The sequence below is a fragment of the Saccostrea cucullata genome, unplaced genomic scaffold, assembly GCF_032062105.1.
Source record: "Saccostrea cucullata isolate Sc308-1 unplaced genomic scaffold, CSIRO_AGI_Scuc_v1 ctg53, whole genome shotgun sequence".
Classification (NCBI taxonomy): domain Eukaryota; kingdom Metazoa; phylum Mollusca; class Bivalvia; order Ostreida; family Ostreidae; genus Saccostrea; species Saccostrea cuccullata.
Genome location: NW_026936258.1, coordinates 112,759 through 256,937, shown reverse-complemented (window position 1 = coordinate 256,937; position 144,179 = coordinate 112,759). Strand labels below are relative to the sequence as shown.

The 144,179-nt window shown below is 31.4% G+C and overlaps 5 protein-coding genes, 1 long non-coding RNA gene and 1 other non-coding gene across 14 annotated transcripts; 6 read left to right on the top strand and 1 right to left on the bottom strand.

Moving 5' to 3' along the window:
* Positions 1-5,441: 5,441 nt before the first annotated feature.
* On the top strand, positions 5,442-7,030 carry LOC134245138 (uncharacterized). The gene is made up of 3 exons (XR_009987358.1): positions 5,442-5,527; positions 6,511-6,645; positions 6,885-7,030. It is a non-coding gene; the product is annotated as an uncharacterized LOC134245138 (long non-coding RNA).
* A 67,018-nt stretch (positions 7,031-74,048) lies between these two features.
* LOC134245131 (enoyl-CoA hydratase domain-containing protein 3, mitochondrial-like) lies at positions 74,049-89,398 on the bottom strand. The gene is made up of 10 exons (XM_062727392.1): positions 89,303-89,398; positions 88,000-88,124; positions 87,723-87,852; positions 87,258-87,329; positions 85,664-85,697; positions 84,808-84,892; positions 81,587-81,696; positions 81,335-81,393; positions 79,952-80,058; positions 74,049-74,278 (listed from the first exon to the last, which is right to left on the bottom strand). Exons 1-10 carry the CDS (start codon positions 89,348-89,350, stop codon positions 74,161-74,163), a joined length of 888 nt encoding a protein of 295 aa, XP_062583376.1. The 5' UTR covers positions 89,351-89,398; the 3' UTR covers positions 74,049-74,160.
* Positions 78,858-78,948, top strand: Trnay-gua (transfer RNA tyrosine (anticodon GUA)). Its single transcript is given in 2 exon segments — positions 78,858-78,894; positions 78,913-78,948. It is a non-coding gene; the product is annotated as a tRNA-Tyr (tRNA).
* Positions 89,399-89,473: 75 nt separating the features above from the next.
* LOC134245129 (uncharacterized) lies at positions 89,474-101,134 on the top strand. Of its 2 annotated transcripts, XM_062727388.1 has the most exons (8): positions 89,474-89,707; positions 89,836-89,891; positions 90,774-90,886; positions 91,788-91,948; positions 92,185-92,362; positions 94,687-94,827; positions 98,283-98,309; positions 100,553-101,134. In XM_062727388.1, exons 1-8 carry the CDS (start codon positions 89,641-89,643, stop codon positions 100,824-100,826), a joined length of 1,017 nt encoding a protein of 338 aa, XP_062583372.1. In that variant the 5' UTR covers positions 89,474-89,640; the 3' UTR covers positions 100,827-101,134. The 2 variants fall into 2 exon arrangements, with proteins under 2 accessions (XP_062583372.1, XP_062583373.1); XM_062727389.1 differs by lacking the exon at positions 98,283-98,309 and having other exon boundaries at positions 89,475-89,707.
* Positions 101,135-103,584: 2,450 nt separating this feature from the next.
* LOC134245133 (DNA damage-regulated autophagy modulator protein 2-like) lies at positions 103,585-109,020 on the top strand. Of its 2 annotated transcripts, XM_062727398.1 has the most exons (8): positions 103,585-103,641; positions 103,790-103,892; positions 106,460-106,513; positions 106,725-106,792; positions 107,209-107,357; positions 107,472-107,652; positions 107,740-107,819; positions 108,105-109,020. In XM_062727398.1, exons 2-8 carry the CDS (start codon positions 103,822-103,824, stop codon positions 108,261-108,263), a joined length of 762 nt encoding a protein of 253 aa, XP_062583382.1. In that variant the 5' UTR covers positions 103,585-103,641; positions 103,790-103,821; the 3' UTR covers positions 108,264-109,020. The 2 variants fall into 2 exon arrangements, with proteins under 2 accessions (XP_062583382.1, XP_062583381.1); XM_062727397.1 differs by lacking the exon at positions 103,585-103,641 and having other exon boundaries at positions 103,672-103,892.
* A 63-nt stretch (positions 109,021-109,083) lies between these two features.
* LOC134245103 (uncharacterized) lies at positions 109,084-127,243 on the top strand. The gene is made up of 15 exons (XM_062727363.1): positions 109,084-109,465; positions 113,158-113,282; positions 113,718-113,771; positions 114,122-114,189; positions 114,643-114,788; positions 114,983-115,163; positions 115,367-115,452; positions 115,902-116,122; positions 119,750-119,839; positions 121,142-121,195; positions 121,515-121,582; positions 121,736-121,881; positions 122,476-122,656; positions 122,790-122,866; positions 126,587-127,243. The coding sequence occupies exons 2-15, from the start codon at positions 113,212-113,214 to the stop codon at positions 126,809-126,811; spliced, it is 1,668 nt and encodes a 555-aa protein (XP_062583347.1). The 5' UTR covers positions 109,084-109,465; positions 113,158-113,211; the 3' UTR covers positions 126,812-127,243.
* Positions 127,244-130,055: 2,812 nt separating this feature from the next.
* On the top strand, positions 130,056-140,106 carry LOC134245132 (DNA damage-regulated autophagy modulator protein 1-like). Of its 6 annotated transcripts, XM_062727395.1 has the most exons (10): positions 130,139-130,160; positions 130,506-130,602; positions 131,471-131,687; positions 133,398-133,451; positions 133,657-133,724; positions 134,249-134,397; positions 135,323-135,533; positions 135,755-135,813; positions 135,980-136,165; positions 137,581-140,106. In XM_062727395.1, the coding sequence occupies exons 3-10, from the start codon at positions 131,596-131,598 to the stop codon at positions 137,626-137,628; spliced, it is 867 nt and encodes a 288-aa protein (XP_062583379.1). In that variant the 5' UTR covers positions 130,139-130,160; positions 130,506-130,602; positions 131,471-131,595; the 3' UTR covers positions 137,629-140,106. The 6 variants fall into 6 exon arrangements, 4 of the variants coding, with proteins under 4 accessions (XP_062583378.1, XP_062583379.1, XP_062583380.1 ...); XM_062727394.1 differs by lacking the exon at positions 130,506-130,602 and having other exon boundaries at positions 130,056-130,160; XR_009987356.1 differs by lacking the exons at positions 130,139-130,160; positions 130,506-130,602 and having other exon boundaries at positions 131,389-131,687; positions 137,581-137,694; positions 137,734-140,106.
* Positions 140,107-144,179: the final 4,073 nt, after the last annotated feature.

The window sequence follows — 144,179 nt, the reverse complement described above, 5'->3', positions numbered from 1 at the left end:
CAGTCTTTAAATCTGTTTGAAAAGTTTACCTTAAAGTTACAAAATAAGGTGAGGGGAGGCGGGGGAGAGCGAAGCAGGTCTACATAAAAATTTAAAACCTTGAATCTAATCCCAAATGTTAAAGACTATTTAAAAAAAAAGTCCAGCCTGACTACTTGCATACAGCAGGCCTGAGATGTCACTGGATAGATGTAGATTTTATTAAATGCGATTCAGATGGTACCACCCTGTTCTGAATAAAATTTTATTGCAGGAAAAAATATTTCCACGAATTATATTTTCGTAATATTTGGACGAAAAATTACAGCTAACGCAACTCAGTTTATATTTATTAAGGCATGCTCTTCATACAACCAATTGTTAAAACGGCTATTGGCAAACAAGCTGATGAAACAGGGTTTCAAAAATCTTGTTTAAAGTCGTGTGGCAAGTTCTGTGGTCGATACATGTTCTCTGTCAACAAATACAATTTAGCATTAACTCAATGCTGGTGGACTTTTTTTCATATTAATTGTTAAGCAATTATTATGCCCCTGTAAACGAAGTTTCGGGGAGTATATAGTTTTTGTCGTGTCTGTCCGTCTGTCTGTTCGTCTGTTCGTTCGCAAAAACTTTAACCATGCACATAACCTTTGATTTAGTAGAACAATGACTTTCATATTTTATATGTGCATTCCTTGTGGCAAGACCTTTCTTCGGGTACCACCAAATTTGACCTTTTGACCTTGACCTTGGATTTTGACCCACTTTTACAAAAAAATCCAAACTTTTACTCTGTCCATATTTTTTGAACAGTAGATACCTGGACTTTAATATTTCATATATATATTCCTTGTGAAAGACCTTTAGGTTGGATACAACAACTTTGATTTTTTCACCTTGACCTTGGAGATTTTCGTGCTTATGAAAAAACTTTAACCTTTACCATAACTTTTGAACAATAAGAGCTAGTGCTTTCAAATTTTATATATGTAATTCTTGTGGGAAGGTCCTTCTTTGGATACCAAGAACTTTGATCCTTTGACCTTGACCCTGGAGTTTGACCAATTTTTAAAAAGGAAACCTTGACCATAACTTTTAAAGAGTTAGGCCTAGTGCTTTCATACTTTACATATTTAATCCTTGTCATAAGACCTTTAATTTGATATCAAGAACTTTGCCCCTTTGACCCTGACCTTGGAGTTTGACCCACTTTTTAAAAATTTTAACCTTGGCCATAACTTTTGAAGGGTTATGGCTAGGGCTTCCATACTTCACATATGTATTCTTCGTGGCAAAACCTTTCATTGAATACCAATTTCCTTGACCTTTTGGTCTTGACCTTGGAGATTTTCGTACTAATTAAAAAACTTTAACCTTGGCCATATTTTTTGAACGTTAAGGGCTTGTGCTCTCATACTTCACATAAGTAATCCTTGGGAGAAGACCTTTTGACCTTTTGACCCTTTGACCTTAACCTTGGAGTTTGACTTACTTGAAAAACACAAACCTTGACCATAACCTTTGGAGGGTAAATAAGGGCTAGTGCTTTCATACTTATTATGGTTAAAAACTTTAACCTTGGCCTGCTTTCATATATCCCAATTGTATTTCCTGTGAGGATACCCTACTTTATGTACCAGTTTTATTAAATTTGCATTTAAGAAAAGTTTAATCTTCGCTATATTGCCATACGGAGGCATTAGTGTTTCACAAACACATCTTGTTTTCAAACTGGATTTTCTTTGGATTACCCATTTTTGGATTGGCTGGATGCGCCGTTCCTTATTGAAATGAGACAGATTTCGTAGGTCCCTTAACAAAAAAGTACAGTAAACTATAATTTACTATGGTTTAAAGTTAAACTATAATTAATCAAAGTATTTTTACTGTAAATTTCAGAGTGTTCTATCTTATATTTAATCAATCCACTTTCTTACATTAAAAGGGAGTTTAACTTGTATGTTTGCATATTATATTATTTTAAAAGGTACATCATTGGTATAAATGTAATTAAATATAAATTCTTAAAACTTTAAAAAAAGGTTCTAGAATACAGTTTCAAAGTAAGTCATGGTATTTACTAAAATTGATATCCTTAAGATTTGTCAGAGGAATCGAGTTCAACTCTGGGTTGGGGCAGAAGTTGATATACTTATGAAAGTGAATTTCTTTGTACTTAATACTCCTTCACTAAGGGCAGGTATATTGATTTAATTGATGTAAAATCTGCTTTATATATTATTTTATAAAGGAGATATCGAATTTCCCTGCGCAAATACGCTGTTTATTGGCATGAAATAAAATTGGAAGTGACCTTACAAATCTTAAAATGATATCAATTGCATTTTACACTGTGTGTTACAGGGCAATTGAGTTTACCTGTGTAATAGAATAACTAAAAAAATGGTATAATATGATATAAAACATTTATAATAAATGATTACAGCAATCACAAAAATGATTAACAAATTGTCTTACAGAGTTATAAAAATATAGGAAAAATTTTGCCGATTCGATATTACGAGGGTTGATCCAAAAGTAATGTCAAAACTTCGATAAAATCGATGCTAGTTGACGTAAAACAATAAAATCATTAATGATAGAAGAAGCTGCATTTAGTTCAAATCATACCTGAAAATTTCTATTCAATATGATATATACTTTTCAAAATATCATCGCATTATACACAACGTGCGATTATGTGGTCGCCGCACCTAAATACTGTGAACAGGGAAATTTTCGCCCCAGTTTTATTTTCGCCCCTTTCGTCGTAACCTCGGTTGGGCGAATTTAAAAAGAAGCGATTCCAAAGAACACAGTATAATTTCATAAACAAAACTGTGACTGGGCGAATTTAAAACGGGGCAAAATTGTGTGCAAGGGTAAAAGGGCGAAAATAAAGCGGGACGAAAATAACCCTGTATACAGTAACATCATATGACGGATATGTTCCCTCATACATTCAAATGTTTCCCTTTTCGTGTTACTAAAAAAAAATACTTGAGATTCATGAACACGTTCACTAATTTGACTTTCTTTAGAAATTCTCGAGTACCCATCGTACACTCACTATTTTCATAATTAAGTCCTCTAGCTGTCAAAATTCTTTGAACAGTAGCATAAGGCAAACTTAAAATTTTACATGTCTCTTAAACCATCTGAATTTTTGTTACAACGTCGGACATCATTGAATGTTTCCGTCCGACTTGCCATCTTTCGGTCTTCTTGTCCTCTGCTAATCATTCAATGATCCATTACTCGTCCAAATCTACTGAAACCATCTAAAAAGAAGTATCTTATTTACATTATTTCCTCTTATTAATCAACGTAACTGTCTTAATTGGCAATCTCTCCATTTTGAAGGAAAAATGCATTACAGCTAGTCGCGGCGATTTTTCTTCCATTTCCACAATTCCTTTGTTCAATGCATAAGAGTAAAACAACAGTGTTCATGATCAAAGTTATAAATGGCGTCATTTAATCTTCAACTATGGAACGCCATCACTCCCTTATAGCATAAAACTATGCATTTATTATCATTATGTGATGTGAATATATTTTTACATTATGACAGTTTTTATGAGGTGATGTAAAATATCTTAACGTCATGTCAATGCTGCATTACGTGAAGTAAATATATTTTCCCGTTATGTTAACACTTTATAACTTGAAGTCAGAAGTGCATTATGTGAAGTGAAAATATTTTTACATTGGGTTAAAACTTTAATATTTAAATTTCCAAATAATTTTCCTTAGATTCTTTGCAAAAAGGAAGAATGTTTATTTTCTCATGAACTATCATGGATCAGTATGAATATCTCCATTGTTACGTCATAAAACTGCACTTGACGTCAAAACTCTGATGCCAACTATTTTGCATTAAAAATGACAGTTGAACGGCATGAATTTTGTGGCAAATCATCAGAAAAAAAATGTAAATATAAGAAATGAATTTAATTTTTGAACATTCATGAAGTATATGAACTACAACGCTTCACACCAGCATATAGCGCATAAGCACTGTAAATGTACGAGGGCTGTTCAATGAATAATGTCCTCGGTGCCCAGAAAGAAGCAAAAGACGCTTTTCAATGATTTAGTCTTCATGATTTTACTTATTAATCTCTTTTAATTAAAACACATGTCCGTAACATTTTTTATCCAATTTCTGATTGTTTTTAGAACTCATTTTTGGGTATGACCCTTAGTATACTGGAAAATGGCATATCCAATGATTTCCTGGACTTGTTTCTTCCTTCTGAAAGGTGTTTTTTTTTTTCAAGTTTGGAAATAGAAACAAGTCAAAATGTCAAAGATCTGGCGAATATTGTCAATGTGAAAAAGCATTAACTTTCTGTTTATCCCGAAAACCCCCTTACTCTTCAGGGCATGCGGGTTTGGACGCTGTCATGAAGAAATTCCGTGTAGTGGATTCCTGATTCTGGGTCCTTCCTCTAACAAACCTTTCGATTTTTTTTTTTTTGCAAAAAAATGCTTTCTAGACTCCTCCAGAAATTAAACTGTCTCCCCGAATACGAATTTCAACAACAAAACCACTAATATTTAAGAAAATTGCATATAAATCTGTCTTTGTGCTCTTGCATACCTTTGCTATTGTCAGACCTTCGCTGTTTTTATCAAGTACATCTTATGGTAAATTTTGTTTTGAGAGTTTTCAGCAATAGATTCATGCTCCAATATCAGTTTGAATATAAAATAAACGTGGATAACTACAATTACTGATATTTTAAAATAATTGTTAAGACTTTCGTACATGCTGTCGTTTTCAATCATTTTTCAAAATATACATGACGGCGTTCCATATTCGGCGTTCCATATTCAACTAAAGACTAGAAAATGACGTTAGTATTGTCTTTAAAAAGGTCGATTTTGGCCGATTAGTCCTTTTTTCGATACTTTTTAATGTTATGGTCTTTTTCATTGTAAGAAAAATACACTTTAAAACGTGACGTCTAGCTGTGATGCGGCGACACCCCCTTTGTTATAGGTTTTGAACATTTATAACATAAATTAAATTTAACATTATTTAATGAAAATTTCAGTGTTAATTAGATTTATATATATGTACGTATGTGCATCTTTTGGTTTATTATATTTGATAATATGACGCCAAATATGAAAGCTATGGACACTATGACATTGCTTTTGGATCAGCCCTCGTACAATTGTCAAAATGTTTTTTTGATATTTTTATATAGCTAAACTATTTACAGCAAGTATTAAATTAATTGATCAGGAGGCTATTATTATTCCTTAATAAGGTGAAAATATAAATGAAAATATTCATGAAGACAATTATCATTTGGTTTTCCAAAAGATTTATTTAATTTTTTTTTATATATTTTTTCTTAGAAAATTATTCAACAAGGAAACTGTTTTAAGACGCACGGATTGGTTGATGCAGGTACTCTGACAGTATATAAAGCCTCATTCTCGACCATCTAGTCATCTGCAGTGTCCTAAATCAACATGGGAAAGCTCTTGGTTATATTTACCGTTCTCTGCCTGGTGGCCATGACGACCGGTAAGTATACTATCAATTTTAATTTTCAAAATAAAACTAGCTATAAAATATTTTTTTGTTCTAGTACTATGTTAGTCTGTGCTTTCAAAATTTATATGTAATATAAAACAACAAAAAATAAAGAAATGTTGAAATTTTTAGCCTGATACGTTCAAACTAGACTCTTGTTAACATGGAAACAAAAATATTTTTTTTGTTCTAGTAGGGTTCAATGGTACAGTATTCTAATATAATATATAAATATAAATAAAATATAATGTTAAAAATACCTACAGGTAGTGAATCCAATAAAATTTGATGTATATATTGTTTGATTGGGATTCGCTGGAGAACCCAATTATGTTCGAATCTGTATTAACACCTTGATTTATATATACAAGTGGTCTATATGGAAAACAAGAAACAGCATCAAGTATGAAAATAAAAATATTACAACTTCAGTATTCTTGACAGAATTTAAGACAGAAATGAAATTAATCTTTCAACTCTTAAGAAATGATAAGAGCAACTTCAGTAGAGATTTGAAATAAACATTAGATATGCTAAAAGACTTTGATTGACTGTTACCTGTTTTCCTCACTACAAGATTTGAATAAAAATATATATGATGGATTTTTTTTCTTTGAACTTAGTAAGCAATTTCTTTTTTCTAGAAAAATTGTGAAAATCTATCCAAACTCCTATGAGTAATCACGCTCACAAAATTTGGGAGAAGAAATAATACTAATGAAAAAATATTCATGAACATAATTTAAGATAAATAAAATCATTCGTCTTCCGTTCTGAAGGGTAGACCCACTAAGCCGTTTTTTTTGTGTTTTATGACTAGTTTTAATATTTTTAACAATAATAAATATTTGATTTAATTCATAGATAAATAAAGAAATAAAGCGCTCATGATCATTACAAAGGTGAAATCTACAAACTTTAGTAATTGTATAAAAGAGTTTAAACTAATTCTACAAACTTTTTTTAAAATTTAGCCCTCATCCCTAATGTTGGATACGAAAAATGCGACTTTCAACGCAGATGCTATTACAACTCCCAGTGTTACGGCGGAGAATATTGCAAAATTATTGCCCGTTTCCCACATCCGATCGCCTTCTGCTGTTTAGGATGTGAGTATCTGTCCATGTCTCGTATGTAAAAATAACATGAAATATATATGATGCATTTTATTTATATTCTTCAAATTGACCATCTTTACTTTTACTTTTTTAGTTTGTCAAACCTTTTTCAAATTCCCTTTGATCGCCTTTTCTGTTCACATAAATTAAGAGTTTTGACAGTCAAAATCTTGAGTGGAATAGCAATATCAACTGAATTATGAAATACAATCTAATCTATTTTATTACAGATCACCCCGCTAGAGGATACTATTAAAACAAGAAATACGCGAGCCAGATCACTTCATTGTTGACTAAACAAGGATATTTGACTTTTGATACTCAATGTTCAATTTATAATTGATGCATTTGAATAAAACCTTGCATTTAAAGTCAACTGTCTCTATCAATTTTTATGTATACTTTACGAATTTTGACTTTCAGATCGACAAGTTGAAATTATTAACAATGTAATTAAGTTACAGAAGGAAACATAAGTAAATGGAGACTTATTCAGTCCTTGATATGGTCTAACAATTTAATTTTTACCAACAATGAACTCAACAAATATACAAGAAAGACACAAGGGGCCTAAATACTGGCATGATGCGAGGAATTGGTAATCATGCATTTCGACAATGTTCAATGTCCTATTTCTAAGAAAGTTTATAACTGATATTCATATATGGGAACTTTTCAGCGAACTTTACTAAAATCCCCTTACATGTCTTTAGTTTATCCTCTGAAACAGATGAAGTCCTACTAAATACATTGTATATGTACATTTATGTAAACACATAGTACATCGTTATAATTGTTTGGAAATATTATATACGCTGTGATAAAAAAATCAATTTTACTAAGAATAAATATGACGATCAAAAGACAGATTTTAGAGAAAAAAAACATTCGATCATCATCAACCTTGTAAATTTGAAACCCAAGGATCCAAGAATATAGTCCCGAGGACTGTTTTAGGACTGATTTCTTACAATATTGGAATGCTGTGAGTTTGTTTTCAAACTTGAATGGGACTGGGACGCACCGTTTTGGAACTCAAAAGTTCAGAAAGCGACTTTAGTGGTCGCAGCAATCCCCAGGACTGAGTTTCCTTTCTAATGCTTTTATTTTTCGTAGGTTTAAAAAATTGTGTCGAGAAATCCAAGACCCTTGCTTTGCAAGTTTCTTTGGACAGTTTTTCATATGCAGCAAAGGGAAAAAATAAAACAAGGATACTTTACAATTTTTAGACAGTAAAATACGCATGAGGAAAATGGATGTAAAACTGCACATACGGCACATCTTACAAATCAAATTCCACTTTTTTATTGCGGTGCAGTGTAGTATTAAATAGAAAATATAAATGATTTTCATAATTACAGCAAATATTTTGGCAATTATAAAATATGGCGATGGATGGAGAAGAGAACTGTTTAAACAGAATAATTTATTTTTAGAATAAAAGTTATGCTAAAAATTTGCATATCTACTGCTGTGTGCAGAAACAATCAGAGTTAGATGTAAAACGCGACTAACTGTTTAAGTAAATGAAAAAGGTTTGCCATTCTCTCGTCTTTTAAACAACGTTTTGAATTTTTGACCGAATTTTTTCCTCCATGAAATGATTGACAAATAAGGAAAACGTCGCCATTTGGATGATAATATTTCCATTTCTATTTGTTTTCTTTGTGATGACTGTTTGGGAGTTAGTGGAGTTGGTTTCTTGAAAATTCTACCGGAATGTAAATTAGGCAAATCCATAGGTCAGGAGTAATGGAGGCCTACTACGCATGTAAATCTCGTGCGCGTCTATCGTTGTATCTAAGGAGGTCAAAGAACTACGAACGATAGGATTGTCCCGCCTACCTCCAAGTCAATTTTTCAAAAACTTAACATTTCCGAATATTTTTATTATTTTTTATAGATATTTACATGGATTTTCATAAGACATTACTTACTTTGGAAACAAAGAGAGATATCTGTATAATTTTAGTAAAACTGTGTTTTTCACTATAGAAATCAACGGAAAACGGAAAGAATTTTTAAACATCCCCCCCCCGTACTCCAGCATGCTAGAGGTTCACGGCGAGATACTTTTGACTTGGCACCGCGTAACTGGGGTATATAAGGATCGTAGGGACGTTAACCGAGGCTCTTACTTGTAGGAGTCCCCCCTCCCCCCCTTGAAACAAAAATTCTTTTTAACAGGTAATATGGACTGTCATTTCACAAATTCACACCAAAGCTTTTTGTGTTTAACGGAGATGGGGACATATGTTTATAAAGAAAAAACGACAAAAATGCTTATTTTTTCACCAATTTCAAAGCGATTTAGATCTAAAACGTATTTTATTGATATATACATGTTTAACTTATTTGCGTAAATATAAGAAAAGATATAAGGAACATTAAAGAATATCCAAGACTATTTCAATATATGGTAAAGCATGAAAGTGCAATTTCAATGGAAGATATCATCTACCCCCACCCCTATTTTTCAAGAACTCAAATTGGGGATAATTTACTTTATAGCGCTGGTATTGAAATAATTAATCAGCTATCACTGAACTGTTCTTTGTATCAAACAAAGATTTTATGGCCAAAGTGCCATAAATATTGAATTAAATGGGTGTAAAATGTAGGCGGGAATCGAGAGTTAGAGTGTGTAGTTCCTTGCATGTAAATCTTGTGCGGCTGTCTTTGTGTTTGGCGTCAGTGGGCCAGGACTAGGTCCTATTGAAAATAACATGGGAGTGATTTAAATCTATTACTCTACATTTTTTAAATCTAAATCTACAAATTTATTTCACAAGGAAATGGAAATATAAGGAATCATTACCTAGTTAGTATAGTGTTCCAGGGATATCAACGATAGTGGGAAACGTAGGAACCTGTTTTACATAAATTATCCCACGTTTCCCACCATCGTTGATGTTCCTGACACACTATACCAACTAGAAAGTGATTCCTTAATAAAATTCAGGTTAAAGCTACATATGCTGTACATTCTAACAAGAATTAGATCGAAAAATGAGTAAGAATTGCCAAAGTCATAAACGGCTAAATTTGATAAAATTAAGGTTTTATTTTGTTTGCTGATTTTTTTTTTAAATTAAAAGGTATATAGAAGAAAAGAATTTTCAAATAATAAATTATCGTTGTTTCTTCATTACCAACAATATGTATGACTTCAGTTGTAATAAATGTATAAATATTTATTGATGTGATTCAATATGAACAAATAAACCTACAATGGTGATTGAAACTCTTCGTAAAATTAGTATGAATTCACCAAAACGTATACTCAGTAAATTGTGCCTCAAATGTTTGATTAACATTAATACCAGGCTTTTAGAATCAATGAAGAAACAATGAGAATTTCCAGAAGGAAATATGCACCGGACTAAAGGTAGGCCTTTATCCGACTTGAAATTTGACTGGAGGGCAAATCATCGCTTCTGATGAATAAAATGAACTTTTGCAAAGCAGAAAGGGTCTTTAGAATCTACGGAGGGATAATCAAAACAATTTTGATCTGAAGACCATAAAAATAAAAGAAAATGCTAAACGAAACATCAATATTTTTTTTGAAAATATTTTTTCCACATTATGTTATTATCTACAGAATAACGTATGAGATGTGGTTTATCCAAGATAAATAGATCTTTTCCTGAGAAATGATATGTCCCTGTTGTGCAAAATACCATTGTTTTTAACGTGAGTACTATTCCAGTTTCGGAGACAAATGTTCATGTTCACGCATTCGTGTTTCATAACACAAATTATATTGTTTCATGAAAGCCCAGAAAGGCATAATTTGTGTCTCATTTTCTTTTACAGATTCATGAGATTTTTCCTAATTTAATGGAAAGTGCTAAAACATAAGTGATTTAATAAATCCGTAAAATTCGCCATGATTTGTGGTTGAATATGATTTTTAAACAAACAATCGTAATTATCCTTTTTTTTAAATGGCACAACAGATTCAAACTACATAAAAAAGGTATTACTGCCAGAACATATACTAGTAATTATTAAAGTCGAAAACGTAAACCGTTAACGTATAATGGGAAATCCTTCCTGGTATTGTGATTGGAAATGAGAAGGGATTTTGAAGTGATATAAATAAGATTGGATTCGATTATCATTTTATACCAAAGCATGTTCGCTTCTGAAAGACAATTAGAGGCAGATGACACAGACCCTTTTTTTATATAGTTGAACTCTCCCTAATTTGCATTGCAAAAATCAACTAATGGTCAATTGATGGTCAGTTGATCGCCAGCTAGCATTAAACTGAATACTCCGATTGAATTCTAATGTTATTTTTTCGTATGGGTAGCAGTCAACTTAATACTCCGATTGAATTCTAATAGTGTATTTCGTATGGGATGCCATTATTTTCACACTGAATTTTCTCTGGATTGCCCAATCATTTTTGAATTTGCTAGATAGCTGAGTAGTCTTGTTCGCTATCCCTTACTGATAGGAGACAAATTTCGAAGGTCCCCTATCAAAAAAGTACAGTAAGCTATACTTTACTATAGTATCAACGTTTAACTATAATTAATCAAAGTATTTTTACTATAAATTTAGATCTTTTATTTTGTTTTTTCTTCTTTAAAATTCCTATAACCCATTTTCTTAAATAAAAAAGGATTTTTACTTTCATATTTGCATATAATACTATTTTTAAAAATACACCCTCGGTATAAATGCAATCTAAGAATTTTAAATATTAATTCTCTAAATCTTCAAAAAGGTTTTAAAATACAGTTTAAATGTAAATCAAAATAACTCTGTATTAACAATAATAAACTACTACATGTATACTAGAGTTTTGTCAGGGGAATCGAGAGTTCAACCCCGAGGTTGGGGCAGAAATGGATATACGAGGGCTGTTCAAGTAAGAAAAATATAAAAAAAACAATGTTAAACATTCTCTGGGAAATGAACTTTTTATTGGTCACGTGATCAAATCCTGTGAAGCCCGAAGGGCTTTTCAAGAGATTTGATCACGTACCAACTAAAAGTTCATTTCCCAGTGAACTTTTTAACATTATTCAAAGTTAAATCTACCCTACCTGAAAATGAACACACATGAGTTTCATCTTTCCTGTCTCAATGGTTCTTTAGAAGATATGTAAAGATTTTTTTCCAATATATTCCTATGTAAGACTTTGATCGGCTATTGTGGCTCCACCCTACCCCCGGGGGTCATGATTTGAACAAATTTAAATCTATACTACCTGAGGATGATTCTACACGAGTAATCATTCCTGGCCCAGTGGTTCTTGAGAAGATTTTTTTTAAATTCCATTAATTTTTCACGAATTCATAATTATCTCCCCTTGGAAGAGGGCGTGGCTCTTTATTTGAAGAAATTTGAATCCCCTTTACCCAAGAATACGTTGTAGCAAGTTAGTTGTAAATGGCCCAGTGGTTCTTGAGAAGAAGATGAAAATGTGAAAAGTTTATAACGACAACAACGACAACGATGACAACAACGACAGACTACGGACACATTTGATTATAAAAGCTCAGGTGAGCTAATGAAGTTAAAATATAAATGAAAATTCATATAGATAATTACCATTTGGTTTTCAAGAAAATGTTGACATCTTTTATTACTTTTTTCTTTTCAAGGTTACTTAAAGCATCTTTCAACAAGGAAACTGTTTTTAAGACACACTGATTGGTAACTGTAGACAATCTGACAGTATATAAGGCCTCATTCTCGACCATCTAGTCATCTGCAGTGTCCTAAATCCTAGAAACTGTTGGTTCTATTGATTGTTCCCTGCCTGGTGGCCATGACGACCGGTAAGTATACTATCAATTTAAGATATGTCACTCGTAAAACTTGTGATATCAAGGATTTTCTGAGAAGTATATTTTGGATGAGTACTCATAGAGTATGACACAAAATCGCAGAGAAAATAGAGGGTCAGTGTGTGTCTCACTGAGCTACAGAACAATCATTTGGACCTTTTTGCACTTGAATTTTAACTCTTTGGTTAATCACTTTCACCTTTATCATATTTTATCAGATGTAACCATGGCAATAAATGTATCGGTATTTTACGTATATTTTGAATAATATTTATCATTAAACAAATTTTGCAAAATTAATGCGCTTAAATTATTATGTGACCTTTTTGCACTAAAAAAGTAACATAATATTAAAAATCTAAACAGACCTATATAAAACATTTTCTTGTGAGAATATATCTTTCAAAAAATAATTATTCAATGCTTAAGGTATGTCACTCGTGAAATTTATTATATCTAGGATTTTTGAGTATTATATTTGGAGAAGTACTCATATAGTATGACTAAAAATTGCAGAGAAAATAGGGGGTCAGTGTGCACTGAGCTACGGTACAATTAAGTTGACCTTTTTGCATTTAAATTTTAACTCTTTGGTTAATTACTTTAACCTTTATCATATTTTATCAGATGTAACCATAGCAATAAATATAATCTTATTTTACGTAAAATAGTTCGAATAATATTTATCAGTGAACAATTCTTTCAAATTAGTGCGCGAAAATTATTGTGTGACCTTTTTGCACGGGAAAAATAACATATTTGGTATATTAAAAATCTTGGCTTCTTTAACATGTCTTCATTTCTCGGTAAAGTTTGTTGAGGGAAGTTGTAAAATTTGTTCTAAATATATGAATTGAGACCTATATAAAATATTCCTAGCATACCATAACGGAAAATATTCTCCAAGTAAAAGTATGTGGGGCAAAGGTTCCAAGAAATTAAATTTGACAAATGCGCAGATTTACAGAATTTTCCGCTTAAAAATCTTTCCACAACAATAAATAATCCCTCAAAAAACTTTCTTCTAAATGAATTTTTGAGCATTTGAAAAAATTCTTGCATTCAAAGTACATCAACATGAAAAGATGCAGAAATTTAAACTAGTTAAATGAATAAGATTATCAACATAAAAGGAAGAGTTCTTTTAAGAGCGAGTCTACGAGAAAACCATGCAAATATAGAAAATATTAGTATGTGTATAGTACAGTATAGGAATATAGTAGTTCATGCTTCTGAAGGATGATCAATACTTTATCGTTGCTTTATGTGAATCCTTTTAAGAGTCCTAAATATGATTTTATTTTAAAACTGGTTGTTTCTATTTTTAAAGAAAGTTAAATTTCATTTTGAAAAAGGACTCAGGAGCATTAATCATATCCAGAATAATATGTGTACTGTGCATTCAGAAATGCTATTCATCCCTTGTTTGAAACTACAAATAATGATGGCAACTTCGTTGATTAACATGCTAAAAGTTTAATATTCAGAAAATCGAAAGTAAGCAAAAAATCTCTAATGCAATGGACCGAATTTTCTCAGCTTATGAAATAATAAACTATTACTAATTTGAAATCTAGACAACACTGAATTACTTACTGTCATGTTTAGTAAAGCTGTTATGTAGAATACAGTTTACTCCACTTATATTGAACTCGCTTATTTTGAAATTCCGCTTATTTTGAAATGAAAATAAATCCCCAGTTTTTGCCTCTTATATTCTTTGCATTAAAATAACGGTTATACTGAAATTGGCTATATTGAAATATCGCTTATATTGAAGCCACTGATCGGTCCCCACAAGTGATAATGAGTTGTTTTAATAACGGTTATATTGAAGTACTCCTTGGCGGCTGTTGTTTAAGTTGGCGACAGAAATTATGCATGAATGACCAGTTGATATAAAAGGTGTGAATAATTAAATTTTCACCTTATGTGTTTTTATACTGCATGCTCTTACGAAATAAACTTATTCACTGTTAAATTCTATGTTTCCACGTACATAATATTGAGAAATTGATGCTAAATGTAATATAGTAACCCTCACAGATCTAGAAAAGAAACCTTAACTTTGAAATTAAACGTTAATGGCTATTGATAAGTCTAAATTCGAAATATCTGAGGGATTAACCTGAGCACACTTACGATGAAATCAAACAGAGTTCGACAGTACTCAACCGTTTAAGTCCTGTGATTTTTCTTCAAAACGTAAATAAAAGCGATCGTGGAATAATAACGAGGTTGAAGATTGTCTTTTGAATGTAACAGAAAGAAATAATTTTATTTAAACTTTCAAGGACTTATATTCTATGTAATCTGTTTACTGTTAAATATAAACGCTGACAAAATTAATTTGTTCGGGTTTGTTCTTCTTTATCTTATATCGGGATTGAACTTAAAAAATGGCGACGTCACGATTTCGCTTATATTGAATTACGGTTATATTGAAATAATTTGCATGGTCCCCTGAATTTCAATATATCCGGAGTAGGCTGTATGTCGAATTTTCAAAATACTTTAAAGTACTTCCATGAATAAAAAGCTTACTTCCGGTAAACGGAAAAGTCATTAAAAACTCAATTTAAATAAAAATAATGAAGAAAGAGATCTCTACAATAAAGATATATCTCTTTTTGCTTGAGAGATCTCTTTGGGACACTTTTGAAAGATATCTCTTTCACTTTAAGAGATATCTCTTAAGATAAACTTACAGAGATATCGTTTTTAATTGAAAAGATATCTCCAAAAGTAAAAGAGATATCTATCTAGGTGAAAGAGATGCCTCTCTAGGTGAAAGAAATATCTTTTTAACGTTAAAAAAATATCTCGCAAAAGAGATATCCCTCCATGAGAAAGAAATTTCTGTTTAAGTGGTAGACCATCTCTCTAAATTTAAGAGATATCTCGTTTTCAGAGAAATATCTCTTTAAGATGGAAGATATCTCAATGTTTTTTTTAGAAGTTATCTCTCTAAATATGAGTGATAACTATAATTTTAAGATTTTTATTTTATTTTCCGAATAGATAGTAAAAGGGCTTGCCGTTAGAGGACATCATGTTTAAACAAAATAATTTATTTTTAGCATAAATATTGTACTAACTGCAGTGTTAAGAAACAATTAATCAGAGTTAGATGTAAAAAATCGACTAGCTGTTATAGTAAATGGAAAAGATCACCCATTCTCCCGTCTATTAAACAATGTGTTTAAACTTTTTTCCCCACAAAATGATTGACAAATAAGGAAAACAATACCATTTATATGATATAAAACTCAGGATAAAGTTACATATACATTCGAACAAGAATTAGATCGAAAAGTGAATTAGAATTGCCAAAGTCATAAATTTGATAAAATTAAGGTTTAATTTTGATTGATGATATTTTCTTTTTTTAAAAGGTATATAGAATTTTTTTTCAAGTAAATAGTTATCGTAGTTTCTTCTTTATCACAATATGTATAACTTCTTTATAAAAAAAAAGTGAAAAAAATTTCCAACAAGCCCTGGGGTTGAATATCGGGGGGGGGGGGGGGGGGGGTATCCACAACTACCTATGCTCATGTGCTACATGTATGTCATGTTGTAAGTTTTGTATTTACCGGCCCCTGCGAGTTGAAATTAATAATTTCAAGAACTTTTATGAACCGTTCATGAAATTCATTATTTATTCATAACAGATTCATGACTGGTTCATAAAGACAGTTCATGAATTTTATTCATGAATATATTCATAAAATGTAGTTTATGAATAAATGATGAACAAATATGAATATTGGTAACTTTCAGTTTAAAGAAAAAAACTTAATAGGTCAAGGTAATGAATGTTCATGAATTTTCATGAAGACTAGAAATGTAAAATAATTGTCACAAACGATCGCCAGAAAACACTCATTACTCCCATAATTCAACTTTTGCATGCAGATACAATTGTTGAACAAGCCCCAGGTATAATTAATAACATGCTATTGTTTTGATTTTGAAAGTATGGTATCAGAGCCGAGTAGGAGAACATAAGAGGTTAAAATCACTATTTTCTACTCTCTGTAGTTGATAACTTAGATTCTTCAAGATAATAAAACTCTATTATAAACTGTCTACATATAGAAGGGAGATTATAATTAAATAAACACTGCATCATCATTGACAACATTTTTTTTCTCATATTGAATTACTTATGTTTCTTCATCATTTAAATTAGCCAGCTAAATTGATACTGTGCTTTAAATAATCTCATTTTTCACGACACAACTTTGTTCGACCAAATTTTCTCTATTTGTCAAACTTTAAACAATTAAGTTGTAAGAAAATGAAAGAGACTTACAGTCTAGGAAAACTTTCATAATCTTCGTAAAAACGTATCATGAATTTATTAACAACTAAAAAAATCATATCTCTTGTCCGTACTGTACCATACTATTCTTGGGTCGAAACGCTTTATATTTTGATGCAGTTAAAGTCACATTTTTCTGTCCATCGTGTGTAAATGACACAGCACAGACTGCATGGTTGTGAAGTATCTATGACATGATCCACATTCGTATTTTGTAGTCTATTCTCCTGTGTGTGATATATCTCAGGCGCGGATCCAGGATTTGGAGTTAGGGGGGGCGCCAAAATTAGGCAAGGGGTCTGGGGGCCCATTCCAGAGGCAAAGCCCTGGTGGGGGCCCAGGGGGCGAAGCCCCCGGAAGCTCCTGGATTCTTTTTGTTAAAATGTCTATTCTCCTGTGTGTGATATATCTGTCTGTAGATGTTACTATCTATTTGTAAAAGTTTTGTCTTTTTTAATGAAAATTTTGCCAAACTTTGTTATGAGTAGGGATCCAACCAAATTACGTTACATTCAATAATTAAAGATTGAGGTTCAAAACATTCATAATCCTGTTCACCTACAACATGGCAAGCAAGAAAACAGGCTAAACTTCCGCTCGGAATGCTTTAATATATGGCAGTGCCTATGATGCAGAATTAAATGAAACATATATGCAAAAAATACAATTAAGTCTTAAGTTTTCACATTCATGAGCATTTTCAGAAAATCTTTGTTCTTGTAGGGAAAAGAGAAGCAGTTCACAAAAAATGTTGATGAGCTGAGATCAGAAGATAAAAAAAAACTCTGGCTGCAAAAGAAATACAGGCTCTTGAAGAAAATCAAAAATAAGAAATTAAAATGTGAATAGTTTTCGATCAAAGGATCCAAGTGATGAAATTCTGGAAATTCCACAGGGAAAGCCAATAAGAATTTTTTAATTGACCGACTCTGCTCAAAATTCTTGAAAGCCCTTTTAACTGATGCCCTAATTACTGAACACACTTTTCTACCAGACTTGGATTAAAAATCATTCCATTTTAGGCATGAAAACACACTTTGAAATATGCTGAGTAAGGAAACCGCTCTCCTTCTGACCAAGTAAGGTTTAGGATTCTGCAAGGAGTCGCGTTTGAATTGAAATGTTTCATAATTTTACTAGGAATGAACTACTTCATTCATTTTAATATTGTTATCACTTATCGGAGTTGTTTACCTGAACAAAGAATTTGTTACCATGATTGGAAAACAAAAATTTAGTGAAATCTTTCAAGATGGTATATTATAAAAGATCTTCTTTTACAGTTTTTCATTTTGCATGACTTATTACATTTTTGTTTACAAAGAAGCAAGAACATTCATGAATAGTTCATGAACATTCCTAAATAACTTTTACAAATTATTCATGAATAGTTCATGAAAATGCATTGAACTTATTAATATAATTCATGAACTTTTCTTGAAAGTTCAAGAATTATTCTTGATCATTTTGCAGGCAATTAAAAAAAAAATCCAAGAATGTTCATGAACAACAAACTATTCTTGAATATTCTTGAACTTGGTTTTCATGAATAAAACCCATGAAATCATGAGTGTCCAATTTTAACTTCCTGGGATCTTCATGAACAATTCATGAGCAGATTCAAAAATATAATTCATGAACTTTTCTTAAAAGTTCAAGAATTATTCTTGATCATTTCGCAGGGGTGGGGGGGGGGTGGCAGAATATTATAAATGTTTGATGTCAAATTTGTATTTTTCTGTCACCCGAATTCAAAACAAAATCTACGCGGTAAATTCAAAACAAAATTAACAACATGACAGCTTAGAATAGTCAATTCAACTTTTGATAATAATGTTTGCGCTTTAAAAAAGATTTGTTTTTTGTTTGCTATTCATTAACTTCTTTTATATTCGAATTCTTGATGTGCGTTGGTACAGGACTTGTCAAACCCCACGTCAGTGGAGGTGGTGAGCTAGATGCCAATTTCCGTAAGCAAATTTTTGCAAAATAGGCCATTTTTGTGCGTCCATCAGTGACATTACTTGAGGTTTAAACTTTAAATTATTCAATATACAAATATAAAAATAAAATTTTAGATACTATCTTGTAACTTACTGTTTTGGTATATTAAATACAGACCAATTTTGATGAACTATTTGTATTTATTACTACACGGGGAGAAGATGTAAATACATCCGACAATGACAATGTACTTGTTTCATCTAAAAAGAGAAAGAGGTCAGTATTTCATAGGAAAATTATAAAACCTCAGATGTATTTTCAGTAAATGCGAATAAAAGCACCATGCAGCTATGGATTTTTTTTTTAATTCAAAAATGATTAACATAGCCATATTTGTATTTTGATTTTAAACTGAAGATATCCATGCGATTACAAGTTACATATTTTGCACACATTCATTCTTCAGTAAAATACATTCATGTGCAGATCTATAGGGGGTGGAGGTGGATGTGAGGGAGTGGGGATCAGTGGATGCTAACTTCTCTCCAAATTTGCAGAGTTAGAAAAATAACAATAACTTACCTCCCCCTCCAAGAAAACATATGGACCTACCATCATCACCATGGAATTAATTTTCTTTTAACCTCTTTGTCATGGATTTTCTTTTATCACGTCTAATTTAATATCATGCTAGTGAGCATTGGGATCTTATCCTAGATTAATTAAAGGAAATTTGATTTCTCTAAGATTGAATTTATCTTTGTACTTGTGTAGGATACAAATATAATTTTTTTTTTACAATATAATTTCTAAGACTTCAAATAACTAGGTTGTTTTATATGATGATGCAAAAATGAAAATTGTTGCAAAAAAGTACACGTGTATTTCAATTTCAAGGTTCATTTTGAGACCTTAAAATTAAACATTTGATTTTAGAGTTGGCATTCCTAGCTAAGGCTTAGATATGTCTATTTAACTGCAGAAATGTACGTTTGTTAAGAGACATGTACACCTTTTTTTAGAGAAAGGATAAATGAAAAAAAAAAAGGTTTAATTCACGTAAAAAATAAAAAGAAAGAAAAGAATGGACAAGAAAATAGGCAATTACCACAGTTTCATTACAGATTCTTCTTTTTTTTTTTTTTTTTTTTTTTTTTATACAGATTCGTTATATTTAAGTCACAGGTGCTTGAGGACAGGACCCCCCCCCTTCAAAACAGACCCCCGGGCCTGTTAGACTTTTTTCAGATAAATTATATATGGATGACACATTTGTGATATAATCTATCCTATCAATTCAGAAAATTTGCTTAAACTTACATTTTATAAAAATATCTACCCTCTCTATGCATAAGTTGATTTTTATATAGAGAATGTAGGGTAGATTTAATAGAACGTTTGTTTTAGGTAATTTTTCGATTTGCTGGTATAGATCTTATCACAAATATGGCAACGAAAGATTTTGTATACGAAAAAAATCGAAAAAGCCCAGGCCCCAGGAGTCTATATCGAAGGGGGGGGGGGTCCTGTCCTCAAGCACCTGTGATTTAAGTTTTCAAAATAAATGTATGTATGAGAGTCCTTTCCTGAATTAAGTCCGTAATTCACAATTGTTGCATGTACTGATTTAATTTAGTTATAATTTGAATTGATATATTTAAACAGAGTACGCTAGTACGATAGAGTACTTTAGAGTACGCTAGTAATATTTTATAATTTAATGTACTTAAACTACTTTTTGTATGTTTTTCTACTTTAGTTTAACATATTAAATATATATTTTAAATAAAATTTGTATGTTTATTTTAGGAGTTATTTCAATTTTGATTTCAGGTTACGGTTTATCGTTTGATCTCGATCTAATTAATCTTAAACATATTGAAATGTCTCATGGTGAATGTGCAAAAAATTTACACATGCAGTTAATCTAATATTTGATAAAATTTAGATGTAAGTCTTTAGTAAGTAAGTCTCAAACAAAATAGTTAAGTATACTATAATCGAGAATGGGGTATTAGTAATCTTTAATGCGTTGAATTATGGATGTTATTTTCTTGTCAAAATATCGCTAAAAACAAATATTGAAACAAATATTGCAATATAAGTTGATATTGTTTAATCAAGTTGTACATACATAAATAAACAATTTAAATACATTAAATAACAATTTTTATAGCGGACTCAAAAGTACATGTACTCTATCGTACAAGTATTACCCATATATATATTTATAATACATAATGAATATCAGGAGACTTAAGGATAAATCACACAAATAATTTTTTTTTTTTTTTTTTTTTTTTTTTTTTTTTTTTTTTTTTTAGAAATTAGCAATATTTCTCATAGATTTACGTTTTAATATAATTTATGTAAAATTTTGAATGGAATTATATAGGAAGCAAAACAAAGTCTCATCTATAAGCACCAAAGAAAACTTACGATTTCTTTAAAAATATTTAAGGTATTTTTTATTTATGCCATTTCAAATCAAAATCGGTCAAAAAATATATATATCAATCCATGCATCAATTTTTTTGTTTGTGTTAAGTACCCTTTAAAAGTGTCAAGACTGCGATTCTTTATTTGTAAACTAATAAGATTATACAATCAAGACAATTTTTGATAAATATTATTTTTTAAAAGAATATTACAAGTACAAAGAAAATTGCATTTTTTAATTTTCTACAATCAACTTGAAAATGTTAATGCTTTTTTTTTGCATCATCTAATTTGGAGAAATATTTTTCTGTTGTTCTTGAGTTATATACCGTCCATAACATTAACTAGTATTGAAATTTATCATCAACACTGTGTTCACGTCAATACTGTGATACCACATTTATACGTCCACATATTTATGACAATCCATAAGAATAAAAATTCCTTGTATACATTATATTCATTAATTACATCTTAGTTACAGGAATAAAAAAAAAGTTTTTAACATTTTCAGACACCCGCCTACACTGTAATTGTCGTGTGCGTCCAAGACAAGAGGCTCTACAATGTGAGCAGTGTTTAAGATGGCAGCATCGAACATGCGCGACAGGTTAGAATTTAAAAAAAAAAGCACTGCCTAATCAATTCTCATTAAATACTATTCCTAAAGGATAAATATTTAATATCAACGCATATCACCGAATATTTAAGTTTAACTATTATACTAATATATAACTATAATAATATGGAACAGAAGATATACATTTATAACAATAACTACAGGTTAGAATTTAAAAAAAAAAGCACCCCCCCCCCAACGCAAACTATTATACTAATATATAACTATAATAATATGGAATCACAAGAGAAACATACAGGAGGATGGTAAAGGGGCTAGATGATGCTGACTGGCTTGTTCTCAATGCAACATAAATATAGTCCAGTCAGAACCAGACCCTGAGCAGAATGCTACAGTGACAGACCATGACCAAAGCTCCACTTTAGAGGGAGGGGAACCTGCAGATGCAACTTTTCATGTATCCCTGGGTACTGAATCTTCTTCATCTATGGTTGAAGACTCATCAATGGAACCTGCAGAATCTACATTTCTCATATCATTAAGCACGGTAACTTCTTCAACTATGATTGGAGACTCATCAATGGAGGAAAGACCTGAGGTGTGTCAATTACCCGGTAAGTAGTAAAATACAGAGAGTTTAAATCTGTAAAATCTTCATATAATTGTAATCTAAGTCTTTGCAACTTTAACTTCAACAGATGAGAGAAACTTCTTTTGGGAATATACGAGGGGTAATCAAAAAGTTCGCAAACTATCTCTATATCTACAAAACCACAATTCAGATTAGAATGAAATTCGGTACACACATAGCCATACACAAGGTCTATAAATACCATATGCTGAATAAAGTTTCTCCCCTTGTTTGTGACGTCAGAATGTGAAAATGACGTCACTATTTAGGTCACTTGTGACGAAAAATGGTTGTCTCAGTCGAACTCGTTCAACAAACGACTGTACAGTTTATTGTAATATCTTAGAAATCCCTCTACAGTATCATATAATAATTTGTACACAGTTTATTGGGATAAATGAGTTCCTATAAATTCAATTAATGATTGGATTAATCGTTTTAGTAAAGGAAGGCTGATGGTTAAAAATGATACTTGTCATCTTGCCCAATGAAAGCAAGTTTGAAAAGATATGTATTTTTAATTAAGCAATTTGCTATCAAAGAACCCCCAATTAGCACTTTGAAAAATAGTTGAATATTTGAACAATGGTATAAGTATTAAATACCTAAGATATCGTTTACTTTAGATTTTAAACATATTAGATATGATAAAAAGGATGCACCCATTCTCTATCCACCTTGAATAAAGGTCTCTCCTGAGACAGAAGATTTGTGTTTTAATGGTTGCCATGCTTATTTTTGGAAAGGATGTTATTATCTGTTGCCGAGATATGACCATTTCTGACAAATTAACTGTTCTTGTCATAAAAATTAACTTACATGGAAAGAAATATAAAACTCGGAAAAATCTTTTAACTTTTGTGACAGAACGCTACGGAGGGGGTCACGTGACCGCCAATATCACGTGATTCGCGCATGCGCAGAACGGTGGTTGATGTGCATTAAAATTGGGGAGGATTAATTTAAAATATAATCAACATTAAAACCAAATATTGTTTCTTGTATGGAAGTTATTCAATTAGTTTGCGAACTTTTTCATCACCTCTCGTAGTCCAGCCTGAACCAGACCCTGAGCAGAATGCTACAGTGAAAAACCATGACCAAAGCTCCACTTTAGAGGAAGGGGAACCTGCAGATGCAACTTTTCATGTATCCTTGGGTACTGAGCCTTCTTCAACTATGGTTGGAGACCAGTCAGAGGTATGTCATGCAGTATTTATTACTTTACTATTCAAAAGATCTCGTTCTTGCTATTTAAAAAAATAGTCTAATGTCTCTGTAACTTTTCAAGGTCGAGGAAAAGATAAAAAAATGTTGAGTATGACAAACCAACATCAGCCATAGTAAAGACAGCTCTTCGGAAACCCTGGCTATCTTATCAGGACAGGGAATCCGACAAAATGATAGACCCAAAGACCCTGCAATGGGATGATGAGGTACTTTAACCATACCTTACTTATGAATACTACATATAGTGATCTGATATGTTACATGTTTCATTTATTTGTTATTGCATTAAATCATTTCAAAAGAATAAGCATCAAAATATTGCTTGTGTCATGGTGTGCAAAATTACAAATTTATTCTGACTTATGATTTATCATTATGTTTAAAGTTACATCTGGATTTCCTCTCAACAAAGACCCCAGGGTTTCTGCAGCGCAGTATCTGGGTAGATGGCAATCGCCATATCATTTTTTACACTGAGAGACAATTGCAGTTGTTCGGCAAGGCAAAAACATGGTACATGGACGGCACCTTTCGTGTGGTTAACAAACCTAGCAGCAAATGTATTCAATACATGCTTTTGTAAAATCTGGTGACCACATGAAATAAATACCCATTGTTTTCTGCATCATGTCTGGAAGATAAAAAAGAAGATTATTACCAAGTAAGTCATTTACCTGAAATACATATAAAAATATAAATGTATATATTGTTAGATATGATTATTCAAAATCATTAGATAAATATTAAATGTAGTAATTGTAGCTTCATACTTTACTTCAATCAGGTACTGAGGTTCATTGACCATCAACTGCCAGAGCATATTTCTTTGAGAGATTTTGTGTCAGATTTTGAGGCTGGTTTATGGCAAGCACTGAAAGAACACTTCCCCAAATATGCCATTCAAGGCTGTGCCTTTCATTGGTCGCAGGCTGTCTTCAGGAAAGTCCAGGAACATGGTCTACAGGTACATAAAATAAGTAGATAAAACTAATCCAAGTTATTTTCAAGGCGTGGATATTTCTCAAATGATAGTGAAAATCTCTACAATTTTTCTTAAACAAAAAAAAAAAAAAAAATGGAAAGGCTTAAATATTAAAAAATAATAATTATGACACTGATTAGATCTATGAAGAATTCTTTTGCATGGCAATTTGCATTTATGTATTTATGTATTACATTAACGTTAAGTGAATGATTATGTATACCTTTCGGAAAGCCTACAAAGAGAGGAACGATGTGTACCATTTTGTACAAGTTCTGGCATTGCCATTTCTTCCACCAGAGCACATTGAGGACACCTTCCATCAACTGGATGCTCCAACTCCAAGAGCCCTGGTACCTGTCATGGACTATGTCTACAGGACTTGGATCACCAGCACAGTATTCAAGATTGACTCCTGGAGCATATTCATGACAGCCATCAGGACAAACAATGACGTAGAAGGTTGGCATAACCGCCTTAACAATGCTGTCGCAGTAAGAGGACCAGTGCCCGTCTACAGCTTTATCCAAGAACTCTACAGAGAGTCCAAGGACATTCCCCTGCAACTGAGACTGGTGACTGAGTGAAAGCTGCAACATTACCAGAGGAAACGATCCAGACATGTCCAGGGGAAAGTTTTCAAATTTTGGTACAAGTACTGTGAAAGAGAAATCAGTGCAAGTCGATTGCTCAAAAAGCCATCTATGGACCTCCTGTCCAGTGAAAACCCTTGATAGAGTTTTTAAGTCTGATAATGAATAAATATATTTTATAAGCATTTATAATTGGAGTTGTTAATTTTTGAAGTTGCCAAGATCAACAGTATATATTTTAATAATTCTCATTTAGAAGAAATTTGTTGGATACTTGTGCCATTTTTGCTTTGGAATACAATTTACTAAATTAAGATTAGAACTATATTTTTCAAAGCAATAGTGTGTAATAGATGCCTGACTTGAGTAATTGATATATTAACTATTAAAAACTTGATTTTTTTTTTCACAAATTTCTATTGTTCTTATTTTTTAACATCGGATGCGGGATAAGTACTATGGTTTATTTAATGTTTTATGATGAACAATAATAAAATATATATTTAATATTTTATTTTAGCATTCAGAGTATTCTAAATTTCCTGATTGAATATACAGGCACATATAGACGTATGAGTATTTTTTTAACTTTGAAATCCTTAATTAAATATAAAACTACTAAATGATAATGTTGACACTAAATGCTTTTGTAAAATTTGGACAACGAATTAATTCAGAAGTCAAGTAGAATTTCTTTTTACAACTTCATGATGGAGGAGATAAGGGATTTCTTTTTTTATTATAAGATCTTTCTCGAAAGTTATAAAAAGTTTGAAGTATCAGACATAATCTAATGGCTAAGAAACTTAAAAATAATTTATCTTACAACCCATTCTTTGAAATACAAATACCACTTTATTCTATTATTTGTTTTTCAAAAACCAAAACATAACGTTTTATGAATAAATTTTGCCGCATTTGTATAAAAATATTTAATGGGTACTTTTCAATAGTTTAAGAAGGGATGGGTTTCGGTAATTTTTAGTGATTTTTCTATCGATAGTCCTCGTAGTTCGCTGCTAACAGTTTCAGTGTGATATGTTAAAACGTATTCATTAAAATACTTAACATTCTAATTTATTTATAAATATTACCTTGCAATTTTACTCCAGCTCACTCCACTGTTATATAATGAAAGAATGTACTCATTGATGATGAATTTGGGTCTCTCCATGTTCAAGTAATCAATCTTCACTTGTAAACCACTACGTTCCTCGTCAAAAACAACTGAGTTGAGAATATTATCCCCTTTTTACCATAATTTGTATCCGACATCATATAAATTTTCTATTTGTTGACAAAGATTTCGGTCAACATTGTCATCCAAAACAAAAAGGAATACATTTAATATCTCCAGACAGCTTTGAGTTTTTCGCACACAGCTTTCAATAATGCTCAAGTCATTTGTTGGATTGTCATTGGATAGAAATCTAGTAGAATTTTCATATACCTCGGACAAAGAAATTAAAAAAAAATCAAAAAGATCATCGTTATCTGTGATAGACATCGTTTCCAAAAATGTATAAGTTCACTGTGAAGAAAATTCATGAAGACTACGAGAGACCAAGAACATGATGAATATTCATTACGCATAAAAATAACGTGCGCGACAGCATGCGCAGTAAAATTGTTTGTGTAATTTTCACTTGCATTCGCTCGTGCAGTTTTTGATTTTACATTTGTTCATTTTCAACTCTTTTTTGGTGTAAAATATAATACGATCGTGTATTTTTTGTGTTGTTTGTGTAAAAATCTCTCTAACTATATGCATTTTTCACCTTTATGTGCAGATTTATTTTACTTCTGCATTTTTTTTATCATAGTCGTGTATAAATTCGCGATCGATGTGCAGAAAATACTTTTGAACCAATCGGCGTGCAATAGACCGCAACTGAAAGATATAAACTCTGTATGCAGGTGATGAAGGTATATTGCTGCAAAGGTAAGGGAAGTTGACGAAAGAAAAGTTAAAATCACGTTCACAATAGAGCTTGGTTGTTAGACTAAAATTAACGTCTTTTTGAAGTAAACTATCCAAACATGAAACAGATGTGTAAGACTCTTTGGTATCTTTTATCTCAAGCTAACCGGGATATATCGTATCGATATAAGAATGGAAATACCCATTTTTAATTGACAATATGTGTCTTCGATATATCCAGATGTCGAGTTGAAGGCCATAGCAAGTATTATTTTCTTTTCACGTACAACATTTTGGACAAATATGAATACAAAAATAGGTCTGCTAATGTTGAAGCCTTTTCAAAATCAAGTATGAAAATTATAAGGCTATGACTATATATAGAGAATATATGATAAAGCAGGTAACTGCCGAAAAATCCGGATATTAATCTGTCAAGGTTAACATTTAATGTTTGAACTTTTAAAATTTTCATTTTCAGTAAATTACTTTTAGCTGAAGGAAAAAGTAAAAAAAAATTTTGATTTATTTTAAAAGAAACGATAAGTTCAAGTATACAGTTGGTTCCTATACACAGCATAGCGGAAAATATTGTCAACTGGAGGGTTATATACTAATAAATGGTCAGAAAAAGTATCATTTGCCGTCTAAATCCTCTACATGTATGTATTTGATATTATATGAAAAGTTCCTTGGAAATAAATATTAATTAAAAGAATGATTTATGATGGAGGAAATTTGAATTCAAAACAATATACATCTGTTATGTAAATTTATGTTTGTTTATCAAACAATAGTTAAAGACACTAAATAACACAACTTAAGGAAATAATGATGGATTTAAAAAATTCCCAACTGGAAGAAAATCCTAAATTGACAGACCACACAAATATTTCTATTAAAAATTCTTCAATGAGATTTACGTCAGTTCTGTTCATTTATGAAATGAATTAATGACCAATTTAACAAAGCTTTTTGCTTCAATTCTCAAAGTAAAACATTTGTGAAAATCCCCAAATTTCTTTTCTTTTGGAATTTCTTTACATCGACTAGATAAATCCATATATTTATTTACTGATGTAAACTACATATTAGGCATATAATTAACCTAATCATGTCAGATAAATATCAGGGAATCATTTGTCAAAATTGATAAAAATATGAAACGATTAAAGTAAAAAAAAAAGATAAAAGGTTTTACCCCCTATAGGTAATCTATTTCTTGAGTTTGTTATCAAAAACACATAATATTAGTCTGTATCCTTTGATCTAAAGAAAATAATAATGTATACTAGTAGTTCCAACATATAAAAGTGGAACTCGTAAAGATTACCTGCATTATTACTACTGAATCATGCAAAAAAATAAGGTGATGTCAACAGTCTCGTTAAAGTTCATTTCGCTAATTTGACGGCCGATAATGACCTTAACAAATACAAACAATCACTAAGTCAAATGTTGACCGACATATTTCATGATTGTTAGCGTATTATTTTTCACACTAAAATTTTAATGGAAGTTCCCGCCACTAGATCAGGAAAGAGGGAGATGGAGCAACGTACCAGCCATTTGATACGAGAGGATGGTGTTTCTTATACATGCATAATCTACTGAAAGTATCAAAATGGCCAACTTCACAATTGTTGATGCTTTAAATACATTTTGAAAGAATATTTCCGGATCTACATCTAACATGTAGAAATTAAAATAATTTTACCCTCGTGGAATGTCATATGATCCTGAAAAATTTTTCATTCATTCAAGTTTATGTATAATAGATATACATCTTAAATAAAAGTGTATTAAACAGATGTAATTAGAATATTGTTTACTTAAGTTACTTTGATTTGAAAAAAAAATCTTTTTCTCGCATAAAAGGTGATCACGAAAAGTGACCTTTGTTATTTTTAAAAAAGATGTATAAACAATACAAAATTCTTATGTGAATAGAGCACAAAACACGTGCCCACGAAATTCCAGGGGTTGGTTCAGGTGGCCGCAGAAGTTGGCAGCGAACAAATTACTTATTCTTATTATTTATTTGTTTGATTCTTTAATATCTAAAAATGGACATATACAGAAGATAGGCAATGCCTGTTTTCTTATGTATTCGCACATTTTACAACATTAAATGTTCAAATTGAATAAATGAATGAATAAATCTAAGATTCAACGTCTATTTACTTTATTAAATATAAAAATAAACAAAAAGAATTCAAAGAATCCTCAAAAGCAAAGAATCTAGATCAAAAGAATTTTTTGAATGGCAACATAGTCACTGTTAGAGAAAAACTTTCAAATAAATAAGAAGACAGTAGAAATGTTGATAATCTGGAATGTTGTTTGAAACCTGTTCGACATCTTTCAACTTAAAACAAATTTTCTAGATTTAAAAAAAAATCAATCCTCTTCAGGTGCAGTTTTCAAAATATAAAATATAATTTATTAAATCCCATCATTATCTGCAATTTGTTTCCTTTAATAAATTTGAATATATTACACTTACCTGTTTTTTAATAATGAAATTACTAAATTTGTCATTATAAATCAATTTAATGATAAACTTGAACTTGACTTTCGAATATGTGCTTTGTTGCACTTTAATGAAGATAAATGAGAATGTTTTTCTGAATCTTTGGAATTTTTCATGAATCTGGGGCATGGTGAAGAAATCAGTGCTTCTTACATAATTATAAATAAGCTATGTTAAAACGCACTTTGAAAAAAAATTTGAAGGTGCGTTAAATTTGGGACCAAGCTAACGCACGTTGAAAAATGAAATTTAACGCACTTTGAAAAAAATGTAAAGCTTGATCAATATTCTTGCAAATAATCGGTATGATAAATAATTGACCCTGGTTGGATAAATTTTTTATTTATAAAAAGGTCACTTCAGGACCTGAGATATTGACCTTTTAAATATTTGAGGTTTTGATAAATGTCATATAAGGAAAATGGGTCTTGAAAAAATAGAGTTCGGATTATTTAGTATCAGTATTTCGTTTTTTTTTTAAATTCTAGTCTGTAATAAGATGTAAAGGGGAGGGCTAAAAGTGAACGACTTAAAGCATATAGCATTTATCTTAATAAAAGGGGGCAATTTGATTTTTCAAAACTAAAAAAATTCTCCGCTCTCAAGTTATGTAAATACATATATTTACATTTCCAATGTCTGTCCGAGATAAAATAACAGACAGTTAATGTACTTTATTTCTTTATGAATACACTGGTTCTCAGTAGGCGCGGTTAAAAAAATCACATGCAGGGCGGGACAAATAGCTAGACAGAAGCAGGTCTTGTAGCACGTGGATTGGTGGAATCAAGATGATGTAAATATAGGGAATAATTGTCTTATTTTTCGATTTTATGACGATGATCAATCGATTGGATTGCGTGATAATTTCATGCATAAACGCCTTCGGCGTTTATGAAAATTTTCACGCAGGCCAATCGATTGATCACATCATGAAATCGAAAAATAAGACAGTTATTCCTTAAATATACCTGTTTTGGGTATAGCATAGGCATCGGAACCGGGCGAAGGGCAAAGGGAGGGGGCTAAACCCCCACTTATTTTGGAAAGATATATAAACAATGTAAGCATTGAAAATGCGGCTTACCATTTTGGGTTTATTACTCCTCTCCCCCATTTGTTACTGACGCCTATGTATTGGAAAAAATAAAGATTTGGACTGAAAGATCTTCTACCCGTCGTCTCCTGTTCACGACGGGAGTAAATCAAAAAGATAAGTAACAAATAAAATCTTTCAATTACTATCTGATTTAAATTTTTTCCAAAGTGCTTTAAGTGTCTCCATGGTAAAATATATTGATGTAAACTCTTAAACGCACTTTGAAAAAAATTTTCAAAGTGCGTAATTATTTCATAGTGCGTTACCACAAATTTATGGATAAACTAACGCTCCAGCAAATTATATAGCAACAATTATTGACTCGATCGCCTGAAAATATAAGAACCAGGAGTAGCAGTGGCCATGCTGTTATTGAGCTCGATCGGCCTTTGAAAATTATAACATCTTTTGGCCATACCACAGCTAAAAAGAGTAATGATATTAAATCTGGGATCCGCATAATATCATAATATAATATATCCACTGAATATTCGTCCTTTATTTCTGAAGAAAACCATTGCTGTTTATCAGTTCATGAACAACACTAGTGTCTTTCACTAATTAACAACTTGCAATTGCTAATGAGTTCATGACTTTTTGTCATGAGGAATTTTTTTTCAAATTATATTTAGAATTAATATTTACAGAGTCTATCATTTTAATTAAATTAAAGGGAAAAAAGTTAGTAATTTAACATTAATTAATTGTTTTAAATGGTAATTTTAATAAATTTTTTAAATGTTAAATTATTATTTATTTTCCTTTAATTTAAGTAAAATAATAGACTGTACATATTAATTTCTAATTAAATATAGTTTGAAAAAAAAAAGTTTTCCCTGTGACACTAGGCATATCACCTGTACAGATCAGTTGTTGATCAGTTGTGGTTACATCTATGAAAAACGTATATCAATGAAACGATCATCTTTTTATGCGCCCGGATCGATAGATCCGAGGCGTATATTGTTTTTGTCCTGTCTGTCTGTCTGTTTGTCTGTCTGTCCGTCTGTCTGTCTGTCTGTCTGTCTGTTTGTTTGTCCCCAAACTTTAACCTTCGCCATAACTTTTGAACCATGAAAGATAGAGACTTAATATTTGATATGCATACTCCACTAATTAAGCTCTTTCAAATGACACCAAGGTCAATGACCTTGTGACCTTGACTGTGGCCTATATGCTAAAAATAGTTTTTTCTGCAAAATTTAACCTTCGCCATAACTTTTGAACCATAAAAGATAGAGACTTCATATTTGGTATGCATATTCTACTAATCAAGTTCTTTGAAATGACACCAAGGTCAATGACCTTGGGACCTTGACTGTGACCTATATGCTAAAAATAGCTTTTTTCGAACTTTGTTGCTGCCGGGCGCATAGTGTTTCACAAACACTTCTTGTTAATCCTACTTTAAATACTAGTTATTACTTATACAGATAAAAATATAAAGAATAAAAGTTCTTTCTTTGGAGTTAAATTCGCAGCTATTGCAGATTTTTTTTTACATAACCCGCTTATGCGGTTAATGTAACTTTTCTGCAACGGCCACAAAATGTAAAGTTAATGTATTATTCTCTCTAATTTTCCCAAATGATTATTCAGTTTGCCGAATCAATATAGAAATTATGACGATCGACCCTCCTTCTCCATCTTTGATTATTCCTAGCCTCAGTATCTTGTAACATTTTAACTATAGGTAAAAATTTCTATGTTGCACAAATATGTTGTAGCGATCTGCACATCAAAATAATTTTTTTTAAAATATATTGTTATATACATATTTGGCTATTAATTTGAATAATTTAACGTTAACAAACAATTGTTTCATGATTATTGAATTAAGAGCCTTATTTTGTCCTGTTTTTAAATTGTATTGTTAACCTAATTGAATTTGTAAGATTGACTAAAATAGTTATCTTCAGATGTTTTTATTGTATAAAAACGTTTAGTTATTCCTTGGCCTTAATATAATATTAATTGTTTCAAATGTAATCTGCATAATTTGAATACAGACACATTGTCAAATATAAATCCTCAAAATATATTGAACTAAATGTGCAATTGATTGACAATGTGTGACATTAAAAATATCAACATAATACAATTGATATTCTCTGGTGAAAATAAAAGGATAAAGGAAATTCCATCCAAATAAACTCTTCACAATAAGAAATTTGTATTGAATGTGAAAACATTGATTAAAAAATTATTCTATTTATGTAAATGGGATAAATAGTAAACAAAAGTTTTTCGCAGCAAGTATAATTCGAGAGTACTTCTAAAAATTCTGAGAGTTCATAATATATAGCAATTACGTGTAACATTATCATTAAATATTTACATTTGCAAATATTTTTCTTAGATGAACCTATTGAAGAGAAAATATGTTCAAGAAAGAAAACTGACGTTCTTCAAAGAGTATACTAAACAATTTTTTTTAATTGATGAGAATTGTTCTGATGTACTTCACCAATAATATAATATGACAATAAACAATCACATGACTATGTACATGCCAAAAATCAAGGTCAGATGAATTATAAATTGGGCTCGAAATTTAAAGCAGTTTGATTTACAACGATATGAAAGAAATTCTATGGTGGCAGTTTTGTCTGCAGTTTGTAACTGACTATTTCCTCCTCAATGATTTATCTAAAGAATGCGATATATTTATGCATCAATAAAATGCATTTATAGCAGTTTATTTAAAGTATTTCTCAAATTTCACAAAAGTTTCCAATCATCTTTTTGGATTTAGGATTTTTTTCCTACAGCAATTTAAAAACATGCACAGGCCTTTCCTTAATATACCGTAGGGCAAATGTGATTATAGTGGTTTGATATTTTCTTTCAGAATGAAGAAATTTTTCATTCACTGTCACTTATGTTAGCAATCAAGAGCTCCCTATCCCAAATAATTGCTTCTAAAGCATAAAGTTATTTTCCTCAAACTTAGAAATATAGGGTTTTGTAAATAACTGCTAATCAATAATGTTTGAATTACTAACTGATAGAAACACTGCTTGTGACTTTTAGGTTATAATTTTGAAATCATTATACATATGTTATATGAGTACTTAAAAAGTACAACTTGACTCTAAATTGTTATATATGATTCATAATTCTCCCCCAAACCACCCAAGGCCTCTGGGACTTGGCCCCAACCTCAGTCAACGTTAACATCTAAAATCAATGCTAAACGACTACCCCTTGCAACATATTGCTCATGAATTAATCAATGGTTTTCAATATGGTTTCAACATTAGTTATTCGGGTATACGGGAATTCCAAAAATCTAAAAACATGAAATCTGCACAAACAAATCTACAGCAGCTCCAAGAAAAAAATTGATCAAGAGGTTAAATTAGATAGAATAGCTGGGCCGTTCAAGAATATCCCCATGTCAAATATCAAGTGCAGCCCAATAGGCATTGTTCCCAAAAAGCAAGGGGGTGGCGTATGATTTGTTACTTATCTGCACCCGAGGGAAATAGAGTCAATGACTTTATAGACCCAGATCTATGCACCGTTCATTATACATCATTTGACTCGACAATAAGAATGATAAAAGAACTTGGCAAGGGAGCTTTGTTAGGCAAAAAAGACATTTCTAGCGCATTCAGACTCCTTCCTATTCGCCCCGAAGATTTTTCCTTGCTTGGTTTTCATTTTAACTATTATTATTTTCATTTGGTTGCTCTATAGCATGTGCCACATTTGAAAAATTTGCAACAGCCCTCCCTTGGATTGTTCAAGATCGAGCCAATATTGACTCCTCAGTACACTACCTTGATGATTTCCTTTTTGCAGCCCTGCAAACACCCTTGTGTGCAAAAACCTCATGCAAACATTTGACATAACTTGTGAAACACTCGGCGTTCCTCTGTCAGAGGAAAAAAATTGAAGGTCCTACAACATGTTTAACATTTCTAGGGTTAGGGATTAATACCATCACCCAAACTGTATTTGTCCCTAAAGATAAAGTTGACGCCCTTAAAGCCCAACTACAAAATGTTGCCTCCAACATTAGTTGGATCTTTTGCATTTATTTCCAAGGCAATACCTGCAGGGAGAGCCTTTTGTAGGTGATTTTATGACAGCCTATCACAGGGATACAAACAACACCATTATATCACTTTTTCAAGGGCACTTCGCGAAGATGTAGATATATGGCTCGAGTTCCTGTCTGACTTTAACGGCACAACTGTATTCCCAGACATTCACTGGTCAGATAAGGACACTATTCACATATCCTCCGATAGCCCTGGTTCACTTGGGTGTGGGGTCATATTTGGTACATAATGGTCCTACCTACAATGGGCCTCAGAATGGTCACATCACGATTGTAGAGATCTGACCTATCTGGAGTTAGTCCCAGTCGCTCTTGCAATATACATATGGGGCCACAAACTACAATCCAAAAAAATAATCTTGCATATCAATAATATGGCTGTTGTCGAGATAATCAACCAAAAAACATCAAAGTCACCAAGAGTTATGTCCCTCCTCGGGCCTCTTCTTTATAAAATATTAAAATACAATATCCAAGTCCGCTGCGAACATGTACCAGGTCATTCTGATTCTATTGCTGATGCCATATCTCGTTTTCAGTGGAAAAAGTTCAGGAAGCTGGCCCCCCACGCAGACTACTATCCCTGCCAAGTTCCTCTGGAATTCTGGAACCATATGAGCCGGAAATAGATCGGCTACTCTCAGCATCAGTCTCTCATAACACTCAAGAAATATACCAGAAAGGTCTTGACTCATTTGCACAATTTAGAAAAAAAAAATGAACTTAACGGAAGTATGCCCCCCTCCCATAGACCAATTAATTAACTATATTGCTTACCTATCCTCAAAGGGGACAACATACTCTACAGCCAAAACCTATATACTTAGCTGGCTTGAGCTAAAACTTGGCAATTTCCCAAACCCATGCCAATTTTTCATAGTCAAGAAAATGCTAAATGGCTTTAAACAACTAAAACATAGAAAAGATTCAAGAAACACAATAACATTTCCCTAACATTTCCCTTATTATTATGGGCATGCATTCTTTGTTTACAAAATAACTACCACTAAGGCAAACACCCACAGTTCCCCATTATCAATAAAAAATGTATCAATATCTCAATCATCCATTCAGATCACATTAGGGAAAACCAAAACAGATCAGCATGGCAAGGGCATGTGTGCCTATTCCACAACATACTAGAGTACAATTATATCAATTCAATCAAATACTAAAGAAAGCTCTATCATTCCTCAAGCTTGATATATCAACATTCAAATCCCATTCATTTCGCATAGGGGACGCAACTTCATTGTATATGTAAGGTATACTCAAGAGCAAGAAATTAAAATCATGGGTAGATGGAAATCCAACGCCCTAATACCGTAGTCTTGTAGATAGTTAGTCTTACTAACTGTAAGCTAAGTTTGCAGGAACTTGCTGCAAGGTGATCTTCCATCATCAGACGAGCTGAAGATTACTGCACACGTTCAACAATTGGCCAAAACTTGTCTCTGGAGCGCTTTAACATAGATGTAACCTGGTCTAGATCTGGGGGACTAAAATGGGAGCAACTTGATCAACACATTGCTACACATGTAGTTTGTTTAGTCGCCATAATGAAATCATTTCTCAAGTTCTAATAGTTCACTGTGGTGGCAACAGTATTGGCATTCAGTCCCTTAAAAAATTACAAATAGCCATGAAATCATTATTAGCCTCTCTTTATAAAAAATTACCAAACACTCTTCTTGTATGGTCAAATATACTTCCTAGCAAATACTGGCGTTACATGATTTCGAGCGAAGCTGCAGAGAAATCTAGAAAAAGAATTAATTCTATTGGTTGCTTTGTTGTGCAAAAGTTGAATGGGGCCCTCATTCGTCACCCAGATATTAGAATTGATCAGCCCAAATTATACCTCGATTGTGTTCATTTATCAGATCTTGGAAATTCTGTTTTTACAACTACAATTCAAACGTCATTTTCCAGGTTTCTGACTTCCAGTCAAAAAGTTTTCCCCACCCTCCCATAAAACACAGTATCTGTGCATGGCTTGTAAAAGAACCCCTCACACCATCCCGTATTCATGATAGTAGTCACAATTGCACTTAGTTGCATTGCATCCTTATCCCCCCCCCAGTTATGCTTGATGATGCTTTGATATGTTGTGTTGTATTGCTTTGCCACATTATTCATTGTTGTTACCCTGCATATTGTTTTTGAATTGCTTTGAGTATCATTGCGTTGCATAAGACATGATGTATTGTTTGCCAAATTGTCCGCCACTTGTTGGCGGATGGATTGCTGTCTTGAAATTCGTGCACAGCAATCCACTTAGCAGAATTTTGCAACAAGCCATCGCTGGCAACTTCTGTTTACCCTCCAGGGTTGTCAGCACCATATGGCTCCGTTTCTGCAAACCGTAGGCGCCAAATGTCAGACTGAGGATCGGTGCTTACTCATTGAAACTTGCACCAATACTTGATCATTGTCCATTGTTTTGATACCATTGTTTTATTATGTAATAACCTATTTTAAACAAAATAAAGCCATGACAGATATACTGCCATTCTGAATTGCTTATTCGTTCGAGATAACTGCTCGACCAGTAATGTTTAAATTACTAACTGATAGAAACACTGCTTGTGACTTTTAGGTTATAATTTTGAAATTAATATATATATGTTATATGAGTACTTAAAAAGTACGACTTGACTATTAATTGTTATATATGATTCATAATAATATTTTGCCCTTAAAATTAAATGAAATTTCCCATTACTTTTGATTAAAATTGAAATTTAAAAATAACCTTTGAATATGTTCTCCAAATGGTTTCAAAATTATGATGATACACTTTATCTATCGAAATAAAGCTGAAATATTATAAACAAACCTAAAACATAATGTAAAACCAAATAAAACATCACAATAAAAAAAATATCTAAAGTAAATAAAATTGTAGCAATCGAGGTCGATATAAAATAATGAACTAAATGTCAAAGTTAAAAATGATTTGCTTCTTATAAGACATTATAGGTAATATACGATGCGTCTAGAAAAAGTGTAACAATAACAGGAAGAAATGCATGCCTAAAAACGAATTCCAAATGGAATGAATAAAAATATATAAATAAATCCAATATATAAATCAATCAAATAAATCAAATAAATAAATCCAATAAATACATAAACAATGAAATACGAGGGTTGTTCGAAAAGTTCGTGGACAACTGTCATATCTTTTTTATTTGACGTCAAATGTTATCCAAATTTGGTACAAATATTTTATCAATAAATCTAAATGATTTGTATTAATTTGTTTTTAAATGTCACGATACATTAAAAACTTATCTAGATTTTTAAAATTCAAAAATCGGATCGAGGAGCAGGTCAAAATGTAGTAAGTTACAAACAATACACTAAAAAATGTTTGTAGTCATGATCTCTGTAAACTGGAGCTAAAACGAAAAACAACCAAGTAATTCAAATTAAGAATTGTTATATCGATTCGTGTAAAAAAAAATTGCTTTATATTTTGCTTGGTTGAAAAGCAATCGACTTGGGAAGATAAGTAGTCCTTATTGAAAACGACAAAAACGATGACGTTTTAGAACGTCACGGAGCAGCAGATAACGATGCAATTTTGTGTTTTTCTTCGGAAAAATCCTGAATAAACACTAATAAAGTTGGAGGAATCGAGAAATATGTCGCAAGTGAGCTGTACATGTGTGTACATATACTACAGGCAGTATTTCAGTGACAGATGAGGAAAATCTGTGAAGAAACGGTTTAACTTTAAAAATCTGAACAAAAACTTTGAAAAGTTGGAATGTCAAGAAAAGACATGGGCGCTTCAGAGTTGCTTATCCTGTGAAAGCATGAAAGCAGAGTTTAGTGATAAAAGCAATCAAAACCTTAAGTATACGACGAAAGCAATTCTTAAAAAATAAATTTCAAATATTAGAAAAAGGATTTAATGAATAAACATTGGATTATACTCTGTGAAATGTATAGGGATAGTATTTTTTAGAAATTCTTGACGCTATGTTTTGACGTTACAGTTCGGTTAAGTGTGCTCCGCGGGTACAAGGCATGTTGATTTTAAACTGAAGTAAATTGATTTCTGTTAAATCGAATGAAATGAAACTTCACACATCAACAAAACAAATATTTTAATATATTAGATTGTACTTATTTTAAATTTCTAGTGAGTAATATAAATTAGACTGACATCGTCCACGAACTTTTCGAACAACCCTCGTATATGGAAATACCGAACAGTATTCAAGCTCAAAACAATAAAACAATACAAAATAGGAACAAAGCTAACATGGACCTCCAAAACATCAAAGAGTGGATCAGGTGCCATGGAGGAGTGAGCACCTCCTGCCGACCGGTTACATCTGCCGTGTGCTCCCTGTCATGATCAGGAAATACAAGACGGCTGATATTCTTGTTTCATAAACTTCTTTGTCTATAATTTACCTCGTTTTAGATACATGTATTGTACATACGTAGAGCTTGCTCTTGCGTATCAAATCATTTGAGAAATATAAACTTCGTATGCAGGTGATGAAGGTATATTGCAAAGCTGACGATTGAAAAGTTAAAGTCATCGCGTTTATCATAGCGTTTATCAAAGAGTGTGGTTGTTAAATTACCGTAAAAGTCCTTTTTCAATTAAAATATTCAAATATGAAACAGATGTGTCAGACTCTGTGGTATCTTTTTTCTCAAGCTCACCATGATATATCGTATCGAAATAAGAATGGAAATAACCATTGTTAATTGACAAATTACAAAGTATTTTCTACTTTATATACGTAAAAGCACCAAGAAAACTCAATATTTGAATTTCTCGCTGACCTATACATCGTTTCATTTTTATTTAGGTCGCTGTAGCCTCATTATGACATCATGTTTGAATGAAATTCTCCGTGTATATTTATTTATACGCGTAAGTATACACGAAAATGGTATTCAAATCATTTTCACAGCTGGCTTAGTAGAAAATCACAGCGAATGTAAATATAATAAGTTGACTTATGACTTTGCATCAATTGAGAAAAATATTTTAAAGTTTTTTTCGTACCTATTCTATGTAAAACTTTGATCGTCAAAAAGTTAAAAAGGTCTTAAAAAGTTGTGTTACAAAGCACAGGTGTTTTTTAAAAGCTTTCTTTGAGATATGTTAAATTATGAAAGAATTATCAACTGGCATTGCTCATTTGAAAGTATTTATTTATATAAAAAACACACCGTAGAAGACATTTGAAAAGATAAAAAAGACAAAGAAATTTACTAGTGATTCGTTTGATAACACATACACACACAAAAAGTTGTCTGATTGATGGGCAATTAAGTTATTACTAACTAATTGTCAATTAAATATAATTTTTTTGTAATATAAACACTTATTTGATACAATAGGATAGGTATATAGTAAATAATAACATGATTACATATTACATAAAATTTTTTCAGAAAAATGATAATTTATGGAAGATGAAATTTGAAACTTAAATCCTGCATGTTATTGATTAATATTTGTTCAGTTAACGAACTATAACATCAGAATGAGACGTAAGTTTTTTTAATCAAAAGAAAAATAATTACCTTTGATGAACTATAATAAAAAATGATGTTTTTTAAAGAAAGACCGGCTATTAAAAACACAAAAGCACTTCACGCTTGCGACATCTATGCAGGAATAGTTAGAAATTTCTCGCTCTTCAAGTGTCAGTATTTTTAAAGAAAATACGACAATTATATATTAAGAAAAAGAATAGGCGGGGCCCCCATTAAACCACTTATGAATAATCTACATTATACGTCGAAATATGGGTGAAATATTTCCGGCTCAGTGTTTTACAATAAATTATCAATTAATCAATTTAAAGTTCCTAAAATGCTTATAAATAAAACTAGTTCAAGTAAATGTTCTACCAAGACTCTTTATTGACAAGGGTACTTCTTACTAAAAAGTAACAGCAGTGAATGAGAAACTTCAGGAGTACTCTTCAACAATACATGTATACTCGAGAAGCAGTGTATATTTATTTAATTAATCAGTATTTTATTATGTAAGTACATGTAAGATTACATAATTGGATTGGACATCAGGCATGGCCTATGTAAGTCCTCTCTAACGTCAAGGTTACAAATGTTTTAGAATTGACAATGATTTACAATGATGAAAAAATTCCTTATAAGTTACATTAATTTCTTTTGTTATATACAGCTCTAAATGTAGGGAAAAGAAAAAAATATGAATCGAACTAAATTATACAGACGCGTTATTACTAAGTATGTATACTAGCTATACAATATAATGACAAGAAAATAAAAAAGTGCAAACAAACAGCAAAACAGAATAAGTAAATAAATAAAGTGCATAGAACAAATATGTAAAGAAACAACAGAAGGAAATAGTAACATTATAAAATAAATAAATCTTGATCAAGCAATAACACTGAGTAAAGGAAAAAAATAATAAAGTGCAAAGACAAATTTCGAAGGAAAATATTACATATACATGGAACATGAAAATGCTGAGACTTGAAGTAAATAGAAATATAAGAAATATCTGGATTTATTTTTTATTTAATTACAAAGTACTATCAAAATCTTTTTGTAGACTTGATGTACAGTTTGACTGCTTCAAAAATTGAACAGTTAACTTTATAAGGTAATTGCCTATCAACAAATAGCAAAGTATTCAAAATTTGATCAGGAGACATGGTTTCTAATTCTATTACACTCTGAAGACTTTCAAAAAGTAGTGTATAGCAGATATAGATACTCATCAATATGTGGAAAAAAAATATTATATCCGGAAGTACATGTATAATTAAATTATTATGTTTTCCTGCCTTTAAAATAAAAAAAAAACGTTACATTCAGATTGTTTCATGTGCGGTTTTCGAAAGATAAAAAAATTCTTATTATTATTGTTTTCAAATTTTTTAGTTGAATAAATTAAAGGTTGTGGATGGGTTTTTTAAATAGCGTTTTTTAACAAATACATAATTAAGATTGTATCAACTTAAGTTAAGAAATCTGCTTTGATGCAGTTGCATGAAGATTGATGAGAACGTATTTTAGGATTTTTGATTCGTCATAGATCGTTGTTATGAAGATCAAGTAGTGATTTTTTTTCTGTTTACGTGCATTATGTAAAATATTTTCCCGATTCCCCGGCCGGGGTTCATTTGATAAAAACCCGAATTTAAAAAAAATTAGATCTAATTAGCATATCACTATATGATGAAGCACAACCTTACTACTTTTAAAGATTTGAAAAAAAAATCTGTTTATTTTCCAATTTGAACTTTGAAAATACTTTAGCCTCAGATGCTGTGACCTAAAAGGAAGAGGCCCATGTGCCACTACACTCGAGTTAATACGAGTTAATATGATCATTTCGTTCTTCATCAACATATTTTTTTCTTGAAATTCATATGTAAACTTTTTGATTGCCTGTTCCAGCCCCACCTACTCCATGTGTCATAGTCTGAACAAACTTAAATCTAAAGAATCTGAGAATACTTCAAAATTCATTTGACTTATAGCTTTGTTGTTCTTAAAAAAATGTGTTTCACCTTACCCTGATAAGGTCAAGATATGTCGACCAACTTATTTGATACTCAATGCTATGAGTGCAGTCATTTTTCGGGGAAGGCAAGCCACTCACAAATGGAATTATCTATACTATACAAAGATTTCAACAATCTCATTCAAAGTCATCATTTCGTAAATTCTACGGTAGTTATAATAACTTTGTAAGTAACTTTTTCACAAGGTCTATTTTGGATGACTTGTTTTAAATTCATTGTTATGCCCTTAATTTCACAGTAGAAGTGAATACGGAATCTCCTTGATCAATACCTGGGGCTCACAGCGGCTGTCATGGTATGCGTCCTTCTCCTCGGTACCTGGCCCAAAGACCATAAACTGAAAACAGACTTAAGTCAATATTTCAAATCAATATAACTTCTGAAATAATTTTGATAATGAAACAAAATTATTTCTCATGTTTAAAATAAAATGTTATACATTTCTGGTGTTTCTGGCCTAAGGATCATAAAACAAACTTAGACTACAGTCAAAATTTCAATTGCCTCTAGAATATTCATTAATTATGGAATTTATTTCTTAATATGCAGATAACAACATCTCTTTGAAATAATATTGAAAAAAATATTTTTACTTAAGTCTGCTTGACTTCTACAACATTTTATTATAAGATTTGTCATTATTTGTTTAAAGCTTGCCCTGCATTAGAAATTGATTGTATGTAGATCTTGGTCTTGTATTTTGAATCAACTGACACTTCTTCATGCAAATATTTTGAATTAATTCAGTTTCATATGAATACAAAAATACACCTGTTAATATAGCGGAATTAATACCTCTGATGATTCCAACAGATTGTTTGGAGACCTAATCTACAAAAATCATAAAGATATTGTCAATCAGAAACCCAGGCATTTTTCATAAACAACTTCTTGTGTGTACAATTAGAATGTCCAGAATTTTATTCTAGCAAAATAATTTTACATATGACGAAATGATAACGTATTCAAATTTCCAAGTTTCATTTTTATAGATAAAAAACCAACTATCTAATAATGTCAAGAAGTCTGGGGTAAAATTTATTGTGGGGAATAGCTGTAAAATGTTGAGGAGTACGTTTCCGATATGATTGAATTTGCTTGAATTTTGTGATTTGAAATGTTGATGAAAAGGCCCTTGAAGTTTTAAGCAACCACATCTGAAAAAATCACAACTTTTTCAAATATATCTTTAATAACTCTCTATTTTTTCCTTCACTGCTCTATATATTTTGGCGAGAATTGAAAAAAAAGACTTTGAAGAATATTCACTACAACCCACTTTGTATCTTCGCTTTTATGTTTTTTGGAATCCAGGATATTAATATGTCTGATCGTGAACGCGAACAAAATAATGTCTTAAATTAAATGCAAATTATGTTACATGAAAATAATAAATAATTTCACTTGTTAAAGACAGTGAATCACCTTGAAATTTGGCATCTGTGTGTCAAAAGACGAAAAAATCATTCATAGCAATAGCTTGGAGTTAGTTTATTTACAAAATACTACTCCATTATCAATAAAAAATATAAAACAAATATGTAATCACTAAACAGATTTGTTGATGATATGTTAAGTTTGGTTAAATATTGCGGTATATGCAAAAAAAAGTCAAATTTTGAAAAAAATATGCTGAATTCAATAAATTGTATGAGAAATATAAATTAACAGAAAACGTTATAGTGTCAAAGCAGTTTATTCACAATTTTTGTTTTTATGACGTCACAAACTAGTCCGATTTCATATCCTTTTACAAAAAGAGACAAAATGGACAAAATTTCAACAATTTTAGCTTTAAAATTTATAGAGCGCATGTTTGTTCAGGAACAATATTTACATATTTCATTGATATTATTATTCTACACATTATATCAAAATTTTGATCCTGAACACACATGCGCTCGGTGACTTTTACTCAAAATATCGACGAAATATGTACATTTTTCTGTAGAATTCATAAAAAAACTGAAATTTACGTCATGTTTGTGACGTCATTGCGAACATATGACGTCATTACTTATGAAAATATTTAGTGCTTTTAAGTCAGCATATACTCCCCTGTGTAAGAACTTAATTAAATATACCTCCATCAAAGTTTGATTTGGGGGGCAAATATTGGTTATTACCGAATAAAGTTCTTTGCTTTGAAAAAAATAAAAAAAAAATAAGAAAAACAAACAAAGAAGCAAACCTACCACAGAATCAAAAGAACGCCTTTTTCCAGCTTTTCTGTATATATTCTTGAATTGTCTATAGCAACGCTCTATTTTTTTTAGAATTAATTTTGATTTTTTAATGCAGATATTAGGACAACACCAATGTCTGTAATTATAATGCTCAATAAAAGGATCAGAGAGTGAAATATGAAAACAATTTGCGGTAAAATCATAACAACCGTTTTTAAATGAGAAATCACTTTCTTCCTAGCAATATAATACAAAAATCTTTTATCTATTATTTAGTTGCGTTTTCACATAAACTTGATTTTAATTTTGGGTGCATGACTGCTAATCATGAATTTAAGATATCAATATCAACTAAGTGACTCTAAACATGTTAAAGAATGCCCCATTTTCAATCTTTTGGGCATGTTGCCAGTAGTTTCCAAAGAGCTTAAAATCTAATATCATATTGATTTATATTAGATTGATTTATATCCAATGTTCACAAATGAGAAATGTTTGTTCTGCAGTTTGCAATTTATCATTTCCTCCTGTGTGATTTATTTAAAGTGCACGACGACTTTATACATTGATAATTGTACAGTGTATTAAAATATCTTTAAATATCGAAACACAAGACATAAAAACTAATCAGGTTTTTGAAAAAAAATTTGGTTGCCCTCTCCCTACTGACTGGGACCATACTCAAACCTGTTTTCAACCTCCAGGAACTAATTTTTTTTTTTTTTTCTTTTTTTTTTTTTTTTGAATTTTCCCGTTCCGACATATATTCCACGATGACAGTCCCTGAGGTGTTTTTACTTGAGATCAGTAGAATTCATCAAGTCAATATATGAATGAAAGTAACCATTGTTAATTGAAAGAATTTCAATATCAACAAATACATGTAGAGGCCTCTCCTTCTCATATATTAGTCATGAGAATATAAAACATAATAAAAAAAATAAAGAAAATATCAAATATCTGACATTTGATGATATGTCAAGATTTTGTTTTCTATATGTTAAATATCTTGTTTGTGTTGTGAATGGATAGAGAAGAACCATTTCTTCTAATGTGGGTTAAGGTTTTCTTATCTCATTAAAATATGTTTTTTAAAAAGGAATGATTGATATACTTGGGAAAAGGTAAACCATCCATCTCTCTTATGTAATTTTTTGTTTCCTTTGAATATAAATGCAGTTGGTTCATGGGGGGCTGGACGTTTATCAAAACCGCAACACAAAGACCCTATACTATGGCAGTTAAATCACTTTGTTGCCGCCATTTTCAACCTAATTATACATGTTAAATACTTAAACAATTATTGTGATAAAAAAATTTCTTAATTCTTCAAGAAATTGAGAATCGTAACAAAACCACTTCTAAAATCAAAGTATCAACTGAAGCATTTTACATAATTAATCGTCGAGTTCAAATGTCGAATCTTCAATCAAAGATTTACCCACACTTTTACTTATTTGTTTCCATGCAATTCTCTTCACAATGTAAGACGCAGGAATACAGTGATTTTATATGTATTAAATGTAATCCTTCCCAAGATCAAATTTGAACATCTAGTTGCTCAGGTGTACAAAACTAAACTTGAAAAAAATTTAACATCTCAAGAAGTCTGCATGTAAAGTTTCTTGTAATAGTTCCTTAAAATTAAAACGTTTCATTTGATTTCTTTAATAAAAGAAAATAATTTGAACTGATCAATGAACAAATGTTCATATCTGGACACCAATGATGAGATCTTTGAGAACGTTATCTTCATCTCAACAATACTATCTCTTGCCGTGGTACCTCTAACCGTGTCTGATTTTTTTTCACAGATCAACACAGTTTTTCTTTATTCCGGATATTGAATAACATTTAATTTGTTTCAGATTAGAATCACAAAAGGTAAATGTCGTTTGCATTGCGTTGAGGTTAAGGAGATCGCTCTAGATTCTCGGAGTAAGGAGTTGATCCTCACGTTGCGAGTTCAAATCCAACTGCAAGATCTGGAGACCGATACTTCGGTGGAGAGCGAAGGTTCCGTTTCGCAGAAGGTGCTGACACGAAAAAGATAGATCTCTCACTGCTCAAAGGCACTAAGTTTCATGTAATGGTTTGAATTTGTATATAAAGATATATTGTAATTGTATTCAATTGTTTATGTGCATATTACTAAGCAGAAGGTGCACTGACTCGTTTATTTATATTGAAAAGTTTAAATCCAAAAGAAAAAGATTCTTGAGAAAATGATTTTTTAAAAAAATTCCTATATATAACTATGATCTCTCACTGCTCAAAGGCACTAAGTTTCATGTAATGATTTGAATTTGTAAATAAAGATACATGATACATAATAGAAAATTATGCTACTAATTTATTTGAACAACTTGACAAACTTGAAAAAAGATATGCGCATATGACTCTGTTATTTTTGAGTTTTTAATAATTTCTATTAAAACATTGGTCGTGGCCTGCATGGTGCAGTGGTTAATAAATATGCAATTATGGCTTTGTTATTCTTGAGAAGAAGATTTTTAAAGAATTTTCCTATATATTTCTATGTGAAACTTTGTCTCGCCTTTGCCCCGGAGGTATGATTTGAACAATTTAGTCAACCCCAGAATGCTTCCACGTAACTTTCAGCTTTTCTGGCCCAGTGGGTTTTCAAAGATTTTTCCTATATATTTCTATGTAAAACTTGGATTCCCCACTGTGGGATTTACACTATCCTAGTGGAGATGACCCAGTGTCCTTCAGTCTTTTCTTGATTATCTCCCCTTGTGAGGGGACTTGGCCCTTTATTTTAATAATTTAATTCCCCTTTACCCAAGAATGCTTTTTACCAAGTTTGGTCAAAATTGGCCCAGTGGTTCTTGAGAAGAAGTTGAAAATGGGGAAAGTTTACAGACGGACAGACAATGTGATCAGAAAAGCTCAATTGAGCCTTCGGCTCAGGTGAGCTAAAAAAAGATATGTGCATTACAGTTATAACATTTTGTCGCCTGCATGGTGCAGTGGTTAAGACGTCTGCTCTAGAGTCGTGGAGTAATGAGTCAATCCTTACGTCGTGGGTTCGAATCCCCTGTGGTATGTGGAGACCGGTCCTTCAGCTCTCCACCGGCAAATGGTATGCGCTGCTAAATGGCAGTCCTTCTGAGTCTCTTTTTGAAAAAATTCTCGAGAGGGACGTTTAACAACAAAATGAACAATCAAAACAATCCCATTCGAACAAGTAGAGGTACAAAACATTCCAGTGTCCATGTTTTGCTCTGAAAAATCCAAAATATATGTCAGATCAAAAAGTAAAATAGGAGGTGTGCAATGGCAATATGTAACAAAGATTCTGTGAAAGTTTCATTAAATTTCCTTCAGTGGTATGGGAGGAGTTGCAGATAAGAGATGGGTACCCCAAAGCGTAACAGACGGACGGACGGACGGACGGACAGACGTTATTACAACATACCCTCCCGCTTACGTACTCATTAAAACAAAACGATATTATCGCAATTCTTGCAGCACAAACATGAATTAAAGACATACGCAAGGTACCTTACCTACTGAAAATTTTTCAAGATGTTCTAAATTTAAACTTATAATACCATTACATGTTCTTAGACAAAAAATCAGCATGCGTTACCATCGGTTTTGAAAAGATATCAAATTTTGAATACTTTGGTATTATTCAAAGAAAAATGTACAAATATTACAAAACATAAATTCCAGATTGTTTTTTCATCAAAATTTTTTTAGAAGAGGTGTACAAATCCATATATCGACAATAAAAATATTGCACACAGGTCCTTCATATAGTGGAACTCTTCAACTCCAGGGAAGAACCCAATAAAGGTAAACTACTTTGCGTATGACCTTAAACTGATCCAGGCACGATCTACTATCAAAAATGTTACCAAATACAATTCTGCACGATCGATGTTTGTCAAAAGTAATATGCAGCATATATATAAGACTAAGTTTGTAAGATATGAGACATGTAGAATTAGTAAAAAAAAATTGATAACATTTATTATAGATCTGTACTTGTAATTATCATTTGGTTTTCTAAAAGATTGACATCATTCATATCTTTTCTGCTATCGTTTCTTTAAAAAAAATCAACAAGGAAATTGTTATAAATGCGCTTTGATTGGTTGATGTAGATACTCTGACAGTATATAAGGCTTCAACAATCGACTGCTGACTTCTACAAGTTAATCAGGGACCAACTCCAACTACTTAAATGTAATTTTAAGTCAGATGTCAAATGTCAAAGTAAGTCTCTTCATAAAACTGCTTTTACTTTCTTGTTCATCAAACGTTTTTCAATTTCCTTCTGATAGCTTTTCTGTTCACAGAATTTAAGAATTTTGACGATCAAAATCACAAGTGGAATTGCAATATGAACTGAGTTATGAAATACAACCTTAATTATGTTTATTACAGATCGCGGCGGCAGAGGATACTATTAGGACAAAAATTAAACAGGCCAGATCACTTAATTCTTGACAAAACAAGGATGTTTGGCTTTTTTATCAATGTTTAATTTATAATTGAAGCATTTAAATAAAAGCTTGCATTAAAGTCAACTGTCTCTATGAATTCATTTCTTAACCAGTCTTTAAAATTTTTGTAAACAACCCTCCTCGACATGAAATTAAAACCACATCGAATTATGGAATAACTATCTTCTAATTTGGTATTTGCGACCGTTAATGCTGATTTAACGGTCGCAAACTGAGTTTTACCGGCGACGCGTAAGCGGATGTTTGCGACCGTTAAATCAGCATTAACGGTCGCAAATACCAAATTAGAAGATCAGTTATTCCCATTCTAATGCAATCCATGCATTTTCTTTGATGTTTACCTCTTATTTTGTTGAGTTTCGTTATATAAAATACGTCACGGAGCATTGTGTTTTTGCGTCGCTATATTATGACGTCACAATGAAAAACTTTCTGCCTCGTTAATGCTCGTTTTACTGCATCAGTCATCAGTGCATTAGCCAATCGAAACATATTTTACAAAACAATTGCATTAGAATTGATATTTTACCACCATTTTTAAGATTAACTTATGATAAACTTGTTTATTGACCAAACTGCTATTGTTCTCACTGTAATGTTAACAGAGGAAGAGGAAGCTGCTATACTATTTAAGGTTGCACAACAGTATTAAATTCTGATACATATTCTTACCAAAATTGCGCACGTTTGAGTAGATGTGATTCATTTAAAACAAAGTTCTGAGAAGTTTCCTTTTTTGTTTATGTTAAGCAACTCTTACGATGTTATTATCATGTTCTGAACAAAATTACATTGCAAGGAAAAATATTTCCATTATGCATTCGTTTATTGCTTTAAAATGCTTGTCTGGTTACAATTTGGAAAAATTGCAGCTAGCGCAACATATGAAAATAATGGCCTTACAATTAGTATGAAAATGCTAAATTGTAGTTGTCGACAAAGACCAAGTATCAATAGACCTCGGCAAATGATTTTCTCTGGATAACCCACGTACTTATAAAGAAAACTATACTTTACAATAGTATCATGGTTAAAAATTAATTAATCAAAGTATTTTGTACTATAAAACAAATGGAGATAACGAACGATACTCAAGATCAAAAGTCCATAAGAGGGATGTGATGATAACGAACAGTATTCAATATCAAAGTCTATAAAACAATACAAAATAGAAGCAGAGCAAACACGAACCTCCAAAACATTGGAAGTACGTTCGGGTGCCATAGAGGAGTGAGCATTCCCCTCCGACCGGTCACAGCCGCCGTGTGTTTCTTGTCATGATCGGAATATAATGGAAAAATCCGTCGTTAACTCAGTAAATGAATAATGGACTAAGAAATAGTATGAAAAACGTTAACCCATTTTCTTAGACAAAAAAAGGAGTTTTACTTGTATATTTGCATATTATATTATATTAAAAGATACACCATTGGTATAAATGTAATTCAAGAATATAAATTCTTAAACTTTCAAAAAGGTTCTAGAATACAGTTTCAAAGTAAATCAAAGTATTTATTACAATTAATATACTTAAGATTTGTCAGAAAAATCGAGAAGTCAACCCGGGTTGGAGCAGATGTGGAGATGCATGTACAAATGTACTTATAAAAAGATTTTTTTTTGCTTAATACTCTTACATTTAGGGCAGTTATATTAATATAAGTGTTCTAAAATCTGCTTGATATAAACATAAAATCGAATTTCCCTGCGCAAATACACTATTTAATAGCATGAAATAAAATCGGAAGTGATCCCACAAATCTTTTAATGATATCATGTGTTATATGACAATTGAGTTTACCTGTGTAATACGAGGGACGTTCAATAAATAATGTCATTAGCTCGATAGCATACAACATAATAGTCATATGACATAAAGCTTGACTTTCACCCATTATTAAATCTTTAATGAATTGATAACAGTTTGTGTGACCACTTTTCATTGCATTATTTCATCGTGGAAAGCTGGAAAACAAGGGCTATTTGAGACACTGCATTAAAAATGAATGGTCAAGAATCAGTAAACTAGAGTAAAATTAAACACTTCATTAAAGCAGCTGTTAAACTTGTTAATATCCCAAAAATATATTAACTGAAATATGTGAAATTTACAGCAACCAATACCTGTTTTATAGACAGGTGAACATGTAGATTTCAATAATTAGAAATTATATAATGGGCATCAAAAATTGGTACCGTCCTTGGCAACAATGACTTACAATAACCGATGTAAATTAGCAAAATTTTAACAAATTATCACTGATTATGTTTTATTGACTTTACGACACATAGCAAAATTGATAAAAATCATTTTGGGGATAGTTCAAACTGTTTTAAAGGAACATTTTATAGTAAAAAGTTTTGAAAAAATATTTTGGGGATAGTTCATACTGTTTTAAAGAAACATTTTATAGTAAAGAAGTTTAATACTCAAAGGTCACCCTATATTTTGAAAAATGAGTGAAAACGACAACGTGTAGCAAAATTGATAAAAATCATTAGACGTTGAAAAAGTTTAATACTCAAAGGTCACCCTATATTTTGAAAAATGAGTGAAAACGACAACGTGTAGCAAAATTGATAAAAATCATTTTGGGGATAGTTCATACTGTTTTAAAGAAACATTTTATAGTAAAAAGTTTAATACTCAAAGTATATATTTTGAAATTCTGTAAATATCAGATAAGAAATTGAAACTTTGAATCCATTTTGAATCCATTTTGCTTTAAGCCCTCAAAATAAATTTACAATAAGACGCACTTGACAAAACTGCAAAGGCCTAAGAAGGGCAAAGAATTGCAGGAGCATAAAACAGTTTTATATGCTATTTTCTTAAATATTAGCGGTCTTGTTCTTCAAATTCATATTCGGGGAGGAAGCTCAAATTTCTGGAGGAGTCTAGAAAACATTTTTTTGCAAAAAAAATTGAAAGGTTTATCAGAGGAAGAAAACAGAATGAGGAATTCGCTACCATAAATGTCTTCATGACGTCCAAACCCACAGGCCATGAAGAGTAAAGGGGTTTTGGGGATAAACAGAAAGTTAATGTTTTGTCACACCAAAAAAATTTGCCAGATCTTTCAACTTTTGACTTGTTTCATTTCGTAAACTTAGAAAACCATCTATCAGAAAGAAAAAAAAAACAAGTACAGCAAATCATAGGATTTGCCATATTCCAGTATACGAAGGGTCATACTCAAAAATGTGTTTGAAAAACAATTAGAAATTGAATGAAAATGTTACAGATATGAGTTTTTATTGAAAGAGAATATTTTAGTTAAATCATTAAGACTAAGTCATAGAAAAGCGTTTTTTGTTTCTTTCCGAACCCCAATGACATTATTTATTGAACGCCTCTCGTAGAATAACTAAAGAATAGGTATAAAATGGTATCAAAAGAAAAACATTTATAAAAATTTGTAATAACAATGACAGAAAATTTTAACAAATTGTTTTACAGGGTTATAAAAGTATAGGAACATTATTGCCGATTCGATATTTCAAATGTCAAACTGTATTGTTATATTCATATAGCTAAACAAATCATTTTATCAATTTATCAGGGGGTTATTTGTATTTCTAAATAAGATTTAAGTTAAAATAGAAATGAAAAATATTCATGAAGATAATTATCATGTGGTTTTCCAAAAGATTGATGTCTTTAATTTATTTCTTTTCAAGGTTTCTTTAAAAAATCATTCGACAAGGAAACTGTTTTTAAGACACACTGATTGGTGGATGTAGACACACCGACAGTATATAAAGCCCCATTCTCTATCATCTAAACACCCGCAGTGTCCTAACCCAACATGAACGGAAAATTCTTTGTATTATTGACCGTCCTCTGTCTGGTGGCCATGACGACCGGTAAGTATTCTATTAATTTTAATATTAAATATAAAAACTAAATTCTTGTTTTCGTTCTAGTAGGTTTCAATGGTATAGTATTCTTTGAATGACTTTTACGTTAAAAAACATGCTTTTATATATTAGTCAGAAAAAAAGTGGGTGTGTAGAAAATGAAATTTCAGTACTAACAGGTTTATTTTATTTTTACTGCAATTAATTGTTTCTTCCGTCCTTATATATATATCAAGAAAGTATGTTAAAATTGCCATTTGATATTTTTAAAATCATATTTTGACTCTCATACAAAATCTTTTATAAACATAAAAATAATTCGAAAAAAGTGAAGGAGGCATGACCGAACCACAAACAGGGAGAATTGAAAACAAATTCTTCAGCCATTTTCTGTGTCAAATATCAGAATCTAGTCCTGATTTTTTTATTTATCGATTTTAAACCATGTCAGAAAAAAACGCCGAACGGAAAACCATTTCAAAAATTTAACTTTGGCAAAATCTTCGGACCGAAAGTGAATCTTTAAATGATGACATTTTTCTTTGAACTTAAAAAAAAAAAAATCTATCTAAACTTCAATTGGTAATCACGCTCACAAAATTTAAGAGAAGAAATGATAATAATGAAATAATATTAATAAAAATATTTTTAAAATAAATGCAATCATTCAATTCTTCTGTTATGAAGGATGGACCCATTAAAGCTTTTTTTTTTGGGGGGGGGGGGGGGTAGACTAGATTTTATATTAGCAATACTAAATATTTGATTTTATTCATAGATAAATAAAAAAAATCGCTCATGATCATAACATAGGTGTAATCTACAAACTTAAGTTATTATATAAAATAATTTGAAAGATTTTATATTAACTCTACAAACCTTTTAAAAATTAGCCTACTACCAACGACCTCACCATGGCGGATACAAAAGATGCGACTATTATCGCAGATGTTATAGCTCCTACCATTGTCGTTACGGTGAATATTGCAAAACTGTGTCCAATTTCCCATACAGAATCGGCTACTGCTGTTCTTACTGTGAGTATCTGTCCATGTGTTTGATGTAAAAATAGCATGAAAAATACATGAGGCATTTTATTTGATTCTACTATCCGTCATCTCCATATTTTTCATTCTTTAAATTAACTGACTTTACTTTTACTTTTTAGTTTGTCAAACGTTTTTCAAATTCCCTTTGATCGCCTTTCTGTTTAAAGAATATTAAAGTTTTGACGGTCAAAAAAACAAATGGAATTGCAATATCAACTGGATTATGAAATATAATCTTGATTTCGTTTATTACAGATCGCGGCGGCAGAGGATTCTACTAGGACAAGAATTTAACGAGCCATGCAGATCACTTTATTGTTGACAAAACGAGGATATTTGACTTTTGGTACTCAATGTTCAATTCATGATTAAAGCATTTTGAATAAAAGCTTGCATTTAAAGTTAACTATCTCTATTAATATTTTGTAAACTTTACGATTATTGACTTTTAGAAACTTAAAGAAAATAAGATTTTTTAAAACTGGTTGCGATAATAAAATTTGTGCATCAACACGAAAAGATGCAGAAATTCAAACAACTGTAAGTTTTTCACGAGTACGTATTATTGCAAAATAGCTCTTAAACGTCAAATCGCAAGAATAATTATTGGCGAATGATTGATTGATAAAGAGAATTTACATGGATTTTAGCACCATAAAATTAAAAGCGATTATCTAAATTTCGTGAGTAATGCTTCTCGCAAAATTACGCGATAGTAAATTCCTCGCTAATAATTAGAAATTTACAGTAGTTAAATGAATAACATAATGAACACAAAAGGAGGAGTTCTTAACTGCGAGTCTATGGAAAAATGTAGTTCATGCAAGTCTCAATGATGACCAATACTTTGCTTCATGTGAATCCTGATATGATTTTATTCTAAAACTGGTTGTTTCTATTTTTAATGAAAGCCAAATTTCATTTTGACTCAAATATGAATTTTTAAAAATTGGACAAGTTGGACAAAATTATTAAAAATTTCAAACTGAGTTATAGAAAGCATGCGCAAAACATAAATAAATGAAGACTTATTCAGTCCTTGATATGGTCACAAGACACAAGGGATCTAAATACTGGCATGATGCAAGGAATTTGTAATCATGCATTTTGACAGCATTTGACACAATGATAAATTGAATTTGCTTACAAGGTCATTGTATTGACCATAGAACTTTGGAAAATGATGACTTTAAAAGATTGTTGAAATTCTTGTTTCATCAACTTGTGTGTCAAATTTTCTTTGGAAAATGATGACTATTAAAAGATTATTGCTGCATGAAAAAAGTTAAAGTCATAACGTTTATCAAAGAGCAGCAAGTTTTTCATAATATATCCAAATATGTTGTCTTCTTTTCAAGATCATCAGGATATGTTGTATCGACATGAAACTGGAAATTACAATTGTTAATTGATAGTACGCCGTCGACAAAAACTGCTTTATTTGCACAAATTTTTACAAAATAGGTCTGCTAGTAACGGGCGCAATTGGTACTTTTTTGAATTTCAAGAGACTGTTGTAAGATACTAGTATGGTCTCCGAAACAACAGAGATATTGTCAATCAGAAACTCAAGCATCTTATTGATGTCAGCCCTCAGGGTACTTGTAAGTATAATCAGAATGTGTTTTAACAAAATAATTTTGCAAATGACCAATGACAAGGTTAGTAAATTTACAACTACCATTTTTATTCAAAAGCAGCTTTCAATGATATCAAAAGGCCTGGAATTTAATTTATCGTTGGGAATGTTCGTTTATAAAGTTGAAAATTCGTAAGTTTTAAGCTGTTTAATTTGGTACCATCTTGTGATTTCAAACTGTCCAAAAGTTCCTTGGAATTTTTGAGTATCCACATCCCACTTCTTGAATATATTGTTGCACAGTACTTTTCAATTGCTCCTTTATCACTGTATATATTTTAGTGAGGAGTAAAGAAAGAGGCTTGGTTGAACATTTACTGGAACCCGCTACCGAGTATGTATCTTCGTTTGTAAGGATTCTTATGAAGTTTCTGTATCCAATATATATATAATAGTTCAAATTCATTTTGGTTCTTTGGGATAAAAAAAAATCAAAAATTACATATGATTTTGAAAAATATTAGTTGGATTACCACATGTAGAGTTAAATCCAGGTTCATCTAAAATACAATTTACATAATGAGCCTTACATGCAAACGAAGACAATGTTGTTACCTGCTTTGTCGGCAGGGACCAGTACTTACAGATTAGGTAATCTATCTCATTCGTTTTCACTTCGTTTGAATACAGAAGGATAGATGGTTTTCATATTGCCCCTCAGTCTTTTAATACGCAATTTTATCATAACTCTGATACATTTAATCCATTCTGACAAAGTGTCAAAGTCTTCTTTTTCATATCTGGTCCATCGTATGGCATAATCTTGAACAGAACAACAGAATCTATATAATTTTTATGAAATTCCGACACCAGTTGAAGAATCGGGGTTCATATTTGAGGACTTGATCACGAGTTTTACTAAATAACCTAGTACATGTCTTTTAATATATGCAAAATTTTATTCACATAAAGTGAATGGGATCGGGCAGCAGGCAAAGCCTATTTTAATTTACACACAATATATAGGTATGAAACTAATAGAGAAACATAGTAACAAAGAAACAAGAAAAAAAGAGTACACAGAGAAAAAACTTACGATGTAGTACCTGTTAAAAAGTGTTGGCATAGGTAACATACATGACAGTGTCAAATAAAACGTTTGGTTGCTGCGATGAAAGCATGTACTGCTTCAAATATTTCAATATTAATACCTAGTCCATGATTGGGACCAATACAAAAACAAATCAAGTACATGAATTTGATCGCAATCAATAATATATTGGATTGTTTGGAAAAGTACATGTATTTTGCTTATACATAGTACAAATTGTTACGTGTATAAATTTAGAAAAAAGAAACGTATATTCAACGAGTTTCCAAGGAGAAATACATAATAGTAAAACGTTATAATTGTTTGAAAATGTTATATCCACTGTGAAAAAAATGCCAATTGTACTATGAATATATATGACGATCAAAAGACATTTTAGAAGAAAAAAAATAATCATCAACAAGAGTTAATTTGAAACCCAACGGTCCAAGAGTGCAGCCCCAGGGAGTGTTTTAGGACTGAGTTCTTAAAATATTGGAATTCTGTGGGTTTGCTCTGAAACTGGAATTGGAATGTTTGGCAACGTTCTCGAATTCTTTCAGAAAGCGACATTAGTGGTTGCAGCAATCCCCAGGACTGATATTTCTTTCTAATGCTTTCGTCCTTCGTAGGTTTAAAAAACTGTGTCGAGAAATCCATGACCCTTGCTTTGCAAGTTCCTTTGGACAGTTTTTCACATGCAGCAACGAATTTCTCAAATACAAAAAAGTATTCAATGAAAGACCAAAACATTAAAAAAAAATAAAACAAGGATACTTAACAATTTTTGACATTGAAATATGCATGAAGAAAATGGTATGTAAAGCTGTACATATTGCACATCCTAAAATTCAAAATCAATTGAAAGATTGTTGCATTTAAGCTGCACTGTATTATTGCAGTGCGGCGTAGAATTAAACAGAAAATATATATGATTTTTATAATTACAGCAAATATTTAGGCAATTTTAAAAGATCACGATGGGTGGAGAAGAGGATTTGTGTTTAAATAGAATAATTTGTTTTTAGCATAAAAATTGTACTTAAAACTTGCAACACGATTCTATCTACAGCACTGCTTAGAAACAATCAAAGTTAGATGTAAAAATGGACTGGCTGTTTTAGAAAATGAAAAAGATCTGCCATTCCCTCGTCTATTAAACACTATTTTAAATTTTTGGCCGATTTTTCCAATTAAATGATTGACAAATAATAAGGATCACGATACCTATGTTACAACGCACTTTGAAAAATTACGCACTTTGAAAAAAATTTTCAAAGTGCGTTAAAATTTTTCAAGGTAACGCACTTTGAAAAAAAAAAATTTTTTTCAAAGTGCGTTAATATCGACCATATTAACGCACTTTGAAAAAAATGTAAAGATTGAACAATATTCATTCAAGTAATCGGTATGATAAATAACAGATCCTTGTTTGATAACTTTTTTATGATAAAGTAACTGTAGGACCTGAGATATTGACGTTTTAAATATTTAAGGTTTTGATAAAATAAAAGGGAAAATTAAAGGGTCTTGAATGTTTAAGTTCATTATTTCGTTTCTTCTTCTTTTTTTTTTTTAATTCTAGTCTTTGATAAGTAGATGTAAAGGTGTATAGGGGGCACTAACAGAGGACAGCTTCAAGCAACTTAGCATTTATCATAATAAAAAGGGGCCAATTTTGATTGTTCAAAACTATGAAAATTCTTTCTCTCTCATACGTTTTACTGTATAAAAAAATTTCTAGTTTACATCTGTTTTAATCAACTCATTTCTTATTGAAAGTTTTCAACGTCATACCACTTAGGTAAATACATAATTATATGAATTTGAGTACAGGATAGACATCGAGACTGGGCGAAAGCATGCCCCCCACTTATTTTGGAAAGATATATACATCGTATAAGCATTGAAAATGCAGCGTACATGTACCCTTTTCAAGTCTATTGCTCCCCTCCCCTGTTTGTTACCGACACCTATGTACTGGAAAGATAAAGATTTGGACTGAGGGATCTTATACCCGTCTTCTCCTCTTTTCAAAGGTTAGGGTTAGGCTTAAATTTTTTGAAAGATAAAGAACAAATAAAATCTTTCCATGACTAAAATATGATATATTTTTTTTTCAAAGTGCATTAAGTGTCTCCATGGTAAAATATATTGATGTAGACTCTTAACGCACTTTGAAAAAATTTTTCAAAGTGCGTTGAGTTGGTCCCAAATTTAACGCACTTTGAAATTTTTTTTCAAAGTGCGTTGATTTTGTCCCAATTTTAACGCACTTTGAAAAATTTTTTCAAAGTGCGTAATTTTTTCAAAGTGCGTTGCCATAATTGTTACCATTTATATGATATAAAACTCAGGTTAAAGTTACATATACATTCGAATAAGAATAAGATCGAAAAGTGAATAAAAATTGGCAAAGTTATAAACAACTAAATTTTATAAAATTAAGTTTTCGTTTTGATTGCGTATATCTTTTAAACGTAAAATATAGAAAAAAGATCTTTAAATAATTGATTATCGTTGTTTCTTCATTTTACGATGTGTATCACTTCCGTTGTAGTCATTGTATTATTGATATTAATTGATATGATTAAACATGAACATATGGACCTACAATGATGATTTAAACTCTTTGTGAAATTAAGATGAAATCACATAAACGAATAATTTGTATCTGAAATTTTTGATTAACATGGAACACCAAGCTTTTAGAAAAAGAAAAAAGAAACAATGTGAATTTCCGGAAGAAAATAGGAACCGAAGTATGCCTTTATCAGACTTGCAATTTGGCTGGAGGACAAATCATCTCTTCTGATGAAAAAAATGAGTGTTTGTAAAAGCAAAAAGGGTTTTTAGCATCTACGGGGGATAATCAAAGCGGAAACTGTCTTCAGCATCTACGGGGGACAATCAAAACAATTTTGATCTGATACCCATAAAATTAAAAAAACTTGAAGAAACATCAGTTTTTTAATATATGTTTTTCATCAACATTATGTTATTATCTCCAGAATAAACTGTAAAATGTGGACTACTCTGGATAATTTTTTTCTAAGCAGTGAATATGTCCCTGTTGCGCAAGATACGATTATTTTAAATATGAATACAGTATAAATTACTAATCTAGTTTCGGAGGCAAATATTCATGTTGATGCACTCGTGTTACAGGACACAAATTATAAAGTTTCGTGAAAGGCATAATTTGTGTCTCAGTTTCTTTTAAAGATTCAAGAAATCTTTTTTAATTTAAAAATGTAGTTTTAGGTGAAACACGTCATTTGATGGATAAAAGATTTAATCTTTATCGTATAACATAAGTTGCATACATCACAATTACAGTACGTCAAAAGCATTTTACTCCGCTTAATGTTACTTTTAAAATATGCCATTTTTGGAGGAAAATTGTCATTGTGAACACTGAAATTAAACTATATGGAATGAAGCTTATTTTATCCTATGTTATACGATATAACATAACTTGAGACAGTTTACGCTTTTTAATAAACAGCTTCGCGGCCTATCTAGCGTAAACTACGCCAAGTTATGTTATATCATAGGTTAAAATATGTGTCATTCTTTGAATGGAGAGTTTTTAAGCATACGTGATTTAATAAATATAGGATCTGCCATGATTTGTGGTTGGATATGACTTTTGCCCAACGAGATGTGTGGGATTTTTAATCTTGAACCTGGACGGGGGTATAAAATCATATCCAACCACAAATTACTTTTTATCCCATATTTTATACATTACAATCAATGGTTTACACTTTTAGTACAATTCTCTGTAATCCTAGCTTGGACTTTCAGTAAGGCATGGTATTCTCGACGTTAAAAAAAAAACTAAGTACTCAAAAGTCATCCTATGTTTTGAAAAAAAAATGAGTGAGAACGACAGCGTGTAAGAATATCTAAACAATTATTGTAAAAAATCAGAAATTGTAGTTATTTTCGTTTATCTGAAATCCAAACAGTTAATGAAACTTGAACCTATTGCTTTAAACCCTTAAAACAAATTTACAATAAGATGCACTTCTTAAAAACAGCAAAGGTCTGAGAGGAGCAAAGAATTGCAAGAGCACAAAGATAGTTTTATATGCCATTTTCTTAAATACAAGTGATCTTGTTGTTCAAATTCTTTTCCGGGGAGACAGTTCAATTTCTGGAGGAGCCTAGAAAGTAAAAGTTTTGCAAAACATCGAACGGTTTATGAGAGGATGGACCCAGAATCAGAAATCAACTACATTAATTTCCTTCATGACAGTGTCCAAACCCACACGCCATGAAGAGTAAAGGAGTTATTGGAATAAACATAAAGTTAATGTTTTGTCACACCAACAATATTCGCCAGACTCCGAGATCATAAAATGAAAATAGACTTCACTCAAAACGTTAGTTATTTGATATCTTAAGAGTTTAATTTCAAGAATTCGCATACAAAAACTTTTGTCTAGCATTTAATTCAAAGATATGATAACAAGTTTGTATTATTAACTTAATTACTTCAGAAGTTATGTTGGTTTGAAATATTGACTTCAGTATTTTCCCAGTTTATGGTCTTGGGACCAGATCTTGCATCCTTTGACTTGTTTCAATTTCCAAACTCGAACAAACACCTTTCAGAAAAAAGAAACAAGTCAAGGAAATCATAGGATCTGCCATATTCCAGGATACGAAGGGTCATACTCAAAAATGTGTCCTAAAAACAATTAGAAATTGGATAAAAATGTTATGGACATGTTTTTTCTCATTAAAAGAGAATATTGATAAGTGAAATCATTAAGACTAAATCATTGAAAAGCGACCTTTTTTGGTTTCTTTCTGAGCACCCAGGACATTATTTATTGAACAGCCCTCGTATTGTCTTTTTAGAGTCTTCTTCAAAAATGAAACTAGCTACCACTAAATGAACAATGCTATTTAAAATAATTTCATGTACATGTTTAGACATATTTGACAAAGTTATATTTGTTCTCATTTCATATTCTAAGTATACATCGATGAGTTTTTTTTTTGCTATTTTTATCCCTAATTAAAGCTACTGATGTTAAAATTGAAATTAAAATTAATCAAGACAATTATCATTTGGTTTTTGAAATAATTGACAACATTGATCTCTTTTCTGACCAAGGTTTCTTTCAAAAGAAGTCATTCAACAAGGAAACTGTTTTTAACACTGTTTGGTGGATGTAGACACACCGACAGTATATAAAGCCCCATTCTCTATCGTTTAATCACCCTCAGTGTCTAAAATCAACATGGGAAAACTCTTTGTTACATTGACCGTTCTCTGCCTGGTGGCCATGGCGGGTAAGCGAATATTTTAATTTTTTCTACTTTTCCCTCTTTTTAGTTAACTCTTTCTTTTTCATCTTTCTCTGCTGTTAAATTTTGTTTCTTTTTTTTGTTACCTAATCTTATTTAATTTATAATCCAGAAGTCTGTGATGGAAAATTGATTTAGAGTATTTAAAAATCCCTGTGTCTTTAGGAAAAATATTACTGGAAAACACATTCTCTATAAACAGTGCATTTTACAATAGTTACATCTTCTTGCCTTAATTTTGCATAATTGTGAAATTAAATTTTTTTTTAATGGACTCATTTAAAAACACAAGGATATACAAGTTTTATATACTAGTATTCAACAATTATACAAGCTCAAAATAAAAGATAAAAAATGAAAAGAGTAAATGTTTAAAATAAGAAAAAAAAAGGAAAATCTTATAGTAGGTTTTACTAATATAAAAAATATTAATTTCAAGGGAAAAATTATGGTTAAATAATTGATCAAACAATGTACTACATCTAAATTTTGAATCTCCAGATCAATTTATATGAAATATTTTGGGAAAGTTAATAATATACACTCAACAAACTTTCTAAAATTTAGCCTCCTACTATGATCATGGCGGATACAAACAATGCGACTATCATCGCAGATGTTATCATAACTTCCATTGTTATCGAGGAGAATATTGCAAATTTGTGTCATATTTCCCATTTAAGATCGGCTACTGCTGTTCTCGGTGTGAATATCTGTACATTCACTGATGTAAATAATGAATAGTTTGTTTATAATCTTCAAATAATTGCCTTTATTCTTAACACGTTTAGTCTGTCAGACATTTAACACTTTTCTTCCAAATTTCATTTTGTTGTTTTGAACATCACCATAACGGGAATTGCATTATACATGTATTTACTAAAATATATGAATTTTTTTAATTCTATATATTACAGTTCATGGCGGAGTACATTATTAGGATAAAAATGGAATAAGGCAGATCATTGGCTTATTGAGAAAATAGCCAGAAAGTTTAAAGAAATGTAAAATGCAACGATGAATATTCAATAAATTCATTTGAATAAAGTCTTGCATTTAACGACCGAGTTTTCTTCATTGCTTTGCTTCGTTCTTTTTTATTGCATACAATAAATTCTGTATTTTTTTACAGCTTGGAATTGAAGGATTAGTACTTTAAGGAGAAAAAAAAACACAAATAACTTTTTTGCTGCTTTTATTAACACTTTTAATACTTTATCCCTCCCCCCAAAAAAAAATGAATTTTGGAGTCTGTATCATCAGTTGTTTCCTTTCTTCCAAACACAGACATTGGTTAAATAATAACAATGTAAACGCACATAATAAACAAGAAACACTCTACAGGTAGTGTACTTAAAAATAAACCTTAGTGTTTGCAACAAAAAACAAGAAGAACAACAAACAGGCAAGAAACACAATCTTTCCTGAAAATTATGCATTCAATTTAAAACTTTTTTCCAAAAGTTTTCGAATTTTCTCTATAACTGTACGGATTGATTTTAAAGTATGAGGGCTGTTGCAATAAATTATGTCCTCGGAAGGAACACAAAAACACTTTTCAATAATTTAATATGAATGATTTCACTTAGATATGTTCATTTAATTAAAACACATGTCTGTAACATTTATATCCAATTTCTGATTGTTTCTAGAACACATTTTTGAGTATGGTCCTTCGTATGCTGGAATATGGCAGATCCTACGATTTCCTGGACTTGTTTATTCTTTCTGGAAGGTTTTTTCTTTAATTTGGAATAGGAAACAAGTCAAAGGGTAAAAAAATCTGTCGAATATTTTTGGGGTGACAAAACATGAACTATCTGTTTACCCCCCAAAATCCTTTACTCTTCTTGGCGTGTGGGTTTGAAGAATTTTATTGTAGTGGATTTCTGATTCTGGTTCCATCCTCTCATAAACCATTTGATTTTTTTTTTGCAAAAAAATAATTTCTAGACTTCTCCAGAAATTGAACTGTCTACTAGAATAACAATTTGAAAAACAAGACCACTAATATTTAAGAAAATGGCATATAAAAATGTTTTTGTGCTTTTGCAATTTTTTGCTCTTTTCAGACCTTGGCTGTTTTTGTCAAGTGAATATCGTTCTAAATTTGTTTTGAGTGTTTAAAGCAATGTATTCAAGTTTCATTATCTGTTTGAATTTCAGACAGTCGTGGATAAATACAATTTTTGATTGCACAAAATAATTGTTAAGATAATCTTACACGCTGTCGTTTTCACTCAATTTTCAAAACATAGGGTGACAATTGAGTACCAAGCTTTTTCTGTCAAATGTTTCTTTAAATCAGTGTAAATTACCCCAAAAATGATGCCTATCAATTTTGCTTTGTGTCAGTAATAATTTGTTGAGTTTTTGCAAACAGTACATTGGCTGTTGTAAGTCCTTATCGCCAAGGACGGTACACAGTTTTGAAGCACATTATATCATATTTATTCAATGAAATCCACCTGCTCATGTGTCTATAAAGCAGACATTGATTGCTGTAAATTTCACACATATCAGTGAATATTTCTTTGGAATTCTTAACAAGTTTTACAGCAGTGTCTTGAATAGCCCTTGTTTTCAAGCTTCTCACAATGAAACTATGAGATGAAAATTTGTCACATAAACCTATCAATTCATTAAAGGTTCAATTATGACAGAAAGCCAAGGCTGGTGTCATATGATTTCTATGTTGTATGTCATAGAGCTTAGAAAATTATTCATTGAACAGCCCACGTACAGTTGACTGTTTAATTAACAGCTAAAAATGGATTCTAATTGATATACCAGATCATATCAATAATTTATATTGGCAGTTAATTATATAAAAAAGGGGAAAAAAATAGAAAAATATAAATGTTTTACTAAAGAAAATATCAGAAAAATTGCAATTGTTTTGAAATGTTATGCATGTTATGATGAAGAACTGTCGAGTTTTCCCCCACGTTTCAGAAGGTATGCTATCGATAGTGTTAAAATCCAGGATAGTTTTTTTTACGATATGACTAAGAACAAATAGGATAATCATTTAGATGTCGATATAATGATGACCTTGTCAGCAAATACAATTTATCATTGAGTCAAATGCAGACTTTTTCCAAACTATTTGGCAGTCCTTTATTTATACACTGAATTGACGACGGATTTTGCTGTTATTTCCCGATCATGACAAGGAGCACACGGCGTGTGTGACCGGTCGGCAGGGGATGCTCACTCCTCCATAACATCTGATCCCATCTCTGATGTTTTGGAGATCCGTGATTACTCTGCTCCTATTTTGTATTGCTTTATGGACTTTGATATTGAATACTGTAGTGTTTGTTATCTCCATACCCTTCAATCTCAATCCAACCTGAAACCCAAGCAGTCCAAAAAAGCAGCAGAACTGATATAGTTTATTAAGAGATGGGTTAAAACGATAGGTGAAGCACCAGTAATTCTTGGGGCGTTATAGAATTTGATCACGTGACTGATTTCATGTCATCGCCCCAATGAAACTCTAAAAATTATATCATTTCTTAAATAACACAAACATATTTCTTTCAAAAGTCTTGCTCAATGAGGGGCTTCTTTCACTAAAGAAATACTATTTGTTTTGCTATCAGTTTATTGTTTAAGAGAACCCGCGTACCTTGGTGGAAAGTGCAAAAATGCAAAGTTCACTACATTTCCTAAAAGTTTTAAAAATGCAACTTTACAGTTCACTACATTTCTTAAAAGTTTTAAAATTGTATTTAGTTTTATTGCTGCAAAGTTTCTGGGGACATTTTCAAGAGTTCATTTTTTAAAAATTTTATACAGTTAAAATTTCTAATAAATTTTACTTCCATTGAAAGATATATTTAAAAAAGACCACTGTAATTCTGTTTGGGAGAAAATTTGTTTGTAGCATGTATCTTACATGTACGCTTTTGGTGGCTTTGGGTTTACTCTAGAACTGCTTCTGGACTGCATTAATTGGGTCTACTCTGAAACTCTTCCAAAAGGCACAGTTGGCGGATCCAGCACTCCCTGAGAAAGTCTTGTGGGAATACTTTGTTTAACCAATAGGGGAAAAAGGTTTGACTGACGAATTTTTTTTATCAGGATAGTATGATATTCTTCCGTCAATTAATCAATGCTTTTTTTTAAAATAAAATGTTCAACAATTTATTAAACCAATACATTTATTTAAATATTAATAAAAATAATAAAATGAAAAATTAAATGATTTTTTTTTCAGAGAATGTGAACAAAAACTGAGTAAAACTTGTTTTAATTATTTATATATTTTTGGAGTACCTTCCGATAAAAGAATACAAGATACTTCAGTTTATTGTATATGAATGTTTCTAGTTTTAATAAAGCTGTAGAAATGACAAGAATTTAGTTAAAAATTTTCATAATTTAGGTTTAAAATAAAATAATTAAGGTTGTTCTCTAAATTATTACAATGTTTTTTTTTCTTGTCGTTTAATAAGTATATTAATAATAAATTATTAGATTCGTCATGAACAAATAAACCTTTAACTTTTAAATCTTTTCATAAAATCCACGTAAAATCACTTAAACGCTAAGACATACATCAATTTACTAAAGGATGTCATAAACATTGATTACAAGCGAAGTAGCAATTTTATGTCTGGAACGAACTAGGAGCAGGGCTTTCGGTATGCCTATATCCGACGAACAATTACTTTAAGAACAGTTTATCTCTTAAGATGAATAAAATGAGTTTTTGTTAAAATAGAAGCTGTCTTCAACATGAACAAGGGAAAATCAAAACATTTTTGAAACGGCGATATCAATCCATTATATGATATTTATTCCACATTATGATATTATCATCAGAATAAAGTATAAGATAATGATTATTCCGGAAAAAATGTCCTTTTCGTAAGCAATGGTATGATCATGTAGCGAAAACTAAATGAGAAACATTTTTTAACGTGTGTACTAATATAATTTCGGAGACAAATATTCTTAGAGGGCCAACTGTCGATCAAACTTCCAAGTTCATTCATTCTTGTTGCAATACTTTTGCTCTAGGTTTTTTTTTATGATATCCGACTTTAATTAAATTGAAAGTTAAATGAAAAATTAATGAAAATTTTTCATGGCAAAATTATTCATACTATAAATCAAAGTACCAGTAATTTAAGTTTTAGAAAGTGTCGTGTAAAATTAAAAATTAAGTTTCTTTTCATTCAAAATTTAAACAATGTTTACCAGCATAAAATTTAATACACTGTAAGTGATATCTTACATCATACGATGATATCACTTGCATTTTACACTCTGCATTATATTACAATTTAGGTTTACGTTGTAATAGAGAATCTAGAGAATAGGTATAAAAGATAACTAAGAAAATATTTATACCAAATAAATGTAGATAACACTAAATAGAGAAAATTGTAAGCAACTTGGTACGTAAATTTATGATTAAAGTTTTACCGCGTTTTCCAAATTAAAGAAACTTATTGTCCTAAAGGATTCAAGAATTTTCAAAATTGGTTGAATAATAACAATGTAAACACACATAATGAACAAGAAACACTGTACAGGCAGTGTACTTAAAAATAAACCTTAGCGTTTGCAACAAAAAACAAGAAGAACAACAAACAGGCAAGAAACACAATCTTTCCTGAAAATTCAATTTAAAACTTTTTTTCCCAAAACTTTTCGAATTTTTTCTATAACTGTACTGATTCATTTTAAAACTATGAGGGCTGTTGCAATGAATTATGTCCTCGGTGCTCCGAAGGAACACAAAAACGCTTTTCAATAATTTAATATGAATGATTTCACTTAGATATGTTCATTTAATTAAAACACATGTCTGTAACATTTATATCCAATTTCTGATTGTTTCCAGAACACATTTTTGAGTATGGTCCTTCGTATGCTGGAATATATCAGATCCTATGATTTCCTGGACTTGTTTATTCTTTCTGGAAGGTTTTTTTTTAATTTGGAAAATGGAACAAGCCAAAGGGTGAAAAAATCTGTCGAATATTTTTGGGGTGACAAAACATGAACTATCTGTTTACCCCCCAAAATCCTTTACTCTTCATGGCGTTTGGGTTTGAAGAATTTTATTGTAATGGATTTCTGATTCTGGTTCCATCCTCTCATAAACCATTTGATTTTTTTTTTTTTTGCAAAAAAATAATTTCTAGACTTCTCCAGAAATTGAACTGTCTACCAGAATAAGAATTTGAAAAACAAGACCACTAATATTTAAGAAAATGGCATATAAAAATTTTTTTGTGCTTTTGCAATTTTTTTGCTCTTTTCAGACCTTGGCTGTTTTTGTCAAGTGAATATCATTGTAAATTTGTTTTGAGTGTTTAAAGCAATGTATTCAAGTTTCATTATCTGTTTGAATTTCAGACAGACGTGGATAAATACAATTTTTGATTGCACAAAATAATTGTTAAGATAATCTTACACGCTGTCGTTTTCACTCAATTTTCAAAACATAGGGTGACAATTGAGTACCAAGCTTTTTTCTGTCAAATGTTTCTTTAAATCAGTGTACATTACCCCCAAAATGATGCCTATCAATTTTGCTTTGTGTCAGTAATAATTTGTTGAGTTTTTGCAAACAGTACATTGGCTGTTGTAAGTCCTTATCGCCAAGGACGGTACCCAGTTTTGATGCACATTATATCATTTTTGTTCAATGAAATCCACCTGCTCATGTGTCTATAAAGCAGACATTGATTGCTGTAAATTTCACACAAATCAGTGAATATTTCTTTGGAATTCTTAATAAGTTTTACAGCAGTGTCTTGAATAGCCCTTGTTTTCAAGCTTCTCACAATGAAACTATGAGATGAAAATTTGTCACATAAACCTATCTATTCATTAAAGGTTCAATTATGACAGAAAGCCAAGGCTGATGTCATATGATTTCTATGTGGTTTGTCATAGAGCTTAGGACATTATTCATTGAACAGCCCACGTACAGTTGACTGTTTACTTAACATCTAACATCATAGTGTTTACGATATGACTAAGAACAAATAGGAACATCATTTAAATGTCGATATAATGATGACCTTGTCAGCAAATACAACTTATCATTGAGTCAAATGCAGACTTTTTCCAAACTATTTGGCAGTCCTTTATTTATACACTGAATTGACGACGGATTTTGCTGTTATTTCCCGATCATGACAAGGAGCACACGGCGTGTGTGACCGGTCGGCAGGGGATGCTCACTCCTCCATAACATCTGATCCCATCTCTGATGTTTTGGAGATCCGTGATTACTCTGCTCCTATTTTGTATTGCTTTATGGACTTTGATATTGAATACTGTAGTGTTTGTTATCTCCATACCCTTCAATCTCGATCCAACCTGAAACCCAAGCAGTCCAAAAAAGCAGTCCCGAGAAGTGATATAGTTTATGAAGAGATGGGTTAAAACGATAGGTGAAGCACCAGTAATTCTTGGGGCGTTGAAGAATTTGATCACGTGACTGATTTCATGTCATCGCCCCAATGAAACTCTAAAAATGATATCTTATTTCTTAAATAACACAAACATATTTCTTTCAAAAGTCCTGCTCAATGAGGGGCTTCTTTCACTAAAGAAATATGTTTGCTATCAGTTTATTGTTTAAGAGGAGCCGCGTACCTTGGTGGAAAGTGCAAAAATGCAAAGTTCACTACATTTCTTAAAAGTTTTAAAAATGCAACTTTACAGTTCACTACATTTCTTAAAAGTTTTAAAATTGTATTTAGTTTTATTGTTTCTGGGGACATTTTCAAGAGTTCATTTTTAAAAAAAATTTATACAGTTAAAATTTCTAATAAATTTTACTTCCATTGTAAGATATATTTAAAAAAGACCACTGTAATTCTGTGTGGGAGAAAATTTGTTTGTAGCATGTATCTTACATGTACGCTTTTGGTGGCTTTGGGTTTACTCTAGAACTGCTTCTGGACTGCATTAATTGGGTCTACTCTGGAATTCTTCCAAAAGGCACAGTTGGCGGATCCAGCACTCCCTGGGAAAGTCTTGTGGGAATACTTTGTTTAACCATAAGGGGAAAAAGGTTTGACTGACGAATTTTTTTTATCAGGATAGTATGATATTCTTCCGTCAATTAATCAATGCTTTTTTTTTTAATAAAATGTTCAACAATTTATTAAACCAATACATTTATTTAAATATTAATAAAAATGATAAAATGAAAAATTAAATGATTTTTTTTTTCAGAGAATGTGAACAAAAACTGAGTAAAACTTGTTTTAATTATTTATATATTTTTGGAGTACCTTCCGATAAAAGAATACAAGATACTTTAGTTTATTGTATTTTAATGTTTCTAGTTTTAATAAAGCTGTAGAAATGACAAGAATTTAGTTAAAAATCTTCATAATTTAGGTTTAAAATAAAATAATTAAGGTTGTTCTCTAAATTATTACAATGTTTTTTTTTCCTTGTCGTTTAATAAGTATATTAATAATAAATTATTAGATTCGTCATGAACAAATAAACCTTTAACTTTTAAATCTTTTCATAAAATCCACGTAAAATCACTTAAACGCTAAGACATACATCAATTTACTAAAGGATGTCATAAACATTGATTACAAGCGAAGTAGCAATTTTATGTCTGGAACGAACTAGGAGCAGGGCTTTCGGTATGCCTATATATCCGACGAACAATTGCTTAAAGAACAGTTTATCTCTTAAGATGAATAAAATGAGTTTTTGTTAAAATTGAAGCTGTCTTCAACCTGAACAAGGGAAAATCAAAACATTTTTGAACTGGCGATATCAATTAATTATATGATATTTATTCCACATTATGATATGATCATCAGAATAAATTTGTTAATGATTAAAATAAAAAATTTTTTGAAGCAATGGTATTTTAAATTACTTTTTTAACGTGTAAATTAACTTTTCGGACCTTGTATAAATTGTTGTCAAAACTTTTCATATATTTCGGCAAATGTGATAAATTATATAAAAATTCCGCAAAATTATTCCTATAATCCCACCTGAGAAAGCAAAATTAAAAATTAAGTCAGAAAATTTAAACAATGTTTACAGCATAAAATTCCTTAATTGACATTGACACTTATTCTTTCATCTTTAATTCTATTATATACATACTGCTAAAATGTCACCATTCGCTCAATAATTGTTTGATACTTGATTTCTATATACCTTTTGTTAATCCTTTTATTTTACTCGCTCTTTGTTCAGTATGTTTGATTTGTTGTTGAAAATGATAGTCAGTTGGAAAGACCTTCGGTGCTTATAGTTCCCAAACTCATAAGAAGTTTATTCCATGCTGATTCTATATAAAAGTACAATATTTGTAACTCGTGTTTTTGTCTTGAGGTTTTAAGAGAAGCTGGGTTCAACAATAAGAGGAAAGCTCACGGTTGAACCAGAATTAGTATTGACGAACTAAACGTTCCCGTAAAACTTGGTGCAAGAGAATCCTAAGGGTAAAAATATGTAACCCGGGACTGCTACATATACTTTGTAGTAGTCAGATCCTGGACCTCTACAAGAGCTACACAGCTAGTTTTCCCCAGATTTTGACAGATGAAGCTGACGTTATTAGGACCAGCAATGGATTTTCTCTCTTATTCTTTTGCCGACCGCAGTGGAGACAGAGAAAGTTCAACTTTCCTTCATGCCAGCATCCAGTGTGCGGAAGGTGCGGAAACGTGCATCCTAACGTTTTATGTTTTGCGTTAAGCCAGAAGTGTTACCAATGTCACAGAATTGGACATTATTCGAGGATGTGTTTTACACAGATTAAAAAAGCAGCGCCAAAACCCGAACACAAAGAACCAGTAATTCCACGCAAAAGGAAAGCGCGAGACATGAAACGACTGAGCAAGTATCTCGAAAACAAACGAATTCTGCGAGAATTACCATTTAATTCCGTTAGAGACAGCCAGTTTCGATTATATTGCGACACATCGTCTACTTTACGAACTGAGCTGAAAAATGTTAAAATCCAACTATGCATGTCAAATAAAGAGAAGAAAAATATGGCGATCAAATTATCAAAAGCGCAATGTGAAATCGAAAAACTTGAAAATCAAAATATGGCTATGAAAAAGGAGATGCAAGAACAATCAAGGAATTCTAATGATAACATACTTCGTGAGAAATTTCGAAAACTGAAAGAAGACGCCCATGGTGATAAAGTGATTATGAACTTAATGCAGAGGAAATTAAACGAGATCGGAAAAGAACATAACCAGTATGTAATGAAAATTCTGAAAAAATGAAGGTGAGAAAACGAGCAAAGAGTTTAGGAATGAATTAAAACAAGGCCTTGCTGCAGACCATCGAAACATTGCAGGATGACAGAGATCACATAGAATCGGTCCTTTTAGAAAATCAAAGCCGTTGTCAATCCCGGAGATGTCAAGGATCCGGAAGACCAAGAAGAGGCCGGTTTTATTGAGAGAGAAAAAAATCAAAACACGAGGACGTGTTTTACGCGAAGGCGGAGCAAGTGTTACGATGTAAAATACAACATTTTTTGAACTTATTTTAAATTACTGTGTAAATTAATTTTCGGACCTTGTATAAATTGTTGTCAAAACTTTTCATATATTTCGGCAAATGTGATAAATTATATAAATTCCGCACAGCCTTAATCCCACCTGAGGCATAGTCAGAGAAATAAAACATCACAGCTAATTCCTTAATTGACATTGACACTTAATTCTTTCATCTTTAATTCTATTATATACATACTGCTAAAATGTCACCATTCGCTTATCAATAATTGTTTGATACTTGATTTCTATATACCTTTTGTTAATCCTTTTATTTTACTCGCTCTTTGTTCAGTATGTTTGATTTGTTGTTGAAAATGATAGTCAGTTGGAATCAGACCTTCGGTGCTGATAGTTCCCCTAGTTTAAAAATCATAAGAAGTTTATTCCATGCTGATTCTATATAAAAGTACAATATTTGTAACTCGTGTTTTTGTCTTGAGGTTTTAAGAGAAGCTGGGTTCAACAATAAGAGGAAAGCTCACGGTTGAACCAGAATTAGTATTGACGAACTAAACGTTCCCGTAAAAAATTATAAGACAAGGATTATTCAAAAAAAAAAAAAAAATGTCCTTTTCGTAAGCAATGGTATGATCCTGTAGCGAAAACTAAAAGAGAAACATTTTTTAACGTGTGTTCTAATCTAATTTCGGAGACAAATATTCTTAGAGAGCCAACCGTCGATCAAACTTCAAGTTCATTCATTCTTGTTGCATGACGTAGATTATATAATTTGTGAAACGTATACTTTTGCTCTTGTTTTTTTTATGATATCCGACTTTAATTGAATTGAAAGTTAAATGAAAAATTAATGAAAATTTTTCATGGCAAAATTATTCATTCAAATCAAAGTACTAGTAAATTAAATCTTAGAAAGTGTCGAGTGAAATTAAAAATTGAGTTTCTTTTCATTCAAAATTTAAACAGTGTTTACTAGCATACAATTATAAAATAAGTGATATATTATATCATACGATGATATCACTTGCATTTTACGCTGTGTATTATATGACAATCGAGGTTATCGGTGTAATAGAGAATCTAGAGAATGGGTATAAAAAAAATAACTAAGAAAATATTCATATCAATTAAATAGATAACAGTAAATAGAGAAAATTATAAACAACTTGGTGTTTAATTAAAGACACTTATTGCCCCAAAGGATCCAAGGATTTCAAAGGCTAAAATATGTACCGACATATTTTACAAAGCTATATTTTTATTCTGCCTCTTAAATCAGTTCATCAAGTGCTATTATTATTCGTAAATAAGTTAATTGATAAATATAAATTAAAATTGATTAAGTCAATTAACATTTGGTTTTTCTCTCTTTTTTCAAAGGTCGTCTGATAAATTAAATTATGATCCAGAAGTTGTAAATTTTCTTTATGATTGACAGGGGAATACAGACCAGGTAAATCTGAGGGCGATCCCGTGTTTGTTGTGCTCCAAATACGTATCGTTTTAAGGGATTTTTGAGCTTGGTCTCTGTCCAATATTTTCATGTTTTAATATTGTAATAAGAAAAATTAATTTGAAAACAAAACGGTTTACATTTTTAAAAAAATTTATATGTTCATTTAAATAATATATATACATGTATACCGTAAATCACTTTTAAAAATCACAGCTTTTTTGAAATATTGTCCTTCGTTTTCTTTTTAGTGAACTTTTTTATTCCTGTGAGACCACGATGGTTTCCTTTTTTCAATGAAAGCCTTTATTCCTTCTTGTCCGTCTTCCAGCGACAGATTCTCCACCATCACCGCCGATGTCAACCTAAATAATAAAAAAATATCCCCGCTTACCTACAGAATGAAATAAAATATCACCGCTTATCTAGAAATGAACTAAAAAATCACGGCTAATAAAATATCACCGCCGATCTACAGAATGAAGTAGAATATCACCCCTAATACAGTGTCCCCGTTTATCTATCCCCGCTTATCTACAGAATGAAATACATGTATATACAATATCACAACTTATCTACAGAATGAAATTAAATATCACCGGTAACACAATATCACCGCTTTTCTACAGAATGAAATAAAATATCACCGCTAATACAATATCACCGCTTATCAACCGCTTAAATCTAAATAATGAAATAAAATATCACCATTTATCTACAGAATGAAATAAAATATCACCGCTTAAGGTAGGACAAAACACCCGTGGATTCTATTTTAACCCATTTCTTAAAAAGTACTGGAGAAAAATAGTAAGTTTTGGCATGTTTGTGTCATATTTTGTGAAAAAACCAGAGAATCCTATTTATTGGTAACTTGGGGGCTTACATTTTGGAATGTGTTTACGCTATTTAAGTGCAATAAACAAGCAATTAACAGTCTGTTATAAAATGCAGTGTAACTTTTGTTCCGTAAATAGTATAGGGCTGATATTTGGACACATATTTAAGAAGTCTCCATTCTTCATGAACTATAAAGGTCAAAGTCATATCAAGAGGTCAAAGGTCAATATTGTGACGTCATCTACTGAATCTTTTAGTTTTTTGCCATTGATTTTTTTTTAATCGCCAAAATATCTGAAACCACTGGTTCAGTTTTCTTTATTTTTACACATTTTATTCTAGGACCCCTTTGAATCATTCTGTTGACTTTTTTGTAAAAATTGAATTATACATTTTCTCTTAAGTAAACTTAAACTGTCGGAAATTAACATGTGAATTTTCAATTACAACGCTACGTATATTCTATTTTTACTTAATATTTTACTCAAATTTTCCAGTATCAAAATGACTTACAGTAAGTTACTGATTTAAAGTAACAAAAAGGTTATCTTTATTAAAAGTATTACACAGATTTGCAATAGAGCAATTGATAATTCTAAAATAAGACTCAAACTCAAGTCTAGTGTCTGATTTCACAATCTTCTTACGGGGGTCTCATAGGCCATATTTCAGACTATGTGGGCAAAAAAATGTGTGGTTGAATTTTTTTCATATCATATATGAAGAGAGATTTTGTATCCTAGAACAAAATATCAAAGTTTCAGAAAATTTGAATTTGAGGAAAAATTTGGCCTATCTATTGTGTCCTACCTTAATTCCAAATGAAATAAATATCACTGCATATTTACAAAATGATAAATTCCACCGCAAATCTTGCCACAATAAGAGTCTGAACCAAGGATCATTATTCTATTTATGACCGGTCGTTGCAAGATTAATTTTTAAGTGATACTTTTCTCTTCTTTTAGTAGAAGCTCCAACAAGTGTGTCGTCAGGGACTTAATTTTGTTTTTGTTTTATAAGTGACAGTTGACAGAAATTTATTTTAGGATATGCAGGGTTGACGGTCGACAGTTGACAGACAAGTATTTTAGTATAACTGTATATGCAGGTATGACGGTTGACAGGTCGACAGTTGACAGAAATATTTAGTATATAGTATAACTGTATATGTAGGGTTGACGGTTGATGTACTTGTCATCTTTAGAAGACATTACACTCTGCGACGTGCTTGTCAAAACATATAACGTTCATACAATACTATAAAACAATACAAAATTCATCTAGTTAACTTTATACTGAATTCATTGTAAAACTAAAAAGGCTATTCATCCAGTAAGTATGTATTTTACAGATCAGCAACTATAAATTACGACTAAGAGAGTTGGAAAACAGTGAACTTTAATTTTACTGCCCAATTTTCAGGAGATGTGGATAACACCGGCTAGATCAAATATGCTCTAGCAATTTCACACACTGAACTCATTAATTAATCTTTAAATTAATGCATGTCCACTCATTACTCTAAAGTGACAAATGGATTTACACTATCCACTGTGTAAAATGCACTCTATAATAAGAGTCTGTAGTACTGTTATGTCATTCTATTGAAAGCAAAGATTTTTTCTTAATTTGTTACAAAGCTTTACATAATAAAAAAAAGAACTGTGTAATGTTGATGAGACATCTTTTAATAAGAATACTACACAAAGTATAAGATTTACATCTATCTAAAAACTTTTAATAAATGACAATTTTAAGAGTTTAAATGAGTAGTTTAAAACTGCAATTCACATAATATACAATGTATCCATGCAATGGCGGTTCTAGATTATGTGCCTAAAACCTACATTTTTTAAAATGACTAAATTAATGAAAATTGTTTAGAAACTGTAAAAGAAAAAACATATTATCCAATCGTGTTGAAACTATCAGATGCACACCTTCATATGATAAATAAATACTGTACAAATGCTCAGAACAAACCCATTCCATAGCTTTTTCGAAAAAAAAAATCTGTGGGAAAAATCACGTCTATACAGACAGCTAGACAGACAAACTGACATACATGTACTGATTCCAATGTTTCCACCAAAAAACCGTTTGTGGAGGCTGTAACATTGAAATAAAATATAACCGTAAATGTCAATCTTATTTTGCTTTTTATTTCTATCTCAATTTTAAAAAGAGGCCCACAGGCCTTTTCGTTCACCTGAGCACCCTGGCTATGAAATTAGTTTAGTATTGAAAAAAAATTAAAATATATAAATGATCGCAAGGGTATTTATCGCAAGTACCCCAAGGGGTAAGGGGCATGATTTCTTGAATTTTGAATTTCTTGATTACTTAAATATTCACTCACTGTTGATGATATGGTTTTGCTGTTCTTGAGATTTTTTTTTGAAATAGAATTTTCCTATATTGTTGTGCAATCATGCATCCCTGAGGACGGGACATGATTTGAAAAACTTGATCTTACATAACCCAAGCACCCTTCTGAATGAATAAGAATGTCTGCTGTTCTTGAGATTTATCTTAGGGGTCTGACAAAATTTATCAAAGACAGTGATGGGACCAATACAAACAGGCACGAGACAATGATTCATTTCCATCGCCAAAAAACAAAAACAAACAACAAAAAAAACAAAAAAAACGGTGCTGTCATGAAGTGTATCTTTTTCTCTGTTTTTTGTTTTAATTCAACATATGAATCTAAAAGAAGGCTTATCAAATATGAACTGGTTTTTTAAAAAGTGTATACATTCCATACTCTTCAAGTTTAAAAACCAAGGGCGTCGGAAGCAAAATGAAAGGGGGGGGGGGCTAATCGAAAGGGGGGCTAAACCAACAAAAAAAAGGTAAATCCCAATTTTCAATGCCTATGTAATGTCTATTTTTGCAAAAAAAAAGCCCCCCCCCCCCCCGGTTCCGAGGCTTATGAAAAACCAGAAGTCTCTGATGAGACTGTAGCTCTACTGGTCTGTACGTATATCAAAGGAAAAGAAGCACATGGGTTTGAAACTCTGCAGCAGGCAACAATAAATAGAATTATGCATCTTAGTGTAGTCTACTTGTTTGCCAAATTTTATACAAATCAGACCAATATTGTAGGAGGAGTAGCGTTTTAAAGAAATTCCTTAAAAATTTCTATTTTTTAATAACCATGGCAACACCGTTCATCGAAATCAAAAACCGATGCACTAATTTATGTATCTAAGTGTAGTCTACTTGTGTGCCAAATTTTATTCAAATCAGTCCAATATTGTAAGGGGAGTAGCGATTTTTAAGAAATTCCTCAAAATTTTCTATTTTTAGTAACCATGGCAACACCGTTCATCGAAATTAAAAACCAATGCACTAGTTTATGTATCTTAGTGTGGTCTACTTGTGTGCCAAGTTATATTGAAATCAGACCAAAACTGTAGGAGGAGTAGCATTTTGAAAAATTGTTTACAGACAGACGGACGGACGATGGACACCTTACCATCGCATAAGCTCTTCCGGTCTCTGACCTAAAGCTAGGCCTAATTAGAACGGAGAACTCTGAAAAATGAACTCATTTTAATAAATCTTTCCCCAACATGTGTTCCATACTTTTTCTTCATTATAAAACGAGTCAGTATAATAGAATCTAATTACCTCGATCAAGGACCTTAGTACCTGACCTCGATATGATGGAATCCGCGATATAAAGGGTTTAACGTAATCCGAGATTCCTCTGACTCTAACCCCCGCTTTTATATTATGACTTGTGCGGGGGAGAGACTCTCCCCCGCACAAGTCATAATATAAAAGCGGGGGTTCGAGTCAGAGGAATCTCGGATTAGGTTTAACGTTACGATGAGCCAATAGAATATGAATAGGCCCTAAACATGATAAACAGCGAAACAAAGTTGAAAAACAGATTGAAGCGGGAAGAAATGTAAAGATGGCTTACTCTCTTTGCTTACAAAACATAATTTTAGATGCAATTTTATTTTATTTAAGACACTCCGCTAGCAAGCCTGTTGTTTTTTACCATGGTTACGTCTCACTGAACTGGAAATGCATGAACATGACTGACAGGCTTATTAATCTATACAATTTTAAACACTAGTTACCTATCCCGTGATAGCTCAGTTGGTAGAGCGGAGGACTGTAGGGGTAATCTTGCATTGAAATCCTTAGGTCGGTGGTTCAAATCCGCCTCGCGGGATGCAATTTTTTTTTTTATTTTATAATGCATTAAAAAGTTTTATAGTGCTCAATCCTGCATATGCTTACTGGATACCAAAATAATTATATTTCAGATTAGAATTGATAGTTATTTATATTTTGATGATAATTCAGTTCATATTAATTTGGTGAATCACAGGAGTCTGAACTTTTTATCGTCCAAAAAAAAATCTGGAAAAAAAATTTCCCATCCTCAACTAAAAAACACTAGTTGTCAGAAGGTTGGAAAATTTTTTCCAGAATTTTTTTTTCTTTTTTGAATGATGAAAACTTCAGACTCCTGTGGATTTATACAATAAAATTCTTTATGTACCGGTACATGTAGTCGAAGCTAAGGTAACATTGAATTTTCTTCATAAAAAAGCATTGCCAGATCTCATATAAGGCAAATTTAATGAACAGTTATTTTATTCTAAAGCATGATTAAAGAATCTTCTCTGTGAAATCTTAAAAAATTAAATTTGCCAGTTAATCCTATACAGGATGCAAATATATTTACATAAAGGAAGCTGAAATCAAAATCATTGCCTTGAATTTGCTATAGCCAGACAATAATCCTGTTGGTAATATATACTCAGAAACCTAGTATCAGGGAGGGGAAAGGGGACATCCCCCTTAACCTTTTATTTATCCAAACATTACTTTTTGTAACTGAAAATGTTCATTAATAAAACGCTGGACCCCGTCACTTTACAGTAAAGTGAGATAAAGATAGGTTGGTTAATTAAAAATTCATTTGCCAAGCCAACAATGAAAGAAACCAGTAGCTGAACACATACAACTATTGAAGCCTCCCTTCCAAACTGGATTTTCATTTTTTGAGAGACCCCCCCCCCCTTTTTTTAAACCTTTTAGTTCATGAAAGTTTGGAATTGCCTCCCCTTCATTTCAAAAAATATACTACATGCCTGATATGTGCTATATATTGTCAAAAGTAATACAATGTATGATTCCTTGTTGAGGAATGAAACATATACCGGTACCTGTAAGCTTCCCTCCTTTCCAAATTCATCTGAGCATGAAATGTTGCTTTACCAAGTGCTACAACCTCTCTGCTGGTCTCACAAATTCTTTCTGCTATCTTCCTCACCTTGTAGAAATGATATAAATACATGATGTATTTTAGAAATAACTCTCTAATTATATGTTCCATAGTACCATTTTGAAAAAGCCTTTACTGAATCCTTTTTACTGAGTTGGTTACATATGAATTTTAAAAAAAAAAGTCCAAACCATTGCCCTTGCGTTTATCTACAAAGTTACTGTGTTACTAAAAAAAGATGCATACAAATTCATTCTGAGTTGATGAGTATTTCATCATGTTTGGACTATGTTCTTAATTCACATAATTCCCTGCCAGCTTGATTTAAAAAGTCCTTTCTTTTGATTTTGCTCTGTTTGGTTGTCTTCAGAATCTTCAGAATCCTTAACCTTGGTCATAACTTTTGAATTTTGGATGGCTGTACATTTCTTATTCACAGGTTATCTCTTGTGTCAAGAACTTTTAAGTACTAAGATTTTTTTTGACCTTATGATGTTAACTTCTGAGTTTATCCTACTATTGAAAACTTCAACCTTGAACATAGTTTCTGATTGATTAATGTAAGGGCTTTCATATCTAATACATTTTTTCCTTGTGACTAGACGAAGGACCAAGTTGTCTCTTCTTTCAGAAAAACAAGGAAACTGTAGAAATGATATAAAACAAAACGACCAAAGAAAGAAAGATATCTCAAAATTTGCATTTCTGGATTGACACAAATGTTTTGCAATCACTACTTTAACTTTTCCAAAAGATATCTCCCATTATTTTGGGTTACATGCATGTCTAGTTTATATATATATTTTTTGCAAGGGGTAGATTAGTACAGTTTTTATTTTGGGTAAGTTATTTTTTACGATTGAAGATTTTTTTGTTTAAAATGGTAATGTTTTATGTCAAATTATAGCTGACATAATTTTTGTGTGTTTTATATTTTGTGAATTAAAAATGGTTGCAAAAATTGCGAAAAATAGATCATCGCAAAAAAAAACCAAAAAAAAAAAAAAAACGGATATAAGGGTATCTTAATGACATTTTTAACAGACAAAATTCTGTGCAAATCAATAAATTAAATCAAGAATTTTGCATACAATTTTGCCTTTTAATATTCAGGAGCAAAAAAATTTACATTTGAAATGCATATATAAATTATGTTATCCCATTCCAATTTCTAGAACATACTCCTAAATACCCCCTCTCTCCCACCCATCTATTGTATACTCAAAATTTTATTTCTGACAGCTGTTCAACATCTTAATGATCCTACATATGTTTTTTTTAACATTTAAAGTTTAATTATAACTCTGTATTTGTAAGTTTATACCTCTGTATTTAACTGGTCATCAGGTACAACTCGGCTTACTAAGCCATGGAGTAAAGCATCTGGAAATTATATTAAAAATATTCATTACTCTTTTTTAATATTATTCTTGATAATAAAAAAAGGAATGAAGCACAATATGTTGGATATCAATTAATGCCTCAGAATATAAAATCTCTATTATCTGTTATTTCATAAATTCTGATTTTTTCATGACATTTGATGTATTTTGAATCAGCTTTACTCTGTTTATACCTTGGGCAGAGATGGGGTGTCCTGTGAAAAGCATTTCCATGGCAACCTTTCTTGGCACTGCCCTTCCAACAGCCACAGCTGGTGTTGAGCAGAATAGACCAACACTAACTCTACAAAAACAAATCATTGAGCAGAACAGACCAATACTAACTCTACAAAACAAATCATTGAGCAGAACAGACCAACACTAACTCTACAAAATAAATCATTGAGCAGAATAGACCAACACTAACTCTACAAAACAAATCATTGAGCAGATTAGACCAACACTTACTCTACAAAACAAATCATTGAGCAGAATAGACCAACACTTACTCTACAAAACAAATCATTGAGCAGAATAGACCAACACTTACTCTACAAAACAAATCATTGAGCAGAATAGATCAACACTTACTCTACAAAACACATCATTGAGCAGAACACACCAACACTTACTCTACAAAACAAATCATTGACCAGAATAGACCAACACTTACTCTACAAAACACATCATTGAGCAGAACAGACCAACACTTACTCTACAAAACAAATCATTGAGCAGAATAGACCAACACTTACTCTACAAAACACATCATTGAGCAGAACAGACCAACACTTACTCTACAAAACAAATCATTGACCAGAATAGACCAACACTTACTCTACAAAACACATCATTGAGCAGAATAGACCAACACTTACTCTACAAAACAAATCATTGAGCAGAACAGACCAACACTTACTCTACAAAACACATCATTGAGCAGAATAGACCAACACTTACTCTACAAAACAAATCATTGAGCAGAATAGACCAACACTAACTCTACAAAACAAATCATTGAGCAGAACAGACCAACACTAACTCTACAAAACAAATCATTGAGCAGATTAGACCAACACTAACTCTACAAAACAAATCATTGAGCAGAATAGACCAACACTAACTCTACAAAACAAATCATTGAGCAGAATAGACCAACACTTACTCTACAAAACAAATCATTGAGCAGAACAGACCAACACTTACTCTACAAAACAAATCATTGAGCAGAACAGACCAACACTAACTCTACAAAACAAATCATTGAGCAGAATAGACCAACACTAACTCTACAAAACAAATCATTGAGCAGAATAGACCAACACTAACTCTACAAAACAAATCATTGAGCAGAATAGACCAACACTTACTCTACAAAACAAATCATTGAGCAGAATAGACCAACACTTACTCTACAAAACAAATCATTGAGCAGAATAGACCAACACTTACTCTACAAAACAAATCATTGATAAGAATAGACCAACACTAACTCTACAAAACAAATCATTGAGCAGAATAGACCAACACTAACTCTACAAAATAAATCATTGAGCAGAATAGACCAACACTTACTCTACAAAACAAATCATTGAGCAGAATAGACCAACACTAACTCTACAAAACAAATCATTGAGCAGAATAGACCAACACTTACTCTACAAAACAAATCATTGTGTAGAACAGACCAAAAAACTATAAAACAAATCATTGAGCAGAATAGACCAACACTTACTCTACAAAACAAATCATTGAGCAGAATAGACCAACACTAACTCTACAAAACAAATCATTGAGCAGAACAGACCAACACTAACTCTATAAAACAAATCATTGAGCAGAATAGACCAACACTTACTCTACAAAACAAATAATTTTCCTTTTACTTTCATTCTCAATGCCCTATAACATGAAATAACTGAAGTGGTGAACTGCATCCAACTGATCCAATTTGCTTCAATCTCATACTATATTGACTGACCATGCAACTTGCAAATAATTATATTGGAATAAACTAGTCTTCTTTCATTGGGTCATCATTCTTTACATCTTGAAGATGTTGGCTAAATTCTTCTGAGATCAATTCCTGTGATTTATGTTACAATTTTCTGTTCAATTTTCTGTCCTTAAATTTTGCAAGTTTCAAATGCTTAAATGATTCTTAAGACATACATGCCAACTTTCCCGATTTAGGCGGGATCCTCCCAATTTTACCCTTTCATCCCGCCTTCCCGATCGGGAGAGAAAAATTGCCCTAATTTCCCGATTTGAAAAAAAAGTCACCTTAAATTTCAGATTTTAAAAGTTTTCCTATCGCTGAATTTTGACAATCGGGATAACAATGTCAGACTTGTATATTCAATGCACACAGATAAGTTTCATTGTTTATTTAACCAGGTGTTATAATTACTAATTAGCCACAGGAAATCTCTTCACGCTTGAACGCACGCAGTTGTCTAGGTACGAGTAGCTTATAGCTTGGGTCAATTAGGGTATTTTCTTGTCAGTTTTAAGGAGTATGCAAGGTGAAACACATAGATTAACGTTATAACTGTTAGTCATTTTATTAAAAACATAAATTAAAGAGAATAAAATACTAATTAAAAAATAAAATCGGAATCCAAAGAGATCGTTTTTTGAAAACGAAAGTAGAAAACTACAAAGCATAGCTGATGATTTTATCTACCTATAATGAAAAATATTTCTAAGTTTGCCAATTAAAATATTATGAAAAAATTAAGATGAAACAATCAAGTGTATTTCAATTATAATTTCTTTTCCCTCCCTTCTCCCAAAAGTAATTTGCATGACTTAAGGAAATACCCACATGGCACCATCAAGCCTGACAAATTTCATGACTGTAAAAAAAAATAATTTTCTTTTAGATAGGTGGTATAAATTTCTGTAAATTTGATATCTAATTAGAATTTCTAATATATATAAAAAATCTCAAAAATGTTTCCAGAAAGAGGACTTTACAGTATCAAAACCTCATATTTTTTAGCCTTTGAAAAAATGATTAAAAGTTGTAAAATTTTCAATTTTTCACTAAATTATGTGTTCTGGTAGAAAAAAAATGTGTTTACATACGTAACTAAATACCCCTTCTTAAGTGAAAGAGGCACCTATTTTAGCAGAAATATTTCAATTTTGGAAAGAAAAACATTATTTTTTGTGTTAAATTAATTCTTAAGTTGTATTGTATAGTAATATCAATATTTTAAATTTAAAAAAAGATCATTTCATAATCATTTAATTTCACAACAAAATGTCGCGAATTTTAAGCTTTGAAAATTGTCGTCACACGCTAAATCCCCCATGGGAATTTTCAAAAGTTGGCAAAAAAAAAGAATTTCACTAACTACACTTTTAAGTAATTATATGTCTCTAAAAGTTATTAACAATTCTTCATTACCCTGGTGTGGCAAATTTTGCACTTTCAGCAGCAACAGCAATATCACAACTGGCAACTAACTGAGCCCCAGCAGCTGTGGCTAATCCTGGAAGAAATAATAATGTTTATAATTTCTGTCAGAGAAAATTGTGTAAAATTTTATTCTTGAGTCACTCTGATATCTACTTTGCTACTTTTGTGTGATTGATTTTTAATGTGTGTTCAGAATACTAATGATAATTAAATTCTTAGTAATTTGCTAGGGAGGGGGATATATGCATTTGTCAAAAAATTTTGATTTATTTATTATAAGATTTTGTAACTTCAGAATAAAGAGTTACACATGATCTATACTGTCCATATAAGTTCCATATTCATCATTTATCCAAGTATGAATATATTGCACATTTAAGAAATGAATTTAATTTTTGAAGATTCATGAAGTTATGAACTATGACGCTTCACGCCAGCATATTTCATGAAGCGCGTTAGCCCTTCATGATAAATATGCTGGCGTGAAGCGTTGTAGTTCATGCACCTCATGAATCTTCAAAAAATTAAATTCATTTCTTATATTTACATTATTTTCTGATGAATAACCCTAAATTATGCCATTCAACTATCATTTTTTAAAGTAAAACAGTTTGCACTATAGTTTTGATGTCAAGTACAGATTATGACGTAACAATTGAGATATTCATGCTCATCCATGGTAGTTCATGAGAAAATGAACAAAATTCTAAGAGTTCTTTGTAAAGAATGTAAAAGACAAATAAATAGAAATGTAAATATTGTAATTTCACATACTGCTATTTCTGAATATTATTAACAATCTGCCTGATTTATTTCAGCTGAAGATCGATCCATACATTCCTACCTGACACTGCAGCAATCACTGGGATAGGCAAATCCTGTACAATCAAACACAATAAAATTAGATCACTGGGATAGGCAAATCCTGTACAATCAAACACAATAAAATTAGATCACTGGGATAGGCAAATCCTGTACAATCAAACACAATAAAATTAGATCACTGGGATAGGCAAATCCTGCACAATCAAACAAAACAAAGGAAATAAAATCGCTGGGGAAATTTTGTACAATCAAACACAATAAAATTGAGCAATTGGCTAGGCAAAAAGCACAATCACACAATGAAAATTTACTGAAGGGGGGGGGGGGGGACAGGCAAATCCTGTACAATCAAACACAATAGAATTAGATCAAACTAGAATCTACAATACTTGAGGATGATTCCCAATAAATTTCACTAAGCATGGCTTTGAAGTACTTGAAAAGAAGATTTTAAAAGATTTAAAACTTTTATCGGCCATTTAGCCCCACCCTACCCCCGGGGGTCTTGATTTAAAGAAACTTGAATCTACACTACCTGGGGAACACATGAAAATCTTTCCTGGCCCAGTGCTTCTTGAGAAGAAATTTTTAAAAGATTTTTCAATGTAAAACTTTGATCACCATTTTGGCCCAACCCTTAAAGATTTTTCCAATATATTCATATGTAAAACTTTTATCGGCCATTTAGCCCCACCCTACCCCCGGGGGTCATGATTTAAACAAACTTGAATCGACACTACCTGGGGATGATTCCACATGAGTTTCATCTTTCCTGGCCCAGTGCTTCTTGAGAAGAAATTTTTAAAAGATTTTTCTTATGTAAAACTTTGATCGACCATTTTGGCCCAACCCTTAAAGATTTTTCCAATATATTCATATGTAAAACTTTGATCGGCCATTTTGGCCCCACCCTACCCCTGGGGGTCATGATTTGAACAAACTTGAATCTACACTACCTGAGGATGCTTCCACATGAGTTTCATCTTTCCTGGCCCAGTGGTTCTTGAGAAGAAGATTATTAAAGATTTTCCCTTTATATTCCTGTGAAAAAAATTTGATCGGCCATTGTGGCCCCACCCTACCCCCAAAATCATGTTTTATTTAAACAAATTTGAATCTACACTAGAAAAACCTGAGGATCTTTCCTGGCCCAGTGGTTCTTGAGAAGAAGATTTTTTAAAAATGCCGTTAATTTTTCTCTAATTCATAGTTATCTCCCCTTGGAAAAGGGTGTGGCCCTTCATTTGAACAAACCTAAATCCCCTTCACCTAAGGATACTTTATGGCAAGTTTGGTTGAAATTGGCACAGTGGTTCTTGAGAAGAAGATGAAAATGTGAAAAGTTTACAACAACAACGACGACAACAACGACAGACAACTGACAAATTGTGATCAGAAAAGCTCACTTGAGCCTTTGGCTCAGGTGAGCTAAAAATCAAATTAGTATATAAAATACCAGTTCACTATTCTCAATCATATTCTAATCCATCCAAGATTCTACAGTTGAATCTGATATATAAAGCTTTTACTTATGTTTGTGTTACCTGACCTACTGGTTCTAAAGCAAGAGATCGAGATATATAATAGCTACACATAAATTGACCATTACTGACCTGAATTAACGTCATCACATCAGAGCAAGTCTCAAAAACTTTGCGATGATATTCTCTACCTTGTTTGCTTGTCTGTAAATAAATATTAACCTACTAATTTATAATTTTTTTTTTTTAAAATAAACAATTTAAAAACATTCAAAATCTTCATGAAACAAATACATTTGGAATGCAAGTTATGAAACATCTGTGATACTTCAACTGAAGAAAAATAGTTAATACCGTATAAGTTAGCGAGACGCAAATTTAGCAATTTGTCCTTAAAAATTGGTATTTTATTTTTAGCAAGATGTAATTTTAGTGATTTTAAAAAGCGCACTAAAGAAGCTATAACAAATAAAGCACAATTAATTTTTAGCGATATTCAATTTTAGCGATCTTGGCACCCTAGCTAATCATGCCAAAATTAAATCCTCACTAAAAATTCTACTTATACGGAATTCGTATTTTCAAAACAATACAGACCAATTCTTTGAGGTCATGACCTGCTGACCACACAGGTCCCTGAGATCTTAGAATGATCACACGTAAATCATCTACTCCAGTGCTTAGATTATTGTGTAGGGCCTGCAGCATGTTGAGAGATAAAGCATTTCTGAAAAAAAAATTTAGAGCTTGATTCCTTGATTTAGCCACAAATGAGCCTTAGTTACAAAACTAAAAATAAGTAATTGTGATGCTAATTATTGATTGTAAAATATTACACTGCAATAGTGTTCAATTTATTTTTGAGTGCACATACCTCTTTTTGGGATCATTAAGTTGTATAGTTCTGATGCCTTTCTCATCATCAGTTACTTTTGTGAAGTTTTCATGATTGTCTTGTGACATGTATCTGACAAAAATTGTGTTTGGTTTAAATGCCACCTGCAAAATAATCATTGTGTATATATATTACAGCAGAAGAGCAATGCAATAGTAATTCTTCCAACTTATGAGGAATGTATTGAAAGTAATATCTGTATAGTTTTATGTTCAGATATATATTAAATTTAGGATAATCAAAATAATGCAAAATTTGCACTTTGGTGCAGTGATAGCGCTACTTTTAACTTATCTAGCTATGTATAGTTCTGAAAACAATGCCTGAAATAATTTATTCATCAAACCATGTACACCTGTGCTTCCTCAACAGACTTTGCACTGAAAGTTCTAAAAGTTTTGGGCTATATAAATCAAATTGATGATGATCGATTACACTGAGTTACTTCTTGAACAAACTTTTCACACATATAGAGATATCCCCATTTACAGGTGAACAACTTCAAAGTCAAACCTTTACTGGTCACTCAAGGCCATTGAGCATTGAGGGTTCTTTTTCAGCCAAGGCCTACAGTGACACTGCCGGGGCCTAGGTTAATTAATTTTTAAAGTTTGATCCAAAAGACCTTTAATTATATAACTTTCACTTCAAAGTGTTGAATGAAAGAACAGCTGTTACCAATTTTTTTATTGACTTAGGTCAGTCTCAGACAAGAGTCAAACCCAAGGTTTTCCGATCCTGGAGTTAGCACACTACCGACAGCAGTAACAGTGGCGGTAGTAAACCTTTTGAGTGTCCAGAGAATAAATATGCATCAGTCACATACTTGACAATTTGTGTCCATTAATTATATTTGTGGGAGAAACTCTTTTAAAAAGCTTCATTGAGATTTTGTATAGCTTAACAAAATAAGCACAGTCAACACTGTGCTGGACCTTCAAAAAACACCACCAGGGACCTATATATACCATAAGTATATATAGGTCCATGACACCAAGTACCTTGCAACTGAGTACCTATGATATTTTATTTTCACCTATATGAGACTCAGAAAATTGAATATAATTAAATGATAATGAATAAGATGCAAACATTCGTATTACAAACAAGCATGGCAAAGCATAAATAAGCAGCTGAGCTGATCTTGAAAAAAAAATCTTGCGTCAACTTGAAATAAAGAGATCCAAATGAAATACTTGATGTGATAAAGTGGAAAAATGTGTGATCCTACTATAATCAATCAAAATTTTCAATGACACTAAGAAGATTTTAACAAATTTACCACTTTTTCCAAAGTTCGATAAAGAGAAAGTGAAAGTCGAGAAGCCATGTTTGTTTAAATTAGATTGTTTGTAAACTTGTGTTTGATTGGTTAAAGAGACAGCCAACCAAAGTACAAAAAATATTTACTCGTAATTCCTCTCGTTTTCACGTCTTTTTCCTACGTAGAGATCCGAGTTCACAGGGGCAGCACACAGCAACGAAACTGTTTACAAATGGAGGATTTCGCCATACAGCTCGCACTTGCTGAAAGCTGACAACAAACAAAAGGACAGAAAGGTCGTTGCGTGGTTCGATGTGATAAAACAGTGTTAATATCTGACATAAAACTAAATCAAAATGAAGCCTTTATTTTCAGTTGTTTTAGTGTTATTTATGATTTTCGGTGCTGATTGTGATCAAGCAAGTAAGTTACACATTCTTTTTCTTTCTTTTCACTTGAAGTAAATTAAAAGAGCCATGTCTTATTTTCAAAAGGTTATTAATATTTTTTTTTCAAAGATTTTATTTGATTCTTTATTTTCCATTTTCTAGCCGAAAGAGACTCATATGCAGTGGAAATTATCTTCTACAGACTTACAACTGCTACGGTAAAGATTCAGTTTTGATTAATGTTTTACTATACAAGTAGTGACATATTAAACAGCTTGTCTTATTAGCAGAAACTTCAAAACTCCTAAAGATGGACATGGGTTAAGAGTTTGCCTACCCAACCCCATCCAGGGAATTTGGGATTAACTTACCTGCCGTTATGCCTGCTACCCCTTTTTGGGCATAGGCCGCTGACAAGATTCCTCCAGACCACTCTATCCTGAGCAATGTTTTCTGGGATTGGGGGTGCAATTTATTTTGAGTACTTTAATCAACGTACCTTAGATAAATTTTCTTCCTTCTTCATCTTAATTAAGTTTATGTTAAAAAAACAAAACAAATCAAGGTACATTTGTGTATGAAAAGTGACAAGGATATTCAGAAATGCAATGCCTTTAACAAATATATGCGATATGTGTTCAATTTTATAAAATAGTGCAAAAGATCACCCAAATAAATGCTGAAAAGCAGTTTCTATTCAGCTTGAATCCTTAAATGTATACTCTGTGTTAACCTCTGTTCATCTCTCTTCTGTTGGGTGATTCTAAAGACACTAATGAATAGAATGCCCCATGAAGGACAGATCCAAAATTGTATTGTCCACCTTTGTTGGTTTTTTTTAAATATTTTTTTTTTATAATTAAAATACATATAACAATTACTGATATATGTGAGTCTAAGAAAAAATGGGGAAATTGTTAAGCTAGCTCTTTAAATCTTTCTTCCAGCTTTCCTTTACATTATTTACATATTTATAATTAAAATATGAATGTTAAACTGTAATGATTAAGTGTTATGAAAGAGAAAATCAATCATTTATAGTGTACATTCAATAAAATGGTGGGACCTATGATTATTTAATTAATTACATTACTTTATAGTGGACAGCACAGAGCATGGAGACAACATTTGCCGGGACAGTAGCCGCTGCAGCTAACACTTACTGTGAAGCAAACGTTGCAACATGTGGGTTAACATCGTGCTGCACCTCTGTGTAAGTTAATATAATCAACCTGATGCATGTTTGTTCTAGCTTTTAATCAATAAATGCATGTTGTCCAGGTAAGTCCAAGCTGCATTAATTTCTGCTTGATTGGCATACATGAGCAATCAAAATTTCGATAGATTAGATATAGATAAAAACTATGAAATGGACCCAGGTCTTTATAGTGAGATAGAGAACTTTGAGAGATCAATATTATAGCATAATATATTTCATATTAGGATTTCAAAATATGGAACCACATTCTTTGTGCATATTTACATGTACATTTAAAATTTTACTTAAGAAAAAACTGTTTTGTATATCATATTAATAATTACATAAATTTAATCTGGAGTCATATGAAAAGAAATTGGTATTTTCAAATTAGCAAATATATTTTAATAATTTAATTTTAGATGTAATACATCATTTGATTGGATAAAAGATTTTTTTTTATCATATAACATAGTGAGTTATGTCAAAAACATACTTTTAAAATATATAAGCTCAATTTGAAGTCATTTTTTTTAAGGAAAAATTGTCTTAATGTCTATCTGTATATATAAATTTAATATAAGGAATGAAGCTTATTTACTTTTTATACAATATAACAAAGCAGTTTATAAAAAAAGTATAAACTGCCCCAAGTTATGTTATATTGTATAACATAGGTTAAAATAAGCTCCATTCCTTATAATTCAATATCAGATATACAATAATACATGTATATGTTAGCAAGCAAATTCATGAGTCCAAAGAACCAAAAATAATAAGTAATCATTAAATTTTAACATTTTGGATGGATTTAGATTTTAACCACTTATATATATCACTGCATTGAAATGATAATTTGAATACCAATCACATCAGATATCTTAATTAATAAATGTATGATTATTTTTTATTATAGTTCTATCAGCTTTAAGGAAACAGAGGTTGGGAAGGTCAGTGGTTACCCCCAGAAAGACCTGAAAAATCTGAAACACAAATTTTACCTTGATTTCCCTACTGGTTTTACTGCTTCAAATTCATCTATAACACAGTATGTTGTGGTGAATTCAGCTGTGTATGGTATGTATACAACAGAAATGTAGATGTTTTTAGGTTTAATCATCTTATTGTGAATGAAATGTTATTTTATTTTATCCATTGGTCACAGACAAATAAATGTGGTTATAGAATATGACATGGAATAATGATTGAAGGTTAATAAAAACAAAAAATGATAAACATTTGTATTTGAATACACAACCTATGTAGAAAAAATGATCCTGAATGAAATGCAAAATCTAATCCTTTACATTTAGAAATCCTCCGTGTGGCACGGGAAACTTTCCACACCCAGACTGGTTACTGGATCACATGGGCAGATGAAACATACTATGGTATCCCAGCAACCACTACAGAGAACCAAATCATCATTCCTATAGCAGTTGTTGTTTTGTTAGCTGTCATCTTTTTAGCAATTGGTCTTCATTTCTGGAAGTAAGTTTATTTTACTGTAGGAAACATGTGGTATACATGTATTTCTTTTTTAGCTTACCTGGGTTGAAATGATCACTGTTGCCTGGCTTTCTTTTGTCTGTCTGTTTGTATGTCTCTCCATCTTTAAACTTTCACATCTTTAACATCTTTGGCTTTGTCTGCAAGACCAATAAAATCAACCAAGGACTGATAACTTCACATTCAATGTCAGTCCAAATGACCGGTAGATGTTGAGAGAGCAACTTGCGAAAATATTTTTGTAACGTTCTTTAACCGGCATAATTTTGAATGCTTTTCAGTATCTTGTAATGGCTTCTTTGAGGAACGCAAGTACCAAACTATGATTGATTAACTGTCAAAAATAGTTTGTTGATGGCAAAAGTTAAGCCAGGTGAGAAAATCGAACTAGTTACATGTAAAAACTTATGAAGAAAATCAACCCCCAACGAGAATTCTGCAAAAATATTGTTCGACCCTCTATGAGATTTCAACAAAAAATTTTATAAGATGATCAAATCGACATGAATTTAAGTGTGCAGTGTGTATTGACGCACGCAGCTAGGATAAGGCTGCCCGTAAAATATCAAACTGTTCAATCTGTAGTAACTTCTCTGAACTACCTTATGACGTCATAATAGGAGATATTACTTGAGCTGACATGATGGGGAAAGTGTCATAATAAGCACATGGCATGTAGATTTATTTTGGGGACTTGTTGTTTTATTCAAGTGTAAGGATTGTTTTTTAAGCTTAAGTGTGCTGTTGTGATATTGAACATTTGAAATGAAAATATTCCTATTCCTTTCGTGTGTCCGATATGCACATATTCAAACAATAGCACAAAATTATGTGTGAAACGCTCCCCTTACATGTCCGTAGACAGAGTTAGAATTTATGAATCTTGTTTATATTAGACTGGCACAAGTGATAAATAAGGACATATTGAAGATATTCTGTGTTAATCTACAAGAGAAGAATGTCCTCTAACAGGATTTTGCTGGGGGATTGTTTGTAGTTTATCCATTTTTGTATAAATCGCGATAAAGGGTGGAAAATACCCCTTCTTATGTTCGTAAGTTGAATTTTTCGTAAAATATTTTCACTATTATGCCTTTTCATGTACCACAGATCAAGATGAATTGATGTATGCTACAAACTTGGCACAATAATTTTGTTTAGCACTTGTGCCGAAGCGATTTTTGTGTAATAATTAAGAATATCATAAATCTCCGTCAAGTGATAAACACAGTCATGTGACATAAAAAAAAATTTTTTTAAATAAAACCTGATTGAACTATTATCTCAAGTTGACTGCAATTTCAAACAAGGATTACATATTAAAATTAAAATCTAGCAGTATATTTTCAATTTTAATTCAAATTTAGTGTGTTTTGATATTAAAATTCAAATACAGTTTTTATCTTTTTTATTGAATTTTTTTGGGGGGCACAGTCAGTCCAAATGACTGAGAGCGGGAAAAAGATTTCAAGAACTCTGCAGTAATTTTAAAGGAAGGGCATTGATCCAATAAAATTTAAAAATTAAAAGCCTTTAAAGACCAATTTGCCAAAACAAATGAGACTATCTGAAAGCTTCTTGAAGTAGTGAAAATTTTAATTAATTCAAATTTTGTGTGGGGGAGGGGGGCACAATAGGTGCAGGATCAAAGCAAAGTTTAACATTGAAATAAAAATTAAAAACCTTTAAATACCTTATTAACAACCACTGGAACAAAAAATGATTCCACTTTTAAAAAGCTTCCTGATATAATGTAGAAAGTATGGGCCCAAGGGTTAGAGCCCCAAAAAGGGAACAATTAACATTTTGAAGTGTCTAAAATGATGTAATCTGAGAATCAAATGTTATGTTGCCCATGCGTACGAGAAAAGAATTTTCTCTATATATGCTTTTGTGGTCTATGATATGGGGTCATAATTTTCTAGAGAAATCATCTTAGGTAAAGAGGGCTTTAGTTTCTCAGGTGAGCATTTTGGCCCATGGGCTAATGATTTATCTTTGCTTTACATTATATAACATTAAACATGGTAGCTCAGTTTTCCATGTTGAGCAAATTGGAAGAACAAACATTAACATTAATGCCCTAAATATACAGCATTACAGGGAAGAAGAGTAATATTCTTCTGTTATAATAATCTAAAAAAAAAAATGTATCAATATATGAACATTTAAATGTCATTGAATTCTATTGAGGGCTTTAATAATTTTTTGCATTTGCTTTGCACTTAAGTAACAGAAAATAATTGGAGAAGTTTTAAAACTTTTCTTTTTTTTCTTTTTAAACTTTATTCTTGTATCATCTACAGTAAAAAGAAACAAAACCAGAAACGCCTGAGAAAGAAGATTGATGACAGGAAAGCCATGAAGAAAAACCAAGCCATGGTACAGCCTACTTACCGAGTTGACCCGGAAATTAAAGACATTGATGATGATCACATAGAGAAGACGTAAGATGGATACAACTGTTGGATCCACCTCTTCATTTCTATATTCACCTTTTTTTTTACTGTAGTTTTAGTTTGCATTATTAAAGTCTTTACTGATAATTGCAGGAAGTCATGGAATGGTTTTTAAATTCAAAGACACAATTCACAAAACACACAAAAAATACTAAGCATTTGATCATCATTAAATTTTTTATTTTTTCAATTTTTCTTGTCATTTTTGCACATATGTTTGCAAACGCCCAACATTCCAAGTTTTAAGAAGATTTTTTAAATATATTTATTTTCATAAACTTTTTTATAATAGCAAGTGAGAGTATATTTTATTAAATATTATATAATTATATATATAAATACAAAAAATGACATGTCTTAGGACAGTGCAATATGTTTATATAAAAAAATGACATACCTTGGGAGTAGTGCTATATGTATGTATTCTCATTTACAGCTGTGAAAATGGTTAAGTCTGGTACATGCATGCACTCTCCAATTATTTTGACAACTGAGTGAGGGAGAGCATACACTCTCTATTTATCACTTTTGATATTAGATTCGTTTGGTTGTCATTTTGTAAATATACCCAGATGTCCTGGATTGCCCTGTGGTTTTGAAAATTTCATACATCTCATCAGTCTAAATACTAGTAGCCCTCATTGTAATGATTTTTTTGCTAGCTCAGTACTTCAGAAGCTCTGCATTTTTTACTCAATTTTTTCACCCTTCCTCAATTTTCCCAGAATTGACAAATGTATTATTTATTTTTATGTTATATCTTTTAATAGTGATTACAAGAAAACCTGAAACACACTCCATATATTTTCATTATTATCTTCAGTAATAAGTGAATATAGCCATTTGAGCACGTACCACAGGTGATGTTCTTAATATTAGAAATAATTTAGAATCACTATTTTTCTTTCCTGTAGATTGAATGGACCACATAAATTCAATTTAACACCTACTCTCCGGCAAGTAACTCACAAAAACAGTCTTGTAGACATTAGTCAGCTCAAATATGTTAAAATATATTTATTTTCTTTGCATGAATATTTGTGATTATGCAATATTCAGTATTGCAAGATACCTTTATTAGTAGCAAGCTAGAGGTATATCCACCGTCTAAGGAAATGATGAGCCATAGTCTTTTATGCTTTCAACTTTTCTTTCTATATTTAAACTTTATCACATTAATAAACTTTTGCAAATAAGTGCAATATATACAGATAATCTGAATTTAAACCAAAACAACTGTGTTAATCTACTGTAATCCTTTCCATGCCCCTGAGGAGGCATGAGGCTAGAAATTTGGAAGGAAAACTTAACAATATACACTAATCATGCTTCTTTTTATCCCAAATCAATTATTTTTAACTAAAATATGTAAACTCGCACTGAAATCACATTTTATTGCACCTTTTTAAAGAACTGATAACTCTATGTAAGGGTATTCATTGGCCCATGAGACTGAAAATGATGTTTATACCATTTCAACTTCATGATCTGATGCTGCTTTCATTTTCTCTCAGCTTAATAAAGTATTTTCATATCTGTAAACAGAATAGACCCCGCAAGCTTTTTAGAATTCTCTTGAAAATAAATGCTTCATTAATTTGTTAGCCAGCTACCTTACAAGATTTACATTTGCCAGTACTTATCAATGCCTTTTTAACGATGCTGAATCACTTTTATTATCCCCTTCTTTAAATTAAGTTATTAATTTTTTTTTCTGATTTTATTTTTTTCAATTCAAACAAATTCCGTTTGCTTGTTTAGAATTTGTAGTTAAACACATGGTACACCAAGTTCACAAAAATGAGTATAGCACAGTTTCCACAGTTGATAAAAGTTAACAATAGATTTGTTCGTAAAGCATAGATTAGTTCAATCTCTCATGAGATAAGTTGTTGAAACATTTTGCTTGTTGACATATATATTGTGATAGAACAATAATTTATTGGATTTAAAAATCAGCCAATGTAGAAAATATTTTTCCTTCTTACGTTTTCCGCTGTTTATCAGACAGGTACCTTAGCATTGCTGGTATCGGTCAAGTTACCAAAACCTTGAATCGTATAGATTATAAAAAAGAGAAATTATTTCTGCTTATATGGCGCAGAATTTTAATTGCCTCTGCTGATTGGTTTCGCTAGATTTTGATTTGAAACTACGGGAAACAGTTAACACGTGTTTAGATTTGTAAACACAATTATCCAATTGCCTCTGTTAACTAATGTAAGTAATATAGTTTATGTCGATAAACTAACATAATTATTAAAATATTTTAATAAAATATTTGGTAAACAGTGAACACCTCACAGACCTCCAAAACATCAGTGGTTGGATCATAGATTTTTTGTAAATTATTTTTAACAATTACCTTTGACAGCTCTTAAAAAAAAAAAAAAGGTAAAAGTTGTAAGTTATAGTTTATGACGATAAACTATAACATCATTATTGAAATATTTAATATTTTAATAAAATATTTGGAAATAGCAAACATATTCAAGCTCAAAAGTTCTTTTAACTAAACAAATTTGAAGCAGAGTAATAATTAACAGATCTCCAAAACATCAGTGGTGGGATCATAGTTAATAGTTTATCTCTCAAAGCTATAGTTTAAGAGTTTACGTCTCATATAGTTTATGAGTTAAAATGATAGTTAATTATGGTTTACGACCAAAAACAACAATTAACGAAAATTTAGTTTACCTGGTAAATGTAGTTTCTCAGTTGTGAATCTAAGAATATTATCTTTTAATTATGGTTAGTTAAACTGATTCATGATAAACAAATGAGAATCTATTTTTATTCAGCAAAAAATCCGTTAAGAATAATATATTTTTAGACAGGTACATTTAGAATATAATTAATTGTAAACTATAAGTTACAATTGTTACTTAAAATGCGAAGACGATAATCAGTGTTCATTATCAAAGATCAAATTAAACAATTCATATATAATGAGTATAGAGCCACCACTTACCTCTGGTAACAGAGGTTGGATCAGGTCTCATGGAGTAATTAGCATCCCCTACCGACCTGTCATAGTACACTCGCCATGTACTCATTGTGATTATCAAATAGGAAAGTCGTTGCAATGCTTTTCAATATGAAAAAGGTGGACTTACAGTTTGTATGAAAATTAAAAATATCGAATTGTTAATTTTGAGTTAAGTTTTGTTAACCTTGCTTTACATATGTAGCTTACAATTACGAAAACCTAGTTTATTAAGTGTTAAACAATGTTAATTAAATTTTTGTGATCTAAGCATGCCGCCTGTTCATATATGCAGATTTTAAACGTTCAAGATGTCGAACTTAAAGCATTAAAGTACTTTTTATTAAAATTCCTTATAATATCACTCTTTGAAATTCACTTTTCATCATATCTTTCATCATGTTGTTTTGCACTGCATTAATGTTAACTCTGTATTTTTTTTCTTCCAATTATCTAGCCAAAAAGATGCCTCCAAAAAACCTAGGTAAGGGGTGTAGTAATGCGTGTAGTATGACAAGTGTTTTGCATGGTCATTAATAGCTATCTCCGTGAGAGCAATTGTTTTTGTATTCACAGTAAAGTAAAATTTTATTTAGAGGTACCGTAGTTCAAAATTTCTTGACGTTTTAAACATTTTCTTTACATTTTTTTTTTAAAATCCCATTCCATGTTATACGAGGGTTGATCCAAAAATAATGTCACAACTTCTATAAAAGCTCTACCAGTCGACGTAAAACAACAAAATTTTAAATGATGAAAGCTACATTTACTTCATATAAGACCTGAAAATTTTAATGCAAAATGATTTATAGTTTTCAAAATATCGGATTATACACAACGTGCGATTATTGTAGTCGCCGCACCTTAATAACGTTATATGACGGATACGCGCCGTCATACGTTTAAACGCTTCCCTTATGTTTTACTTTTTACAATACTTTTGGATCAACCCTCGTATCTATAGTAAATGACATATTTATAATTATGAAGAAAAAATGTTAATTGTCAAGTACCGTGGAGTTGTTCTCAAAACGAACACCACACAACAGAAAAGTAGAACTGGATCTCCTATTCACTCACTTTTGGTGCAAATGCAGTCGTGTCAGTAATAAGCAACACATGTAAAGTTGTATTTTTATTGAGAATCTTATAAGTTAGGCAATGGACTGCATTGGTTGGTGAAGATTTAATCCTGCTGCATGCCTCCGGTGTGTTGTCGTCTTTAAATCCCCGGTGTTCATAGAAAAAAATCTCTTCATTAGAATTAGAATCAACTTAAACACAATATTCTTATTTTACTTTCTCCGTACAATATGATGTTGATACATTTGTTATTAATCACATGCTTACTATATATAGTAGGTGTATTTAAAAGTACATTAAAAATTGCATTATGCATTCATATGTTTTATTAAAGAAATTACTGAATACAGTAGTTAATAACTTGAAAATTGCATTATTGATTTGTAAATTATGTCGAGAGTTCGTTTTGAGTTTGAAGATTGTGCTCAAAAAGTTTACAGTGTATATTCATTCATAGCACATTAAGTTATGCATTCAATGTTTTTAATACCCAAATGCACATAGAACTTAATAGATTTCAAAATTGATTTGTATATGAGGTTATATAGAGACAACTTAGAACCTACCTTCATAATAAATGCATCGTTTGTTCTCAGAATGTCTTCCTAAGCAGTTCCCTCTTCTCTTCTGATTTAGTGTTTTCTAATCCTATGGGACCCTAGCAATACACAGGCAACGTCATTCTTTTGATATTAATTAAAACCTCGGTGTATTGAAGCATTTTAAAATACCCTAACCTATTAAGATTATTTCAAAATAAAGGATAAGGTATTTTTGAATTCAGTGTACATGATTTTAAAATACCTAGGTTTAAAGTGGATTTTAAAATACCTGTGCTAGTATTTGGATTAAATAATTCAGGGTACTAAACGAAAATGAATGTTTTCCAAGTATTATGTTCTTTCTTCTTAAAATTAATACCATTACATCATTTTCAGTTGTTAGTTTATTGAATAGTTTATTCTTGCAAATAAAGGACTGCATGAGTTGGCTTGTCATTGTTTTAACGCATGAAAGGATTACATTAAAATGTAGATACTAACATTAATATTCGATTTTGAACAATTAGCCCATACTTTTTTTTAATGTCTCCTTTTCAATTTATTTTAAAAGTTCAAAATAATAAATAAAAAATTGTCATAATGACTTTATTATAAGCAATTTTCATTGCAATTTTGTTCTCCAGTTTTACCTTTTCTTGTCACAATGCTAGTTTTACACTTTCAAACTGTTCTTTTTAATATCTCCTTTTGATAGTAAACTTTTAATTTCCAAGCATTTTTTTGTATATATCATAAGTATATTTTCTCAAATTTTTGGTTTAATATCATGGCTTCTAGTTGCTGTAGTATTTCATACAAAAATATAATAACAAATTCATTTATCTGGAAATTACTCAGTTTTGAAACTGAATTTCGGGACGTGTTAGATTGACACACCCTTGCACCAACAACTCTGCTGTGTATCTACCATAAACCTTTCCTGTAGAATTTAGAAAGGGACTTCTTGTGGAAACTAAACCAATATTGATGGCCCTATATAGCAATTATTACAAGTTATATTTAGCTTTTAGACGTTTTTTTAACAATATAAATTTGGCATGGTTACCTTTTTTTTATCAATAGATATTTTATTAAATTTCAGGAAAGAAAAGATGTACTCTGACAACTACCCAGTAAAACAAACAGAGGAGACGGACAGAAAGCACTTTGGTGGCGCTAGTGACAATGACTCCGCCATTAAGATGGACCACGAACCCGACTTTATGGACTCCCAGACAAACAACAAGAACCTACCTCCTCTCGACGTACAGGAAGATGGCGAGAAAAAGAAGAAGAAAAAGAAGAAGGACAAAAAGAAGAAGCAGCAGGGAGATGGTTACGACAATCAATCTGCCAATCTTTCCACAGAACTCTGAACTGATTGAGATCTCCTCCTCTCCTACATTAGTTTACTCACAACTCTGGGGGCATTTACTTTTATACTCACGTATCATATGTTGCAATTCAAAAGTAAGCATAATGATATCACTAAATTGTTATTTTCATTTCTTATGAGTGTTATTGTTTTCATTTTGTAAATTGGTGAGGAAAAGGTATAGCCACATCCTTTGCCACAATAGCATCTTATGTTGAAAAGATTTATTGAAATGTAATTTGACAGTTGTTGAGAATCATGTTCATTTTTTAACGTGACCTACAGGAATTCAAAATTTTAAAAGAAAAGGTATTTTGTTCATTTATTCTTTGAAGCTGTCTGATATCAAAATTTATTAACTTTTTGTTTGCGATATGCAAGTAGTAGTTAAGTTCTTTGTAGATATTTTTTATCAAAGATTATGAATATTGTTGATGAGTATAAAGGTTTGTTAAAGATATTATTTAATGTATATTTTTATTAGAAGATTGGATCACCTTATGGAAAATTATTAGAAAGGATCTTGGATATTTTTTTTTAAAGAAGTGGATGGGTGTATGACTGTATTGAGTAGCGTGTTGTGTCGTAAATGTTTAGTAGTCTCTAGTCAGTGATTTTATAAACAGCTTAACTTTAACATTGGTATAATCTAGAATATCATAGAAACGTCAAAAGGAGTAACAAGTTCCAACTTATTTTTCTTTGTGTAATTTAGACTTATTTTGAATGCTCTGAAAATATTTTTTCTTGGCCGAATGGTCCCCATGAACTTCAAATAACAAAGTTTTACTTAATTTTTTTTGAGTGTATATGATATTTAAATTTTTTAGCAACTGCCCATAAAATACACGTTTTATATGTTTAATATTACTGCATAATATCATTTCTTCAAGATTGTTCATTTTGACTGGAATTTTATTTACAAAAACGTATTATTCAAACATTATATAAAATTTATTGCTGAAATAATTTTAAGTGAATTTTGTCTTTAAAAAGTCTTTCTGTATTTGTAAATATTTTATATGCTTTCAATTTATAAAGAGAATGTAATTATTTTTCATGAACACTTGATATTTTGTTGCACTTCTGTGATATGCTTTTTAAAAAGAAAGAATTAAATATTTATGACTGAGGGTGTTAATTGCTGCTGTTTACTACTTGTATACATGTAACTCTTTAGATATATATGAGTCATGTGAGATAAGTGCGGAACTTGAATATATAGTATGTTAGTAAGGACCGTTTGACTTAAATGTGCAGTTTGTTAAGTATCTTTTCCTCCTTTTACAAGTACCAAAAGTATAGATAACAGACAGATTATTACAAATCCTTGTCGAAATTTTCCGTTTGGTAACATTCATGCAAATGCTTTCAAAATATTTTTGAAGTAAAGGTTATCCATGTCAGTTACTAAAATGTAGTTCAGTCTATTGTAATCCAGTGAAACAATTACGGGTTTTCACTGCAAAATGAGAACTGGGGAACAAAATGGTAACAGAGAAACAATCTCTTGAATGAAATACCTGATTGGAGATAACGAACGGTATCTCAAAAGCTCAAAAAACCATTTAACAATGCACATTTTTAAGAGATCAAACAAAGACGGAGGTGGGATCAGGTGCCATGGAGGAGTGAGCATCCCTTGACAACCGGTCACACCCGCCGTGTGCTCCTTGTCATGATCGGGAAATAACGTGAAAATCCGTCGACAATTCAGTGACACAGTGTAAATAATTGCCCATTAATCAAAATAAAATCGTCAACTAGTATATGATTTAATGATAGATTGTAGTTACTAGCAAGGTCATTGTATCGACCGTAGAGCTTACAAAATGATTACTTTTAACAAGACTTCTGATAATCCTGTTTCATCAACTTGTTTGTCAGTAACATACTTCGTTTAAGAAATTGTTCAGACGTATAGCATTTTCTTGCGTACACGTATCAGATCAACTGCGAGACATAAAACCCATATGCAGGTGATAACGGTATATTGCTGCTTAAGTAAGGGAAGTTGATGGTTGAAATGTTAACGTCATCACATTTATCGTAAGGATTTGTGGTAGGATTACCAGTAACGTCTCTTTCTGGTAAAGTGATTGAAGTGATAAAAAATATATTTTACTTGTTTAAGCAAAACGTCAAATTAAAATACCGTTGATTCATCAAAATTTGTTGGTGTCCATTTTCGTGGATTGCTTAATTCTACAGCTTCATGGGGGCGTAGTTTAATGTATTAATTCGATCTACAAATTAATATACATTGTTTCTGAACCCTTGTATATTGATTTGTTAAGGACATCGGATACCAACGAAATCCACGAACATTGAGCCACCAAGAAATTTAATTTCACAGTAATCATAAAAATGTCTTTGAATCAAATGCTAGTAATTTCGGCAATTTTAATTTACTTTGATGAAAATACCAATTATGCTTGAAAAAAGTATTGGACTGTCTTTGGTTATATTTTTTATTTGTGGAAACGATTATTTAACTATTTTGGTTATTAGTAATCATCCTTTAAGAACACCGGTACATTAAATGGGAAATGTAATGCATACAGCGTGATTAAAATGGCCTTGAAGGAGAAAGTTTCAAGTTACTTATAGGATAAAAACTGAAATATGGTACCCCTATTGATTCCCCCTTCCCCTTTCCTTATTTTTGAAATAACCGATGGGACTGATATTTGTTTTGTGAACATGTTACACAAAAGACGGAAACAAACAAGCTATTGAATGCAGTGAGGAACAATTTTATTAAAATGAGTATAAGCACACTTTAACGAGAGGATGTTACGGAAATTCACATCCTTGTGAGTATGAACTGACATCAACATTTTAAATAAATATGAGCTTGTTCTATTTTTACTTTTATAGAAAAATATACACTCTAACTTGCTGAAATATCCATCTCATGACAATCATGTGAAAGTTCTGAAATTACTATAGTATTTTTAAAAGAGGGAGTATTATATACTGAGCGTTAAGCATCAATGTGTGTGGATAAACTGTACCTCCTACCTGTAGCGTTTGTGGTGCTACTGCCAGTGACTTTCCTAATCACGTAAGAAATCTGTTTTGTTTTTTTTTTCATTTTGCGAATTTTTCAGTAGCGTTCATATAACAACGTTGAACAATTTTAAAATGGCATGTGTTGCTTTTATATTGTTATTTATTGTTGTTATTGTTTATTCAATAATCATCTTTCTAAGTAGTTTGTTGAAAAAATCTTGAAATAGTAGGCCCATGAGAATGTTAAGATTAACGGAATGTCAGAGTCAGACCAAGAAGCAGTTGTAGTGATATCATGCAACCTATGGAGATAACCAACAGTATTCAAGATCAAAAGTTCATAAAACATTACAAAATAGGAGCAGCTCCAAAACATCATAGGTTGGATAAGGTGCCAGGGAGGAGTGAGCATCCCCTGTCGCCGGTCACACCCGCCATGCGCCCCTGTCATGATCGGCAAACAACGGGAAAATCCGTCGTCAATTCAGTGTATAAATAATGGATTAACAATTAGTATGAAAAACGTCAGTCAGCTTTTGACTCAATGAAAAATTGTATTTGCTAACAAGGTCATTGTATCGGCAATAGAAAATTTTTTATTTGAAATTAAATAAAAATATCTTGAAAAGCAAATGGAAGCTAGGTCAAGATCAGAAAGATATGCCATGGTTGAATCGCTCTGAGCAGTTCTTACATTTGTAAAGAGAGGACTGGAGAAAGCTTTTATAAGCTATATACGCCTGCTGCCCAATCCATGTCTATATTATTACAAAATTAAATATATTCAAATCAAATCAACGAATAAAGAGATAAAAATTATAAGGAAGGTTAAGGTGCAAAAATATTTTTGGAGGCTTAAAATATAGATTGGTTTATAGCATTCAAAAAGAATGTGGTCTATGATACATGGAGATATCAAACAGTGTTCAAGCACAAAAGTCCAAGAAATATAAGACATTACGAACAGTAATCGATCTCAAAAGTGCATTAAACATGAACCTCTAAAACATCAGAGGTGGGATCAGGTACCATGGAGGAGTGAGCATCCCCTTAAATGTTATAAACCAATCTATATTTTAAGCCTCCAAAAATATTTTTGCACCTAAGCCTTCTCTATGACCTTTACCTTTTAAATTTCGTGTTTAAATACAAATCAGGACCAAAGCAAAAACGGATCTATAAAACGCCGGAGATGGATCTATAAAACGTCGGAGATGGCATTAGGTGTCATGGAAAAGTGAGCATCCACAGTGTGCTTCTTGTCATTATTGGAGAAATGAAAGAAAAAAATCTATAGACAATAGAAATCATTTAGCCCTAAAACCAACCCATCTAAGTTTATAGACAACGAATGTAATTTAATAGATCTAAAATTAGAAACCACTGTAGAATGAGTCATAGTAAAATGAGTCGTGTGAAGTGAAATATCTAGTACTTGATTTAATGATTTGATTTTCAGGTTTAAGAGACAGTATTTAATAATACTTACAATTTAATATATGAATATGCGAATTACAAACAACATTCAAGCTCAAGAATCCATTCAAACAAAACAAATCAGAAGCAGAAAATCAGAGCAGATAATTTAATGTCTATAAAATGGCCTAACAATAAGTATAAAAACGTCCATCAGCATTTGACTTAATGATAGATTGTATTTTCACACACGGTCATTGTATCAACCACAGATCTTGAAAAATGATAACTTTTAACGAGACTGTCGATTTTCTTATTTCATCAACTTGTTTATCAATAACTTTCCTCGTTTTGAAACTGTTTGTACATAGAGCTTTCTTTGGCATATCGAATCAACTGAGAGATAAATCCAATATGTGCGGGATAAAGGTATATTGCTGCATAAGTTAGAGAAGTTGATTGAAAGATAAGTCCTCAGGTTGATCATAAAGCTTTTTTGTTAGGTTACCATTGTCTTTTTCTAGTAAAATAACCAAATATGAAACACTGTTCATGTATATGAAAGACTCTTTGGTATCTTTTATTTCAAAAGTTAATTAAGTCTCATTTAAATGCTTTGTTGTTAGGTTACCACTGTCTTTTTCTACAATATCCTAATATGAATAGAAAGACTCTTTGGTATCTTTGGTACTTTTATTTCCATCTATTGTTAATTGATAATATGTCGTCGATATATCTAAATTTCGAGATGGCCTGAGTGTTTCTAATCACGTTTAAGATTTTGAATAAATACTGTTTCATATGAATACCGACACAAAATCTGTTAAGTGCATTTCACAGATTTGAATTTCTAGTCATCCACCGGCAAACGGTGGAGTCTCTATATCAGTGAAGAATTTTCCAAGGGACATTAAACAATCAAAGTTGCTATTAACAACATGTATTTACAACTTTTGTCATTTTTCGTATTTCATTGTTTTAGATTATTAGGTTTTCCATAATTACTAGGGCATTTATGTTGTATCTTTTAACTGATATAACTGAAACACACAAAATAAAGAGATTAAATCCCGAAAGCACATTTTTGAAAATTCCAATTAATCTTCTTTTAAAACATATGCATGGTATCAGTAAAACAAATGACACCAAACTGGACTTCTGTGTACTGCATTCTGATCGTTTCATTTTTTTTTATTTCATAAGATATGCAATAGCTGTCAGCGATGAAGAAGTGGCACCATTCTTTCCTTTCATCAGGTTTGATATGTCATGTCGAAGAATCCCTTAACAAAGTCTCTTCTTAATTTTAAAGGATATTTATAGAAAGAAATTTCATGATTAACATAATTTTCAAAATGATTTTGGATATTGAAAAAGGAAAATGTCTGTGTTAAATTAAATTACATTTGTATTATACAAAGATATATACTGTACTAAGAAAGTCGAATCTCTATTTGTCTTTGAACAGTGATACTGGGACACTGCCACCAGAAAGTTGTATATTTGGACAACTGCTGAACATTGCTGCTGTTCTCAGTAAGTTTAGCTAAATATCATCTCAGTCAAATTTGTTAAGTTTGTACAACATTGTGATAAAATGTTGATTAAACTAGTATTTAAAAATTACGCATCTATGTAAAAACCATCCAAATTTAATGTCTATTCCTTATCAATCAATAATTTTCCATAAAGAAAAAACTGAGAATATTGGTTATATTGTCAAAACATTAATACATTAGGATTAAAATGTTTATTTTTTAAAAACACATCTGATGTAACCTAAATATTCTATTACCGTCTTTCAAAAATATAAATAATACTTTTATTATCTAATGCTTTCGACAACCTACTCTTAACAAAGCTTAAGTTGATATCAAAAATACTAGCAATCACATTCTAAGTATATAGTGTAAAATAATTAAGATATTTGCTATATTATATATCTCTTTCAGTTTTAATCGTCATTTATCTGCGATATAAACAGATAACTGCTTACATTGCCATCACCAATTTAACGAGACCCTCCCCTAGGACCAACACTGGCTTCTTCGTCCTCGGTCTTCTGTCTGGGATAGGTTTGAGTATCGTAGCAAATTTTCAGGTATGGAATGTTAAATAATGAAAATTGTTTGCTTGAGACAATTATCCGAAAACTTGATTTAGAAATTAAAAAAAAACTAATTAAAAAAAAATGTTTTTCACTTTGCTCATTTAGGTCGAAAATTCAAAAGGTATTCACATAGTGGGTGCGGTGCTTGCATTCATTGTTGGAGGAGCATATTTCTTCACGCAGACGTATATTTCCTGGATATTTCGAGATATCCCCGGATTCACAAAAACCATTCTTGTTACACGGCTTGTTATCTGTATATTATATGCCTCTTTTTTCATCATAGGTAATTTTTGTCTTGTCATTGATATCAAAAGAGATAGATGTAGTATTATCTAGATATTTTTTAATTGTAATTTTTTTCTTTTACAAGGAGTTGCCACTTTTGTCGTGAGTAAACGTAAATTAGGAAAACAGAAAATCTCTACCCGGTTATGGACATCCGATTACAAGGTCAATATCTTTAATTTCATCAGCGAACTTTGTGTAACATATCTTCATAAATTTATCGAAAAAAAAGTATTTTCAGGCAATGCTTCGACTGCTTCTTAGGGGTATTTTAAGAATTTATTTTTCAATAGAATTTGAACTCATAAGAGGTCATACCGGGTAATATATATATTACAATTTTTAATTGAAAGAGTCAATCATGCATCGTTATCAAAAGTTTGACACGTGACAATACTCAGAAATACTTTTTGAATTTTTGAGTTTTAAATATACATTTAAATATTCCAGGGTTACCCCGAACACGTGGTCTCTTCTGTAGTCGAGTGGTTGGGAAGTTTTCTCATTTGTGTTTATGTTGCCACATTTATACCTGAGTTCAAACACATGAGATTGGAAACAAAATGGCAATTGGAACTTGCCACCGGTGAGTTACAGCCTGTTGTGTAAGGAAAATAGCAGTTAACCAGAATAAAGAGATATTCCCATCGGAGATCCATCTTTCAGGAAAATACCAATGAAGCACATTAAGAATAAAGAGACCTTTTCCACCGGAGATCCAGGGTTATACAGACACATCTTAAAACATCATATCAACATGGCATATCTTCAACATCTTACAGATTCATCTTCATAGGGTGTTAAATGTAGGAACGATCAGCACTATGTACATGTACCATTCAATGAGAAATTGCTTGCTATTTTACAAAATGGCTTTCGTATGAGTTGTATTCATAGGCACCTGACGCCATTTATTTTTCTTTTAATAAAAAAATAAGGGTACTTTTTTTAAATAGAAAAATAAGTAACACACGTCAGGTGCCTGTTGTTGTATTCTAGATCATTAGGTAGAGTATGTTTATTAACTGTGTGATATTGTGGTGGTACAGATACTAATATACTTAATTTATTCCAATCATTATTTTTATCAAGAGACTGCATGCCTCAAGATGAACATTCATTGTCATTACCGGCCTTTTTGTCTCAAATAAGCCTATAACAACTACTATATATAATATGTGTATTGGAACATCAATGGTCGAAGCTTTTACATTTGAATCATGAATATAATGAAAAGAATATCGCAAGAAGATATCTTACTGGTATTTTTTATGTCTATATGAGCAAAACATACAAATATTGTACAATATTTGTTATTTCTTTAGGGTTCCATAATTATTAGCATTCTTGCATGCATCCTTCATAATGTGAAAATCCTCTGTGAGACGTAAAACAATCAACAAAAAAAGCTGCTCAGTGTAGTTGGCTGGCGGAAGAGGCGACCAGTTACTCTCCCTATGCACCTATTATTCAACCTCTAGTGTTTCCAGTGGTCCTTGTTTCCCCTCCACAATACTCTTATTCTTAACTTGGTAAATGATCTTGATCATTTGTCATCTTCATTTCTTTCAATTTATTTATCAATAAATTAACTGAGAAGCAAACAGTAATCATATTTTTTGCTTTTATATCAAAAATATTTAAAACAAATCTCCACTACAATCTTCTTAAATAGCAATTCAGAAGAACAAATTCACATTATGTATCATGGAGACCCACTTATGTACACAAGGTACTGATAACGGTTAAAAAATCGCGGGTATACAGGTACAGGGAAGTCATGCACAGATCAACATTGTGTCAATAGGGAGGTAAAGTCGTGTTTCTCTTTGTTTTTGTTTGTTTAATCTTAACGCTTTTAAGAAGTTTTTGATAAGTTTGTTTTTAGTGAATATTGCTTTGATGTTTTAGGCTTTCTTGTAATAGCGTACTCGTCTTTGAATAGTTGAAGGTTGGTTATGATTTTTAATTGAGGTATTGACGAATGAATTCTTTCATATCTTGATAGTACATTCATATAAAGATTTGTTTCCATTTTCAATTACATGCGATTTCAAAAGATCGCACTATACATGATGTTTGTTGAAGACAAATATATGCACACTGATTCGATGATTGGAAAGTACATGTAATTTTAAAAGCTGAGATATGTGTTCGCTTCTGCTTGTTTTGAATTTCACACCCTTAATCGTACCCCTTATCGAACTTCATGTAATATCAGATATAAGTACATTATGATAATAAGTTATTAATAACATAATATTAAGAAATATTAAACATATTTCATTTTAGGGAGACTTTAATATATAAAAAACATATATAATCTTAAATGTGATATATTTTCTTTATTTAGATAAGGTATAATGAATTAAAGTGAAACTAGATAAGACTTATATTGATTTTTCTTTTACAAAAATAAATACAGTTTAAATATACAGGACTGAACTTTTCAGGATATAAGTTTGCGTACATCAATTCGCTTCCAAACACGCCTGATGTTTTGTTAAATGAATTTTGTTTTGGAACATTTTTTACACAAATAAATATACACATACTTTTCTTTTTAATTATATTAGAGTATCTTTAGAATTCAGTTGATTATTTCATCCAAATTTTTATATGATTTATTTCTACAATAAGTGACGAAGAATTCAAGCTAATAATATTCTATCCAATCGTTTACAATTTTATTTTGTACTAAAGTAGCTATGCCTTAAATCCTCTTAATTAAAAACACGATTCTGTCTCACTTCTGTTAAAACTATGAAAATATTTATGAATTTTAAAAATATAATTGCTTTTTGACGATGCATTTTTAAAGATACAATCTTCGGGTCAAGTACAAAATAAGACGAAAATAGTCCTATCCACATAATCTGCAGTAAATCGGTTTTGTTATTATAATATTTTTGTAAGATCATAAATATTCATGTATGATTATAACAATTCTAGTCTAATATAAATATATGAACAAAACATTAAATGCAAATTACTTTTTAATGAATATTAAACAAATGAAATTGTTTTCAGAACAATAATTTGAAAGGTTCATAAGACAGGTTGACAGAATAAAATTAGAAATTTAAACCCCTATTGCAGGTGACAAGAATATTGCTGCAAAAGCAGGTTGACAGGTAGACAGGTCAACAGTTTAAATCAAGAACAACAATTTGACAGGTTTGACAGGTCGACAGGTAGACAGGTCAACAGTTTAAATGAAGAACAAAAATTTTTCAGGATTTGACAAATTCTTCGTACAAAATTCATTTGCAGTGTTCAGTCTACTCGAGGTCAATGTAAAGATTGACAGGTAATATCATAAGATACATGTATATTGAATGCCTGAAAGTCTAAATTTTATTCTCATTATATATGCGCAATGTCTGATAACAGTTAGATGTATATACATCTAAATTTGACACATTTGATAACCAAATTACCTCAACAATGTGTATTATGCTGACTCATTTTACTATAAATGAGCTGAATATATAAATTGTCAACACGTCTTATTGTCAATTCAAAATACATTTGAATAATGTTGTCAACCTGTCAACCAGATATAAAAGCACATTTATTAACAAATTTACTTTCAAACTTCACAGTATTATTGATGTCAACCTGTCCAGCAGTTTTCCTGTCAAACCTGTCAACCTGTCACTGAGGTGTCAACCTATCGACCTGTCGACCTGTTAAGCAGACATATAACGATTTTTTTGAACAAATGATATTTTATGACTTGGAAATATATATTTACACTAATGTCAACCTTAGTAGCATTTATAATAATGTCAACCCGTCTGCCTGTCTTTTTTTAGGCAAATGACTTTAATCTCTTTTATAACACGGATGGAATATATTGCAATTTTTAAAAGCTTTTTTTTTATGAACAAATGTTCATTTATGACTACTAAGTGCACATTAAAATTTATTGATACTTAAATAAAATCATTTGTAAGATACATATCTTGTTTCATACTTTATGATCCATTTTATATAATAATTGGTTGACAATATAGAATGTAATTGGTTTATATACTTAATTTACCAATAATGGCCCCAACTATTCATTAATATTAAACTATGATTCCTATGCAAAATATGCTAATTTTTCATTTTTTGTTTTTACATTTATGAATATTTTTTCAGATGAATATGCAAAAATAATATGTGTTCAATTTGTTGATGCGTGAAAAAAAATTGGAACTATTTTCGTCTTATATTGAACTTGAGCCCAATCTTCTTACATCGGAGTCTAATATTCTAACATTTAAGATAAAATAAAATGAAATATATGGAAAAAACGAACAGTTTTCAAGCTCAGAGGTCCAAAAATTAATACAAAATTGGAGCAGAGCAAACATGGAACTCCAAAAATCAGAGGTGAAATCAGGTGCCATGGAGGAGTGAGCATCCCTTTCCGACTGATCGCACCTTCCGTGTACTCCTTGTAATGATCGAGAAATAAGAAAAAATCCGTCGACAATTCAATCTGTGTATAATAGTCTAACAATTAATATGAAAAACGTCAGTCTGCAATTTTCCTTAATGACAAATTGTATATGCTGAAAAGGTAATTGTATCGATCATAGAACTTACGAAATGATGACTTTAACCAAGACCTTGATATTCTTGTTTCAGCAATTTGTCTGTCAATAACTTCCCTCGTTTAATAAATTGTTCATAAGTAGAGCATGCTCTTGCGCAAGAATAAAATTAGAAATTTAAACCCCTATTGCAGGTGACGAAAGAATATTGCTGCAAAAGCAAGGGAAGTTGACGATTGGAAAAGTTAAAGTCATCAAGTTTATCACAACATTTTGTTGTTATATAACCATTAACGTCTTTTTCCAAAAAAAAATATCCAAATATGAAACAAATGTGTCAGTTTCCGTGGCATCTTTTATTTCAAACGCATCGGGATACATTGTGTCGACATAAGAATGGAAATAACTTCTGTTAATTAACAATACGTCGTCGACATCTCTAAATGTCGAGTTGAAGGCCACAGCAAATGATTTCTTCTTTTCACGTAAAAGATTTTTAACAAATTCTTCGACCTTTTTGGTACAAAATTAACTACGCAGTGTTCCGTCTACTCGATCAATGTATAGTACTCATGTGAGTATGACTGGTCAACAGAGGATGCTTACTCCTACTAGACCCTTAATCACACCTCTGGAAGTTGTGCTTGTACCATTTTTTTTAGGTTAAAAATTCTTCCTATTTTCATGCGATGGGATAACCCTACGTAAAATGTCCTGATGTACCTGTTTTCAGTCTTGAAACTTAGTTATTTATAAAACTAAATTCAGATGGATATTTGATATTATCATTATCATATTTTTATTTTTAAGAACTGTAATTATTTGGAATCGAAGTTGCAGCAAATGCATACTACTTTTTCCCATTGGTTTTAATCTTTCTATTCAAGCTGAAAATGCAAATGATATAGTTTACAGATATCATAAATAAATTATATATGTATCTTTGTTTTCAGCAGGAATGTTCGTGCAACTGTTGGAGAAAAGTTTGATTCTTCAATCAATAGTTCAAGATGTTCGGCGATAAACTGCACATTTTCCCAGTATTCGTTGTGATATATGTTCCTGCATCATTTTTTATTACGTATGTAATTTTTCTAGTATATTTAATCAAATTTCGGGTTTATCTAAATAAATTCAAATTTAAACCACATAATAATACTTAAATTATATAATTGTTTGAATGGGACGTAAAAATGTCTACGCTTTTTGAATCGTAGGACCCCTTTCACCAAATTATTGAAACTGTCCATTCAATTAGAAACATTATTGAAATGATTGTATGTTATTTTATATTCCGTTTTAGAATTCAAATATTCATTCATATACATGTAAATACATTGTAGTAACATTTCGAGCTGGAAAGAGAATCTTATTTTACGACCCTTTGAGAATTTTTCACTCATTTTGAAAGGCATAAGGCAAACAAGTATAAGTTCTAAGTAGTCTTCAGAAGAATGTCATACAATCTATATAAAATTCTATGAGGTACTCTCCTAAAGTAATTCTTTGAATGTAGATATGGTATTGCGGTGGGTAATGGACACGTTGAACCAGGATTTCCATATATCAGGTAAGCTTTCGAATTCAGGACTACAAAGATTATTCCATTTGTCTGGTAACATCTTAATTCAGGTTATTAATTCTCTTCATTAAACAAAGTGATTCGGAGGACTATAAGTTACATGGGTAAGGCTTGGTTTCCTCTAAGCAAAATTTAAATAATTAAATAATTAAAACAAGAATTTATATATCATAGAATATCTTTAATTTCATTGTATTGAATGTTCGCCCAAGATTTCAAAAATAGCATAAATATATATTTATTTTTTATCCATAGAAGTATCTTTATATTAGCAATATTTTTATCCAAAATCAGAAACTTAAAGTTAATACTTAGAAATTTATTCTTTTCACATCCAGTGACACGGGTACCAAAGAACCCGAAAGTTGTGTATTTGGACAACTCTTAAACATAGGAGCAGTCTTTGGTAAATATGAGTTTAGTACTTCGAAGTTGATATTGAAAATATTTTTGAATTTCTCATTGACAAAGATTTTGTAGTTTTTTGTGACCTTTTAAGATTTCCATGGGTGCCAACTTTGCACCTTATTAGCAGTCTGTTTTTTTTTCTTTTCTTTTTTTATTAAAACGAAAAGACTTTCTTCAAATACGTCAAGTTGAAAAGAATTCTCTTGTTATGGTCTTCAATTTTGCTAATTAAATCTATCGACGACATCATTTAATAATTTTTAGTTCCATTTATATGTTAATTTGATTATCGCACTGATCTAGAAAAAACACAGCACAGACACTGACACTTCTGTTTCATATTGGGACGTTTTAATAGAAAAATATATTGAAAGCAGTCTTTTTTAAGATCTTTAAAACAAATGTTTGTATAATGTGCTCATAACATATAATTTTTTAATTTTTTTTTCAGCTTTGGTTATATTTTATATACGTTATCAGCAAATAGCAACTTATCAAAGTGATTGCCCTGTCAGAAGAATAACGAAATGTAATAAAGCTGGATTGATACTAGGATGGATGGCAGCTTTTGGTATCAGTCTTGTTGGAAATTTTCAGGTCCTGAAATAAATTTTACAATTTAATATCTAATTTCATTTTTAAGCATTAAAGTAAATTTTTCTATTTTAATCTTCACTAATTATATGTACACTAAATTTTGTATCTTTAATTAACTTTATTTTATGCCTGTAGAAAAACCATCATATTTTTTCAAAATATTTGATGAAATATATATATCATATTAATTATAGGAGACGAACGTTTTGGTTGTGCATTTGATTGGTGCTTTCCTAGCCTTTCTGATAGGGACAGTGTATTGTTGTGTACAAACGTATCTCTCCTACAAACTACCCGAGATGCCCGGTTCTTCCAGAAACCTTAGATTAGCCAGATTTATTATCTGTGTTTTAACGTTCATCTTTATGATAGTCCGTATCCTTTATGTGTGAAGTAAATTGTTCAGAAAAAAAAACAATCTAGGTCAAGCCCCTATAGTTTGTTAACATCCAATCACCAGAATATCTTAATTACTAAAATTTCATGGTTATTTATGTTAGAGACTAGGAAATGAAAGTGCCTGTGTAGCTCTTACTCTACAGGAGTATCTGAAGCCTTTTTCCTTGACAATGGAATAGTTTTAGTAGCAGGAAGATATGCAATGAACGATAATCCAAACAGATCGAATAAAGATATACCTATAGGTCTAAGCCCAGGCGATAAGGTAAGTAATTTTTTTTGCCCAAAACAATGATTTCTAAAAAGTATCACTTCTCTTCTTTTTCACCAAAAGAGAATCCAGCTATTCTATAGACACGGGTTACTTCCATTCGCGTGTAGTGTGCACATTATATTGCTATTGGGTTTGTTGTTGTTTTTTCTGCCTTGTAGAAACATCTTTTTTGCTTGTCTGTATACTTTATAATTCCTCCAAAATTATACAGAATCTTAATGCAAGGTAAACATTCCATGTACTTTGGTTATTACTTACCAATCAAGTTGCAAATCATAGCGAAATTTGATATGCATACCAAACCGTTGTCCATGAAACCATTTCCTTCAAACCTGTATACATTGCAGTTAAGTTACTCAATTAAATTGAATTTAACACCAAACCCAAACATTCCTAAAATAAAGCATAAAGTATATACATAATAGTTTACTTTTTTGCAGGGTTACTCGGCTCATCTGACATCAACTATATCGGAATGGATTATTGCATTTTTAATTTGCCTTTATGTGGCCACGTTTACGCCAGAATTTAGATATTTTGAAATGATTAAGCCTAAGGTAACATTCCGACAAAAATGTGTTCGATCTGGAATAGCACCAGCTGACCAGTCAAACACAAACGATGTTATGACGATAGAAAATGGTGGAAAAGATGCCAAATATTGAAGTGATATATAGTCTTTGATAAGCCTAAATGTGATACATGTATACCGGTATTTCATGTTGAGATGTGTTTTGTTGTCCATAAATATTATCAAAGAATAATGAATGTGAAATTCCCATGTTTGCTCAGTATTTTGATACATGCTCAAATAAAACATAATATTGAATGTCTTGTTCTTTATAGATTTACATTTCAAAAACTGGATAATATTTCAATCACAAATGTTATTCTACAGGAAGTAAGCATGTATATTCCAAAGAGATGCATTTTAATGTCTCTCAAAATATTTTTCATTCATTTCATATTTATAAAAATATTGTTTATTAAACAACATATATAACAATATTTTAAGACGGAAAGGCAAGTACAACTCAAAGGAGTTTGCTGTGGATTCAAATATGGAAAGATCGCACAGCAATCAGGTTCAAAAGGCCGTTAGAACAATATAAATTAGTAGCACACCATGCACCAATCACTAAAATCATGGAAATGAAATCAGGTGCTATGGGGGAAGGATATGGAGATAACGAACAGTATTCAATATCAAAGTCCATAAAACAATACAAAATAAGAGCAGAGCAAACACGGACCTCCGAAACATCAGAGGTGGGATCAGGTGCCATGGAGGAGTAAGCATCCCCTGCTGACCGGTCACACCCTCCGTGTGCTCCTTGTCATGATCGGGAAATAACGGAAAAATCCGTTGTCAATTCAGTGTATAAATAATGGACTAACAATAAGTATGAAAAAGGTCAGTCAGCATTTGACTCAATGAAAAATTGTATTTGTTGACAAGGTCATTGTATCGATCATAGAACTTACGAAATGATGACTTTAAACGAGACGGCTGATATTCTTGTTTCATCAACTTGCTTGTCAATAATTTACCTCATTTTAGAAATTGTTCATACGTAGAGCAATCTCTTGCGTATCGAATCAACTGAGATATATACACTCCGTATGCAGGTTACGAAGGTATATTGCTGCATAATTAAGGGAAGTTGACGATAGAAAAGTTAAAGCCATCACGTTTATCATATAGCTTGGTTGTTAGATTACCATTAATGTCTTTTTCAAGTAAAATATCCAAGTATGAAACAGGTGTGTCAGACTCTGTGGTATATTTTATCTCAAGCTCACCGGGATATATCGTATAGACGCTGAAATGGAAATCACCATTGTGTATTGACAATACGTCGTCAATATATCCAAATGTCGAGTTGAAGGCCACAGCAAGTGTTTTATTCTTTTCATGTATAAGATTTTGCACAAATTCTGCTTCATATGAATATAAAAATAGGTCCGCTAATAATGGAGCGCAATTGGTACCCATGGGAATTCCAGTAGATTGTTGGAGTACCTGGTCTCCAAAAACCACGTAGATATTGTCAATCAGTAACTCAAGCATCTCTTTGATGTCAGCTTCAGAGTACTTGTGTGTGCAATTAGAATGTGTTTAACAAAATTATTTTGCAAATGACCAATGACCAGGTAAGTAAATTTACGAGTTCCATTTTTATTAATAAAAGCAGCTGTCAATGATATCAAAAAGCCTGGACTTTAATTTATCGTGGGGAGTAAACATCCCCTGCTGACTGATCATGCCTGCTGTATGCTCGTTTCAAGTAATATGATTCTGAAAAATACGTCAACAATTCAAAGTATGAACATTGACAAAATAATAAGTGTAAAAATCATCAGTCAGCATTCTTATGTAGATTTGCTGAAACAATATTTTTCTTGCAAGGGATTTTAAACAAAACACTGTATACAAATAAAATGCTTATATTTATTTGATGTTGTTAATTTACAAATTAAATATACTACACCAATAAATGCGGTGACTATCGTTGACTACACAAACCTTCAGTAGATATTGTAAGACTTCATATCCACATAAAACATTAAATCAAGTAACTTTAGAGGCCCACATATTTCTGTTTCCAAGGTTGATTTTTTTTTCTTAAAACAAGAAAAAAATGTATCCATTTCTTTATCTTTTATATCTTTAATTGGACAGGAAAAATATTTTTGGTGTACTCAGGAGAGATAATTCTCGCATATTGCGTACCATGGAGACATAGCTATGTACACAAGACACTGATAACAGTTTTAAAACTATCAGTTTGCACGTATAGATCGGAATGGTATCAGTACAAAGGTAAACTTTTGTTTCATTTTATTCTTACTGTTTGAGTGCTATATTATGTTCCGGGCTCGTCAAAGTTCAATTTTTAGCACTTTTCAGAAAAAAAAATGTGATACTGTCCCAAAAATACACATGTATAAAACACTGATATTTTTCAATAGGACCCATTTAATAATGATTTTTCTCCTACTTCTTAATACTAAGTAAAGGTTGGTTATTTTCGAGGATTAATATTCTTAAAGGTTAGAAAAGAAATCATATTTGAATTAAAACATGAAATAACAATGCGTAAGGATTGATGTATAATGTATTCCTAGCTGATATTGACCAATGGAAAATCAGAGATGATTCTAGAAAAAATATTTCAAAAATACCGGCTTCTATTATTTTTCTCCTTTAAGATTAACTGAGTAATTATGTTGTTTGACGTCCCATTCGAGAATGTTTGACTCAAATAGAAACGTCTTCCCGTTAGGATAGGAAGCTTAATTTAAAGGAAGTGAAATGGAGTTTTTTCAGCTTCTTCTCTTCAAATAACACGCCTTTTCTTTGTGGTACAATACTTTAAGAATCGTGAACCAAGTTGGTAGGACTTTCACATTGACACATTTAATACAAATGTATCTTTATATCTTAATATAAAGATATATTCTTCGTGTATCTCAAAATTTTATTACGTCGGAATTCATTTAAAAGAACTTTGTTTATTGAAAAAGAAGGTGTTTGACATGCATCTAACATGCACATGAACATGTACTTTTTGAAAGTCGCCTTTTGCTTTCAACCTGCTCTATACATTGAATTACGGATGTTATCTTTAAAGTACCAATCAGGCTTTTTCATATGTTTGAGTAATATTTTGACAGTTGTTCAATACGAGTACTTTATTTTTAAATAGGTGTATTAACTTTTAAAACGTTGAATCTTAAAGTCTAGACACTTACTTTAACCAAGTATTTTTTAGTTACTTTGTGTATCAAATATTCAGACTCGCATTATACAGGTTGATATTAATTTTTATGATTTAAATTTTGCTGCATTTTATGATTGAATAATTGCCATCCCTGAGATCTAACAATGTGAGAAGAGAAAAAAAATATCAGCTTGGTGAACATTGTACCCTTTCAGATGGCTACAATTTACCTCAAAACAGCAAAAAATTCATGAGTTGAATTGTGTTTTATTTGACTATATTGTACATAAAACAAGCTTTAAAAAATACCTGTGGTAAATTGTTGCTTTAGTCTAGGTACAGTAATTTACTTATTTAAAAATTATATATTTCTATGTACTTCACAAAAAGATGACTATAGTTAAACTAAAACAAGTGTACATGTAATGTATGTTTTTTCTTAAAACTGTTGCACTAATTTTTCAGTATGGTTTTACATAATTTGCTTAGTTAAATAAAATTCTTTTATTATATATTTGTTGTTTGTGAATGCTTTTAATAGATTTACCTGTAAATGGCTGAAGCTCAAACCACTGTTCCAAGATGTTTAGAGACCATTTACACATATTTCCTGTATTCATAGTGGTATACGTTCCAATCTCATTTTTCATAACGTGAGTAAACTACAAGGAAATATGACATGAATTTAATGAAGAAAAAGAACTTTCCAGTTTTTTAAATTTTAATTTCTTTTCCTATTTAGATGACAAACTTCTATCTTGCGTCAGTCGTCATTTCATTTGTCCGTGTGGCTAAATTTCACCAATTTTTGTATGTAGTATATGTATGGCACGCCAAATTCACAAAAATGAGCTAAACATAGTTTCACAGTCGATAAACTCGGTTTATCGGTTGTAAACTATAGTTTACGGACTGTAAACTATAGTTAACAACGTTAATCTATATTTTACATCTGTAAACCATAGTTAACGCGATAATCTATGTTTCAGAACCGTAAACTATACTTAACACTGAAAACAATCATTTGCGATTCCAAAACATATATTATCTGATAAATACAGTTTCACGATTTGTAAACTATGGTTTATAACTCTTAAGTTAACTATAGTTAACGATCTGAAAAATATACGGTTGTCTCACGATTTGTGAAACTATGATTAACAACTCTTAACTATAGTTCACGATTGTAAATTATAGTTCACAGACGTTAATCTATGTTTATCAACAAAATCTATTGTTAAGTTAACGCATTATTACAGACAGATAAACTAAGATTATCATTCGTAAACTATAGTTAACAACCGTTAAATTTAGTTTTACAGATGAAAACTATAGTTAACGAATTGTTCACGGTTTGTAAACTATAGTTTACAGTCGATAAACCTAGTTTATCAACTGTGAAACTATGTTTAGCTCATTTTTGTGAATTTGGCGTGCCATATATATGGGATTTAAGAGGCAAATAAATTTCAGGGGATATTAGAAGATTTTATTAATTTGTAGTTTTCGGCCCCACCCAGGGATAGGGGACAAAATTGTCCTGGTCCCAAATATTCAAAGTTTTTCCTGGAAATCAAAAAATAAAACTTATGCATGATTTTGATAAAGATAGAGCCACTTATCAAAATTCAGAAATTCATGGCCATATGATGTTAGTGGCATTGGTGTTAGGGAAATGTTCTTTTAATCCAACAGAGAAAGTGTATCATTAAAAGAATGTTTACATGACCCTTAAGCCCTTGAATCTCTTGTTTGATTTTTTTTTATTGATTTATTTTTATAATTTATTCCAGTCAACCGTTCTTTGTTTATTATGCTTTAATTAGAATGAAAATTTACGTAAAAGACTATAATCAAAACTTGTTTTTAAAGTTAAAAGCCTGCAAACTTTGTTTTCAAGCCTCAATTAAATAATTAAAATCATTATCATGAATTTTATCTGTGGTTTACAATAGATATGGTATTGCAGTTGGAAATGGGCATGTTGCGCCTGGATTTCCGTACATCAGGTAAACATATTGCAAAGAAAATTTATACAGAATGTAACGAAATCCAAATGAGAAACAAGAGTGATATTTTAGCATTAAAACATATGCTTTATATATATATATAATATATATATATATATATATATATATATATATATATATATATATATATATATATATATATATATATATATATATATATATATATATATATATATATATATATATATATATATATATATATATATATATATATATATATATATATATATATATATATATATATATATATGTACTAGACAGGAATTGTCGTCTTGAATGGTTTGAATTTTTTCTTCAGTGACACAGGCAGCTTGCCTCCTGAAAGCTGTGTATTTGGACAACTCTTAAACATAGGAGCAGTCATTGGTAATAGAATGAATAACCTTGGTGTCATTTAAAAGAACTTTATTAGTTAGAGTATGCATATAAAACATGGAATATACAGAAAGACAAAACATTATTTCAATATTCTTGTAATTTCTTAAACTTGAATAACGTTTCAATACATTTTCTATTCAGTTTCAGTAGTATTCTATATACGTTATAAGCAGATAGAGACTTACCAGCACGATTGTCCAGTGAGAAGAATCACCAACGTAAACAGGGCAGCATTCGTTCTGGGTCTGATGGCTGCGTTTGGAATAAGTCTGGTGGGAAACTTTCAGGTAAAGTGTGAGAATATAAATTACAGCAACTCAAATACGAAAACTATTGTGACTTATCATGGACCTCAAAAGGCTAGCAGAGCTTAAATAAACAAACAGTAAACAAAAAGTCTGTCCGACTCTAAGAACAACTTTTAACAGTATGGTCGAGTAGTGTCTAATAGGAGGATAACGAATAGTGATCAATTTCATAAATTGGGGAATCAATTAACTCAAATCGTGAAGAGGAAATGAAATACGGACTTCTGGTGGGATCAGGTGCCGAGGAAGAGTAAGCCTCAATCTGTTGACCTGTGACATCCGCTGTGAGGCTCAAGTAATGATCAGTATAAGAAGTATTCTTTATTCAAATTTAGTATAATGGTATTGAACATGTCAGACTAAACACTACCCAACGATAGGTCGTATTCAGTAAGAATTTTTCTAACATATCTCACATTTCATTTAGTTTGGCGATTTTTTCATACAGTATTTGAATACATGGGGCTCAAGTCAGTTGTAACCATTACACATACTTACTCCTCTATGGCACCTGATCCCACCTCTGAGGGACACTTACGATGAATGTATGTATAATTTTGTTTATAATTTTAGGACGTGAACGTTGTTGTTGTACATTTGATTGGTGCCTTCCTAGCCTTTGTGATTGGGGCGATTTACTGCTGTTTACAAACTTACCTTTCTTTCAAACTACCTGATATCCAAGGATCCTCCAGAAAACTAGCACAAATAAGATTAGTTATCTGTGTTTTAGATTTTATTTTTATTGTTACAAGTATCCTTTGTTCATAGAAAAAGGCATTAAGTACTACATGAGCTATAAGAGACTCGAACGCTTTCTCCTGTATTTTGCTTTAATTAGAAAAACACAATAAATTTCATATAGATTTTTCTTGACAATAATTCAGTTTTGATAGCATCAAAGCTAGCAACAGAAGACAAACCAGAAGGTCTGAAGGCTCGGTGTTGGACGCCAGGTAAATCGGTACGTAAATCATTCAGTACTTTAGGAGGAAATGTTATATCAGAGAATCTCAAAGTCCATTAGCTGGTCGTATGCAATGTGCATTGTACCAACATTCAACAGCATTCTCAGCATTTTGCTGCAGTTTTGATCCGATTAACCAACCAAACATATTGAAATACTTTGTTGACTGTTGTTTCAATCTTTCAATTATGTCAATAAAATATGTTGAGATGACGAACAGTATTCAAACTTAAAAGTCCAATAAACATTACAAAATAGGAAGAGAGCAAAGACAGACCACTAAAACATCAGAGGTTAGATCAGGTGCCATGGAGAAGTGAGCATTCCCATGCTCTTGCATATCGAATCAACCCCATATGCAGGTGATGTGGGTATATTACTGCATAAGTAAAGGAAGTTGATGATTGAAAAATTAAAGTCATCACGTTTATCATAGGGCTTTGTTGTTAGATTACCATGAACACATTTTATAGTAAAATATCGAAATATGAAAAGATTTGTTTGACTCTGTGGTGTCTTTAACTTCAAGATAAAGGGATATATCATGTCAACATATCTACAAATATTTGTATATACACAGTATATTTCATGTAATTATAATCACACTTTCCAAGAGAGTTCGGGTATACTGATACCTTTTTTTCCTGGTCCGACCTTCCAAGTATTTTCTTAACCTTTCATTAAATTCCTTTTGCATTTAAAACTTTTAGCAAGCACATCTTTTGGAATATATTTGTTGATGCCCTGTAGATGTGCAATTAGGCTTCAAAATTTTCATTTGATACCATGTGTCTCATTTGGAGGTAAGAACGACTTATTCTTAAAACTTTGGTTTCAAGAACTTCTCTTAAATATTCGGTTTCAGACAATTATCTTTTGGAATATAATTAGAGGTTACCTGATGTTCAGAAAGATTTCATAATTCTTATTTTCACCAAAGGACCAATTGGGATATAAAAAACAACATTTATCCAAGAAAGTTCATTTCATATTTAACCAGTAGACAAATCAAATTCTGAAATATTCTTATGGAAACCTGTATATACACCATAAGGTTTGAAATTTTCACTTTCAGACAAGTTTTTATTACAAAAATCACAATTAAGGCCCAAAATTTTATGCAGTTATTTATATTTGACTTACTTGTACTTTGGGAGCATAATGCCGAAAGCACATCGTGCCATTGGACTCTGTTTTGGGATATGCTTTTTAATTGGGTCCAGGTAAATCCCGCCTCTTTTGCCTTCTTTTCCACGGACCTTCTCCAGGATTGCCTGGGTCTCACAACCCTCCCCTTTTCTTGTGGATTCCTAGTCAAAATTTCAAATCAATATAAATTTTGAAATAATTGTGATAACAAAACAAAATTTATACCATATGTTCAAATTGAAATGTTTTAAAAACCTGCAAATTTTTAATAACATATGTATCATAAGTGACAAGCTATTCAAAATCAAAATTTTGACTTAAGTCTGTTCTCAGTTTATGGTCTCCAAGCTTGGGCCTTTTGTAATGTTGTTTGAGGGTTTACCTAAAGTGTGACGAGCAGTATTCAAACTCAAACATGTCAAAAGTCCATTAAACATTACAAAATAGGAAGAGAGCAAAGACGGACCACTAAAACATTAGAGGTTGGATCATTTCCACGGACCTTCTCCAGGGGTCTCCCAACCCTCCTCTTTTCTTGTGGATTCCAATCCAGAGCCTGTTTGTGATGTTGATTGAGGATTTGCGTAAAGTGTAGCCTATCCAACACCATTTTCTTTTCTTTATCAATAAATATGGGATTTTGGTTGGTTCTCTTGAAATCTCTTCAATGGGCTGTTGTTTGAGATGGTTTCAGGCCATCTGATTATGTTAAGGATAGTGCAGATACATTTATTGATGAAAGACTGTAGTTCGTTGTTTATTGTTTTGGTTACTTTCCAGGTCTCGGAACCATATAAGAGATCTGCTTTATCATTTGTATTGAAAATCCTGACTTTGCACTTTATGGAGACTGCTTTAGAATTCCAGATTCGACTGAGGGTGTTGAAAGCTTGTTTTGCCTCATTAATTCGGCTTTGGACGTCGTCATCTACGCCACCGTACTTGTTGACGATCCCCCCAAGATAAGTAAATCTGTCAGTTTCTTTGATGTTCTCCCCATTTAACTAGATTGAGACCTCTTGTTTGTTGTTGCTTTTCATTACCGCTTTCTTCTTAGTATTTATTTGAAGGCCAGTCTTTTGGCTTCTGGTGCCAATCGTGATAGTTTCTCTTGAGCATCTTAATTGTTCCTTGTGCGAGAACAATTCAATGTCTGTCATCTGCAAAATCTAGGTCTTCAAGATGTTTTGTGAAGGTCCACTGCATTCAGGTCTTTCTGCCATCTTTATTTCCTACATGATCCAGTCAATGACTATCAGAAATATGGAAGGTGAGAGGATGCAGCCCCATCTTGCTCCTGTTTCCATAAAAGAATCTGTGAGTTATTTATAGAATATTTAATTAATACATTTCTAAGAGGAAAATTCTTCAGAATCAAAGTCTAAATTATTAAGGTTAACTTCGTATCCTTCGTATCCTATTATAAGCAGAGCTTACGTTATTAGCTCAAATGAGCTGAAAGTTCAACTGAGCTTTTCTTCATAATAGGGAATCCAAGTTTTACATTGAAATTGATAGGGAAAATCTTTAAAGATATTCTCAACGACCACTGGTCCAGGAAAGATGAAACTTACGTGGAAGCATATAGAGGTAGTGTAAATTCTAAATTGTTCAAATCGTGGCCCCCGGGGAAGGGCGGGGCTTCTATAGGGAATTTAATTTTTACATTGAAATAATATAGGAAAAATCTTTAGAAATGTTCTTCTCAAGAACCACTTGGCCTTTAAAGCTGAAACTGAAATGCAGCCTGGGGTAGTGTAGATTCTAAATTGTTCAAATCATAACCCCCGGAGGTAGGGGTGGGCCACAATAGGGAATCTAAATTATACGTTGATTTTAAATTTATTGAAAAATGTCTACATAAAAAGAAAAAAAGACTCCAGCTAGCTATGCCTTTAATTCAACATTTAGATATTTTGAGAACATTTTGTCAAATACTAAACTTCAGCCTCATCTATACGTGGATTACGTTGATACGTTGACTACTAGTAATATCCCGATGCTGAGCTTGAATTAAAAGACACCACAAAGTCAGGCATATATGTTTCATATTTGACTAGTTTACAGAAAGAAATTGACAACTAAACTTTTTTCTCAATCGTCGACTTACCTTTAATATGTAGCAAATACCATCATCACCTGCATAAGAAGTAGATTCCATACGTGTAAGAGCACATCCTAGCAAACCTTCCCTCCTTCCTTGTTCAGTTATGTCTGTTGAAGTTTTATTCGAACACATTGAGAGATGTGAATATAATGGATGGAAGAATCAACATAATCAATGTAAACCCGGAAGTTTCAAATCTTTGGTACTTTGCAGAAGAATAACTCAACCTTTTTTGGTCATTTCGTGGGACAGGTACAGATGGAGGAACATAACTTTTATTTCATAATTTTTTTTTGAATTTCATCCAAAATATAGCGAGAAATCCTTTATCAAATACATGTAATAGCACAATTTGATGTAATATACCATGTTGTATTACATACCAATTAAAAGTCCTTTTGATTAATATTGCTATTTTGCTACAACTATAACAAGTATTTATCTGTTTTCTTTGATTGTAGGGGTACGCTGCTCATTTGACGTCAACAATATCAGAGTGGATCATTGCGTTTTTAACCTGCATTTTTGTGGCCACATTTACTCCAGAGTTTAAACATTTCGAACTCATTAAACCCAAGATAATTTTTCGAGAAATTACAAGAAAAGACATGGTTCCTGGATTAGAGTCCAACAAGGAACCAAAAATAATGACAATTAAAAATGAAGAAGCAAGTGTAAAATATTGAAAATAAAAAAATGTGATAATTTTTTCTGTGATAACATATACATGTACATATAAAATCAGTTTAATAACATGGAAATGCTTGTCAATCCCAAAATTATTATTATTCGTATTATCTCATTATTACCAATGATGTCACAAATGTTATTTAAAATATCATTTTTTTTTAAATTCTTACCAAACTCAACATATCCTGCAGTTGTTTGAACACATTTTATTGAATAAATCAAAAGGATTGGAAACAAGCTTAAGTTCTTTTAACTTACGAGTTCCTCTCCTTAAATATATAACTATAATATGTTATGAAATCCTGCAGTTGAGTCTGATGAGAATAAAGCTTTGAAATTTTAACACAAGCAGACAAAACCATGAAACTTCACCTGTGTATGTTTCATTTCGACAACGGTGTCTCCCCGGCTACATAAAATAGACATGTCTGTAAAATTTCTTCAAAAGCATTCTCCATTTCTTTAATTTGAATAAAGTTCATAATTCTATATTTCACTTATATAAATTTTATTTTGACAAATGCTATTTCCTTGATTACTAAGAATGGAAGATGTCAGCCAAAGCCTACCTAGTTGTAGATTGTCCCCCGCTTTCGCGAAAGCGAGGGGACATTAAATCTCATTCGTCTGTTTGTCAGTCTAGCGGTCCGTCCGTCACAAAAACTTTAACCTTGCCAATAACTTTTGATTTAGTGGAGCTATGACTTTTATATTTCACATGTGTATTCCTTGTGACAAGACCTTCACAAAAACTTTAACCTTTTTACACAAAAAAATTAATTTTTGATAACTTAGTTGGAGCCATGACTTTCCTATATTTCACATGTGTAAACGGTTTTATTTTCCTTGTATACTTTGACAAGACCTTTCTTTGGATATCAACAAATTTGACCTTTTGACCTTTTGACCTTTGAAAAAAACTTTAACCTTGTCCACTTTTACACAAAAAATTTAATGTTTTACTTTGGCCATAACTTTTACTACCTTGATGTGTTTTTTAAACTTTTGTAAATTTTTATATTTGGCATTTGCATTAATGTATAAAATTTACCTTCACGATTGACCTTATTCTAAAAAATTAGCTTTGGTGATAATTTCTAAAGTGTAAAATTCACACCCACAAAGCCACCGAGAGCGGGGGACCACAATTCTTTGAATTTGCTTGTCTTTGCTAATAACTTATAACAACTATAGAATTCACGAAGTCCTAAAGTGTAAAATTTACACTTTAAAGTGTAAAATTTACAGATTAAAGTGTCGAAATTAAAATCGAATAAGTAAGAAGACATAAACATCATTTGCAGGTGATAGCTGTGAATATTACGAAATGAATAAGAAAAGCTGACTTAATTTCGGTTGTTATAAAATGTAGTTGTAACTTCTCCCTTATCATCTGAAGACATCTATGTTACGGACCTCGCTGACTCTGTGGTATCTTTTTTTCAAGATCACTTTGATTATGAATGGAAGTAACTAGTATTAATTGATAAAACGTTGTGGGTTCATCTTACTGTCGAGTTTAAGGTGATTGCAAGTGCTGTCTTTTTTTCTCGTGTTAACGTTCTGGAATAGATTCCACTTTATAGGAATATAAAAACATGTCGGTCGCGGCTTATAAAGGTGCACAATAGAGACTATCGAAATTCCAATAATTTTGTTGGAAGGTCTGGCCGTCTCTGAGGACTACATAGATGCAGTCAATGAGGAACTCGATCATCCTTTAAATATCAACTTCAGAATACATGTCTGCTGAATAATAGTGATTTATAAAGAAATATTTTTCATGACCAATCACAAGACATGAAAATTTTTTTAGTTTCATTTTATTATACATACAGATGTTTATGATCTATCAAAAAGCCTTAGGCTAGTTTTTAAATTTATTGCGAGGAATTGCGGTATAAAGTGTAGAAAATTCGTAAGTTGTGATGTAACTGCCATGAAAAATTTAAGAGATTTTGAATTTCTAAAGGTTTCTTTTATGTTTTCAGAATCAGAGGTTTACACCATTCCTAGAATATGCTGTAGCACACTACATGTACTTCTGAAGTTTCTCCCTTAGAGCAGTTAATATTTCTGAGAGGATTAAATAGAGCATTTGGTAGAGCCAGCTATCATGGCTATGTACCTTTGCTTACAAGGGTTTTTTTTAATGATATTTAGAGATTCAGTACAGGTAGGATGGAGCAAACTCACCTAGGATGACTGAGGTTACATGTATTAAAGGCAGAAATGTGAAATTAAAAAATTTCAGCATTAGAAAATGAGCTGTGAGTATAAGTTGGATTTCCAAAATCAAATTCAATGTTTTTTTGAAATTACAAACGAAAAGAAAATTGTTACTTGCCTTGTTTCTAGAACCAAACATATGTTTCTAAAACACGTTATCCATTTTAACAAGGTGATATGGCATTCTCCTTCATATTTAGTCCAACGTCTGGCATAATCTTTAACATAATCCATAATAGAACTGAAGTTATCTCGGCAACTGAAAAATAATAATTGACCACGGAATATACCTGATCAAATAATACATATATGGCTCATGGCAGGAGTGTCCAAGGGATAGATCTCCATCCTAGGCACTTGATCTTATCTCTGGAATTTCCAGGAATTCGTGTTTTCTGTCCTCTTTACATATTTGTATTACTTCATTGATTTTTTTTTAGGTCATTCACTGTTCGTCATCTTCGCCTTTTTTTCATTATGGATGAAATTATCTCAATTTTTTCACGTTTCGTTTTTTTTTTTTCGATCAGGACAAAGAACATGGTTACGACAGTTGTGAAAGGTCGAAAGGGGACGCTTACTTTTCCATGACACTTGATCCCTCCTGTGATCTGCATGATCCCGATTTGTCATGTTTCAATGGGCATTTAAGATTTAATGCTGGTTGTAATTTCCATATTTGATTTTAAGTGAATTATCAAAAAGAAATCTTTCAAAAAAATCTTTGATCGTTTACACTTGAATTGATTGTTTAAACATTTTAGTCCCGATGAAGGATCCGAAGATACAATCATCCGTCAGTCTAGGAGTCACATGGGCACTTATTTCTTAATTTTTAACCCACCGTGACGTTTAGTAAAAATATTTAATTATTATACCATGGATTGAAAATCTTTATTACAGACACGAGTGCGTGTAGTATTATCATACTCAGAAATAAAAAAAAAAACTGAACTGGCTGTAGAGGGGGACAACTCTGCAGAGGAGATTGCAAGGATTTTCGCGAAGTTCTCGACAGAGTTATCTGCTCTTACATTTTTATTAGTCAGGGAATTCCCGTAGGCAGAGAGAATCGGAACTAGTGAGGGGGTGGTAGATCGACATACATAAGCTCAGGTAAGTCAAAATCTATACAATTATTTACAAGTGGAGGGAAAAACAAAGACTAATCGCACACTTTACCTGTTGCCGTGACCCAGAAAACTGGTAAGCCAGGTATGCTAACGCTATACTCGTAACTGAATCAAGTGAATGGCCTAATTATTGTTTTCTTCTCTTTAAATATGTAGCCTGTATCAACATCGTATTTTAGGTATTTCAGTCATAGTTTAAATTCATAACATATCTACATAAAATAGGCCTAAACAAATTTGATATATCTTCAATTATCTTGTCTATTTTCATTTTAGGTTAGACAGTAGCCATTCAATCTCGTAATCGATCTAATAGATCTATTTTTAGAAGTCTGACGAAATATAACTTTAGTCAGACGGGGAGATTCGAGGAAGTGACAGTTATGCTACCTGAGGCATAATTGGCATTTATTTGTTTATTACTGGTGTGGCCCATAAGAAAATATATTTTGTGTGTTTCTGCTTCAGTAAATCGACGCACGCCTAATTGCTTTTATTTACCAATGACATCAATAGAACTCAAAGAACTTATTTTCTGTATTCATATATTGCGATTCATCAAATGTCTGGTACCGTTAAATATAAAAAAATTAAACTTGAGTAAACAAGTATAAAATTAACTCAAAATTATTGCCAATTATCTGTAGATCACTGCATAAAAACACTTGCAGTTGCTTCTTATCCCAATATCGTGACCTAGGTGAAGATATTTTCATGATTATACTATCATTCAACCCATACTTCAGTAGTTACAAGTTATTTATCAATCCTCCCAAAAACATAACATATATGTAGGCTTATTCAAATGTGCATGCTTGCTTAAATCTTTTTTTAAGTTTTAAAGATACAGACTCTGTTATGATGAACATAAACACCAAAAAAACATGTTTCGTCATTAAAGAGTATTCTAAGTGTATTTTATGAAAAGCTATAGAAACCATTTCATTAAAATATATTTAAGTATTTTGGTTTCTCGTAGTTAATGTTTGCTCTCAGGTTCTGGCTCAGTTCACACAAGCTCACAAACGTGTGTACTATACCGTACTTAATAGAAATCGAGATCTATCTCACATTTCCTTTGAAGTTGTGTCATCAGTCAGAGAGAACGGAAACCCCCTCTCCTAATCTCAATTACTGTTTCCTGAGAGTGTGTTTTCTATTTATACTTAATATATATAAGGATTGCGAGTAATAGAGAAAGACCTGAAAGAAATTTTTTTTAAAATTGTTTCTTCTGCTCGATATTGGAAATTGTAATGAATTTATTATCTTTTTTGTCTTTTATTTTAACAGGAATGTAATTCTGTATTGGAATTGCTGAAGATCAAGTAGCAGTTTATCTAACTGTAACTCAATCCTTGAAAACAGGAGGAAGAAAAATTACAAATACCTATTACAACTTTTAAATAGAGGTTAAGATGTTTTTGGCGGCCAGTTGGTGCCTGGGGCGCTATATGTGGCTTCTGCCAATTTTCACTCTTGGTTGGTTATTTGTTTCCATGACAACAACGTAAGTATTTTGATCTTTACCTGTGAAATTATCATTACTACAGTAAAACTCATTCGGTACGAACACAGATATTGGAAATTCACGGATATAGTGAAGTTATCTTGGATCCCCAGTTATATAAATTTAACGAAATTCCTTAAACGGATATAACATATTATGGATATAGCGAAGTAATTTCATAGATCTTAGTGGTCAGTGACTTCATTATAACCAAGTTTTACTGTATTTGAAATGATAATTAGCTTAAAAAGGAGCATGCATGAGGAAGAAAGACCAAGAGATGTTCTGAGGAACATGTTAACTTGTGTTTATTTTCATCTGTCTATTAACTTGGTAGATACGATTAAAGTAACTACAGCCCAGAGGAGTCTATTTTTGTTTCAATTACTTCTCTGCTTGAAATAAACTGGGTATAAACATCCCATGAAACATAAAAAATAAGGAAAAAAAAGGGGTAAACATTTTGAAAAGAAATATTCAGCATTTTTTAGAACAAGGAAGAAACACAATTTTAGCAGTAACAGTTTTATGAACAATAGTAAATGAAGTTTTGAAGTACTTTCAAATTTTACCCTTGAAGCAGGACATATATTACATCTCACTGCACATTGTTCAGTCGCTTGTGTTCATATGCAAAATTAAAGAACATGTGACACAATGTTGTTATAATCAATAAATTGTAGCACAATGCAGTTTGTTAATTTTTAGAAGTATGATGTAAATTATATTTCGAGTTTTCCTGGATAATCCAGTGAAACACTTGGATTTTTACATAGATTAATTCAGAAGAAATTAAGTGTTTCTGTATATAAATAATGAAAATTGGGTTAACAGAAGATAACTGTAAATAAGTAAATTACTCATCATACAATGTCCTATGCTAAAATTTAATTGAAATAAAGAATTTTTTGTAGTGAAAATTATTTAGTACATTGAGCAGGTGTGCTTTATAAAGCTGTGTTAGCACTGGTCAGAGGGAAAAAGGCCATTTCAGGAGGGAGGAATGTAATGGTTTGGGCTGTGGATATCACCCTGGATCGCTCAGTTATCACAACACCTGACTGGCGATGCAGGGGTCTGGGTTCAATTTCCAGTCCAGCCATACATTTCCTCCTTTCCCCTTACAGATGTGGTACTGTTTACCATCCCATGACTTACAAGTAAATGAAGAAATAGTCCTACCAGAGTCATAAGAACTTGGGTTATGTCTTTGAGGGTCTAGGTCAAATTAAGGAGGGAGATATAAAATGTATTGGCTCGATAGGTTAGTTAAAAGAGCACTTGACTAGTGATATATGTATGATACAGTCTAACAAGGGTCTGGGGTTTGATTTTTGATCCAGCTATATACTGTAAAATATATTTTTTTTGTGAGTGAGAAATATCTGCAAGATTTGCAACCTTCATTTACTCTGAATATTTCTTCTGGCAAACCAAATATTCACCTATGTTTTATGTAGAATGTTGCCCGTGGCAAACATTAGTAGCCTCAGATGGATCAAACCGAAGAATTGCAAATAAAAGATGACGTGAATGATAATTGGTTTACAGTATCTTCGAATTCTCCTTTCCATGTTACACACATATTATTGTGCCAAGCCTGTATGTAGACAAAAAATAAAAACTTTATAGTCATACTTAAATGTTCAACAAGTATTAAATTTGATTTGACCTCTCTGAAGAGTTCTGTTATTATCTTTGTATTTACAGGTATGGCATTGCTGTGGCCCTTAATCACACCTTCCCAAATTTCCCATACATCAGGTAAGCCTCTTTACTACCAGTGCATAATTACCTGTGCTTATAATTGTTTGATATTTGAATCTTTTACATATACATATGTCTAGTGTGACTATGATAAAATTATGTAAACATGTGAATGTGTTTGAATACTAAAATATATTTTGTTTTGTAAAATCGCATTTCTGATGACAGACATTATACTCCCATATTATTTTCTGTTTTATAGTTATACAGGGGTGCAAGTTCCAGAGAGAGGAATATTCACTTTTTCAATAGCAGTCACCGCAATTATGCGTAAGTCTTAACGTTATATTAACACATATTGTATTTTTCTTTTAAAAATGGAAAACTTAAGCACTGAGTACACTATATCAAGGACAGGGAGCTCATAAGGTTAAATGGAGGATTTTATTCTAATGTCACAAACATTTTATGAGTGCAACCTCAAAAGCAAAAGTTAAAACTCGCATTGAAGAATTAAACCATTACTGTTGTAAACGTAGCTCTTGGAATGACTCTTGAATTAATCAATTTCACACATAGCTACATGTAAGACTTCTTGATTGATAATGTATGGTGATTTATTTCACATTTCATATTGCCATTTTTTGGGTGCAAAGAATATTAATTGATTATTGTTTTAATAAATTACAACTAATAAAATTGAATTCTTTTATCAAAATAATGAATTACTTTTAAAGAAGCTTTGGGAGGGAGGGGTATTATTTTATATTTTGATTATCTGCTTGACTTTGTTCTTGAATTTTTGACAAATGTACTTAACTCACTGCCTTACTTTAAAATATTTTTTTTGACAGTTGCTGCAAATGCAGAAATGCGATTTCTGTTTGTTAAAGAGGTTTTTCGTGAGAAGAAAATGAACAAGAGATGGACGGACACTAACATTGCTGGCCTTGTCCTGGGGCTGATTTCTTCCTTTGGACTTCTGCTTGTTGGATGTTTTCAGGTAAACAATTTCACTATTTTAGCTAAATCAAATTTTCAAATGTACTAATATATTAAATCTCTTAGGTTTCTAGACCTCTGAAATCAGATGCAGGATCAGGTGCCATGAAGGAGTGGGCATCCTCTGTTGACCTGTCACATCTGCTGTAAGCCCCTTGTCATAAACAGAAAAATCAGTAGACAATTTGGTTTGAAAATAACTGCCTAAAAATTTGGTGAATTATGTCAGACAATATTTAGCCTAAGAAGATTAAAGTTGTATTTGTAAACAAGGTCGTTATATTAATCATGGATGGAATATATAAAGAAAACATTTACACTCTTAAGATAACTAACGAAAGAGGGCTTTAACAAATGTATATTTTTCCTAGAAAAACTGTTTTAACAAGTCTGTTGCCTGAATGACAGTTTAATGTGTCGTCCCACATGACATTTAAAGGGAAATAACTCTTGTAAAATTCATGTCTTTCAAAAGCTATGTGTGCAGTCAAAAACTCTGTAGCAAGTAAGAAGATGGATGTAGAACAGGGTTGGAAAAGGCAGTAAAACCAGATTGTTTATCTTTCAAATCTACACAACAAAAATGTTTGGATCACAAGGATGCAAAAGTCCAAATATAGATCTGAATTTTATTACATTGTAGTGTAACATGTGAGGCAGGTTGTCAGCCTGTAACAAACTGAGTAAAGATGATTAGGTGTTAATTCTTCAGCTTATACAGTTATCTGCAATGTTAACTTGCTGAAGTTTTTTGACATAAATTTTCGGTCAATTTGCATGTTATTTGATTATTTTGTTCAGTGGATTATAACTTCCTGTACTAAATCAAACAACTACATGTAATATGAAACATACAGGTATGCAAAAGAAATTCCTATTGGTTAATCCATGATGCATATTTAATTATTTATACATATTTTTGACAGGTGGATGTAATGAAGCCACCCCATTACTTTGGTGCATTCTTGTGTTTTGTAATTGCCATAGTGTATCTATGGTTACAGACCGTCATCACCTGGAAACTTAGACATGTGGCACAGAAGACACAAGACGGCAAAGTTTGGAGGGCAGTCCGCTTCTTCATCTGGATATTCCAAATCCTCAACAGCGCAGCTTCCACCATTCTGCTCATCTTGTGTATCCTTAATTCTGAAGTAAAACAAGTAAAATTACTGTAGATTCTTAGGATGAAAATTAAAAAATAAAAAAGGTTATTTGCTCACAAGTTTGATGAATTGACAAAATCACTTGATGTGACAAATCAGGAATAAACATTACCACTAAATAATGTAAACAATAATTGGATTACAGTAAACTATACACTGAATTTTTTTTTATTGTTTCCTTAATTTACCAAGTTTCTGTGTCAAAGACAACATATAAATTACAAAGAAAAGCAAACATGGGGACAAAATGGGTAAGACAGTTTTTTATGTATTTTAAAGCTCATTGCACCAGTACTTCAAGTGTACTTTTTGTGGGTATTTGTTGTATCTTTTATTGGTGTTTAAAAACAATATAAATTACAAAGCTTTTAAAAAAACAATAGCTTCAACTTTAGATTATTCATTGTATGATTGTAGGATACGTTACGTGGTGTGTTTTTGTTGTCCACAACGACGGAATGGCTGCTCGCATTCTCAATTATGTTTTTTGTACTGACCTTCATCCCTGGCTTCAAACGTTTGAAGGACATCAAAGTGAAAGTCACCTTGGACAAAGGAAAAGACAGAAAGTGCGGCCCAGTATCCAATGGAGATGCAGATCAGGTAATCCATCTACATTGTGAAATTGTTAAACATTTACATAACAACTATAAATTTTCAGGCATTTCTACAACAATACAATACTACATGTACCAGTATATTTATTTCAAAAATAAGAATCAGCTGTTAAGAATATGAAGATTAAATTATTGCCAGATCAATATAATTATAGTATATACTTTAAAATTGATTTTGTAACCACAAAAATGGACCATTATGGTGTGTGTGCTTAATTGGTAGGATTAACGTCTCATTTCTTTCTGTGTTTATATTTATGAAAACTAAAGTATGATTCTAGTTAGAAGCAGTATATGTCCTCTGTCCTAAATTCTAAATTTTCTAAAATAAGTACAAACAGAGTATATTTTACATTGCTTTTTCATCATACATGTCTTCGGGCTATTTTCTGGGAAATTTAGAAGCAGACATTCCTGATCGGCTTTGTAGTATTTAATGCTTCCAGCTATAAAACATAGTACCAGGGTACTAATTATAGTCAGCAGCACTGCTAATTAATTTAGTGGGACATATAGGTGGGTGGGTGAACATTAAATATACATGTATATATAGGCCTATATATTATATATGTATGCACAATGAAAATGCTGTATATACAAGTGGCCCTTTGCACATTCCTAATAAAATGATTTTCAATTTTTCAATTATTCTAATAGCAGGTATAATCAAATAGTGTAAGTAATTAAGCATTGAAAGTAGTATGACCAATTGTGGTCAAAATATGCATGATAAAATGTTAATGTCAAATTCTCAAGGAATGATCATAGCATTGAACTTTGAAGTATATCAGCTAGAAACTAATTCTAAATGACAACATAATTTATATATGCTTATTCACTTTAATTCACCATTCATAGATGGCATGTGCTGATTATTTGTCTTTTGTGAACAGCAGTAGGAAGCTCCTTGTTGGTTTTGGTTCATGTTTTAGAATTAAGAATATACTGGCATGACTGTAATTCATAATGACTTTTTATTATGCGTTTACATGAATCTTTATTACTGTAAATAAACTGGCCATAAGAGTAAGTTTTCTCCCAACATATATCAAACACATGAATATATTTTTTTTTCTGGTAGACCCTTTTAACTCCCTTTGTAATATATGTATTATATTACTTAACAGAACACTAAAAAAGCATGAAGTCATGTCTGTATTACTAGTACTTTGTAATTTAGTGCTGATATTTAATCAATGCACAGTATATGTATAATTATGTCTTCATCAAATTGTCCAGTGTTGATGCACGCTTAAATTTGCTTTTGAATTTTTAACAGTGGTCAGTTAAAAGGATAAAAATGTACCAGTACCCATTATTCAACTACCAGTATCTATATCATTTGTTTATTTTTTCTGATAATTATAGCTACTAGAAAATTTCTTCTTTTCAATTTTTCAGCATGAAATGAATGACAGATCAAGTTTAACTGGACCAGAAAAAGTGTAGAAGGTACAGAGAACTATAGTCCCAACATTTTCTAATCAAAGACAGCATTGATTTAAACATCCAGTTGTTAATCTGATACTTCTCTCTGTGGTAGTCAGTACAGAGTCCTCACAGAGAGTTTTATCTGAAGTTAACATAAGTTACTACAAAATCAAATTGAACCATTTGTTAACACAGAAAATTTTATTAAAAATTATTTTACTTCACATTTACATGTGAAAACAGCTCAATGCTTGTTAGTTAGTTTGCATTTGTTAATTTAATAATTTGCATAATTTTACATTTTCATAAGTGAAATAAAAGTTAGATGAGTACTTCTTTTGCCAAGCTTAAAAATCTTGAGTTGTATATTGAGTTACTGGTGCTGATCTAGTATAAGTTGTTATATGATTGAAGATCAAGTAACAGTGGTGTTAGTGATGTATGTACAGATTTTCTAAGTATCTACATGTTTTAAACTTTCAGGTATATTTCATTTTGTTAAAATTAATCCTTGTATGAGCTTTATAAAATCCATGATATTTTTCAATTTGGTTTTTTTTTTTACAATACTTGTAAATATGTCTGACATGCAATGTTGAGAATAATTATATTATTTTTTCAGTGAATACTAACTTTTTAATATTTTTTCCTTGTAAAATTTTTATACTGGATTACCATTTAATGTCAGGTACATATGTGTCTTAATCATTGTATATAAAGTGTTTCATGTTTTGTGTACATGTATCATCTTTAAAATATTTTTTTTCATCCCTTGTGGTATGATTTTTGTGACCACCTTGTTTGCAGAATCAAATGCTGTTATTGAAACCAAAATGACAAGCTTTACTGCCTTAATTGTGTACTGCACTGTATGTTGTAATGGCTACCACCATATTACATGTACTATTGGTGCTACTGGATTTAACTGGAATTGTTTTAATAATTTCATTTGCACATCCAAGCTTTCAAAACCAAATATTTGCAGTGATAGAAATAATTAGAGGTGAAGAAACAAATATGGCATTCTAAAACAAAGTTGTTTTTTTAAATAAATTAATACAAATAAACTGTCATGAACTGTTAAGTATGTGCATGCAGATAAAGCTTAATTATAATCAAATGTCTGCACACACAGGTACATGTATATAGAAGAAAATGTGGGTAAAATAGTTTGCTTTTTTTTTTTTTTTTATTTTGATGATGATTTGGGTAACAATTAGTCCCAGCAGAAGTCATTAGATATTAATGTTTTAAATAAATTTTCGTATATTTTAAAAATCAGTGTTTGTATTTGTATCCGTATAAAAATTTCAGATCAGCATTGCATGTTCATAGAGTACTATAGCTGTGTTTGTAAATTAAAGATATGGAATAATACTGTTTTTTTTTTTGTGAGTGAAGATGGCAGGAAAGTGTATTGAATGGTTGTGAATTTTTTCATAGAATTTCTACATATTGGTTCCTATATTTATACATGACTGTGTTGTCTTTTTTATGCTGCTGCATTTTCATACTACAGATTTGTTTAGCTTTGAACATAAAGAGTATTCTCTAATTATGTTAAAAAGAGTATTTTTATAATTCTGAATACTGGGTATTGTAAAATCTATCAAATATTTTTATATATTAAATTTATCTGTCAAGCATTGCTCAAATGAAAAAAGAAATTAATTTAAACTTTATTAATAAAAGATAACTTTGCTTTTACTTGATTTTAATGTTTTTCCTCACAAGTTATTTCCCTTTCACACCTCTGTACTTTTTGTGAAGATCTGGTAAGTTCTATTGGTTTTGAAATAATGCAGGGATTTGCTGTCACACAAAGTTTTATTATCAATAATAGTAAGTGCTCCACCTCTAGATGAAATGTTGTATTTCTCTGTGTTCATGCAGGTTATGGAATTATATATTTTTTTCAATAAATGACAGAAGACATAGTTTTTAATGTCTTAGAGAATAAAACAGAGATAATTTCCTGATTATGTCCATGAGCATCTGATTTAAACAATGGAATCTCTATACTCCCTATTTTTAGCACATTATTTTTATTGAGCTGTGCAGTATCCTACAGAAATTGTGTCTGTTATTAACATGATTTATTTAGGATGTGTACTTTTTGATCCATTTATATGTTTGAATGAGTAGGTGATCATAATTATTTCTAGAATTTGTGAAAGGATTTAACTGGGTGATGGGAACTTTTTTATTCCTTTTTTTTTTAACAATACAGTACTAGTTCTTGTTTGTACCATTTTACCCAAAAAAGAACCACTGATAGACACATCATACAAACTTGTGACTATTTATTGGAATTTTTAATTTTTTGTATTATTAATAAACCATTGTTATGTTTGAAGAAATCTGCCCATCCCAAAGCAGAGTCTTATTTATCCAAACTGTTGCTGTTAAGCTCATTATTGTTGGCCTTAGGTAAATAATTGTATACATGTGTAAAATTCATGTATTGTCAAATAAATATACATTTTGTTACTAGAATGTGGACTTGATTTTTGTCATAATAGTGAAGGACATTAATTTGGGATGATTGTCCGTCAGATGAAAACAAATTACATTGTAAGACTTAGTCCTGTTATAGATTTTGCTGTACAAGTTATGATAATGAGTTTTTCTAGCTTATTAGCTCACCTGAGCCAAAGGCTCAAGTGAGCTTTTCTGATCAAAATTTGTCCGTTGTCTGTCGTTGTCGTCGTTGCTGTAAACTTTTCACATTTTCATCTTCTTCTCAAGAACCACTGGGCCAATTTCAACCAAACTTGCTACAAAGTATGTGCTTTTTCCTAGCCGATGTGCTCAGGTGAGCGCTGTGGCCCCTGGGCCTCTTGTTGATATTGTGGTCACAATATGAAAGGCCAAGAGCACTTATATTTGGTATAAACTTGGTCTGTAACTCATCAAGATACACCTGCATACCGAAATTCAGCTCAATAGCTGCAAGTGCTTAGAAAACTAGAAACATTTTTATAGGAAATGAATGCCCTGCCATGTGTATATCAGTAATGCAACATGAAATTTGTATAAGAGTATGAAGTTTGATGAGAATATCTTAATTGAAAAGTTTCTTGTAAATTGAAATTAAAATCTAAAAAAAAAAATGGATATCGATGATAAATTCTCACCAATTATATTTAAGTTCATAAGCATACATAAAAATAAATATCTTATTAATAAATGATTTCTTTAAACTATATGTAAAATGCAAATTAAGACAAGTAAAGTCAGGGTCACAGGAAAGGTTGAAAAAAATCTTGATGCAGTTGATAGCATATGAAGTTAAAAAAAAATATCGAGTTTTTTTTTTTTAAACTGAGCTTAACACCAATATAAGAAAAGTGAGGTCATGATCAAAGGAAGGGTTAAGTTAAAACAAGATGTGTTTGTGAAACAGTGATGCCCCCGTATGGCAACATACTGAAGGTTAACCTTTCTAAAATGCAGATCAAATATGTTGGTACCTAAAGTAAGGCCTTTTTACAAGAAATACAAATGTGATATATAAAACCCTAGCACCACCTGTTCAAGGGTTATGACCAAGGTTAACATTTTAAAAGGTAGGACAAACTCCGGGGTCAAGGTCAAAGGATCGAGGTTGCTAGTTTCTAAAGCAAGGTCTTGTCTCAAAGATTACATATGGGAAGTATGAAAGCGCTAGCCCTTACCATTCAAAAGTTATGGCCAATGTTAAAGTTTGTAAAAAGTAGGTCAAACTCCAAAGTCAAGGTCAAAGGGTAAAGGTTCTTAATATAATCCAAAGAAAGGTCTTGTCACAAGGATTACATATGTGAAACATGAAAGCTCTAGCCCCTACTGTTCAAAGGTCATGGCCACGGTTAAAAAGTAAAAAGTAGGTCAAACTCTAAGGTCAAAGGGTCAAAATTGTTGATATCCAATGAAAGGTCTTCTCACAAGGTTATATATTTAAAGTATGAAAGCCCTAGCCCTCATCGTTCAAAAGTTATGGCCAAGGTCAAAGTTTTTTTGTAAGTTCGGAAATCTCCAAGGTCAAGGTCAAAAGGTCAAAATTGTTGGTTTCAAATGAAAGGTCTTGCCAAAAAAATTAATATTTGAAATATGAAAATCCTAGTATCTACCATTTAAAAATTAGGGCCAAAAGAAAAGTTTGGAATTTTTGTGTAAAAATGGATCAAACTTCAAGGTCAAGGTCAATGGGTCAAGGATCTTGGTATCAAATGAAAGGTCTTGTCACAGGGATTAAATATGTGAAGTATGAAACCCCTAGTTCCAACCCTTCAAAAATTATATTCAAGGTTGTATTTTAAAGTAGGTAAAACTCGAAGGTCAAGGTCAAAGGGTCAAGGTTCTTGGTACTCAATAAAGCGCCTTTTCACAGGAATTACATATGTGAAGTATAAAAGCCCTAGCACTTACCGTTCAAAATTTATAGCTAAGGTTAAAGTTTTTTCATAAGTACAGAAATGTCCAAGATCAAGGTCAAAAGGTCAAAGTTGATGGTATCCAATAAAAGGTCTTTACACAAAGAATATATACATCAAGTTTAAATGTCCGGTTATCTACTGTTAAATAGATATTGCCAAAGTAAAAGTTCAAAATTTTTGTGTAAAAGTGGGTCAAACTCAAGGTCAAGGTCAAAAGGTCAAATTTGGTGGTACCCAAAGAAAGGTCTTGTCAGCAGGAATACACGTGAAATATGAATGCCATAGCTCCACTAATCAAAAGTTATGGGCGAGGTTAAAGTTTTTGCGGACAAACAGACAAGAGACAGACAGAGAGACAGATGGATGGACACAACAAAAACTATATACCGCCAAAACTTCATTTACAGGGGAATAAAAAATGATGCAGTTGCATAGCTCTAAATCAATATCTATCTGCATGGAAGGGTTGATTACACTATATTGAATTGTTACTTTAAAACTATCCAAGACAAGAGGCCCATGGGCCTTATAGGTCACCTGAGCATTATGCAACAACTTTCCAGTGATTGAATTTGATTCAAGTTTTAAGCCAGATGCTATGGCATTCAAAATTTTGAAAGAGGCACCATTGATCATCATAACAGTACACTTAGCAGTTGCTTAGTTTGTTTACTTAATACCCATATGCAGGGTAGGGGAACAAAAAATGCATTTCAACTAGTCAGTAATATTCAGCAATAATCAGTAGTGCCCCTACCACACATGAACCCCTGACCCTTAGGCCTTCATATTTGATTAATACCAAGGAGCAGATTTCAAACCATTCATTCATTTTCAGTATATAAGTATAGCGCCCCCCCCCCCCCATGGTACCCCTGACCCGGGAGCCTTGAAATTCACAATTCTGGAAGATTAGGGCCCTTGTTCATTATAACTATATAGGTAGTTCATCTGCTTAATATCCTGGAACAGAGAAAATATTCAAAGATTTAATGTATTTTCACTATATAATCTATAGAGCCCTGCCCTAACACCAGAACCCCTGACCCCGGGGCCATAAAATTTATAATTTTGGTAGAGGTATTCTTGCTCATCACAACTACGTACTTAGTTAGTTTATTTTATTCCTAGGAGCAGAGAAGATATTTTTTTATTTAGTTTCATGTATTTTCACTATATAATCAATAGAGCCCCGCCCTAACACCAGAACCCCTGACCCTGGGACCATAAAATTCACAATTTTGGTAGAGGCACTCTTGCTCATCATAACTATGTACTTAGTTAGTTTATTTAATACCCAGGCGCAGAGAAGAAGATTTTCAAAGAAATAATGCATTTTCACTACCTACTTACTTAGCCCCACCCTAGCACTAGAACCCCTGACCCCAGGGCCATGAATTTCAAAATTTTGGTAGAGGACTCATTGCTGATTACAATCATGCAAACAGTTTGACTGCTTGATGTCCAGGAGTAAAGAAGTAGATTTTTAAAGATTGCATTAATTTTAGTGGTTTTTGCCCCACCCCTCAGGCCCCAGGGGGGCAGGGATCATAAAATTCAAAATTTTTGTTCCTCTTCGTCCATAGATGCTTTATGCCAAGTTTGGTTGAAATTGGTTCAGTGGTTGCAGAGAAGAAGCTGAAAATGTTCAAATGTTAAAAGTATACATAAGATTGGAAATTGATATAATTTGTTTATCAATAAAAGTTACGAAAATACTGTAAATTACACCATTAAAATTAAAAGCGTTACAAAGTTATCAAATTATAATTATTTATTATCCTGCAAGGAAAGAAAAAGTTATTTTTAGATAAATCAATCACGTGACGCTGTCGCTACTTTTAGATTGATAAACACACGTGGCGTAAAGAAAACAAGGTAGGCCATTTGAGATACTACTCAAACGTGGATGGCAAGCGTCTTAAATGGTACTTATCTTTTAATGTATTCAGTATCAACCATCTTCTCTTTTATGACTCATATTGACCTTATATTAATAATTGTTGTCAAAATGCAACACAAGTCGTTGTCTGTGATTTCCCGTGGACATGTGTTTCTATATATAGGCCTACTGTTTACGCACTTCCTTCATCAATATTCATGAAAAGACTGAATTCTTAATTCCTAGATATGTTTAATTGTTTTGTTATTACA

What these genes read in the sequence shown, in the direction of transcription:
- LOC134245133 (XM_062727398.1), top strand. Translation starts at nt 103,822, where the DNA reads ATGTGTGTGGATAAACTGTACCTCCTACCTGTAGCGTTTGTGGTGCTA. An exon ending in CCAGTGACTTTCCTAATCAC is followed by an intron (nt 103,893 to 106,459) that starts GTAAGAAATCTG and finishes TTATTTCATAAG; the next exon opens with ATATGCAATAGCTGTCAGCG. An exon ending in CCATTCTTTCCTTTCATCAG is followed by an intron (nt 106,514 to 106,724) that starts GTTTGATATGTC and finishes GTCTTTGAACAG; the next exon opens with TGATACTGGGACACTGCCAC.
- LOC134245103 (XM_062727363.1), top strand. Translation starts at nt 113,212, where the DNA reads ATGTTCGGCGATAAACTGCACATTTTCCCAGTATTCGTTGTGATATAT. An exon ending in CCTGCATCATTTTTTATTAC is followed by an intron (nt 113,283 to 113,717) that starts GTATGTAATTTT and finishes CTTTGAATGTAG; the next exon opens with ATATGGTATTGCGGTGGGTA. An exon ending in CCAGGATTTCCATATATCAG is followed by an intron (nt 113,772 to 114,121) that starts GTAAGCTTTCGA and finishes TTTCACATCCAG; the next exon opens with TGACACGGGTACCAAAGAAC.
- LOC134245129 (XM_062727388.1), top strand. Translation starts at nt 89,641, where the DNA reads ATGAAGCCTTTATTTTCAGTTGTTTTAGTGTTATTTATGATTTTCGGT. An exon ending in TGCTGATTGTGATCAAGCAA is followed by an intron (nt 89,708 to 89,835) that starts GTAAGTTACACA and finishes TCCATTTTCTAG; the next exon opens with CCGAAAGAGACTCATATGCA. An exon ending in ACAGACTTACAACTGCTACG is followed by an intron (nt 89,892 to 90,773) that starts GTAAAGATTCAG and finishes ATTACTTTATAG; the next exon opens with TGGACAGCACAGAGCATGGA.
- LOC134245131 (XM_062727392.1), bottom strand. Translation starts at nt 89,350, where the DNA reads ATGGCTTCTCGACTTTCACTTTCTCTTTATCGAACTTTGGAAAAAGTG. An exon ending in GTCATGACCTCAAAGAATTG is followed by an intron (nt 87,330 to 87,722) that starts GTCTGTATTGTT and finishes ATTTATTTACAG; the next exon opens with ACAAGCAAACAAGGTAGAGA. An exon ending in ATGTGATGACGTTAATTCAG is followed by an intron (nt 85,698 to 87,257) that starts GTCAGTAATGGT and finishes TTGATTGTACAG; the next exon opens with GATTTGCCTATCCCAGTGAT.
- LOC134245132 (XM_062727394.1), top strand. Translation starts at nt 131,596, where the DNA reads ATGTTTTTGGCGGCCAGTTGGTGCCTGGGGCGCTATATGTGGCTTCTG. An exon ending in TTTGTTTCCATGACAACAAC is followed by an intron (nt 131,688 to 133,397) that starts GTAAGTATTTTG and finishes TTGTATTTACAG; the next exon opens with GTATGGCATTGCTGTGGCCC. An exon ending in TGCTTGTTGGATGTTTTCAG is followed by an intron (nt 134,398 to 135,322) that starts GTAAACAATTTC and finishes TATTTTTGACAG; the next exon opens with GTGGATGTAATGAAGCCACC.